Source organism: Saimiri boliviensis, chromosome 3, assembly GCF_048565385.1.
Source record: "Saimiri boliviensis isolate mSaiBol1 chromosome 3, mSaiBol1.pri, whole genome shotgun sequence".
Taxonomy (NCBI): domain Eukaryota; kingdom Metazoa; phylum Chordata; class Mammalia; order Primates; family Cebidae; genus Saimiri; species Saimiri boliviensis.
Window position 1 is genome coordinate 165,823,083 of NC_133451.1, and position 144,179 is coordinate 165,967,261.

The window sequence follows — 144,179 nt, forward strand, 5'->3', positions numbered from 1 at the left end:
GTGGGGTTCCCAGTTCAGTTAGACTCAGCTAATCTGTAAGGTCTTATAAGGATACTCACGTTAAGGGCACTCAAAGGGATTCTTTTATAAGGTGATTTGACACTTTTAGACCTGCTTTACAAGAAATACTAATGGGAATTCTTCAAGCTTAAATGAAAAGATGCTAACTAACATGAAAACGTATAGAAGTATAAACTAACTGTAAAGGTTAGAATAGAGTCAAATTTAGAATACTTTAATGCTATAATGGTGGTGTGTAAATACTTTTTAACTCTATTAAGAAAGTTAAAACTATAGCGACAATAATTTGTTAATGGATACACAATATTAAAAAATGTAAATTGTGATGTCAGTAACATAAGATGTTGGGAGAGGAGAAGTTAAAGTGTAGTTTTTGTTTGTCGTCAAAGTTAAGTTGCTATTGGCTTAAAATAGACTGTTATAAAGTATTTTATATAATCATAAACCTCATGGTAATCCCAAATAAAAAAACCTGTAGTAAGTACACAAAAGGTAAAGTGAAAGGAATCAAAGCATACCACTATAAAAAAAATCATAAAATACCAAAGGATAACAGAAAGAGTGAAAGAAAGAAACAAAGGAACTATAAAACAGTCATGAAACTACTAATAAAATGGCAATAGGAAGTCCTCACCAATCTATAATTACTTTAAATGCAAATGGATTAAATTCACCAATCAAAAGACATATACTGGTTATATAGATTTAAAAAGTAACAAACAAGATCCAACTATATCCTGCCTGTAAGAGACTCATTTTAGATTTACAGACACATATAGGCTGACAGCAAAGAGATGAAAAAAGATATTTCGTGCAAATGGTAACCAAAAGAGAACAAAGGTAGCTGTACTTACGTCAGACAAAATAAACTTTTTATTTTTTATATTCGTTTTATTTTATTTATTTATTGTTTTTTGAGATGGAGTCTTGCTCTGTCACCTAGGCTGGGCTGCAATGGCGTGATCTCAACTCATTACAACCATCACCTCCTGGGTTCAAGCTATTTTCCTGCCTCAGCCTCCAGAGTAGCTGGGATTACAGGAACCTGCCACTATGCTCAGATAATTTTTATATTTTTAGTAGAGACAGGGTTTCACCATGTTGGTTAGGCTGGTCTCAAACTCCTGACTCCAGGTAATCCACCCATCTTGGCCTCCCAGAGGGCTAGAATTACAGGTGTGAGCCACTATGTCCAGCCCAAAATAGCCTTCTTAAGTAAAAAGAGGTTATAAGAGATAGGAAAAAAATATATCATTATATAATGATAAGGGTGTCAATTCATCAAAAGCTTATAGTAACTGTAAATATATACATGTGTCTAACATCAGAGCACCTAAATATATATTAAAAAATTGACAGGAGGGGAGAAGCAGGCAGCAATAAAGTAATAGTAAGAGACTTAAGTACCCATTTTCAATAATCAATAGGGCATCCAGACAGTAAAATCAATAGAAAATATTAGACTGAAACAACACTGTAGCCCAAATGGATCTAATAGACATATACAGAACATTGCAACAGAATGCAATCTTCTTGAGCACAGATGGAACATTCTCCAGGATAGATCACATGTTAGGTCACAAAACACGTCTTAGCAAATTAAGAAGACTGAAATCATCCCAAGTATCTTTTCTGATCACAGTGGAATGAAAGTAGAAATCAATAACAAAGACAAGATGGCAAAACTCACAAATACACACTAATTAAACAACACACTCTTGAACAACCACTGGGTCAATGAAGAAAGCAAAAGGGAAATTAGAAAAATCTTGACATAATTGAAGACAAAAACACGCATATCAAAACTTATAGGATAGAGCAAAAACAGTAATAAGAGGGAAGTTTATAGGGAGAAATGCTTTCATCAAAAAATGAAGAAAGGGCCAGGCACGGTGGCTCACACCTGTAATCCCAGCACTTTTGAGAGGTTCATGTGGCAGGATCATTTGAGGTCAGTAGTTTGTGACCAGCCCGGCCTACATGGCAAAACCCAATCTCTACTAAAAATACAAAAATTAACTGGGTGTGGTGGCAGGTGGGCACCTGTAATCCCAGCTATGTGGGATGGTAAGGCAGGAGAATCACTTGAACTTTGGAGTGGCAGGCTACAGTGAGCTGAGACCATGCCACTGTACTCCAGCCTGGGTGACAAAGTGAGATTCTGTCTCCAAAGAAGAAGAAGAAAGATCTCAAGTTAACAACCTAATGTTATACTTCAGAGGACTACTAAATAAATAAATAAATAAATAAATAAATAAAGGAACAAACTATGCCCAAAGGTGAGAGATATAAGGAAAGAATAAATATTAGAGCAGAAACAAAAAGAAATAGAGAATAGAAAAAGTCACAAAAATGGAGAACACTAAGTTGGTTTTTTGAAAAGTAAACAGAATCAACAAATACTTAGCTCGACCAACCAAGAAAAAAAAGAGAGAAAACTCAAAATCAGAAATAAAAGAAGAGACATTACACCTGGAGACACAGAAATAAAAATGTTCATAAGGGACTATTCTGAATGATTATATGCCAAAATATTGAACAACACAGAAGGCATAGATAAGTTCCTGGAAACATGCAAACTACAAAGATCCAGTCAAGAAATAGAAAGCCTGAACAGATGAATACATATAAAAGGACTGACTCATCTAAAACTTCCCAACAAAGAAAAGCACTGGCGCTGATGGCTTCATGGCTGAATTAAACATTTAAAATGAATTAATACTCCACAAGAAAACTACAGGTCAGTATCCCTGATGGACATGAATACAAAAATCCTCAACAAAATATTAGCAAACTGAATTGAATAATACATTAATTGGTTTATGCACCACAACCAAGCAAAATTTATCCTGGGAATGAGGATGGTTCAACATTTGCAAATAAATTAATGTGATACCCCACATTAACAGAATAAAGAATAAAAATCCCATGGTCATCTCAATAAAAGCAGAAAAAGCATTTAGCAAAAATTAACATTCTTTCATGATTAAAAAAAAACTCTCAACAAATTAGGTTCAGAAGGAACTTACCTCAACATAGTAAGGCCATCATGAAAAGTCCACAGCTAGTATCATGATCAATGATGTGTAACAAAGCAAGGATGACCACTCTCACCTCTTCAATTCAGTCTGGTGCTAGAAGTCTTAGACAGAGCAATAAAGAAAGACAAAGAAATAAAAGGCATTAAATTTTGAAAGAAGAAGTATCACTGTTTATAGATGATAAAATCTACATCTAGGAGTATTTCTAGCAGATGTAGAAAACCCTGGCCAGGCACAGTGGCTCACACCTGTAATTGAAGCACTTTAGGAGGCCAAGGCGGACAGATTACCTGAGGTTGGGAGTTTGAGACCAGCCTGACCAACATGGAGAAACCCTGTCTCTACTAAAAATACAAAATTAGCTGGGTGTGGTGGCACATGCCTACAATCACAGCTACTCTGGGGGCTGAGGCAGGAGAATTGCTCGAACCTGGGAGGCAGAGGTTGCAGTGAGCCGGGTATTGTGACATTGCACTCCAGCCTGGGAAACAAGAGCCAAAAACTACATCTCAAAAAAAAGGAAAACCCTAAACACTACTCAAAAAATGCTGTTGGAACTAAGTTGCAATATAAAAATAAACATACAAAATTCAGTTGTGTTCCTATACCACCAGCAAATGATACAAAAAGGAAACTAAGGAAACAATCCCATTTATAATAGCATCAGAAATAAATAGATAAAGTAGTTAAGAATAAATTTAACCAAGGAAGTGAGAGATGTATACACTGAAAACTATAAAACATTGATGAAATAAAATGAAGAAGAAAAAAATGAATAGAAAGATATCCTGTGTTCACAGAATGGAATAATTAATATTGTTCAAATGTCTACATTACCCAAAGCAGTGTGCAGATTTAATGCAATCCCTATAAAAATTTCAATGATATTCTTTAAAGAAATAAAAAAAAATATTAAATTCATATGGAGCCACAAAAAACCCTAAATTGCTAAAGCAACCTTGAACAAGAAAAAGAAAGATGGAGGCATCTAAAGTATTACCAAGCTACAGTAGTAAAAACAGTATAATACTGAAATAATAATAGATATATAGATCAATGAAACAGAATAGGGAGACCAGACATGAATCCATCCACTTATGGTAAATTGATTGTCTTCAAGAGTACCAAGACCATATGATGGAGAAATGATAGCCTTTTTAACAAATGCTGTTAAACCATGGAATACTATGCAGCCATAAAAAAGATTGAGATCATGTTCTTTACAGCAGCATAGATAGAGCTAGAGACCGTTATCCTAAATGAACTAATGCAGAAACAGAAAAACAAATACCACATGTTTTTACTTACAAGTGGGAGCTAAACATTGAGAATGCAGAGACAGAAAGAAGAGATGAAGAGACACTGGGGGCTACTTCAGGGTAAGGGGCGGAAGGAGAGAGAGGATTGAAAAACTACCTATTAGGCACTATGCTTATTACCTGGGTGGTAATTTGTACATCAAAACCCGCAAGACATGCAATTTATCTATATAACAAACCTGCATGTGTACCCCTGAACCTATAATAGAAGTTATAAATAAATAAATAAATAAATAAATTAATTAATTAATTAATAGTGTTGAGAAAACTGTATACCCACAGAAGAATGAAGTTGGGCCTTTATCTGACACCATATAAAAAAAAAACTTAAAATGGATTAAAGAGTTAAATATAAGATCTGAACCTATAAAGCTACTAGAAAAAAACAGGGTAAAAAGCTTTTTGAAACTGGTCTTGGTAATAATTTTTTGGCTATGACACCAAAATCATAGGCAACAAAAGCAAAAATCAGTAAATAGTGTTCCCTCAAGCTAAAAACTTTCTGCACAGCAAAGGAAAAAATTAACAGTGAGAAGACAACCCATGAATGGGAGAAATATTTGCAAACCATATATCCAAGAAGGAGTAAACTTCTAAAACTTATAAGAAACCCAGAGTGGTGGGGGAATAAAACTTAAAAGAAACTCATGCAACTCAATGGCAAAAAACAACCCAATAAAAAAATGGGCAAAGGACGTGAATAGAAATTTCTCCAAAGACATACAAATGGCCAACAGATATATGAAAAGGTGCTCAATATCATGAATTATCAGAGAAATGCAGAAAAAATTAACAGTGAAAAGACAACCCATGGAATGGGAGAAATATTTGCAAACCACATATCCAAGAAGGAATAAATTTCTAAAACTTATAAGAAACTCATACAACTCAATAGCAAAAAACAACCCAATAAAAAATGGGCAAAGGACCTGAACAAACATTTCTCCAAAGACATGCAAATGGCCAACAGATATATGAAAAGTGCTCAACATTACGAATTATCAGAGAAATGCAAATCAAAATCACAAGGAGGTATCCCCTCACACCTGTTAGAATGGCCATTATTGAAAAGACAAAAAGTAACAAGCCTTGGTGAGGTTGTGGAGACAGTAGAACCTTTGTACACTGTTGGTGGGAATGTAAATTGGTACAGCCATTTTAAAAGACCATATGGATTTTTTTTCCAAAAATTAAAACTAGAACTACCATATGATCTAGTGATCCTACTTCTGGGTATATATCCAAAGGAAATGAAATCAAGATCTCAAAGAGATATCTGCAGTTCTTGTTCATTTTAGAATTATTCATACTAGCCAAGATAAATATCCATCAATGAATGGTTAAAGACAATTTGACTGATGCACACACACACACACACACACACACATGCATGCACATGCACACACAATGGAATACTATTCAGCCTTAAAAAAGAAGAAAATCCTGCTATTTGTGACATGTGTGAACCTGGAGGACATTATACTTAGTGAAATTAGCCAGACACAGATATACAAATACTGTAGTATCTCACTTAAATATGGAATCTAATACAGTTGAACTCATAGAAGCATTATATAGAATGGTGGTTGCCAGGGACTGCAGAAAAGGGGAAATGGGGAGATGTTGAACAAAACATATAAAGTTTCAGTTATGCAAGATATATAAGTTATGGAGATCTAGTGTAGAGCATGATGACTATAGTTAACAATACTCTATATTTGAAATTTGCTAAGAGGGTAGACGTTAAATATTCTCACTATAACATCCCATCAACACACAGACACAATATCATAATTACATGAGATAATGGATATGCTCATTATAGGCTTACCTGAGAGATATTGAAGATTAGGCTCCAGATGAACACAACAAAGCAAATACTTCAATAAAGTGAGTCACATGAATTTTTGTTTCTAGTCCATAAAAGTTATGTTTATACTATAACTAACAACTGACGGTGTGGCTGTAGCAATTTCTTGAAATAAGAAAATAATGATGTTTTCCATATCAACTGACTCTTCCTTTCATGAAAGATTTCTCTGTAGCATGTGACACTGTTTGATAGCATTTTATCCACAGTAGAATGTCTTCCAAAACTGAAGTCAGTTTCCTCAAACCCCAGTTTCATTAGCTAAGTTTATTGAGTACTTTAAATCCCTTTTTTTTGTCATTTCAACCATGTTTATATTGTTTCTTCACCCAGAATAAATTCCGTCCCAAGAAAGCACTTTCTTTGCTCCTCAATAGAAAGTAACTCCTTGTCCATTCAAACTTTATCATGAGATTGCAACAATTCAGTTCTAACTTCAGGCTCCACTTTTATTTATTTATTTATTTATTTATTTATTTATTTGAGATGGAATCTGGCTCTATCACCCATGCTGGAGTGCAGTGGTGCCATCTCGGCTTACAGCAACCTCTGCTTCCCAGGTTCAAGCAATTCTCCTGTCTTAGCCTCCCGAGTAGCTGGAATTAGAGGCATCCACCACTCTTATTCTTGTTCTCTTGCTACTTCCATCCCATCTCCCCATTCAAGACTACAGTGGAGAAAGCAGTTACTTTCCTTATTGTAGACTTGAATCCGTCAAAGTCATCCATAAGAGTTGGAACCAACTTCTTCCAAAATCCTAGTAATGTTGATATTTTGACCTCCTCTTATGAATAAAAGTGTTTTTAATGACATCTAAAATGGCAAATCCTTTCTAGGTTTTTTAATTTAGTTTGCCAAGATCCACTGGAGGAATCACTATCTATGGCAGCTATAGCCTTACAAAATGTATTTCTTAAATTGTAAGACTTGAAAGTTGAAATTACTCCTTGATCCATGCTACAGAACAGATGTGTTAGTAGGCATAAAAAGAACATTAATCCTTCCATCAGGACTCTTGAATGACTAGATGCACTGTCAATGAGCAGCAGTATTTTGAAAGAAATCTTTTCTTCTGAGTAGTAGGTCTCAACAGTGGGCTTAAAATATTCAGTAAGCCATGCTATAAAAACATGTGCCATCATCCAAACTTTGTTGTTTTATTGATAGAGCAGAGTAGATTTAAGGACCCTAGCATTTTCAGAAGGGTAAACAAGCATTGGTTTCCACTTAAAGTCACCAGCTCTATTAGGTCCTAACAAGAGAGTCAGCCTGTCCTTTGAAGCTAAGCATTGACTTTTCTTGTCTAGCTATGAAAGTCCTAGATGGCATCTACTTCCCATAGAGGACTGTTTTGTCTATGTTGAAAATCTGTTGTTTAGTGCAGCCACTTTCATCAGCTAACTTAGCTAGATCTCTGGATAACTTGCTGCGGCTTTTACATCAGCATTTGCTGCTTCAACTTGCACTTTTATGTCATGGAGATAACTTCTTTCCTTAAATGTCATGAGTTAACATCTCCTAGTTTCTAACTTTTGTCCTGCAACTTCCTCAGTGCTCAGCTTTTGTAGTATTGAACAGAGTTAAGGTCTTGCTCTGACTTAGGCATTGGCTTAAGGAAATGTTATGGCTGGTTTGATCTTCTATCCAGACCACTCAAACATTCTCCATATAAAAATCAGGCTGTTTTGCTTTCTTTTTATTAGTGTGTTCATTGGAGTAGCATTTTAAATTTCCTTTAAGAACTTTTCCTTTGTGTTTACAACTTGGCTGTTTCATACAAGAGGCCTAGCTTTCAGCCTATCTTGATTATCAACATGCCTTCCTCACTAAGTTTAATCATTTCTAGTTTTTCATTTAAAGTGAAAGACATGTGACTTTACCTTTCACTTGAACACTTAGAGCCCATTGTAGGTTTACTAGTTGGTCCAATTTCCATATTGTTGTGTTTTGGGAATAGAAAGGCCTGGGGAAAGGGAGAGAGACAGAGAAATGGCCAGTCAGTGGAACAGTCAAAATACATGTAACATATTTCAATAAGTTTATGGTCTTATATCTGGGGCTCAAAAATAATTAAAACAGGAACATCAAAGATCACCAATCACAGAACACCATAACAGATATAATAACGAAAAAGTTTGAAAAATTGTGAGAATTACCAAAATGTGACACAGAGGCACAAAGTAAGCACATGCCATTAACAAAATGGTGCTGATAGTTTTGTTCCACACAGAATTGCCACAAACCTTCCATTTGTTAAAATAGAAAAAAAAAGGCAATGTCTGTCTAGTGCAGTAAGTCAAAGCTCTATAAAATGAGGTATGTCTGTAGTTTGATTTTGGCAATTATTTCACAATGTATACATACATCAAAATATCAAGATCAAGTTGTTTATCTTAAATAAATACAATTTTTATTTATTTTTTATTGTACTTCCAAAAAGCTGAGGGAAAAAATAATTTCTTTGGTTCAATGGTCAGAATGATATCACAGATTTCACAGAGAAGACCAAAAGTAAGGACTTCTTACTTGTAAAAGCACATTCAATACATCATTTTATTAAATCTTTATAACAGTACTGTGAGGAACAGAGGAAGGGCAGGTATTCTTTGACCTATTTAATAGAAACTAAATAAGACTTATAAATAGGAAGCATCATGCCCAAGTTCACAAGGCAGGTTAGACTTCTCCCTAGGTTTAGGATACAAACTCAAATGCCTACAAATCCAGATCCATGATGTATTAGTCTGTTCTCCCACTGCTAATAAAAACATATCTGAGACTGGATAATTTATAAAGGAAAAGAGGTTTAATGGATTCACAGTTCCACATGCTTGGGGAGGCCTCACAATCATGGCAGAAGGCAAAGGGATAGCAAAAGTACATCTTACATGGCAGCAGGCAAAACAATGTGTGCAGGGGAACTGTCCTTAAAACCATCAGATCTCATGATACTTATAAACTATTATAAGAACAGCACAGGCCGGGCGCGGTGGCTCAAGCCTGTAATCCCAGCACTTTGGGAGGCTGAGGCGGGTGGATCACGAGGTCAAGAGATCGAGACCATCCTGGTCAACATGGTGAAACCCCGTCTCTACTAAAACTACAAAAAATTAGCTGGGCATGGTGGTGCGTGCCTGTAATCCCAGCTACTCAGGAAGCTGAGGTAGGAGAATTGCCTGAACCCAGGAGGTGGAGGTTGCGGTGAGCTGAGATCGCGCCACTGCACTCCAGCCTGGGTAACAAGAGCGAAACTCCGTCTCAAAAAAAAAAAAAAAAAAAAAAAAAAGAACAGCACAGGAAACCCACCTCCAACCTCATAAATCAATTACCTCCCACTGGGTTCCTCCCATGACACATGGGATTATGGGAGCTGCAATTCAAGATGAAATTTGGGTGGGGACAGAGCCAAACCGTATCACATGATATAATGAGCAAAGTGGCCAGTTGGAAGAACACAGGTAACCACTGCATGATGGCATTTAAGGAGATAAGTAGTGTCCAGCTTCAGCAAATGACTACCAGTGCTGCCATATGTTTATTCAGAGTTTTTTTCTTTCTTTCTTTCTCTCTGCCTCTTTGATCAGGTCTTTATTCAAAAGAAGCTCTCCAAAATGATTTGATCTTTATGGAATAATTAAATTTAAGAGTTTATGCAGCAGGCTTCTTTTCCTCTATAGTGGGTTTCTTTTCTGCTGGTTTCTTTTCAGGGGCTGGTTTCTTGGTAGCTACTGGCTTTTTTCCCACTAGAGGCTTCTTCTGCTTCTTAACACCAACAGCAGCCTTCTTTCCTTTCTTACCTACCACATGCTTTTAACAACCCCCTTCTCATATGATTTGGCTTCTAGTACTGCTGCTGCTGCGGCCGCCTTATCCACTCGGAGCTTGTGATTCCTGGCCTGGCAAAGAATAGTGTTCCAGCGCATGATCTTTGTGTATGAGTTTAGCTAAGCATGATTCTTAGGTTTTTCAACATGATTCTTAGGTTTTTCAGTGGGTTCTTCTTTAGGTCTCTGCAATGAATCTTCCTGTGTGGTGCTCGAAGGGCTCTTTGGATCTCTGGGCTTTTCAAGATTCTGCTGAGATCTGTATTGTTCATCTTGTGCATAGGAAGATTGTAGTTACTCTTGAGGGAAGCAGCTTTATGCCAAGTGCCATACAATTCATCTAACGTCTGGAAAGCACTTTTGGTCCAAATGCAGAAACATCCCACATGCCCACCAGGAGGAGCAAGCTTCAAATATTCAATTTGCTTACACTGAGCAAAGTAATTCTAGGGATGTTTCTGAAGTCCTCGATGATACCATTATCTTAATTGTAGATAATGCAGGATCCCCTGTGCTGCATACGGTGACAGTTTCTCATTTTGCTCTTGCCAGCTCTCAGTTGCTGAGAGGCACAGACCTTTTTGATATCATACCAGGTTGTAAGTTACTTAAGAAGCAAAACAGCCTCCTTGGTCTTCCTGCAGCCTTCAACTTTGTCTTCGACTACCAAAGGAAGTTCAGGAACTTCTTCAATATGATGACCTTTAGACATGACCAGTGCTGGTAAGGCTGAGGCAGCCAGGGCAGAACAGAAGGCATATCACTTTTGGGTTGTGTCCACTCTATGATGCTAACAGCACCAGGTTTTGGTTGGTGCAAACATTTGGCCTCCATGACACATATTTCCAAAAGCACCCTGGCCAGAATGGTGAGTCCCACCACCTTGAACTCTGGGAATTCGAGCCACAGCTTTACCAGTACCCCAAGACTCAGCACTGGTCTGATGACCTGCTATTTCACTGACAGCATAGGGCTCTCTGTTGTTTTTGCATAAGTTGGTGTAAACAAAGTTCACAATATCTGGTCAAATAGGATCTTTGAATACAGCAGGCAAAGTGACATTTTTGCCAGATGACTCTCCCTTTCTGGAGTACACCAATATCAGTGGGCGAGCACACGCCATGGTGGAGAGGAGACAGCCATGCTCCTCTCAGCCCGGCAGCTGCCACAGGAAAAGCTATCCTCAGAATTTTAAACACAAGCTCCAATCTAGACTTTTAAGTTAAATCTTCTGATTTTAAAATGTTGCCTTAATTAAAATACAAAACAAATGAACACTCTGAGGGCTAAGTACATTTAAGTCACAATCTGCATCCTCTATTATTAAATATTGGCTTAAAATCCAAACACTTTGAGGGCTAAATACATTTAAGTCACAATCTTTATCTTCTGACCTAGGGGTTTCTGCTTCTCAGTGTTCTACTGCTTAGTATACCAGTCAAGGCTTGTAGTAGTCAAATATTTGGCTATAAGAACAGGTGTACTTGTTACCTGCAGTTAGGTCTGGTTGTATGCATCATGTATCATATTTTGGCTTCCAAGTTTTCTTGAACCATTCCCATAATTTTGTAGTATTTATTAGTATACTTATTTATCTTAAAATATTTTCAAACATTTAAATATACTGATGTATTAAAAGATGTCATTTAATAATCAAAGAAAATGTATTACCATTTATTTAATATCTAGGACTTAATTAGGTGACAATAATCTGCAATGAGAATAGTGACTGAATGCCATATAGTAATTTTACTATTTATTTTTACTCTTTAACAATATAGACAATTTTAAGTTTTAACTTGTTCATTTCATTCTCTTTACACTTATTTTATATACACTGGTTATATACCCAATTCTTAGAGATAAATCTAGTTTCATTCTGGGACATTATTAATTTCAGTATGGCCACAAACCAAAATCATACTGCTTCTGTTTCAACCATTTTTCAATTGTGAAGCTAGGAAAAAATTTTTAGCAGCTTTGAGATATAATTTACATACCATAGTATACAATTGAGTGATTTCTATATATTCACAGAGTTGTACAACCATTAACACTATCTAATTTTAGAACATTTTCATCATCTAAAAAAGAAGCCTCATACTCATTAGCAGTCACTCCCCTTTCTCCCTCCCCAGCCCCTGGAAACCACTAATCTGCTTTCTGTCACTATGCATATCTTTATTAAGGACATTTCATATAAATGGAATCATACAATATTTGCCCGTTGTGATTGCTTCTTTCACTTAGCATATTTTCAAGGTTCACCCATGTTGTAGAATGTAACAGCATTTCAGTTTTTAGTGTTAAGTAAAATTCCACTATATGGATATAAACATTTAATTTATCCAATATCAGTTGTTGGATACTTGGGTTGCTTTCACTTTTTGATTTTTACAAATGCTGCTGCTATGAACATTTGTGTACAAGTTTTTGTGTGGAGATGTCTTCATTTCTCTTGGGTATATAACTAGGAGGAGAATTGCTGGGTCACACAGTAATTCTATATTTAATATTTTGAGGAATTGCCAATGTTTCCAAGGAAGCTATACTATTTTACATTTCTGCCAGCAATGCATGATGGTTCAAGTTTTTTCGTATTTTCATCAACATTTGTTTTTGTTCTTTTAAAAATTATTTTAATTATTCTAATGGGTGTGAAGAGGCATCTCATTGTGGTTTTGGTTTGGTTTTTCCTATTAATGACGTTGAACATCTTTTCATGTGATTTTTGGTCATGCGTACATTTTTTTTGAAGGAATGTCTGTTCAAATCATTTGGCCATTTTTGAAATGGGCTATTTGTATTTTTACTGTTAAGTTGCAAAAATTATTTGAATATTCTCAATACAAACCTTATATAAAATAAATGGTTTGCAAATATTTTCTCCCATTCTGCGATTGTCTTTCTTCATGGTGTTCTCTGAAGCAAAATTTTTAAATTTTGATGAGCTCCAATTTATTTATTTTTCTTTTGTTTGTTTTGCTTTTGGTGACATATCTAGCCATTGCCTCATTCAAAGTCAAGAATATTACTTGCATGCTTTCTTCTAAACATTTTATTAGGTTGGTACAAAAGTAATTGCATTTTTTTCCATTACTTTTGCACTAACCTAATATAATTTTAGCTCTTTCACTTAGGTCTGTGATTCATTTTGAGTTAATATTTCTATATGGTATGAAATAAGGGTCCAGTCTCATACTTTTGCATGTAGATATCCAGTTATCCCAAGCACCATCTGTTTAGAAGACTTTTCTTCTCCCATTGAATTGTATTGGCATCCTTGTCAAAAACCAATCGACCATAAATGTATCTTACACTTGGAAATTAACTCCTTATCCATCCTCTTATTGTCTAATATTGAGGCATTGCATATATGTTTTTCTTTCTTAAATATAAAATTCTGTAGGCTAAATATAGGAACACATTTTGTATCTCCCATAGCCCATAATCATATTTAATAATGTTCCTTAAATATTTTGCGTATACAATAAAAAAAGAACTTTCTAGGAAGAATGGCCCAATATACTCAGAGTGTAGTTGCCTGAGAAACCCAAAATAACAGTGACTTAAATAAGAAATGGTTGTTTCCTTCTCACATAAAAGAATTCAAAATTAGGCAATCAGAGTTGATTTGGTACCTTGACGAAGTTATCTGTGTCCTAGCTCTCAGCCCTATCATTCCTAGAGTGCAGTCCCCTGTCCTCAAGGTACTGAAAAGCCACTAGAGCTCTAGCCATTAAATCTGCATGGCCACACCTCACTGCCAAGTAAAACTAGAAAATGTGGCCTATACTGGAGAGCAGCAATATGTCCAGCTAAAAATCAGACTTATTATAAAAAGAAAGGAGGGATAGATATTAGAGGAAATCAGCATTCTCTACAACAGGAATAAGGGGATGACTTTAAAAAAAAAATCTCTTTGGGACTAAAGAAAGTGAGATATTTAGGAAGTTCCAAGTAATTCAGTGTCTCATAGCTGCCTCTGTAGCAATGGACTTAGATAAGCATGGGATGAATGTGGAGCTTGTTGTTGTTGTTTTTCTTCCCGATTAATTGGCTGTTCTTTATTCTAGAGTGCAGGGACAACTAGCAGGAAAGCATTGTATTACTTCACCCATTACAAGTTGTAAGCTGTACTCCCAAGTTATCCTCATTGAGAAATGATGTCAAATAATTAAAGTATATTCTACCCTATTTTTCTAAACTGTAGGAGACAGAAGATCCAACTCTTTAAGGAACATAAGGTCTGGGCAGGTTCATCTGCCAACAGACTTGGCTTAAGAGGTGAAATGAACTCTGCAGGAATCCTAGTATGATCTAGTGAAGAGTCCAGAGTTGTTTGTTCAATATTGTGCAACTAGCCTGATACAGGTCAAGGATAGAGAAGAGAATTAAGAATTAGGTGCATATTCATACATTTAAAAATTATTATATGAGGCAAATGACTCTAAAATTAGCCACCTATGTAACAGCTTCTAGAAGCTCGACTAGTAAAAAAATGCAGTTACCAAGAGGTGATGGAAAAGCTTTCCCTCTCTTCCCAGTAACGAGAACTATAGATCCATCTCATTTGCAGAGGCTGGCCCCTCCCCTTATCTCCATAGGTTACATGAGTGTGTCCTGTAGATGTGTTGATTTGCTTCTCTAGCATTACTGTTTTCTGGTTGTTCACTCTTGATCTGCAGAAGTGTGAAGTAAAATGTGATAACAATGGTTATCTCTTGCTGATTAGATTACAGTTGATTTTTATTTTTGATTTTTTAAAGATTCTGTGTATCATCCAAATTTTCTATAATAAATATGCATTGTTTTATAATTAGACAATAATGTTATAAATTTTAAAATAAAAAAAATCCGGTCAGAATCTTTAAAATATGTACACTATTTAGGAAGGATGAACAATGGACTCTGTCAGTGGTACACCCAAAGCCACTAAAGGAGAAAAGAATAAACTTTTGACAGAGAACTTAGAAATAAAATAGGAAAAACAATAAGATGTAGAAAAGCTTAAATGACTGTAAATAATAACTTTATTTTCACAAAATTTTAACAAAAGAATTTATCTTGGCAGAGGAGAAAGCTAATATTTATCTGTAAGTTGTGAGTCTTGGTTTTTAATGTATGAAGAAAAAAGTTCTGCAACATGAAGTTTTCTATCCTTAACTATTTTGTGGTGAATTGACATTAAAAGATGTGAAATGAGATAAATAGATGTGAAAGTGCTTTATAAACTTGTGCTTTGCAAATCTGTTACTGTCAGAATACTATCTATCATATTCTACCTCTAGTAACTGCTGTGTGACTTGTCATAGGGGTCTCATAGTTACACAAAAAGTAAATTTCCAAAGGTTTTGAAGATTCTCCCCTTCTCATCTAATCACATTTAAGTAGTAAGGTATCTCTTGGCTGCCAACGCAGACAACTGCGTAGTGTGATATTTCCATGTTAGCCTTAGAACACTGCACTCTGAAGAGCACAGTGCAGCTTAAATCCACAACGGATACAATCATTGCTGAACTTTAGATATGAGATAAACGTTAAAAAACATCAAGTGTTCTGGTGCTTTTAAAAGACCCCAGAAAAAGAGTCAAAAACATGAGAAAAACTCAGCATTTGTAGCTACTGTGTGAATTCAGCTGCTCCAAGTTCTTAGAAATCCTAAGGCTACTCAAAGTGTTGTTTTAGTGAAGATGGATGATGCCTTCCCTGAATCATCATCTATCACTGATAGAGTGAAGGAAGATGGAATAGCAGGCACAGTGTCATCCAGCTGACTCTATGTAGTCTAATGGGTCCAGAATTTAGCATCACTATTTTACACTGGAAAAAGATGAGATTATGAGGGGTCAGGAAGGCTTTGAGTTTTTACTCTAACCTCACCAATAATTAAGATTGTGATACTGGGTAAGCCACCTTAACCTCTGTAGATGTCGTTTCCTATCAGTAAATTGTGACTATATAAAATACTAAATTTGAAATAATATTCAATCCAAAAAGGTTATGAACATTGTTAAAATTTGCCACATGGAAAAGCACACACCACAGAGACATAATTGTGATCATGAACAGATTTACAAAAGTGGTATCACATTATGGAGGACCACAGGGCTGATAAAGACAAATGCATCACCAACCTATGCCCAAGGTCATTCAGATTTTCACAGTAAACACAGAGCTTCTAGCTGAATTAGTTCTGGATGGTATGGAAATTTTCCAACAATATGTTCCTAATTTCAAAGAAACAGAACTGAAACTTAAAAAGCCAAGAGGCCTTTACAGAAACTGACAAGAGATGAATTAATATAGGCATCAAGCTACAGACCAACCAAATTAAAGTTTTACCAAACTGTGAAAGAGGATCAGAAAGAATAAACTTATTGAAAGCAGAGTCATTGAAAGTCAGCTTTGATGAATGGACAATATGTGCAACGGAGTGAGCAACCTCTTTGGTAGGCAGCTTCAGGGACTTGGGCTACTCTTGAGTCTGAGAGGCTGAGTCACAAACAATGCTAAGCAACTAAAACAACTTCTTGTTGAATAGTATAATTCTGCATAGCAGAAGGAGAAGCAGGGGTATGACATATGACACACGTGGTAGTTAGGAATCCACTACTGACTTTACTGCCACTATACCCAGAAAAGCCAGCTGATGTGTCAGACGTGAGAAAGCGAAAGTATGTCACAGTGAATGTGGCTTTCTCCCCAAGTATTTCAAGAAAGAAATTAAAAATCCAACTTCTATAATGGTGTCTACTGTACAATAACAGAGATAAACTAGGTATCCATGAATTCAATTTTCTATAGGGTCCCAGAAATATAGCCATATATTGTCCCATTTTCTAATGGAACTAGCCAGAGAAATATAAATATCAAGACTGGAGAACATCAAAGACATCATTGGAAAAGCCCCCACATAGGAAAATGAGTGGGCCTGAATTCTTCCATTTTGGAAGGGTAAAGCCTGAGTGATGATGCTGGGATTAGACACTGAAACTCTTTAGAGAAGGAAAACAAGTTTAATAAAGTTGTATTTTATTATGTTAAATAAGTGACACCTTTATTATACTAAATAAATGACTATCAAATAACCTTCCCCTTGTAACAGTGCTAATGTGATTTTGATCTGAAATGTACAGACATTTTGCATTTTTTTGTAATCCAATGTTTATGATATTTGGCCCTAATCTGACCTTTTCTTCATTTTTTTCTACTTGAGGGACTATACTCTTTATTTTTAAATTTGTTTTATATTCTCCAAACATTACCTAATGCATAGAAAACTCTTAACTCACTTTTCTCTGTTTTTTTGTAAAAGATTACAATTGACTGTTTCTTAGAATGCTTGAATCATTCCTGCCTATGCACCCTCCTCAAAATCCAGTTTGAAGTAATCTTTCCTTACTGAAAATTCCTTATATCCACCTCCCCTGAGACAGCAATCACCTTTCATACAGGATTACACTTGTGTATGTACATACCTTCCCTATTACAAATCAGGGTCTTTGAGAAAATACAAATGGTAAGAGAGTGGATTTTTGAGTCAGAACATTCTCTTTTCAAATCCTTGTTCTGCCCCTTACCAGCAATAAAAGCTAAGTGCCCTAGAGCAAATTCCTTAACTTCAGTGAGCCTCAGTTTTCTAATCTGCAAAATAGGAGCCAGCACTTCACAAGTCTGCAAGACCTAAATTAGACTAAGTGCTTGCTTGTACACTATTCTCTTTTCTCTTTCTCTATGTACCTGAGGGCATAATAGGTGCTAGTAAATGTCTGTTTAAAGACCAGACAATATTGTCTGAAAACAAAACAAAACAAAACAAAAAAATCAAAAACACAGGCAATATCGTCTTAAAAAAAAAAAAAAGCCAGGTAAAAAATAAATAAGGAGGTAGAACAGAAGCTTGTGTCCCCAGGTTAAATAGAAGTATATACCCGTACCATTGTTTAGCCAGTTTGTGCACTGTACTGAGGATGAATGAACATATATCCTAAATGTCCTAGTATGCTGACTAAAAGAAATATGATATTTCATAATTATTATTGTTACACTCATAGTATCCCAGGTAATTTAGAGGATAAATCAAAATCCATTAAAGAGGTAAAGACATAAAAATGAGAAACATCGACTGGTTTACATATAACACATATAAAGTCCACTATAAAACTAGCATCAGTATCCTTGAATACAAACCTTTTTCTGAGTATTTATCACACCCTTTAAAAAGTGCACAACAGACATTAAAAGACTTAAACAGATAAACATTTTAAAATTAAAACAGCGTAAAAGTGCCTCAAGCTTAATAAGCATTTTATGTATTCTAATCTTAATATTTCTCTAGCTGACATGTAAGAAGCAATCTATCTTATTGTATGCAATTAGCTCATTGTGTAGATAAAAAGGTAAAACCATTCTGAAACAGGAAACCAATACACTTCCTGTTTAATCAACAAATCTAAACATTTATTCTTTTCATCTATTTACTCTTGCTCTTGTCCACCACAATATGCTACTCACATGCTCAGTGTAGTTTTATGACAAAGAGAAAATTTTCATGAGTTACTTTTGTATCCCCACCCCCTTAAAGAAAGGAGGAAAAACTGTTTCATACAGAAGGCGTTAATTGCATGAATTAGAACTATTACCTAAGTGTGGGCTAATGTAACCAAGAGGGATTTCACCTACATCCATTCAGTCAGTCTTCGGGGGTTTAAAGAAATTCCAAAGAGTCATCAGAAGAGGAAAAATGAAGGTAATGTTTTTTCAGACAGGTAAAGTCTTTGAAAATATGTGTAATATGTAAAACATTTTGACACCCCCATAATATTTTTCCAGAATTAACAGTATAAATTGCATCTCTTGTTCAAGAGTTCCCTATCACTCTCTTTAATCACTACTCACAGTAACCTCAACTACTGCCACAATGTACAGGATGCAACTCCTGTCTTGCATTGCACTAAGTCTTGCACTCATCACAAACAGTGCACCTACTTCAAGTTCTACAAAGAAAACACAGCTACAACTGGAGCATTTACTGCTGGACTTACAGATGCTTTTGAATGGAATTAATGTAAGTATATTTCCTTCCTTACTAAAATTATTACATTTAGTAATCCAGATGGAGTTCATTTCTTAATAACAATGCATTATACTTTCTTAGAATTACAAGAATCCCAAACTCACCAGGATGCTCACCTTTAAGTTTTACCTGCCTAAGAAGGTAAGTATAATTTTCTACATTCAACGTACATTTTAATAAAATTCAAAGTAATGTCAGCATTTGCACAGATGGGATTAATGGCACCTCATCTGAGGAAAACAGTAACTTTAATTTCTGTTTTTTGAAAACCCAAGTTTGATAATGAAGCCTCTATTAAAATGGTTTAACTGTATTTTTGTATATATTTGTGTGTTGGTGGCAGCAGGAAGAAAACGTAAAATTAATATTCTCACTTTATTGATAGGACAATTTTAAACAAAAATGATTTATGGTTTTATTTAAAAATATAAAACTCTAAATATTTGATTATGTCATTTTAGTATGTAAAATATCAAAATCTATTTCCAAGGAGCCCACTTTAAAAAATCTTTTCTTGTTTTAGGAAAGATTACTAAGTGTTTGAGAGGCAGCATAACACTAACTAATAGCATAGACTCTGGGCCAGATACCTGAAGTGAAATCTCAGCTCTGCCATATCCTAGCTTTCGTGAGCTTTGGCAAATTACCCACTCTCTTTGTGACTTAGTTTCATGTCTACTTAAATTAATAATTGTATATACTTAACATAGTTTTGTGAGGATTATTAAGTAAATGTAAAGCTCTCAGAACCGTGTCTGGCATATGATAAATACCATGCAAGCATTAGCTAATATTAGTAGTGTCAAAGATCAAATTCTCATTGGGAAATACAAAGTAAAATTTTGGACTTAAATATCTTCTTTTATCAATAGAATTTGAGACTTATAATGCTATATGACTTACTTTCTAAGATTAAAAGCTTCATTTGGTTGTATTTGGATTCAGATAGAGCACAATCATCCAAGCTCCTAGGCTACATTAGGTGTGTAAAGCTTCCTAATAGTTGTGCCAGTTAAGAGAGAACAAACAAAATTTGGTGTCAGAAAGGGCCTGTGCCAGGGTGAATCCAAGCCCAGAAAATAATTGGATTTAAAGGGACACAGATGCAATCCCATTGACCAAATTCTATTAATTCAAGGGAAATCTGCTCCAAACTACTATTCTGAAAGATGTAAAGGAGACAGCTTACAGATGTTTCTCTGGTTTAATCAGAGCCACATAACACAACTCCAGCAATATAAAAGACACTAGTTCATGACAAAAATGGAAGCCATGAATTTGTAGAATGTGTAGTGGTGAACTGAAAGAGCAATAGATGGACACACTAGGGCATCTGTATTGTCTAGTCCTACCATTCCCAGTGAAGATTGTTAGAAAGATGAGATTATGTGCATAATTTAGGGGGTGGTAGAATTCACTGAAACCTAATAGTTTGAAACCAAAGGTAATGATAAACTCTATTCATTTGTTCATTTAACTTTCACTGCATATTTACAAAAGATTTTGGAAATTAATAAAAAACATTGATTCCATGGATGCTATGTTAAGAAAGAACTGAAATCTAATCCTGGATCTACCTATTTTTGTGGCCAAATACTGAGCTTTACTATCCTTATTTATAAAATGGAGATGACACTTCACTGCCTACTTCAAAAAGATGGCTTTGAGACATAAATGAGCCTATTTTGGAGAAAATTCTTTTATATTATACCATATAATCATAAAATATTACATATAATATAGAATCAAGAGGCCTGTCCAAAAGTTTTTCAAAATACTATAATCTTTAATTTCATTAGAACTAATATTTTTTAAATGCATCTTAATGTAGTGATCATAGAAAAGTAAATATTTAAGTCACTTAAATGTATCTTGCTCCAGGCTATATTGAGAGCCACTACTACATGATTATAGTTACCTAATATAAAATGTCGGGATTGTGATAGATGGCATCCAAGAGCTCCTTCAGTCTCTTAACATTCTGTGTTTTTTAACTCTTAGATTATCAAATATTAGAATCATAGAATGTGATTTTTATACTTCCACATTCTGACTGATTTGTTCTAATGATTTCTATGTGGACTGAAAAAGTAATCAGCCTACATCTGTAATTTGCGTTTAGATGCAGAAATGCTGCAAAGCCAAATTAAGCTAAAACTAATGAGTTGACTCTCACTTAATGCTAGTCATAGGTACTTGAGCCCTAGTTTTTCCAGTTTTATAATTTAAACTCTACTGGTCCATCTTTACAGTGATACTGAGAACAGAGAGAATGGTAAAAACTCCATACTGCAACTCCAAATAAAATAAATTAGAGATTAGTTTCTGATTCTGATCTCTGTGTAAACTAAGCTGATGATAATTATTATTCTAGGCCACAGAATTGAAACATCTTCAGTGTCTAGAAGAAGAACTCAAACCTCTGGAGGAAGTGCTAAATTTAGCTCAGAGCAAAAACTTTCACTTAAGAGATACCAGGGATATAATCAGCAATATCAATGTACTAGTTCTGGAACTAAAGGTAAGGCATTACTTTATTTACTCTCCTGGAAATCAGAAAAAAAAAAAAAAAAAAAAAAAAAGGAAGGGGAAAAGTATCACATTTTTAAGTAACATAACATTTTTGGTATCTGTAAAGTATCCATGCATGTAACTGGCCTACATTTTAGGTACACTGTGAACATGAATCATTTCTAATGTTAGATAATAAACTGGGGAGTATAGAGTTTGCACCTACCATCCACTAAAGGACAAGCCTCATCCCAAACTCCATCACCTCTCACATTAACACAAAACTGAGAGAAGGTACTGAATTGAATTTCACAGAAAGCAGACAGATTTCATTATACATTTTTCAATTCCTTCAGAACATTACTGGAAAAAGCCAATACTGATCACCTGAAAGGCTTTTCAAAAGGTGTTTCCCTATCATTTGATGGGAGGACTATCCATAAAAGATTTTTCTTAAAAAAAAAATGCAGCCATGAAAATTGCCAGTGGACTAGAAAAACAACCACCTTTTTAGAGGCAATCCCCTTTCAGAAGCTCAAGTATTTGTAAATGCACAGGAAGCGCAAAACATGCAAGGGGCTAAGGTGATATAAAACACATTCACTTCTCCCTTTTCATATTCCACCTACTAAAATACAAAATTCATGCATTAATAGGTATCCTAAACAGCATAATTACAGTAACAGAAACACATTTCTGAAAGTAACTCCAGTTGTTTCCAAATGAGTCACTTATTAGCAGACGGTTTCAGTTGAATTAAAAAAAAATACATTGAGATAACGGTCATCTGGACTTAGACAGATTTAGTCCCTTATCTAAGCCAAGAGGTTTATTCTAAAATCATTAACATCAGACAACTCATTCAACTCTTGAGATACAAATTTAAGACAAAACTATGAAAATCTGAAAACTGTTTCAAAAGCCAAGTACTTTTTAAAATAAGAAAAACCAAGATATTATAATATTTAAATAATTATGCTTAATTGGGTATATAACACTATAACAGTTTATTTAAAGAGAATACTTATTTAAAGGGAATACTCTAATCTCACTTGTTTTTTGTTCCCGGGGTAGGAATCACTTCAAATTTGAAAATCTCTCTTTTAAATCTCACTATATATAAAAATATTTCCTTCTTAGCTTGTCAACTAGAGGCAGCATTAAATAGCTCTTTTCAGCAGAGAAGCCTAATTTCTAAAAAGTCCATAGAACAAAATTTATAATGTTTAAACTTTTAAAAGGTGGTAAATTCACCTGCATTGATACTATGATGGGGTGGGGGTAAGTTTAAGTATTTATGAAGCTGTTTTTTCAAATTTCTCCCAAACAGAAGCAAGGCTTAGCTTATTCTGGGTTAGTTCTATTCTGCTTTGAGGAAAATATAAGGAGATTCACTTAAGTAGAAAAATAGGAGATTCTAAATCAAGATTTAGCAAAGAAGAAAGTATAATGTGCATATCAATTCATACATTTAACTTACATAGATACAGATACATACTCAGAGGAAAAGTGGTCAAGTTTATTTCACATGCATCGTTTAGTATTTGTCTAGGTCTGTTTTTATTTAAATGTTTATTTGCACCCAATTGGGAAAATTTTTTCGTGTTCATTGACTGAATTAACAAATGAGGAAAATCTCAGCTTCTATGTTACTATCATCTGGTATCATAACAAAATATGTAATTTTAGCACATAATTTTGATCATTTCAAGAAAATATGAATAATACATTTGTTATGCTTGAAAATAAAGGTGACAGGCCTATTAAGACTTCAATAGGGAATAACTATGTATAAGGTAAACTACTTTGTACTTTAAAAAGTTAAAATTTTCCTTTTATAGGGATCTGAAACAACTTTCACATGTGAATATGATGATGACACAGCAACCATTATAGAATTTTTGAATGGATGGATTACCTTTTGTCAAAGCATCATCTCAACACTGACTTGACAATGAAGTGCTTCCCATTTAATACATAACAGGCCTTCTATTTATTTATATATTTAAATTTTATATTTATTGTTGAATGTATGGTTTGCTACCTATTGTAACTATTATTCTTAAGATTATAAATACGGATCTTTAAGATTCTTTTTTGTAAGCCCTAGGGGCTAAAATGGTTTCACTTATTTATCCCAAAATATTTATTATTATGTTCAATGTTAAATATAATGCCTATGTAGATTGGTTAATAAAACTATTTAATAAATTTGATAAATATAAACAAGCCTGGATATTTGTTATTTTGGAAACAGCACACAGTAAGCACTGAAATATTTCTTAGTTACTTGTGTGAACTATAGGATGGCTAAGATGCTTACGAAAGTCACTCTTCCCCTGAAGAAATATGTAGAACCAAGATGTAGACTTCTCAAAAGCCCTTGCTTTGTCCTTTCAAAAGTTGATCAGACCTTTAGTTCTGGTCTGAGAAAATCTCTTAGCCGATTATATTTTCCTTCTTCTTAAAGAAAATGCCAAACACAAACATTCTTGAAACTCTTCATAGATTTGGTGTAGCGACGAATTGTCTATTATCTTACACCTTGCCCTCTGCCCTAAGGAGGCTCACTTGTACCGCCTATATCAAAGGTCTTCCCTGCCCTTTGGCTTTTCATTGTGTCCTGCCACTGGGGAACCCTGGTCAGAGCTCTGAGGAACTTAAGAGATTCCCCTGACTCCCTCCTTTGGAGTAGACTCAGGATGGCTATGCCTCTCAACCAAAGAACCCAGATTACCTCAAGGTGGCACTCTGGATACTTTTTCCTTCTAAGTGATTTTGGTAATCTTCCCTTCCACGTCTCTCTTTAAACCTAGGGAGGGTTGTACTTTTGCTGTTAGCAACTCCAGGGTATTTATACCATCCCTTGCAGTTTCTCTGTACTCTGACCATAGTTTTTTAAATAGTCCTTTTATTAAAATCTCCTTTTACTTGAGTATGCCATCTGTTTCCTGCTGGGACTCAGATACAGTAATTGTATCAGAAATAGCCCGAGAAAACAGACCCTCAAAATAGGATTCTGGGACTGGGTTGTTCATATTCAAGAAACACAAGGATAACAGGACATGGGAAATCTATGGGAGGTATTAGCATCACTATTACTCAACTTGTCATCAATGGTGTTGATTCTGGCTGGCAGACTCTGGCCAAGTGACGGATGAAAAATTACTCTGACACAGGTTTTTAGCTGACAATGCAGCTTTTGCACTGCTTTCGCACTGTCAAATAACTCGTCCTGCCGTGCTGCCCCTGATCAGCTAGGGAGGTTCCACATGTATTTAGTACAGATTTAATGAAAAGGGTCTCATCGAGTAAACACCATTAGTGGGTAATTAACATTGCTGACCCCTCCAGTAGAGAGCAGTTCTGCCCCAGATGATCAAAGGTCGGTCTTAGGACAACAAGCTATTAAATAAACTCTTCTACATTCCCTCGTTATCTGCTCTTTGCTATTAGCTGAAGGTAAGAGAATTAGGCTGCTTTCAGCCATAACTCTCTCCCGAGGCTTTTGCAAAACCTTTTAGCTTTCCAAGGTTTGTGCCTGTCTGTAATTTTTCCCACCATTCTGACTGATCACCTATACAATGGTAGCATGGGATGAAACGCAGTGGAAGGCAAGATGTTGTAAGGTCAAATGGCTGTGGCACTTAGTTGCTATAGAAACAATAAAGATTATGATTATTACCTAGATCCTTTTGATGATGATGATCCCAGACAGAGAACAAAGGGGAACAAAAGTTATCAATGTACAATTAAAAACATACATGGGCAACCACAATGCCTCTTAAGCAGTTTTGAAGGAGTCCTTCCTCTCTTCAAAACTACCAAGGAGTAAAAGGGACCCTTCTCATTAAATATCTCACTTGGAAGATTTTTTTTTTTCACTTCTCATCCATTAAACTGTATCTTGGTCAGTTTTAAGGTTCCAGTGCTCAATGAGGTATTCTTCTACCAGGAACTTTGACTTCTACCAGAAAACTGATGAAACGGCTGAGACTACCTTTTGGTCATTTAGGAGTTCTTCATACAGCTAAATCAACAAACACGTAAAGGACCACTATACTGAGCAGGGTGACTGATTTTGATGAAAAGGGGGAAATTCAGTGCCTTCTACTGAACTGGGAAATGACTACACAATAGATAATGCTATATTTGGAATCCAAGAAATTCAGTGGGGCATCTGTTAACTCTCTATCCTCAGTAGTATTGGTCAATGAAAAACTGTAAAATTCACCAAAATTCAAGAACATCAAATTTCACAGAAGTGAGAATACGGAGTATACCACCAGGTAAATAATGCCACCCATCCAAAGTAACGGCAGAGAGTAAAAGGGAACATGCAAAGGATTGTGGAAGAATGCAGCTGTACTAACCAACTTTCATGACTAACTATTGAAGCAGAGATGAGACTTGGGCAGTTTTGTTTTTCTCCATTTTTATACTTTACAATGTCAAGTTGGACTTGAAATTGTCTCATATTCTTTATGTGAAGAACACTGGCAGTACCTAACATTTTAGATTTCAGGAAAAGTATTGTTGAATTGACATTACCCTATAATGAATGATATAATAACTAATGGGATTTCATGTGTCTCCTTTGCTAGGAACACAAACATTCTCCCCAAAGGAAGGAAGAGAGCACAATGCTAAGGAATGAAGGTGTCAACTGTGCCAGGTATCTTCTACTTTTCCCTCAAAAATAACTCTACAAGCTTTTCCATCCTGATCTTCATCCTGCTAAGTCGACTTGTATGGAATACATTAATGTGTTTTCTTGCCTTCTGGATTCTAGCTGAGGGCTAGCTGTTAAGAATTGAATGTGAGATCACCTTGGGATATCTGTGTCACTTGACCAAAGACTGCACTTCTTTCAAAGTTGCCCTTTATTATCTCTCAAGGTTCTAGTATCCACTCCTCTACACTTCTCTTCAGGCCTAGGTGCAGTAGCTGTTTCCCTGTATGATGAAAACAATACAGGCAGGTCTTGGAGGTTTCATTCCTCAAGAGAAGGAACGCACACAACAGACATCTTGCTTTTTTCCTGAGGCAATTTTCCAAATTATGACATAAGAAAATAGAACCCAAGAATGAAGGAATAAAGTGCCAGTCTTATGAGGAGTTAAGAGGCAGAAGTAGTTCAGGATTTTCAAAGCAGATGGAATTTAAGAGACAGAACTCCATAAAGGAGTGACCTCCAGGGAAGGAACTCATGTATCTATATACAAATTCCCCTCAATTCACTGGCTGATCCATCAGCTGCTTATGAAATATAAGACACCACCCAACCACTAAAAGAAATGGCAGAAAACAACAGGTAGGAGGCGAATAAGCTGTTTGGTGCTGAGAAGACAGGCTGGAGACAAAGCCCTTCTATGGAGAAAGGGTCTAGTAAACAAGTCAGGATTTAAGATACAAAAAAAAAAGGGGTGGGGGAAGGAAGGCAGCAAACCACACTGCCATGTGTGTACCTATGCAACAATCTAACAATCTTGCATGTTCTTCACAAGTACCCCAAAACCTAAAATGCGATTAAAAAAAAAAAGCGGCTCTAGGTGAACATGTGTTGGAATAAGGACAAATCCAAAAGATACCAGCCCTAACAAAGCCGAAAAATAAGCTTCAATAAGATCAAATGAATATGCTAGATTCTATTTGTCTTCTGAACAGAGCTTAATCTAGTTTAGACAAACATAACATCACCCAGAGCCTCCACACTATTCTAGACATATGTAGCATCAGTTTAAAAATTATGAGACCTGCCCACACACACACACACACACACACACACACACACACACGCTCTCTCTCTCTCTCTCTCTCTCTCATTCTCTCTCTGAAAATTAAGTTGGGCTAGTGGGGGTAGGAAACAATAAACATATTCAACATAGGATTCAAGTGTATTTATAAGATATAGACTTTAACTGATATAATATGTTCAAGAATATAAAGCATCATATCTAGATAATCGATAAAAAGAGAAAATTTTGCCAAAAATTGAATTCTATTTTTAAAAATCAAAGAAATATTCCAGAACTAAAAAATGCCATGTGTGAAATCAAGAAATCACCAGATGTGCTTAACAACATAGTGGATGTAGCAAAAGACTATTTTAGTGATCTATAGATAAGACAATTAAAAAAAAATCCAAACAGAAAAAAAGGTACATAAAAATTACATAGACATAGGTAATTAGAGTCATCAAAAAAAAAAAAAAAAAACAGGAGAGAAAATAATAGGGAAAGATGTAATGACTGGTAATTTTCATGACCAAATGAAAAGATATCTACCTACATATTGAAGCTCTGTAAAACCCAAGTAGAATAAATACAAAATAACAACAGCAAAGCACATTCAGAAAACCCTCAAATCCACATGTAGGCAAATCACACAATTAATCTGCTGAAAAGCAAAGACAAAAGTCAGCTAAGTGAAAAAAGGCACTGCCTTCACAAAGCAATAATATATTTATTTGTCAGCAAATATTTCAACAAAATCTATGAAAGTTGGAAAACAATGGAATGAATGCTTAATTAAAAAAAACCTGGCAAACTAGAATTCTGCACCATAATTTCTCAGAAATTAATGTAAAACAGTCATTTCAGGCAACGAAAGCTGAGAAAACTGGGCAAAAGCAGACTTGAACCACAGAAGTACTAAAGAAATAATTTTAAGCTGAAGAAAAAAATCCAAATGGAAGCACAGGAGTACAAAAAAGAAACAAAAAGTACCATATAGTATAGATAGAAAGTTATAAGAAGACAATAGGTCTGGGAGCATTTTAACATATGCACAAGTAAAATATCTGACAAAATAAATAAGGGCAAAAGATGATAAATGGCATTAAAATGTTGCGGGATCCTTGCATTAGTTGGGAAATGTTAAACTAATGAATTTAAGATAGACTGCAGTAAGTCAAAGCTGCATATTATAATCTAAGGTAACTTCTAAAAGAATAATACATGTTGAGTATCCCTTATCTGAAATCTTGAGACCAGAGGTGTTTTAAATTTTGGATTATTTTCTTTTGTAAAGTATCTGTTCATATCCTTCGCCCAGTTCATTGCAGCACTGTTTACAATAGCAAAGACCTGGAACCAACCCAATGCCCAACGATGATAGACTGGATAGGGAAAATGTGGTACATATACACCATGGAATATTATGCAGCCATCAAAAACGATGAGTTCATGTCCTTTGTAGGGACATGGATGAACCTGGAAACCATCATTCTCAGCAAACTGACACAAGAGCAGAAAATCAAACATCGTATATTCTCACTCATAGGCGGGTGTTGAACAATGAGAACACATGGACACAGGGAGGGGAGCACTACACACTGGGGTCCATTGGGGGGAAATGGGGGAGGGGCGGGGGGGTGGGGAGGTGGGAAGAGATAGCATGGGGAGAAATGACAGATACAGGTGAGGGGACGGAAGGCAGCAAACCACACTGCCATGTGTGTACCTATGCAACAATCTTACGTGTTCATCACATGTACCCCAAAACCTAAAATGCAATAAAAAAATTTTTTTTGGATTATTCTGGATGTTTGAATATTTGCATTATATTTACTAGTTAAGCATCCCTAAACTGAAATCCGAAATGCTTAGATGACTATTTCCTTTGAGCATGATCTTTCAGCATCATGTGAGTGCTCAAAATATTTTGGATTTTGAAGCATTTTGGATATTAGATTTTTGGATTAGGGATGTTAAACCTGTATATATGAAAAGTAGTAAGAAAATGTAATATTATAATACTTATAACTCTAAAGATGAGAAAGAATAAAGAGGAATAAAGGCAAACAAAAACAAAAACAAAAAAACCCACAATGAGACAAAGAGAAAACAAAGAGCAAGAAGGCAGACTTAAACCAAACTCTATCAGTCATTGTCATTAAATACAAAGAAACTACAAACTCCAATTAAAATAAAGATTGTAAGATGAAATAAAAATCAAACCCAATTATATACTATTTACAAAAAACATATTTTAAATAAAAGAACAAAGGATTAAAAGGAAAAGGAAAAGGGAATATAATGTGCAAACACTAATCAAAAACCAAAACCAAAACCCAGAGGTAGGTTTAACAACAACAGAAAAAGCAGACTTTAAAGCAAGATTATAACTAGAAATAAAGAGAAATTTTACTCAATAAATACATACCAATACCAGTATTTACAACATAAAAAAAGCAGACTTTAAAGCAAGAATTATAACAAGAGATAAAGAGAAATTTTATTCAATAATACATACCAATACCAAATTTAATTTGTTTTACTATGAAACTAAGTTTTGTAAAATTCTAAATTAAATTTAGAATTGGTATGTATTTCTGAACAAAATACATAGCTTCAAAATATACATACCAAGACTTCTGCCTCTAGCCTTAATAGAGTTAACTGGTACCAAACTAGTCTTCCTCCTGTAAGTAACCATAAAAGTAGGAGCATTGAAGAACAGGCAGCAAAAGAATATGATACAAATCAATGGAAATGGACACAAAAAAATTGAGCCTCACATAGAGCACAGCAATACTGCAGAGAGAAGAAAACAGAGATTTGAGTTCAAAGTTCCTGATGTAACCTTATGTAAATTTGTGGAACAGTATACTGGAATGAAAAGAGCTGTACATCCTGACACTTGGGTTCTTGTAAAAAAAAAAAAAAAATAGAGAGCTGTACAGAGAAAGTGCTATAGAAATAACTTTTTTTTATTTTTTATTTTTATTTTTATTTATTTATTTTTTTGCTGTTAATAAGCTGTGTGTGTTTATGCATAAGACTCTACAAGTTTAGAGAAAGAGCAACTAACAAAGAAAGAACATGTACTGAACACTGTATCCTAAACAATCACTGAAGCTTGTACAGGGATGAAAGATACTCAAATTCCAATGAGCCAGAGTGAAGAAACCTTGTTGATCACCCTGGGAATTCAGTCAAACCCCTAGAGAGACCATGTCTTAAGTAGGATAATCTAGAACTAGGTAACTCAAAATGATGAGGCATGTAAAAGAGCAGGAAAATGTGATGTATATAATCCAGAGAAAAATCACGTAATAAAACAGATTCAAAAATGACAAAGAGGAGGGAATTAGTTATTATATATAACATGTTCAAGATTTAAAGCAAAATCTGAACACAGTAAGGAGACAAATAGTGAATCCAACAGAAAAAGGGAAACCATAAAAATTGAAACTATATAAAAATTGACCAAAGTTCCAAAACAGAAATTCGAGAACTGAAAATTATATGAAATGAAAAATTCACTAGATGGGCATAATAGGAATTTAGACATTGAAGAAATAAAAAACTGACTACTAGCAATCTTAAACAATTTCAAAGAACAGAAAAAGAATGGATGCTTCAAAAATCATTCTATTAGTTCAACATAAACTTGAAACCAAACTAACATAAGAAAGAACAACTATATAGGCCAACATCTCTCATAAACATAATGCAAAACTTTTAGTATTAAAATATTAAATTAAAAATTATGCTATCTGTAAAAGGTAGTATGTGACCAAATCGGAATTTATTCCAGGAATGCAAAATTGTTTTCATGTTTTCAAAAAATATAACTCGCTACATTAATAACAACAAAACAATGATACTGACTACATGAATCAACTCAAATTGGTGCCTAAAATTCACTTTAGAAAATGAAAATTATTGGGAGGCTGAGGCAGGTGGATCATGAGGTCAGGAGTTTGAGACTAGACTGGCCAATATGGTGAAACCCCAGCTCTACTAAAAACACAAAAATTAGCTGGGCATGGTGGCACCTACCTGTAAGTACCAGCTGCTCAAGATGCTGAGGCAGGAAAATTGCTTGAACCCAGGAGGCGGAGGTTGCAGTGAGCCAAGATTGTGCCACTGGACTCCAGCCTGGGTGAAAGAGTGAAAGTCTGTCTCAAAAAAAAAAAAAAGGAAAAGAAAAAGAAAATGAAAATTAATGGCACCAAGAAAAACAGTATTTTCTTAAACTATCAAATGGTATACACACACACACACACACACAAAAAAAAAAACCAAACACCACAACTAATATAATAATGATAAAATATGAAACATTTTTCTCAAGTTTGGAAGTAAGATTAACATGAGAAGGCCCATCATCATTTCTATTCAATAGTGTAGTGTAGGTTTTAATGACTACAAGAAAAAAAGGCCCTGGAAAGGAAGAAGCAAAATTATCACTAGTCATAGATGACATTATTGTATAAACAGAATATCCCAAATAATCTGTAACTACAAATTATTGGAATGAGTGAATTTAGTAAGATTAACAGTTAGCAAGGTTAACATACATAAAAGTTCATTTATTTTTATATGCCGTCATCAAACAGAATACACTCAAAAACAGTACCACTTGTAATAGCACAAAAAATCAAATAACTGAGAATGTAATGAAATACTCACCTCTATATTGAAAATGACAAAACATTACTGAAATTAAGACCTAAATAAACAGTTATACCATGTTTCTGATTTGTAATTCTCACTTTTCTTAAGATTAATTCTCCCTGAATTGATCTATAGAGTGAATGCAATCTCATTCAGAATTTCAGATTTTATACGGGTGTGCGTGGTAACGGGAAGACCACGAAACTAACAAACTGAATCTTACATTTTTATGGCAACACAAAGACTCTAAAATAGCCAAGACATTCTTGAAAAAAACAGAAAACAAAAAACTGAAACACTCATATTACCAAATATCAAGACATTATAAAGCTACATAATAATTAAGACAGTGTGGTCTTGGTATAAAGACCTACATATATAAGGCTACACATCAGATGTATAACTCTAATCCAGTGGAAAAATGACAGTGGTTTCAATGAATGCCACTATGTCAGTTAGCCATATTTAAAAAAGTTATTGAACATCATGTTAAAAAGAAATGAAAAACAACAAGTGTTGGTGAGGATGTGGAAAATTAGATTCTTTGTGCATTGCTTGTAGGAATGCAAAATGGTGCAGCCACTGTGGAAATCAGTTTGGCAGTTCCTCAAAAGTTTAAACAGAATTGTCATAGTATTCAGCAATTCTACTCCTAGGTATATTGCCAAAAGAAATGAGAGACTTAAAGAGATACTTGCACACTTACGTTCAAAGCAGCAAGGCTCCCAACAGCCAAGGATTAAAAACAACCCAAATGTCCAACAGATGAACTTTTAAACAACAAAAATGCAGTGTATCTATACTATAAAATATTATTCAGCTTTAAAAGAGGAAGAAAATCCTGACACATGCTACAAACATGAACCTTGAAAACATCATGCTAGGTAAAATAAGCCAGACACACAAAAGGACAAATATTATATGATTCCACCTAAATGAGTTATGTAGAACAAGCAAATCCATAAAACATTCAATAGACTGAAGCTTCCATGGGAACTGAGGAAGTAAGGAATGGGGAGTGACTGTTCATTGGGTACCAAGTTTCTGTTTGGGATGATGAAAAACTTCTGAAAACGGAGAACAGTGCAGTACAACATTATGAATTGACTTAATAGTATGGTTGTATACAAAATGCTTAAAATAGTAAATTTTATGTCATGTATAATTTACCACAATAAAAAATGCATGAATGCTCATTATAGCTGTATTTATAATAAATTGAAAAAAACTCAAATGCCCTTACATGGGTGAAAGGATAAACAAGTGGTGACAATGGATATAACAGAATACTATTCAGTAATGAAAAAGGGCAACTATGATACATACAACTTGGAATGAGCTCCAGATTATTATGCTCAGTTTAAAAAGCCAATTTCCAATTACATGATTTCATTTATATAATATGGAATCTCAGCAACAAAATTATATTGAGAGAACAGATGAGTGTTTGCCAGAAGTTAAAGGAGAGGATTTGACTATAAAGGAGCAGCATGGCAGTTATTTTGTGGTGATCAAACAATTCTGTACTCTGTGATGGTAATTTTTAAAATCTATATACATAATTTCATAAAACTATACACACAAAAAGGGATTAACTGCAAAAACTGGAGAAACCTGAGTAGGGTCTGTGGTCTCAATAGTTATATTGTGTTATGTCAATGTCTTGGTTTTTATAATACAATTATGTAGCACCACTTAAGGAAGCTGGGTGCTGTGTACAGTTGTAGGACCTCTCTGACTTCTTTTGAGCCCTATTTCAGAATAAAACATTTTTTAAAGTTCTGAGAGAAACATAATTCCTTTACTTAAAAAAGCACACATTAAACTTGGTGCCATATACATCTTTTTAAAAAAATTCACTTATTATACTTTAGGTTCTGGGATACATGTGCAGAACATGCAGGTTTGTTAACATAGATATACACGTGCCATGGTGCACAAGTCAGCCGGGTGCAGTGGCTCATGCCTGTAATCCCAGCACTTTGGAAGGCCAAGGTGGGTGGATCACCTGAGGTCAGGAGTTCGAGACCAGTTTAGCAAACATGGCAAAACCCCGTCTCTAGTAAAAATAGTAAAATCAGCCAGGCATGGTAGCAGGTACCTGTAATCCCAGCTACTTGAGAGGCTGAGGCAGGAGAATCACTTGAACCCAGGAGGCAGAGGTTGCAGTGAGCCAAGATCGCACCATGGCACTCCAGCCTGTGTGATAGAGCAAGACTTTGCTTCAAAATAAAAAAAAGAAAAATACAAGTCATCTTAGTGCACAGTTATAAAAGGATAGGTAGTCATTAAAAATTTAGCAGTAAAGGATCAAGTAAGACAACCCATTTATAAGAGAATATATCTAAAGAATCAGAAATGGTCTGCATTTCTGTAGCAGTAAATTTAGGTATTTCTAGACATGAAAAATTGTTTTATGTTTTTGAGACAAGGTCTCACTCTGTCACCCAGGCTGGAGTACAGTGGCCAGATCGTGGTTCACCACAGCCTCAACCTCCTGGTCTCAAGAGATCCTTTCTCGTCAGCCAACTGAGTAGCTGAAACCACAAGCATGCACCACTGCATCCAGGTAATTAAAAACATTTTTTTGGTAGAGATGTGGTTGTACCATGTTGCCCAAGTTAGTCTCAAACTCTTGAGCTGAAGGGATTTTCCCACCTTGGCCTCCCGAAATGCTAGGATTACAGGTGTGAGCTACCACATCTGGCCTGTACTTTCACTCTTGAAGAAAATAAAAATTTTTGAAGTTTTCAATAAGTAAATTTAACCAACTTTTATAGAAAAGTCACTGCCTAGGAGGCAATAAATAAATTTACAGCTTTTGTTAATAGTGCTAAGACAGGTACAAATGAATGTGATAAGAGAGTATAACATATTATAACATAGTACATGAAAGTTCAGAGGCAACAGAGAGATTTAAGAGCAGGAGATTTCAAAGACACTTTCATGGAGAAATTCTGTTTCAGCTGTCCCTAGAAAGGAGAGAATTTGGATAAAGATGAAGTGGAAATGTTTGGTCTTGTTAATGCTAAGGGGAGAACATAAGGCAATATAGCAGAAAATACATGATATATTCAAGAAACACAGAATTATCTAAATTGGTTGAAGAACAGAGTATTATTAAAGAAGTAGGGAGTAGTAAATAGATTGCTTGCATATAAATTTTTTCAGTTCTCAAATTTTAAAAAACTTTGATAGCTTCATGACTAAAACATTCAAAGTCTGACCTGAATAGAGTATATCAAACTATACTCTAAAGTATCTTTCTGCTAATGAAATATTTCAAAAGAGTTGATGAAAAAACTTACAAAGCATTAACATTTTGAACAAGTACCCAAAGATATAGCTTAAAAATTATAAAGTCATCTGTCCAAACAAGTTACATATTAGAATGTTTCTACAATAGTGAATTCCCTTTATGTTAAAAAGTGTAAAGCAAGACTCTGACTAGTATATAAACACATGTAGAAAAATCAAAACTTTACTCTCAGGAAATTATTCAATATTTTAAATGGCATCACCAACCTATGGAGTAGTATACCTACCTGAGTAGTACACCTTTTCACTTCTACCATCATAAAGCAAATGAAAATCAGTTTCCATGAAAACAGAAAGTTATTCAGACTTAGAACACCACAGAGAAAGGCAACTCCTGCAGCCTTAGCAGAATTTTTAACACTAGAAACATGTATATTATTTCCAGGAACTAGTAGTGTTTTGGTAATCAGGATGCTCCTGTAGTACTAGTAAAACTATTAAGCTAAATAAAACTAAATATTTCTGACATCTATTGTAACACAAGAAGTAACGGAATAGTAAGCTGTACTTTAATTTATAGGATGCTATGAAGATTAAAAGGTTCTGAAAAGGAAATTCACATGCTTCCTGTTTTACTAACAATATTCTTTCTTCTTTCTCACATCAAAGAACAATTACCTTTATCTAGGAACCATCAATTTCAGCTCATTCTCAAAGACAAAGTTGCATTTGGAAGTCACAGTGTTCTTTCATTATTGTTTTAAAGCTTGAAGATGGTCACATTAAGGTTGACTAATTGAGATCAACATTTTCAAAGTATTTGTAAATATCTCACGTACATATCCTACTCAAGTTATTTTTCACAAGTTTCATCTAATGCCCCTTGGATTAATTCTGTCATGTCACTTCACCTCACGTGCAAAATGAAATACAGTTGACCCTCAAACAACATAGGTTTGAACTGAGCTGGTCCACTTAACACACAGATGCTTTTCTAACCAAATACGAATGAAAAACACAGTATTTTGGGGATGCGAAACCTACCTCTTGAGAGGGTCAACTTATGTGGGTTCTACAGGGCTGACTGCAGTACTTCAGATTGTGTGGATTCTAGCATATGAAAAGTGGAGGCTGTGCTGGAACCAAACTATACCACTGGTATACTGAGGGATGACTGCATGTATATATCTAAAAATACCTCCCTGCTTAAAACATTGTTTCTAAAACAGATATAACTAAATGTCTGTTCTTTTATAGGTACTACCTCAATAGATGATCAAGATCATCATATGTCACTTAAAAATTTAGGGCAGTTCTTTCTAACCACACTTATGTATGCCATGGCACAGATAAGAAAATGGCATTGCACAGTGGAGTAAATAACAGGCTGCCTGAGGCAAGAGTTAACCGTTCAGGGCTCTACCTGTCTCAGGCCCCATACGCACCTCTCAAAGGCTACAAAACCCACTATAATCTCCATTCATACGTGATCATTCATGCCTATTTTAACTATTGTACTATTTCTGTTAATAATTGAGTTCAACTCGGGATAAGGTGGAGGGGAGCATGACACAATACAGGCCAGGGTTAAATTTCTAAGAACTCTCACTGAAAATACCCTGAACATAATCTGCCCTTTTCTCAATTAAACTGCTATACTTCCACTCAATTCTTTCTTTACTCTTATTTCTCTCATTTTAGCTTCAGTCATTTCAATAATACATTCATAATCACCCTAGATTCTCTATAACCACAGCTGACCCAATTACAGCTGGGTCAGTTCTCTGACCTGGCTAACATCCACTAGGACCCCAAACAAGTCATAAAAATCAATTTAAGTCACTCCACGATAAATTCATGCATGCACATGACATCTCCTTAATCTTTAAACAAACATTTAAAACATCCTAACCACAACTATATTATTCTTGTCACCAAACTGCTAGGAAGAACAGAATGCAGACATTGCCTTCAACTTCTCATCTCCCATTCATTCCTTAACAACAGCCAATCTCAATTCTGATACCACTTTTTATTACTATTCTGTAGGGTGATATTTTTCAAATTGTGGACAAAGAACCACCTGTATCAAATCACCTTTAATAACTTGTCAAAATGGAGATTTGAGACCTTTCCCCAGATTTGCTCAGGGTAGCCTGAAGTGGGGTTTCTCCTGAGCAACCAGGTTTGGAAACTGTTTTAGACACCAGTGAACTCACGGTTGCTAAATCTGATGTTATTTTTGTAGTTCTCATTATTCTTGACCCCTCTGCAGCACTTGAGAATGTTGTCTTAAAATTTCTCTTTGTGCTATCCTTACCCTCCACTTAGCTGTCAAAGAACTCCATGTTTCCTTATTTTTTCAGTTCCAAAATATGAGTGTTCCTTGAGGTTCTAGCTCTAATGCCCTTTTTATACACCCTGCAGAGGCCAACATCTTTTCCCACAACTTCAATAATTACCTTTAATTATATGCACAAAATTTGCAAGTGATTGATTCCCAGCCTTTTACCAAAGGTCCAAAACTTTCTAAAGGTCTCTGCTACAATATTTCTTATTGCTAAATATCTCCAATTACCCATCTTATTACCATCTCTAAAATGTCAAAACTTCAAATCTTTTCAGCCAAATCATATTCCATTTTTGACTTCTCTACTTGTAGTAATGGTACCTCAATCACCCACTTCAAAGTCATGGAGTCACCTTTGTCTTGTCCATGTCCTTTATTTCATATATTCTATTTTCATTTCCTAGCATCCCATTATTACTTGAATTTATCTTCTCCTTTATAAATGGTGACAATCCTGGTTTGGGTTATCATTACCTCTTACATAGGTTATTATCATGGCCTCCTAAATTTCTAGTCTTCTCTAATCTCGAACACAATTCCTCTCTAATCTTTATTACTTCCAACTAGAATACATTTCCTCTCCCACTTCAGCCTACCAAATTTTGCCCATCCTTTAATGCTTGCCTCAGATTGCCTCAGCTCACCTCAGAGCTAAAAGGGACTTCAAGTTAGATACAAGCAATTTAGTGGTTTTTAAACAATCTTAGCAGTGGAAGTTTAAAAGTCTAAATGTAGAAGTTTGCTTTTCCTCAAGCAAACTACCTTGCAGAACTTCAGTACATAACATATGAGATACAAAAATCACAGCTGTTTTTGATGAAGGGCAGCCTGGAGCCCTAACCACAATGCTTTTATCCCTGAACAAAGAATGAAAATCATTAGTCTAAAGTTCATCCTTGCAAAGATAAAGAAATGGGCTAAGAGGTATTAAATGATTTCCAATACTCTCAGCCATAAAAGCAAATGTTGGGCTTCACATCCATTTCCTAACCTTTCTACTAAATGACTGTCTTCTACTCCATGCCATCTCATTTATCCTATATGAAGTCTCTTTTGATATCCCATATCTAGACAAAATCTTTCCTTTCGCTAAACCAAAACACTACACATAATTGAATGCACATAGTATATAGAGACAGCGACTACATGTTGAATCAATGAGTGGTACTTAGATTTTGTCTGTAAAATAACTGCGCAATTTTATCTTCCCCTTAAAACTGTAAATTTCTTGATGAAAGAAATTGTCTTTTACTGATCCTCATGGCAGTGCCTAACACTGAGCCTTTTACTCATGAGGCAGAACTTTCAGAAGCAAATAAAAGCACTGCTTTCCCACATTTTATAAGTGTCAGCTAAAAGCAAAATACTTATGAATGGAAGAGCCAAGAGAAGGCAAAAGATCTTGTATTTTCTTTTTTTTTTTTTTGAGACGGAGTTTCGCTCTTGTTACCCAGGCTGGAGTGCAATGGCGCGATCTATGCTCACCGCAACCTCCGCCTCCTGGGTTCAGGCAATTCTCCTACCTCAGCCTCCTGAGTAGCTGGGATTATAGGCACGCACCACCATGCCCAGCTAATTTTTTTTGTATTTTTTAGTAGAGACGGGGTTTCACCATGTTGACCAGGATGGTCTCGATCTCTTGACCTTGTGATCCACCTGCCTCGGCCTCCCAAAGTGCTGGGATTACAGGCTTGAGCCACCGCGCCCGGCGTTCTTGTATTTTCAAAGGAAAATTTACTATCAAGAAGAAATAAAATAATAGAAGGCTAAACATTTGCTATGAAAAGAAACAGCCCTGCAACGAAATTTAAAATATTTAACAAGGAAATAGCACTTACAGAAATAAACAATAAATACTATGTAACTAATTGAAATGAAATTTATTAATATTGTTTATTTTAATCCACATGAAACTGCCCATATTTTGATCCTTTTTAATCCACTAAAAAGGCAACTTCACATGATTCAACCTAATATCAGTAGAGTTTAGATTACTGAAAGATGTCTTTCCAGCATGACTTCACTGTTCATCAACTAAATTCTACCATGTTTTTAGAACAGACGAAAAACCAAAACAATTTATATAAACCTCATCTGTGATTATAATAGTTCATGGGGGGGGGTAGGTGTGAGATTTATAAGTTTAGTAAAGATCTAAGTTTAGGACAAACTCTGAGAACCAATAATGTTTAATATATCTGTGATTGTAAACCAAGGAATAAGAGGTAGAAGCCAAAGTATCGGACAAACAATTTCACTCAAGATACTTATCCTAACTCAAAAGTAACTACACTTTCCCTTTTCTCCTAATCACTGTGTAAACACATACAGATATAAAGCGAAACGGCCTTTACTGACTTAGAAATCCGTTAATCTAAATTATAAAGAATTAAATCACATTTGGTGCAGACAGATCTTGTAGGACAGTTGAAAATGGGCAATGTTATTTAATGCATATATGATAACCCTCTATTAATAGAATAACTACTTTATCAAACTATTCCTTAACATGGTTAACATTTTTCTACATTTATATGTGCAGTTTGCATTCATGAACTTCTTTAACATAACATATTGGTTTTTTTTTTTTTTTTTTTTTTTTTACTAACACCTAGGATGGTGACTGGCAAATACTATGCAGTCAAATGTCTGCTGAATTAATCAATGAGTACAAGTCATTATTTTTATTCTGGACATCCAATATTTAATTTTTAAAAATTAGAGTGAGATGCTAGGACACAATGTTGAATATGGTAGCCATATGGACAGCTTTAAAGCAAAAACTTAAAAGGAAATCTCTATTAAACTACAAAAAGGAAAATGGCTTTGTAATAGCTGTACAAATAAATACAAAATGGCTACATATTCAAACAGGTAAGTCCTTTTCTAAGAAAATGAAAAAGTAAAAAGCCCTAATGTTTCAATGTAATTTGGCAGGAATATTTAGAAATTTTCAGCAATCACTGCACACTGCTGTTAAGACTCTGATTCTGAAAGTTGAAAACCACCAATACTTAAAAAACATTTTTACTAGTCAAAACACACCAAACAATGTAAGACTTTTAATGTGACAATGGATTGCCTAATTCACATATTAAATTGCTCTATGCAGGGAGATTTCACAATCCAGGATCCATAGCCATGTTGTTGTAAGTAGGATTTCAGCTTAGATTTAGCTTCTTGATAGGAGGAAGACATACACTAGAGAAGAAAAAAAATGAATTATAGAAAATAGGCAGCATTTGACTCCTGAAAAGTAAGTAGCCCTAACACTGTTTCTTTAGCATGAAATGTTAAAAAATTAATGCAAGTCTTTTTTCATTCCTATCATTTAATATTTTTGAAGCTAAAAAGTTACCTTCCTAACACTCCTAAAAAGCAATTATTCTTTTTTTTTTTTTTGGGTAAGTGCCAAGGTCTTGCTCTGTTATACAGGCTGGGGTATGGTGTCATGATCACTGAACTTCTGAGCTCAAGCCATCTTCCTGCCTCAGCCTCCTGAGCAGATAGGATTACAGGCATGCACCACCATGCCTGCGATTTAAAAAAATTTTTTGTAGAGACAGGGTCTTGCATGTTGCCCAGGCTGGTCTCAAACTCCTGGCCTCAGGCGATCCTCCCACCTTGACCTCCCAAAGTTCTGAGAGTATAGGCATGAGCCACGACACCTGGCTAGTTTTTATTTTTAATATTTAAGTTAAAAGATTAATTATACTAACTGCAGACAATTTGAAAAGCAGACAAAATATAAAGAAGGAAATAAAAATTATTGGTAATTCCAAAACTACAGGATGATAGACAAAACTAATGGTGATAGATAGCCACCATTAATATTTTGGTGAATTTTCCATTTTTCATAAATGAAAATGTAAGTGAACTTTTAACAAGATGATTTTATTGAGATATAATTTACATACCATGAAATTCATCCATTGTTAAGTGTATTGTTTGGTGTTTAATGAATTAATAGAGGTATGAAAATATCAGCATAGTCCAGCTGTGAAACAAATCCCTCACCTCTATAAAGTTCTATTGTACTCACCTGCAGTCCTGGTGTCAGCACCAGCCCTAGACCCAGACAACCATGAATCTACTTGCTGTCTCTAGAGTTTTGCTTTTCCTAAAAAATTTATATAAAAGTAACTAGTATAATATGCATCCTGTTGTGTCAGAATTCTTTCAGTTAGCATAATGTTTTCCATTTCATTTATGTTGTTTCATGTATCAGTAGCTTGCTCCTTTCTGTTGCTGATTAATATTCCACTGTAGGGGTATAACACTTTTTGTTTATGTATTTACTACCTGATTAACATCTAAATTGCTTCCAGTTTCTGGCTTTTATGAATAATGCTGTTCTAAACATGCATGTAAATACCAGTGGAATTGCTGATCACACATTTACCATCCTAAGAAAATGCCAAACTGTTTTCCAAAGTGGCATTTTCTCATAGTCTATAGTTTGTATTTTCATTTTCTTAATGATGAATTTTGAAAAGCAAGTCTTTTATTTTGGAGTCAAATAATCAATTTTTTTTTCATTTTATGGGTTATACTTTTGGTATCATATCTAAGAAACCTTTCGCTAATAATGTAAATATTTTCTCATGTTTTATTTGGAAGTTTTATAGTTTTAGGCCTTACAGTCAAATTTAAAGTCCACTTTAATTTTTGTGTATGACTGACATAAAGATCTAAGTTAATTTTTTGTTTTACCCACATATATCCCACCATTTTAGCATTATTTGTTGAAAACATGATTCATTTTCCTGTTGAATGACTTGGCACTTCTGTACAAAAGCAATTGATCATATGTGTATAGGTTTATTTCTGTTTTGCTGATCTGTATGTTTATTATTATTATTATTATTATTTTGTTTTTGAGACAGAGTCTTGCTCTGTCTCCAGGCTGGAGTGTGGTGGTGCCATCTTGGCTCACTGCAATCTCTGCCTCATGGATGTTCAAGTGATTCCCCTGCCTCAGCCTCCCAAGTAGCTGGGACTACAGGCATGCCCACCATGTAAGGCTAATTTTTTGTATTTTAGTAGAGAATGTGTTTCATCATGTTGGCCAGGATGGTCTCAATCTCTTGACTTTGTGATCTGCCCACCTCAGTCTCCCAAAGTGTTGGGATTACAGGCGTGAGCCACTGCACCCAGCCTATATGTCTATTATTATATCAATACATTGTCTTAATTACTATGGCTTTATAGTAAGTTTTGAAACTAGGTAAGCTTTCCAATTTTGTTCTTTTTCAAAATTCTTTTGGCTCTTAAATGTCTTTTGGATTGTGCCAGGTGCAGTGGCTCATGCCTGTAATCCCAACACTTGGGGAGACCAAGGTGGGTGGATCACTTGGGGTCAAAAGTTCGAGACCAGCCTGGCCAACATGGTGAAACCCCATCTCTACAAAAAATTAGCCAGGCATGGTGGCAGGAGGCTACTTGGAAGGCAGAGGCAGGAGAATCACTTGAACCTGGGAGGTGGAGGTTGCAGTGAGCTGAGATTGTACCATTGCACTCCAGTCTGGGCAGATCACAGGGTCAAGAGACAGAGACCATCCTGGCTGACATGGTGATACCTGTCTCTACTAAAAATACAAAAATTAGTTGGGCATGGTGGTGTGCACCTGTAGTTCCAGCTACCCAGGAGGCTGAGGCAGGAGAATTGCTTGAACCTGGGAGGCGGATGTTGCGGTGAGGCGAGATCACACCATTGCACTCCAGTCTAGGTGACAGGAGAGGCTGTCTCAAAAAAAAAAAAAAAAAAAAAGTCCCTTGGATTTCCATATCAATTTCACAATTAGCTTTTCAACTTTTACACAAAAGCCTGCTGGAACTTTAATTTTGCATTAAAGCTATAGATTAATTTGGAGAGAAGTGACAGGCTAACAATACTGAGTTTTCCAATGCATTATAATGGGACATCTCTCCATTTACTTAGGTCGCCTCAATTTCTCTCATCAATGTTTTATCATTTCAAATGCACCGGTCTTGCATTTCTTTTGTTAAATGTATTCCTCTGTGTTTACACATGAACACACACACATATGTACATATTCGGTGCCATTATGGATGAAGCTGTTTTCTCAATTTTTGGATCACTCATTCCCAGTATATTAACAATTTATTTTTCTATGTTGCTCTTACACCTTATGACCTTGCTAAAGTCACATATGATCCAGTTGTTTGTTTTTGGTAGATACCAAAGAGTATGTTACCTACAAGATGATACAATTAAGGAATAAAAAATTTTTTTATTACTCCTTTATGGTATAGGTACCTTTTTACCTTGTTTTCTTGCCTTGCTTAAGTGGCTAAGACCTACAGAACAGTGTTGAATACAAGTGCTGAGAGAAGACATTCTTGCCTTCTTCCCCAATCTTGAGTAGGGAAAGTAGTATTCAGTTTTTTCACTGTTCAGCATAATGCCAATGGTAGGTTCTTCACTGATGCTCTTTATGAAGATGAGGAAGTTTACTTTCATTCCTTGTTTATTCAGTGTTTTTACTGTGAATGGGTGCTGGACTTTGTCAAATGCATTTTGTATATCTTTTGAGATAAACACATGAATTTTAAACTTGAATTTATTCATATGGTATATTACATCAAATAATTTTCTGATGTCAACTCAACCATATATTCCTGGTATAAACCTTCTTTGTTGTGGAGTATAATCCTTTTTGTATGTTGCTGGATTTGGTTTGTCAGTATCTTGTTAAGGATTTTTACATTTATGTCCATGAGACTGGACTGCAGTTTGCATTTCTTGTAAGGTTTTCTTGGCCACTTTTGCTATCAGAGTAACACTGGCCTTGGAAACTGTGTAGAGAAGTGTTTTCTCCTCCATTTTCTGAAAGAGCTTTTGAAGGATTTGCATTATACTTTACTTGTATATTTGACAGAATTCACCAGTGAAGCCATATAAGTGTCTGGGATTTTCTTTAGGAAAATAACTTAATTAGTAATTTGATTTCTTAAGTTCTAGTTAGATATTCTATTTTTGAGTCAGTTTCTATGATTTGTGTCTTTCTAAAAATGTGTTCATCTAACTTGTTGACTGACAATCAATTGTTCACAATCCCTTATAATAATTTTAAGCTTCTTAAGGTCTACAGTGACCACTTGTTTTAATGCCAGATTTTGATTATTTCTGTTACCTGCTTTTTTCTTGGTTAATCTAGCTAAACAGTTATCAAAAAAAAATTTTTTTGAGCTTCTGCATACTCTGGTATTTCTAGGGGCTCCCAGAACCAATTCCCTACGGATATCAAGGAATGCCTACATAAATAAATACTTAAAAATGTATAGCTTTAAATGCTTATATTGGAAAGAATCTTAAAATCAGTTATTTGAGCTTTCAGCCCAAGAAACTAGAAGAGCATATCAGAATCAAAGTAAGTAGAAGGAAGAAAATAATGAAATGGAATGAATCAGAATGGAAATCAGTAAAACTGAAAACAGGAAAATTAGTAGAAAAGACACAAAAATGTTTTTTATTATACTTCAAGTTCTAGGGTACATGTGCAGAATGTGCAGGTTTGTTACAAGGGCATACACATGCCACAGTGGTTTGATGCACCCATCAACCCGTCATCTACATTAGGTAATTATCTTAATGCTATCCCTCCCCTAGCCTCCCAACCCCAATAGGCCCCAGTGTATGATATTCCCCTCCCTGTGTCCATGTGTTCTCATTGTTCATCTCCCACTTATGAGTGAGAACATGTGGTGTTTGGTTTTCTGTTCTTGTGTTAAGTTTGCTGAGAATGAAGGTTTCCAGCTCCATCCATGTTTCTTCAAAGGACATGAACTCATCTTTTTATGGCTGTGTAGTATTCCATGGTGTATATGTGCCACATTTTCTTTATACAGTCTATTACAGATGGGCATTTGGGTTGGTTCTAAGTCTTTGTTATTGTGAACAGTGCCACAATAAACATACATGTGCATGTGTCTTTATAACAGAATGATTTATAATCCTTTGGGTATATACCTGGTAATGGGATTGCTGGCTCAAATGGTATTTCTAGTTCTAGATCCTTGAGGAATCACTATACTGTCTTCCACACAATGGCTGAACTAATTTACACTCCCACTAACAGTGTAAAAGCATTCCCATTTCTCCGCATCCTGTACTGCATCTGTTTTCCTGCCTTTTTAACAGTTGCCATTCTAACTGACTTGAGATGGTATCTCAATGTGGTTTTGATTTGCATCTCTCTAATGACCAGTGATGATGAGCTTTTTTTCATATGTTGACTACACAAATGTCTTCTTTTGAGAAGTGTCAATTCATATCCTTTGCCCACTTTTTGATGGGATTGTTTTTTTCCTATAGATTTGTTTAAGTTCTTTGTAGATTCTGGATATTAGTCCTTTGTCAGATGAGTAGATTGCTAAATTTTTCTCCCATTCTGTAGGTTGCCTGTTCACTCTGATGATAGTTTATTTTGTTGTGCAGAAGCTCCTTAGTTTAATTAGATCCCATTTGTCTATTTTGGCTTTTGTTGCCATTGCTTTGGTGTTTCAGTCATGAAGTCTCTGCCCATGACTATGTCCTAAATGCCATTGCCTAGATTTTCTTCTATGGTTTTTATGATTTTAGGTCTTACATTTAAATCTTTAATCCATCTTGAGTTAATTTTTGTATAGGGTGTAAGGAAGGGGTCCAGTTTCAGCTTTCTGCATATGGCCAGCCAGTTTTCCCAACACCATTGATTAAATAGGGACTCCTTTCTCCATTGCTTGCTTTTGTCAGGTTTGTCAAGATCTGACGGTTACAGACGTGTGGTGTTATTTCTGAGGCCTCTGTTCTGTTCCATTGGTCTACATAACTGTTTTGGTACAAGTACTATGCTGTTTTTGTTACTGGAGCCTTACAGTATAGTTTGAAGTCAGGTAGTGTGATGCCTCCAGCTTTGTTGTTTTGCTTAGGATTGTCTTGGCTATACAGGCTCTTTTTGGTTCCATATGAAATTTAAAGTAATTTTTTTTCCAATTCTGTGAAGAAAGTCAATGGTAGCTGGATGGGGATTGCATTCAATCTATAAATTACTTTGGGCAGTATGGTCATTTTCATGATATTGATTCTTCCTATCCATGAGCATGGAATGTTTTTCCATTTCTTTGTGTCCTCTTTTATTTCCTTGAGCAGGGGTTTGTAGTTCTCCTTGAAGAGGTCCTTCACATTCCTTGTAAGTTGTATTCCTAGGTATCTTGTTCTCTTTGTAGCAGTTGTGAATGGGAGTTCACTCATAATTTGGCTGTCTGTTATTGGTGTATAGGAATGTTTGTGATTTTTGCACACTGATTTTGTATCCTGAGACTTTGCTGAACTTGCTTATTAGCTTATGGAGATTTGGGGCTGAGATGATGGGGTTTTCTAAATATACAATCATGTCATCTGCAAATAGAGACAATTTGACTTTCTCTTTTACTATTTGAATACCCCTTATTTTTCTCTTGCCTGATTGCCCTGGCCAGAACTTCCAGTACCATGTTGAATAGCAGTGATGAGAGAGGGCATCCTTGTCTTGTGCTGATTTTCAAAGGGAATGCTTCCAGTTTTTACCCATTCAATATGATATTAGCTATGGGTTTGTCATAAATAGTTGTTACTATTTTGAGATACATTCCATCAATACATAGTTTATTGTGAGTTTTTAGCATGAAGGGCTAAATGTATTTTGAATTTTGTCAAAGGCCAATGTAAGATGTTGGTCTTTGTCTCCAGCAATATTTCTCCTCTTCATGTATACTTTGTTTAATATTAATATAAATATTCCAGCTCTCATTATTTACCTGATCATTTTTTTCATCCTTATAACTTTCAATGTATTTGAGACTGAATTTAAAATTTGTCTGTTGCAGACAGCATATATTTGAATTAGGCTTTTTTTTCCAAACCAAATCTGACAATCTGTATTTTGAGCAGTTAATCTACTTACATTTATTGTAATTATTGATAGGGTGAATTTATATCTGCAATTTTACTACTTCTCACATCTTGTGTCTTTTTACAATTTCTCTTTTTCCTCACTGCCCTATAGTTTAAGAAAAATGCTTTACTAATCATTCTGTTGGTATTTTATCAATAGTTGTTCATCTATTTTCTTCATAGTTACATTAGGAATTACAATATACCTCTTTACCCTATATATTTTATCTCAGATTCATACTGGCTTATGGTAAAACAGCAACTTTGTTTCAATATAGAGCCATTTCTTACTCAATCCTTTGTTATGTTGTCATATATATTGCATCTATGTTATAAAGTCAACATAGTGTTGTTTTAAACAACTTTTTAAAAGCAAATAAGAGCAAATATATAAACATGCACATACACATACTCACAGGTCTCATGTTTATCCATATACTTATCATTTTCAGTATTTAGTATTCCTTTCTGTGAATTTACTATCATCTGGTGTAATTTTTTCCAAGTTTCAAAGACTTTCTTTGGAATTCCATTTAGCAAAGTACTGCTAACACCACATTTTTTAAATTTTAGTTTAACCTATGAATGTTCTTGTTTTGCTTTTATTTTTGAATTATTATTTTCCTGCATATATAATCCCTAGTTGCCAGGAATTTTCCTTCAGCACCTTGAACCTGTCATTATACTGCCTTTGGGCCTCCACTGTTTCTTTTGAAACAGCTTTGTTAAGATATAATTTGCAAGTCACAGAATTTGCCCTTTTAAAGTGTACAGTTCAGCTTTCAGTATATTCACTAATTTGTGCAGCCATCACCATTAATTTTAGAACCTCTCTGTCATCCCAGAAAGGAACCTTGTATCTATTAGCAGTCACTCCTGATTCTTCCTCCTCTAGTACCTGAAAATCACTAATCTATTTTCTGTCTCTATGAATTTGCCTATTATTGACATTTCACATAAATTGAACCATATGATATGGAGCCTATGCTTTCTTTCACTTGACATAGTATCTTATTGTATCTAGGCTCTCAATTATATTCCATCATCTATATGCCAGTACCACATTGTCTTGATTACTATAGTTTTTTTTTTTTTTTTTTTTTTTTTTTGAGACAGAGTTTCGCTCTTGTTACCCAGGCTGGAGTGCAATGGCACGATCTCGGCTCACCGCAACCTCCGCCTCCTGGGTTCAAGCAATTCTCCTGCCACAGCCTCCTGAGTAGCTGGGATTACAGGCACGTGCCACCATGCCCAGCTAATGTTTTGTATTTTTAGTAGAGACAGGGTTTCACCATGTTGACCAGGATGGTCTCGATCTCTCGACCTCGTGATCCACCCGCCTCGGCCTCCCAAAGTGCTGGGATTACAGGCTTGAGCCACCGTGCCAAGTTTTAAAAATAAGAAGTATGCATCTTTTAACTTTATCTTTTTTTTTTCAATTTTTTTAAATACTACTTTGGGTTGGCTTCCACTGTTGCTAATAAGAAATCAGACAAATTAAGCCTGTAAAACTTCTACCTTCTTTTGATCAATCTGCATGTGGAAAAGAATGTACTGAATGTTACAATCAGCTCTCAAATATCCCTTGGCTTATACTCTTGATGGGCTCTCTTGGGTATTCCCTGCACATAAGTGTAGTTTTTCAGTCAGCCAGGGAAACATGAAGAATTTATCTCAGCCCTTTTAGGACTCTCTCATTTTCAAAATCTCCTTGTTAACTTGCTAGTTGGCCAACCGCTTGCCTCCAACCAGGATGGCAACCTTGGGCCAGCAAAGGTATCAGTTTTCCCCATTTACTGCCTACCACATTTGGCATTTAAGCCGACAAAACTGGAAATTTTCATTCCCTTGTCCCAAAATCAATTATACCTCCTCTGAAAGCAAAGCTACTGCTTTTGGTGGCAGCCTCACTGGGTCAAAAACTAGTTCTTGCCATTCAAACCAGTAGAGACGAACAGAGAATGAGAAAAGGCCTGGGCAAGAAAGCCATGTACTCCTACAATTCTTACTCAAAGTAATAGCAGTTCTTCTTCTTTTTTTTCTTTTAGAGAGATAGGGTCTCGCTCCATTGCTGAGGCTGAAGTGCAGTGGTGTGATTATAGCTCACAGCAGCCTTAAACTCCTGGGCTCAAGTGATCCTTCCACCTCAGCCTCCCAAGTAGCTAGGACTCTATAGCTGTGGGCCACCATGCCTGGCTAATATTAAGAGTTTGTGAGGAATACACACTTTTAGATGCTTTCTCTGCCTTTTGTCAATGTCCAGGGTTGTGAAAAGTTGTTTTTGACAATTTTGTCTGGTTTTCTACTTGTTTATATAGTGATTTGCAACTTCTTTATGCCACGAAACCAGAAATAGTCTAGATAAGCTTTTATACTTAAAAATATGTGATTATGTATATCCACACCTGTTATTACTATAACTGCTTTACAGGCTGTAACTATACAGGTTGAGCATTAAGTTGGTAAATCTGGTAAAATTAAAAGACTTTCATATAATCCTACATCATTATTGGCATTAGGATATAAAACAATTTATATTTAATATTTAATAATGGTAACATAGAAGTATGTTCATGTTGGCTGGACATGGTGACTCAAGCCTGTAATCCCAGAACTTTGGGAGACCAAGGTGGGCGAATCACCTGAGGTCAGGAGTTCAAGACCAGCCTGGCCAACATGGTGAAACCCCGCCCCTACTGAAAATACAAAACTTAACTGCATGTGGTGGTGTATGCCGGTAATCTCAGCTACTAAGGAGGCTGAGGCAGGAGAATTGCTTGAACCTGGGAGTCAGAGATTGCAGTGAGCTGAGATCATGCCATGGCACACCAGCCTGGGCGAAAGAGTGAGATTCCATCTCAAAAAAAAAAAAAAAAAAAAGTATGTTCATGTTGCATTATGTAGAATGGAAAAGTATATTAAAACACAGCCAAGATGGTCTTATTTTTAAACAGACACATAAACATATATATATATATATATATATATATATATATATATATATATATGAGAAGGAAATGAAATAGCATGCTCACATTAAAAGACTGAGTATTGTCTTTGAATAGTAAGTGGGATTATAAGCATTAATATTGTTTTCTGTACTTTTAAAACTTTTTCAAATTTTTTACTTAAACTTACATTATATTTACATAAAAATATTTTTAAAGAGGAATAAAAAAGCCATATACATCATCTACTAAATCTAGCAGGTTCAAATTAGATGGTGAAATTAAAGTTTTTCTCACAACTTTAAGACAGAAAAATTCATATGTTTTCAATAATATATTATTTTAGAATACTTAACATTCTACAGGTAGTACAATTCATACCATATACATAATAAATTTTATTAACATTTTGTTTCTCTGGGTATTACATAGCAGGTTTGAGTGCTATGTAACTTATACTGTCAAACTAAGTATATACCATACTAAAATGTCTACTTTATACGGCAATAGTTATTTACATATGTAATTTCTGGCATGTTCATTTAAAAACCAATTTTACCATTCCATGATAGTATCTTATATTCAGGAACTATTCAACAAACTTTTGCTAAGTAGAATCATCAAATGACTGCATTAGTGTCTTAAATTTTATTCCTATAACTTTATTCCTTTAAGGACTTACCTTAGCTGCATGATATGTACCAGCTTCAAGTAATTCTTTTTTAGCTTCTTTGGCAAGGAGGTTAAATCGACTTAACATTGCAGCCTTGCAAAGCCGACTTGCCATTGACATACCACTTTTAAATGGGGAACTAAAGCAGAGAGAAATCAAATATTCACAAATCACTTTTCAATAATTTATGTTGGCAAACGCAGGAATTAAAATCGACACGGATCTACAAAATGCTTGATTTTAATTATTTGCAATATACATAGTGAATCTTTTTACATAAGAGGCATTCTTAATATTTAATTACTTTCTAAAGCGAATTTCTTAAATTACATTTTAAATTATTTAGTATTGTATCAAAAATTAATGCAGAAGATTGACCTTGGAACATTTCTATTGTTTGAAGCAAAATTAATCTATGGTGATACAAATTAAACAGTTGTTCTATGAAGGACTGACTGGAAGTGGGCATGAAAATACTTTCTGGATTTTGACTAGAGTGATGGTTACACAGGTATACACATATATCAAGATTAATGAAATCGTACAATCTATTTTGCATTTCACTGCAAGAGGTTCTGGCTCAATAAAAGCATAACATAGCTACTGACAAGATGGCTGAATAGGAACAACTGCGGTTTGTAGCTCCCAGTGAGATGACGCAGAAGGTGGGTGATTTCTGCACTTCCAACTGAGGTGCCAACTGAGTACCTCACTTCCAATGAGGTATCTCATTGGGGCTGGTTGGACAGTAGGTGCAGCCCAAGGAGGGCGAGCTGAAGCAGGGTGGGGCATCATCTCACCTGGGAAGCACAAGGGGTCAGGGAACTCCCTCTCCTAGCCAAGGGAAGCCATTAGGGTCTGTACCCTGCACTCTGGCCCAGATACTGTGCTTTTCCTATGGTCTTCACAACCTGCAGACCAGGAGACTCACTTCAGCACCTACACCACCACCAATGCCCTGGGTTTCCACCACAAAACTTGGCAGCCGTTTGGGCAGACAGCAAGCTGGACACAGTTTTGTTTTTACATACCCCAGTGGTATCTGGAATGACCGCAAGACAGAAACATTCATTCCCCTGGACAGGGGGCTGAACAAGGAAGCCAAGTGGTCTGGCTCAGCAGGTCCCACCCCCACAAAGATGAGCAATCAATCGAAGATCCACTGGTTTGAAATTCTGGCAGCCAGCACAGCAGTCTGACCTCAACCTGGGATGCCTGCAAGCTTGGTGGGGGGAGAAGCATCCACGATTGCTGAGGTTCCAGTAGGCCATTTTAACCTCAGAGTGTAAACAAAGCCATGGGGAGGTTTGAACTGGGCAGAGCCCACCACAGCTCAGCAAGGCAACTGCAGGCAGACTGTCTCACTAGATTCCCTCCTTGCTGGGGAGGGCATCTCTGAAAGAAGGCAGCAGCCCATCAGAGACTTATAAAGCCCCCACCTTCCTGGGACAGAGCACCTGGGAAAAGGGGTGGTTGTGGGCAGAGCTTCAGCAGATTTAAACATCCCTGCCTGGCAGCTCTGAAGAGAACAGCAGATCTCCTAGCACAGTGCTCAAGCTCTGATAATGGACAGACTGCTTCCTTGAGTGGATCCCTGACCTCTACATATCCTGACTGGGAGATACCCCCCAGTATGGGGTGACAGAGACACCTCATACAGGAGAGCTCTGGCTGATATCTGGCAGGTACCCCTCTGGGTCGAAGCTATGAGAGGAAGGAATAGGCAGCAATCTTTGGTGTTCTGCAGCCTCTGCCAGTGATACCCAGGCAAGCAAGGTCTGGAATGGACCTCCAGCAAACTTCAGCAGACCTGCAGCAGAGAAGCCTGACTGTTAGAAGAAAAACTAACAAACAGCAAGGAATAGTTTCAACATCAACAAAAGTGACATACACTCAGAGACCCCATCCAAACTGATACCAACTTCAGAGACCTAAGATAGATAAATCCAAGAAGATGAAGAGAAACCAGAGCAGAAGGCTAGAAATTCCAAAAACAAGAACACCTCTTCTCCTCCAGGGGATCACAATTCCTCACCAGCAAGGAAACAAAACTGGACAGAGAATGAGTTTGATGAACTGACAGAAGCAAGCTTTAGAAGGTGGGTAACAACAAATTCCTCTGAATAAAGGAGCATGTTCTAATCCAATGCAAGGAAGCTGAGAAGCTTGAAAAAAAGGTTAGACAAATTGCTACCTAGAATAATTAGTTTAGAGAAGGACATAAATGACTGGATGGAACTGAAAAACACAGCACAAGAACTTCGTGAAGCATCCACAAGTTTCAATGGCCAAATCCATCAAGTGGAAGAAAGGATATCAGAGATTGGAGATCAACTCAATGAAGTAAGGTGAGAAGATAAGATTAGAGAAAAAAGAGTGAAAAGAAATGAATAAAGCCTCCAAGAAATACGGGATTGCATAAAAAGACCAAATCTACATTTGATCAGTGTACCTGAAAATGAAGGATAGGCTGAAACCAAGTTGAAGAACACTCTTCAGGATATTATCCAGGAGAACTTCCCCAAGGTAGTCAGGTAGATCAACATTCAAATTAAGGAAATAGAGAGCACACCACAAAGATTCTCCTCAAGAAGAGCAACCCCAAGACACATAATCATCAGATTCACCAAAGTTGAAATGAAGGAAAAAATGCTAAGGGCAGCCAGAAAGAAAGGTCGGGTTACCAACAAAGGAAAGCCCATCAGACTAACAGCAGACCTCTCAGCAGAAACCCTACAAGCCAGAAGAGAGTGGGGGCCAATTTTCAATATTCTTAAAGAAATGAATATTCAGCACAGAATTTCACATCCAGCCAAACTAAGCTTCATAAGCAAAGAAGAAATAAAATCCTTTATGGAAAAGCAAATGCTGAGAGATTTTGTCACCACCATGCCTGCCTTGTAAGAGCTCCTGAAGGAAGCACTAAACACGGAAAAGAACGACTGGTACCAGCCACTGCAAAAACTACCAAATTGCAAAGACCATCAACACTATGAAGAAACTGCATCAACTATCAGGCAAAATAACCATCTAGCATCATAACGGCAGGATCAAATTCACACATCACAATATTAACCTTAAATGTACATGGGTGAAGGCCCCAATTAAAAGACAGACTGAGTTAAGACCCATCCCTGTGCTGTATTCAAGAGACCCATCTAATGTGCAAAGACATACATAGGCTCAAGATAAAAGGATGGAGGAATACTTACCAAGCAAATAAAAAGAAAAATAAAGCCAGGGTTGCATTACCAGTCTCTGATAAAACAGACTTTAAACCAATAAAGATCAAAAGAGACAACATTACATAATGGTAAAGGCATCAATGCAATTAGAATAACTCACTATCCTAAATATATACAAGAGCACCCAGATTGATAAAGCAAGTTATTAGAAACCTACAAAGAGACTGAGACTCCCACACAATAATAGTGGGAAACTTTAACACCCCACTGTCAGTATCAGACAGCTCAAATAGACAGAAAATTAACAAGTATATTCAGGACTTGAACTCAGCTCTGGAACAAGCAGACCTAATAGACAGCTACAGAACTCTTCACCCCAAATCAACAGAATATACATTCTTCTCAGCACCACATCACACTTATTCTAAAACTGACAACATAAATGGAAGTAAATCACTCCTCAGCAAATGCAAAAGAATGTAAATCATAACAAACAGCCTCTCAGACCACAGTGCAATCAAATTAGAACTCAGGGTTAAGAAACTCACTCAAACCCACACAGCTGCATGGAAACTTGAACAACCTGCTCCTGAATGACTACAGGATAAATAATGAAACAAAGGCAGAAATAAAGATATCTTTGAAATCACTGAGAATGAAGACACAACATATCAGAATCTCTGGCCCACATTTAAACCAGGTTTTACAGGGAAATTTATAGTACTAAATGCCCACAAGAGAAAGGCAGGAAATATTTAAAATTGACACACTAATGTCACAATGAAAAGAACTAGAGAAGCAAGACCAGACAAATTCAAAATCTAGCAGAAGACAAGAAATAACTAAGATCAGAGCAGCACTGAAGGACACAGAGACATGAAAATCCTTTAAAAAAAAAATCAATGGGGGAAGATCCAAGATGGCCATTTAGGAACAGCTCAGGATTGCAGCTCCCAGTGAAAGTGCAGAGAGTGAGTGGATGCTGCATTTTTACTGCCCACAGACCAGGAGAGAAGGAGGAGCCTCCTCCCAGGTGGAGAAGCCCCACGGGTCACCAGTGCGGCTTTTTTGGCCTGCACAGCTGCTCTGCCCCGCGCGGCTGCTTTGTCAGTGCCCCAGTGCAGCGGTTCTCTGTACAAAATACACTGGCCCAGGGGGCCTTTTAGCTAGTGAATTGGAGCCCGGGGAAATCACCCATTCATCTGACTAAAAAGGGGACTGAACAGGGAGCCAGGCCAGGAGACTCCTGGGCAAAAAAAGCGCCACGAATCTCTGTGCCACTGTTAAAGCCAGCTCAGTGAGTCGCCGCACGGGAAATCACACAGATCTTGGCCCCTTTTCAACAGGCAACTGGAAAACCTGGGAGAATCGACTGATTAACTAAATAAAAAGGCTCTGAGGCAGGGAGCCAGGTGATCAGGCTAGGCTGGTCCCACCCCCACAAAAGAACAGCAATCAGAAACTCTCCGGATTGAGACTTTCACAGCAATTGCAGCTGAACCCGGAACGGTACAGCTCTGCGGCGGATGGGTGTCCGCCATTACCAAGGCATTCCACCACTATGGAGGTAGTCCGCCATTGTTGAGGCAGCCCGCTGTTGCCAAGGCAACCCGCCACTGCTGAGGCAGCCTGCCATTGCCTAGGAAACCTGCCATTACAGAAAGAGTCCGCCAGTACAGAGGTGGGCCACCACTGCCGAGGCAGTTCTAACTACACTCATATAAACAGGACTGCAGGGAAGTTCACACGGCAGCTGGGCGGAGCCCAGAGCAGTTCAGCAAAGCCTCTGAAGGCAGACAGTGACTAGGCTGCCGCCTTGCTGGGCAGGGCAGCCCTGAAGGAAAAAAAAAAAAGAAGGCAGCAGCACAACAGAAACTCATAAATAAAGCCCTAACTCCCTGGGACAAAGCACCTGGGAACAAAAAGTGGTTTATGAGTTCTGCTGCAGCAGACCTAAACGTACCTACCCAGCAGTTCTGAATGAACAATGGCACTCACAGCTTAGCATCTGAGCTCCTATAAAGAAGAGACTGTCTCCTCAAGCAGCTCCCTGACCCCTGTATATCCAAAGAGTCACTTCATAAAGGAGAGATCAGACTGACATTTGGCAGGTATCCTTCTGGAACAAAGATAGCAAAAGAAGAAAACTGGTAGCAACCCTTACTGTTCTGCAGCTGCTGCAGGTGATCCCCAGGCAAGTAGGGCCTGGAGTGCAGGAGGTCCTATAGCACAGGGGCTAGAGTGTTAGAAGGAAAACTAAGAAACAGAAATAACTTCATCATCTACAAATTGGAAGTTCACCCAGAGACCCAATCTGAAAGTCGGCAACTACAAGGACGACAGGTGGATAAATCCATAAAGATGGGAAGAAACCAGTGCAAAAAGGATGAAAACACCTGAAACCAGAACACCTCTCCTCCTACAAGGGATCACAACTCCTCACCAGCAAGGGAACAAGGCTGGATGGAGAATGAGTGTGATAAAATGACAGAATCGGGCTTCAGAAGGTGGGTAGTAAGAAACTTCTGTGAGCTAAAAAAACATGTTCTAACCCAATGCAAAGAAACTAAGAACTTTGAAAAAAGATTTGATGAAATGCTAACGAGAAGGGACAACTTAGAAAGGAATATAAGTGAATCGATGGAGCTGAAAAACACAACACGAGAACTTTGCGAAGGATGCACAAGTTTCAACAGCCGAATTGACCAAGCAGAAGAAAGGATATCAGAGGTCGAAGATCAACTCAATGAAATAAAATGAGAAGGCATGATTAGAAAAAAAAAGAATAAAAAGGAATGAACAAAGACTACAAGAAATGTGGGACTATGTGAAAAGACCTAATCTACGTTTGACAGTTGTACCTAAATGCGACGAAGAGAATGAATCCAAGCTAGAAAATACTCTTCAGGGTATTATCCAGGAAAACTTTCCCAACCTAGCAAGGCACGCCAATATTCAAATCTAGGAAATACAGAGAATGCCACAAAGATATTCCTCACGAAGAGCAACCCCAAGGCATACAATCGTCAGATTCACCAGGGTTGAAATGAAGGAGAAAATGCTAAGGCATCCAGAGAGAATGGTTGTGTTTCCCACAAAGGGAAGCCCATCAGACTCAGAGCAGATTTCTCAGCAGAAACCCTACAAGCCAGAAGAGAGTAGGGGCCAATATTCAACATCCTTAAAGAAAATAACTTTCAACCCAGAATTTCATATCCAGCCAAACTAAGCTTCGTAAGTGAAGGAAAAATAAAATCCTTTATGAACAAGCAAGTACTCAGAGATTTCAGCATCACCAGGCCTGCTTTACAAGAGCTCCTGAAAGAGGCTCTACACATATAAAGGAACAATAAGTACCAGCCACTCCAAAAACATGCCAAATGGTAAAGAGCACTGACGCAATCAAGAATCTGCATCAACTAATAGGCAAAACAGCCATCCAGCATCAAAATGACAGTATCAAATTCACACATAACACTATTAACCCTACATGTAAATGTACTAAATGCCCCAATCAAAAGACACAGACTGGCAAATTGGATAAAAAGCCAAAACCCATCGGTGTGCTATATCCAGGAAACCCATCTCACACACAAGGATACACATAGGCTCAAAATAAATGGAGGAAGAAGATTTACCAAGCAAATGAAGAGCAAAAAAGCGGAGTTGCAATTCTCCACTCTGATAAAATAGACTTTAAAGCCACAAAGATCAAAAGAGACAAAGAAGGACATTACATAATAGTAAAAGGATCAATGCAACAAGAAGATCTAATGATCCTAAATATATACACACCCAATACAGGAGCACCCAGATACATAAGGCAAGTTCTTAATGACTTACAAAGAGACTTAGACTCTCACACAATAATAGTGGAAGACTTTAAGACCCCATTGTCAATATTAGACAGATCAACCAGGCAGAAAATTCACAAGAATATCCAGGACTTGAACTCAGACCTGGAACAAGCAAACCTAATAGACATTTACAGAACACTCCACGCCAAATCCACAGAATATACATTCTTCCCAGCACCACATCACACCTACTCTAAAATTGACCACATAATTGGAAGTAAATCACTCCTCAGCAAATGCAAAAGAATGGAAATCATAACAACAGTCTCTCAGACCACAGTGCAATCAAGTTAGAACTCAGAATTCAAAAACTAACTCAGAACCGCACAGCTTCATGGAAACTAAACAACTTGCCCTTGAATGTTGACTGGATAAACAATGAAATGAAGGCAGAAATAAAGATGTTCTTCAAAAACAATGAGAATGAAGACACAACATACCAGAATCTCTGGGACACATTTAAAGCAGTCTCTAGAGGAAAATATATAGCAGTAAGTGGCCACATGAGAAGCAAGGAGAGATCTAAAATTGACACCCTATTGACAAAATTGAAAGTGCTAGAGGAGCAAGATCAAAAAAACTCAAAACCTAGCAGAAGACAAGAAATATCTAAGATCAGAGCAGAACTGAAGGAGATAGAGACACAAAAAACCCTTCAAAAAAAATCAATAAATCCAGGAGCTGGTTTTTCGAAAAGATCAACAAAATAGACAGATCACTAGCCAGATGAATAAAAAAGAAAAGAGGGAATAAACAAATTGATGCCAAAAAAAAACCCCAAAACAATAAAGGGGATATCACCACAGATTCCACAGAAATTCAAACCATCATGAGAGATTATTACAAACAACTCTATGCATATAAACTAGTAAACCTGGAAGAAACGGATAAATTCCTGGACATTTGCCGCCTCCCAAGCCTAAACCAGGAAGAAGTCAAAACCCTGAATAGACCAATAACAAGGTCTGTAGTTGAGGCAGCAATTACGAGCCTACCACTCAAAAAAAGCCCATGTCCAGATGGGTTCACAGCCGAATGCTACCAGACATACAAAGAAGAGCTGGTACCATTCCTTCTGAGACTATTCCAAATAACCCAAAAAGAGGGAATCCTTCCCAAATCATTTTATGAGACCAACTTCATCCTGATACCAAAACCTGGCAGAGACTCAACAAGAAAAGAAAACTTCAGGCCAATATCCATGATGAACATAGATGCAAAAATCTTCAATAAAATACTGGCAAGTCGATTGCAACAGCACATCAAAAAGCTTATCCACCACAATCAAGTAGGATTCATCCCAGGGATGCAAGGCTGGTTCAACATACACAAGTCTATAAATGTAATTAACCACATAAACAGAACCAAAGACAAAAACCACATGATTTTCTCAATTGATGTAGAGGAGGCCTTTGACAAAATTCAACAGCCCTTTATGCTAAAAACTCTCAATAAACTAGGTATTGACGGAACATATCTCAAAATAATAAAAGCTATTTATGACAAACCCACAGCCAATATCATACTGAATGGGCAAAAACTGGAAGCATTCCCTTTGAAATCAGGCACTTGACAAGGATGCCCTCTCTCACCACTCCTATTCAATACAGTATAGGAAGTTCTAGCCAGAGCAATCAGGCAAGAAAAAGAAATAAAGGGTATTCAAATAGGAAAGGAGGAAATCAAAGTGTTTCTTTCTTTTTTTTTTTTTGAGATGGAGTTTTGCTCTTGTTACCCAGGCTGGAGTGCAATGGCACGGTCTCGGCTCACTGCAACCTCCGCTTCCTGGGTTCAGGCAATTCTCCTGCCTCAGCCTCCTAAGTAGCTGGGATTACAGGCATGTGCCACCATGCCCAGCTAATTTTTTGTATTTTTAGTAGAGACGGGGTTACACCATGTTGACCAGGATGGTCTCGATCTCTCGACCTCGTGATCCACCCACCTCGGCCTCCCAAAGTGCTGGGATTACAGGCTTGAGCCACCGCATCCGGCGAAGTCAAAGTGTTTCTATTTGCAGACAACATGACTGTATATCTAGAATACCCCGTCGTCTCAGCCCAAAATCTCCTGAAACTGATAAGCAACTTCAGCAAAGTCTCAGGATACAAAATCAATGTGCAAAAATCACAAGCATTCCTATACACCAATAACGGACTTAAAGAGAGCCAAATCAAGAATGAACTGCCATTCACAATTGCTACAAAGAGAATAAAATACCTAGGAATACAACTAACAAGGAACGCAAAGGATCTCTTTAAGGAGAACTACAAGACACTGCTCAATGAAATAAGAGAGGACAAAAACAGATGGACAAACATTCCATGTTCATGGTTAGGAAGAATCAATATCGTGAAAATGGCCATACTGTCCCAAGTAATTTACAGATTCAATGCTATCCCCATCAAACTACTAATGACCTTCTTCACAGAACTGGAAAAAAATACCTTGAACTTCATATGGAACCAAAAGAGAGCCCACATAGCCAAGTCAATTCTAAGCAAAAAGAACAAAGCAGGAGGCATCACACCACCTGACTTCAAACTATACTACAAGGCTACAGTAATCAAAACAGCATGGTACTGGTACCAAAACAGAGATATAGACCAATGGAACAGAACAGAGGCCTTGGAGACAACACAACATATCTACAACCATCTGATCTTTGACAAACCTGACAAAAACAATCAATGGGGAAAGGATTCCCTGTTTAATAAATGGTGTTGGCAAAACTGGCTAGCCATGTGCAGAAAGCAGAAACTGGACCCCTTCCTGACACCTTACACTAAAATTAACTCCATATGGATTAAAGACTTAAACATAAGACCTAACACCATAAAAACTCTATAAGAAAATCTAGGCAAAACCATTCAGGACACAGGTGTAGGCAAGGACTTCATGACCAAAACACCAAATACATTGGCAACAAAAGCCATAATAGACAAATGGGACCTAATCAAACTCCACAGCTTCTGCACAGCAAAAGAAACAGTCATTAGAGTGAATCAGCAAACAACAGAATGGGAAAAAATTTTTGCAGTTTACCCATCTGACAAAGGGCTGATATCCAGAACTTACAAAGAACTAAAACAGATTCACAAGAAAAAAACAAGCCCATTCAAAAGTGGGCAAAGGATATGAACAGACACTTTACAAAAGAAGACATACATGGGGCCAACAAACATATGAAAAAATGCTCATCCTCACTGGTCATCAGAGAAATGAAAATCAAAACTACATTGAGATACCATCTCACGCCAGTTAGAATGGTGATCATTAAAAAATCTGGAGACAACAGATGCTGGAGAGGATGTGGAGAAATAGGAACACTTTTACACTGTTGGTGGGAGCGTAAATTAGTTCAACCATTGTGGAAGACAGTGTGGCGATTCCTTAAGGACCTAGACATAGAAATTCTAGGTCCATTTGACCCAGCAATCCCATTACTGGGTATATATCCAAAGGATTATAAATCGTTCTACTATAAGGACACATGTACACGAATGTTCACTGCAGCACTGTTTACAATAGCAAAGACCTGGAGCCAACCCATATGCCCACAGATGATAGACTGGACAGGGAAAATGTGGCACATATACACCATGGAATATTATGCAGCCATCAAAAACGATGAGTTCATGTCCTTTGTAGGGACATGGATGAATCTGGAAACCACCATTCTCAGCAAACTGACACAAGAGCAGAAAATCAAACACCAAATGTTCTCACTCATAGGTGGGTGTTGAACAATGAGAATACATGGACACAGGGAGGGGAGCACTACACACTGGGGTCTGTTAGGGAGAAATAGAAGGAGGGACAGCAGGGGTGGGGAGTTGGGGGGAGAGAGCATGGGGAGAAATGCCAGATATAGGTGTGGGGGAGGAAGGCAGCAAATCACACTGCCACATGTGTACCTATGCAACAATCTTGCATGTTCTTCACATGTACCCCAAAACCTAAAATGCAATAAAAAAATAATAATCAATGAATCCAGATTTTTTTTGAAAAGATCAACAAAACAGACCACTAGCCAGACTAATAAAGAAGAAAAGAGAGAAGAATTAAATAGATGCAATAAAAAATGATAAAGGCTATATCACCACCTATCCCATATACAAACTACCATCAGAGAATACTATAAACACCTCTACACAATAAAACAGAAAATCTAAAAGAAATGGATAAATTCCTGGACACTTATAGCCTCCCAAGACTAAATCAGAAAGAGGTCAAACCCCTGAACAGACCAATAACAACATCTGAAATTGTGGCAGCAATTAATAGCCTGCAAACCAAACGAAGTCCAAGACCAGATGGTTTCACAGCCGAATTCTACCAGAGGTACAAAGAAGAGCTGGTACCAGACTCCAAACAACAGAAAAAGAAGGAATATTCCCTAACTCATTTTATGAGGCCAACATCATCCTGATAGCAACACCTGACAGAGACACAACTAAAAAAGAAAATTTCAGGCCAATAACCCTGATGAACATTGATGCAAAAATCCTCAATAAAAACTGGCAAAACGAATCCAGCAGCACATCAAAAATCTTATTTACCATGATCAAGTCAGCTTCATCCCTGGGATGCAAGAGCTGGTTCAATATATGCACATCAATAAACGTAATCCATCACATAAACAGAACCAAAGACAAAAACCACATGACTATCTCAATAGATTAAGAAAAGGCCTCCAACAAAATTCAACGGCATTCCATGCTAAAAACTCTCAATAAACCAGATATCAATGGAATGTATCTCAAAATTGTAAGAGCTATTTATGACAAACCCACAGCCAATATCATACTGAATGGGCAAAAACTGGCTGCATTCCCTTTGAAAACCAGCACAAGACAAGGATGCCCTCTTGGCACTGCCCTTTCCCATGTGACTAGGACTAGCCTATTAAAGGGTAAGTGAACACGGACTAAGATCAGCTCACCTGACCTGTAGGTGACCAACATGACCCCAGATGTGCAGGAGAGGCCAATAAAATCCAGAAAACCATTTAGCTGACTCTAGAACTTCCAAGTAGTAATAATAAATAGTTGTTTTAAACAATTAAGTTTCGAGGTAGTTTATATGCAGCAATAGCTAACATACATTAATGTGTACAAAATCTATTGACTTCTACATATTAATTTTCCATCATGATACTTTTGTTGCAGTGGTTTTCATAATTTTCTTGTTTTTTTTTTTTTTTCAGATATAAATACCACCTTCAAAGGGTGATTAACTGTAACTCCTTCTTTCCAATATGTTATCTCTGATTGGTGTGAGATGGCATCTCATTGTGGCTTTAACAATTTAAAAAAATTAGATTTAAGTATCAATCATATACTTGCTTCAAAAAAGTAACTGGATGCTTTCCACCATTTGGGATAGCACTGGTATTATCTGCTTTTTAAAGATTTAGAAAAAAATCCTCTGAACTACCTCAGAATGGTACTTTTGAGGAACAGTTAAGGCGCCTTCTTGGTAACTTTCTCATGAAAATAACATTTATATTTTCCTCCTTCTATGTAAGTTTTGCAAGTAATATTTTCCTATAATTTTATCCATTTCATTTAGGCTTTAAAATATATTTGCGTGGTTACACAAAGTAGCTTAGAATCCTCTTAATTTTCTCTCTAATTGGATCCTTATCTGTTATTTTATATGAGACTGGTGACTTTTTACATCAGCTTTTATAAGTAATTTTGTCCTTTCTAGTTTTTTACAGCTCTTTTCTTTATATTTCTAGTTTTATTTGTATCATTTATTGTTATATGCATTTAAGGCTCTGACTTTTCTATTCAGCTTTGTTTAAACTATATAACCTGCAAGTTCTGATAGGTAATATTTTCAATATTCCTGTTTTCAAAAGTCTACGATTTCATTTTATATTTCCCCTTTGAGCTAGGAGTCAGAATTTCTCCAGTAAAAGCAGCTTCTAGTATTCTGAGTTTGTTAGTTTTATCTCATTATAGTCAGAGAATATGTCCATATTGCTTCTACTTTTTGGAATTTGTTATTTTCTTTGTGGTTTAACACATGGTCAGCTTTTTTGTCACTGTTCTGTAGGTTCTTGAAGACTAGGTAAATTTTATGTTTTTATGATGTAGAGTTTAAAATAATGAAACCTACCATACTGTTATTTAAAATGGCTATATCCTTGTTTACTGTTTTGTCCACTTGATCTACCATGAACTGAAAGAGGTGAATTATTGTCTGTACAAGTAGTGTGTTTCTATTTTGCCTTTCCTCTTCTATAATTCATGCTTTATGAATGTGGCTATGTCACTTCCTGCATAAACATTCTTAACTATTCTGCCTTCCGTATGAATTATACTGTTTATACTGCTAAGGATTTTTTTTGTCTTATTGTAATGTTTTGGGACTGAATTATACCTTGCCTAATATTTAGACTACATATTCTGTTTTCTTTTTTTTGTTTTTGAGATGGAGTCTCACTCTGCTGCCCAGGCTGGAGTGCAATAGCACAATCTCAGTTCACTGTAACCTCCATCTCTTGAGTTCAAGTGATTCTCCCTGCCTCTGCCTCCCAAGTAGCTGAGGTTATAGGCATCTGCCACCATGCCCAGCTAATTTTTTGAATTTTTAGTAGAGATGGGGCTTTGCCATATTGGCCAGGCTGGTATCGAATTTCTGACCTCAGGCAATCTGCCTGCCTCATCCTCCCAAAGTCCTGGGATTACAGGAGTGAGCTACTGTACCCAGCTTCTGCTTTCTTTTGATTTGTAATTACTTGGCAAGTATTTGGCTGTAAAAAATGTTAAGCTCATTTTACACTTCATCTTAGTTATGCCATTATTTTATGTTTTCAGTAAACAATGTTTTAATATGTTGCATAGAAGACCTGTTTGTCTGTATATGTTTAGTTGAGTCTATTATTAATAGTAAAGCACTTGTTTATGCTGGCCCAAATTATTTGATAATAGTATAATTCATCCTAGTTAAAATATCAGTGTTATGCTTAACTGAGTTTGTAATAAGAAACCTTTACTTTTTTTTTTTCCCCTTTTTGAGATAGGGTCTTGCTCTGTTGCCCAAGCTGGAGTGCAATGGTGCAGCCATAGCTCACTGCAGCCTCAAATTCCTAGGTTCAGGTGATCCTCCCGCCTCAGCCTCCCAAATAGCTGTGACTCCAGGTATGCACTCCCGCTCCTGGTTAATATTTTTTACTTTTTATAAAAAAGACTGGGTCTCTATGTTTCCCAGATTGGTGTTGAACTCTTGACTTCAAGCCATGCTCCTGCTTCAGCCTCCCAAACTGCTAGGATTATAGGTATGAGCCTTCTTGACTGCCAAGAAACATTTTCATGTGGTCTTCATTTAAATTGGTCCTTCACAAAGAAAGCAATTTTATGCATTTAAATTTTTAACATTATCACTGCCTCATCACAAATGTATGTTCACACTAAAAGAACAGTGTCACTTTTACTCAATAAATCAACAGCAGGGATATTATAAAGAAATGTCTAGAAGGCACAGAACATCCTGGTTAAGAACAAGGGCTTTGAAAATAAAATGTCTGTGTCAGAATCTCAGCTGTGTCATTAATTACTTGGGTAACCTTAGGCGAGACATTTAACTTAGATTGAATTTCAGAAACTGTTAAAAAAAAAAATCAAATCATCCAACCTAAGGGTTTTTATAAGAAGACAGTATAACATAGTACCATAGTTCTAACACGTAAGGGTACATAAGTAATATTTGAAGGAGTATATAAAAAATATAATTTCTGAGCTTCAGATCCAAAAGTCAGATTCAGCAGAAGAAATTGAATTTCTAAAAAAGTTTATATGATTCTAATACTAATGATATGACATGACAGTTGGTGAAACTTAGGTTATGGAGCCAGATTCCTTGGGTTTGAATGGTGACTCTACCATTTGGCATGAATTTCAGTAAGCCATATAACTTCTCCATGTCTGTCTTCTTGTCAGAAAAAAAATTTAAATTAGTACAATGCCTGCAACATAGTCACATTCAACTAATGATATTGTTCAGAATTCAATAGATGGTATCCAAAAAAGTTAGAGTAAAAATTGCAATAAAATGCTTCTTTTGCTGAAGTAATATATGGTTTAAATAAATTAGTAATTTTAACCTTTCAGTGATCTTCCCACTCAGGCCATCCACAACCTCCAAAGAAACATCTCCTTGTGCCCAATTCAGACTCAGAAATTTATATTCCAAGTTCATTTGAAGCGGATATGCAGAAGGTACTAAACTAATATGTGGTCTGTTGACTAAGTAAAACATAGGAAGTTTTGAAGTGAGTGCATCATCAACACGTTGCTTTATAGCAATTTCTAAGCCTCTGGTATCATTGCAATTCCCATCACCTAGAAAGCAAAAACAAAACACTCAAGTTCAATATTAAAAGAACATTCCAAAACTAAAAATAAATGATTCCGAATCATCTAAAGCCCACATCTCTATTCTTTGTCTTACAACCAACGTTTCCTTTCCTGGTTCTACTCTCTTAGCATCTACTCCATATTCTTAACCAGAACCAGAATAAGGTAATAACAGATTTTCCATTTTAAAAAAAACTCTGATACAGAAAATAATGAAAAGTCCCTCTATTGAGTATTAGCAAAGAGCCACAGCTGATTCAGAAACTGGTACTTTAGTAACTGACTCAGAAAGAAATCTGGTACATCTGGATTTGTTGATTGCATTATACGCTGATTTCTTGCAAGGGCAGTCGACAAATCTGGATGAAAAATAATTCGTGAAAATGAGTTATTTTCAAACATCTAAGGGCCACAAATTACAAATTTTCCAATACCACAATACTTCAATTTCACAATGTAAAATAATTTAAAGAATGACCATTTCTGGTTAAAACTGTACCAATACCACAAGCTTTGAATTCTCAGTTATGATAATTATTGAAGGAGAGACCTCAAAAAGATGCAATGTTACTATTAAAAAACAGTGAGCTGCATCATACTTAACATGGAAGTTAGGAAGCAGTCATTCCTATTTAAAAAACAGTAATTCTAAACCAGATCTCTTTCTTCCTCAGAAGATCAGATGTTCTGGCATCAACAGAATCTTTGTAAACCACTGGACATATTTCACAAAGTTTTCTGTCCTTATCATTAAAATTGTTGAGATGGTTACTAGGGCCACATTATGACTATCTGGGCACTAGAAAATGATATAAAAAGGACATGTATCGCTTTTTACATCCTTTTTCTAAACACTTCCTTAAGTGTTTATCAAGAGTGACAAATGATCGAGACAAATCAAGAGTGACAAATGAAAACTAATCAAATAAAAAATATACTTGGGCACAGAAAAAAAGTTGGGAAAAAATAAGGTGTGAGGAATGGTTAATATATCTATAAAGAACAGTAGATAATAAGGATTAAAAAAACCTAATTATTTATTACACTTTGCTATTAAATGATGATAGTGGTTGTGCAAAAAAAAAAAAAAAAAAAAAAAAAAAAAAAAAATTGGAAAAAGGAAGGATAAAAACCCTGTAAGTCAAATTTTTCATGAAATGCTTTAAACATCAAATTGTTTACTTAGATGCCTGAATGGGAAGTATAAAACCTAATATAATAGAAAAAGCTTACAAATATTTTATTATAAATTTTACTTTTCCCTTCATTTACGTGTGCATTCATAATTTACTGTATCTGAGGTATGATTTTAATACATCTTGAGGCTGAATCTTGTTCCTAGAAAATACATCTCTAAAATTATATCATATAATTGAAAAATTTTGATTTGACTCATTCAAAATGATCTGAAATAACATGAAACTCCAAGGTTAAAGTCAAAGGTTAAGTCTAATCAAAGACTATAGAAGACCTGACCTGACAATAATTCACATATAAATAAAATCTATCATAAGCAGCAGCACGAAAAGTTATGAAAACTGGGTTTGCGTCCAGACTCTATCACTAAGCAAATTGACTGACTTTAGGCAAGTATTTTATTAACATTCTGAATGTGATCTGAAAAAGAAAAAAAGAAAGGACTGAATAACAGATTCTCTAAGGTTATCAACTGCTTCTTAAAAGTCAATGAACTGTATTTAAAATGGATTTCTTCACTAGGAAGGATTCTCTATACTCAATTATACAAATAAAATCAGTATATGAAAAGGACCTCTGGATGGAAATAACTTCTGGATAAACATTTCTGAAGTATTTTGGAAGAAAAGCCTAGATCCTATGTTTTAAATCTAAAAAGACCACCACCATAAAATGAAAAAATAAGTATCTACAGAAAAACCACAGCATCAAATTTGTTTCTGCAAACTTTTTGAAAAGTAAAGCTTTAAAATAATGTTGGGGTACAGAAAACAATTCCTCAAAATATGAACCTTCAGCATGCCGAGTGCTTTGAAAATTGAAAGGCCTCAGAAATAAGCTTCACAACCAAGGTTTTTCTCTGATCTTTCCCTCATTTCCCTGTGTCTCTGATCTTTCCCAAAGCAACAGAAGGAATGCTCTCTGGAATTTCCTTTTCCAGTTGGCTGGTCACTGCAACTTATGACACCTTTATCCCATAATCTCTGCCTTCCACCTTTGGGATCTATTCATTCTCCCTGATAATTTATCATGAAACCAACAGCTCTGCAAAACATGTCTGTGCTTTGACTTTAAATAAAGTTTCACATATGCAAAAACTAATTTTATACTGATAAGTAAAATACAGAGAATTTGCTTAGTGAGTGAGGCCAGGAGGTTTTGAAATCCCACTCACCCACAAGTATACTGCTGATGTAAACTGGCTGTATAAAATGACTCAGCAATGCTCCCTGTACACCAAGCACTTCCCATCTTGTCAATTTGTCACTTGAGGACATACTGCTTATTCTATTAACACCGTCTTTAGGACAGTAAACAGTCAGATAAATTTTGCCTTCAACAGCCACGTGGAGACACAGTTCTTCATTGGCTTCAAATGCAGATATAGAATGTGGATTAAGACGTCTAGAGAAAGAAAAGAAAGTTTCTTCCTTTAAAAAAACAAAGGTGACAGACCAAAATCTACCTGTACCTAAGAAATGTTCTCTAACACGTTTAACTTCCCAGTATACATTTAATTCCAGTAACAGAAACAGATACAACAAAGCAAAGTAGGAATGGACTGCCTTTATTCTATAATAGCAATTTAAAACAGAAATGAACCACATTTAGAGCGTCCAAGAGATATTTTTCATAGTATCACTTTATATCCCTTAAAATAAAAGAAACGCTAATTTTTATCCCTATCATAGTTTGTGAATTAGTTCCCTCCTCTGTATGAACATTTTTTAAAATTACAAAATGAAGACATGAAAAATAAAGAAACTTACTGTTTCTTTATGAGTCATCTTCAAAAAAGCAAAATTATTTTTCTTTAAGTTCTTTTCCTAGAGAACACTGACCTTATTTTCAACGGTGTTAACAGAGGGATTTTTATTAAAATATTACTCATGATTACCACTAGATGGTCAGACTTAAGGTGACTTTTACTGTCTTCTTTGTACTTGTTTATACTGTTTAAATGTTAGGCTACCTGATGATATTCATTCATCAAAGCAATATTGTGGCCACAGATTAATGTTTTTCTTAACTCTTGTATTTGTATGTGAACAGTGCATAAATGTGTACTTCCTAAGGTTTATGAGGTCTTAAAAGTAGAAAGAAGTAGATTTTTAAAAAAATAGCATAGCAAAAAATGTGGTGAAATACATGGGAGTTTTAAGTACAGGCTGAGTATTGCTTATCTAAAATGGTTGGAACCAGAAGTGTTTCAGATTTTTTTTTTCCACACTCTGAAATATTTGCTTTATATATACCAGTTGAACACAAATCCAATAATCTGAAATATGAAATGATCCAATGAAAATTTCCTTTGAGCGTCATATGTCAGTGCTCAAAAAGTTTCTGATTCTGGAGCAATTTCAATCTCAGACTTTTGGGAAGCTCAACCCGTAGAAGTAATAGATTAGACTGAGGAGAAGGGAACGAATTTGGGGTCTCCTGCATGCCACATATAACAACTCAAGGCTGAAGGGAAAACATGAGTAATTAGAATTTACATGTTCTATTTGCTATAGGATGTCAGAATGTTATATATAGCATGGCCATCCTACTTGCTTTGAAAAACAACTTCTAAAATACTTACAACTGTGACTTAATCTGGGCTGATCCTTTAGGCAACTGGTTCATGTAAAGACAAATGTTGATATTCTGTTTAAGAGTGAGTAGATTAGAAGTTGGTTCTGTACAGAATATTGATTTTTCCATCATAGCAGGATTTTTGCTGTAGAAGAGTAGAAGTTGTCTGTAAAAGTACCTAAAATAAATGTTATAACTTTGTCAAGTAATAAACTTTATAAAAGATGTATCTTAATGAGCATCATGTCCATTTGTGTCACTAGCAATGTCCCTGAATGTCAAAAGTTTTGACACAGGTAAGAACTCTAAATTAATCTTAGCTTTATTTAATGAAACATTAAACTTCTTGAAAGTCCCCAACTGGAGCCCAATCTGCCGTGTAAGACACCATTCCTTGAAACACCATTCCTTGTCTACTGCTCCACTTCCATTTCACATTTGAGTCTTCCAACTATCATATTCTGCAAAAGACTCATTTCTCTACTGATTCCTCCCTTCTTCCTCAGACAGTTCTGTTCCCAGCCTTCCAGATGAAGTGCCAACTTTTTGCCTTACTTCTATTTCCCCTTCCCTACCCAAACAATCACAAAAACCACAAAAACTGTGGTCCCTGCTCCTTAATGGGTTTAAAGAAAAAAAAAAAAAGAGCATAGGAACAATACAATGAACATCATAAGTTGTATTAAGAAATAAAGCAGATATAGTTAACAATAACTTATTGGTAAACAACTGAATGAGTGGAACTAGAATGCTCCTAACACAAAGAAATGAAAAATGACTGAGGAAAGGGATATCCCAATTACCCTGACTTGATCATTACACATTTAATGCTTGTATTAAATATTACATATACCTTATAAATATGTACAAGAATTATATATTCACAATAATTTAAAATTTTTAAATTAAAAATTTTTTTTAAAAAGGGAAAATCTGAAAGACTACAACTAATCAAGGACAAATACTATTTCGCTTATTTAATAAACCATGACTTTAAGATATACTCCCTTGAATTCCATTATCAGAAATAGGCAGTAAAAAATTAAGTACCAGTATATAAAAATGCCAAGCACAGGAATCAGTAACACAAAAGAGGTAGCTTTTAAAAAGGTCAAAGAATTCCATAAGCACTGAGAGTGGTGGAAGGCAATGAACTGCATTACCCTCACAGTCTTGCGGAATAACTTTTAAGATTATTGGATTCTTTCCTCATTATTAGAGATTGAAATTTATATTTTTACAGGTAAGAATGTCTAAATTTGTTTTAAAATACTCCAGTGAAGAAAACACCAACACAAAAAGTGAGAATGCAGCAGACATTTAACAAAGACAGCAGAATGCTAATATCTGTTGAAGCTGAATGAGAATTTGTTATCCTATTTTCATTTGTGTGTCTTTGAAAACATCCATAAGAAAAAGGTAAATAAAAAGTCAGTTTAATGCTTAAAAGAATCAAAATGAGTAAGATCTAGAAGCTGACAGCACAATGGGATTACAGGTGTGAGCTACCGTGCCCAGCTGATTGTAGGATTCTTAAAACTGAGTTCAGCTGCGCATGGTGGCTCATGCCTATAATCCCAGCAATTTGCGGGGTCGGGGCAGATGGATCACCTGAGATCAGGAGTTCCAAGACCAGCCTGACCGACATGGTGAAACCCCGTCTCTACCAAAATACAAAAAGTACTTGGGTGTGGTGCCGCATGCCTGTAATCCCAGCTATTTAGGAGGCTGGGACAGTAGAATCACTTGAACTCAAAAGGCAGAGGCTGCAGTAAGCCAAGATTGCACCACTGCACTCCAGCCTGGGCAATAAAAGTGAAACTCCTTGTAAAACACACACACACACACACACACACACGCTCACTCTCGCTCTCTCTCTCTCTCTTACTTCACAGGTCTTAATAATGGAAGCCACTAAAATCCAATGACTAGACATTGCAGTTACAAACATTCCAAAGGTGATGTGGAATCAATCCGATGACTTAGATAAGAAAATGTGACATCCTTGGCTCTATGATCAATAAAATTCATTTGTAAATGAAGATATTTACATGAAGTTACTTTGGGTTGACAGCATTCATATTTAATAACATTAATACATGTGTTGTCTTACCTAAGAAGAGACCTTCTTGCTGTAACAACAGCATGAGTATCATGCAATACTCTTCCATTTGGCTTAATGCCCTGGCTGTAATTGTATTCACCTGTGCCTATAGCTACAACCTCATGCTGTCCAGCTAAAAGAAAAAGGTAGATAGTAGCAGGTTAATTTAACCACTCTCCTCCCTATGTTCAACACTTACTTCTACCCCACCATTTTTTTTTTTTTTTGAGACAGAGTCTTGCTCTGTCACCCAAGCTGGAGTGCAGTGGCGTGATACTGACTCACTGCAACTTCTGCCTCCTGGGTTCAAGTGATTCTCCTGCCTCAGCCTCCTGAGTAGCTGGGATTACAGGCACACGCCACCATGCCTGGCTAATTTTTGTATTTTTAGTAGAGACAGTGTTTCACCATGTTGGTTATGCTGGTCTTGAACTCCTGACCTTGTGATCTGCACAGCCTCCCAAAGTGCTGGGATTACAGGCATGAGCCAACATGCCCAACAACACCATTTTTAATTTAGTAGAATATACTAAATGAAAATATAAAAAATAATTCCACAATTTAAAATAAGAATCTTAGTCTTCTAAGAAGCAAAATTAAAAAGTAGTATCTCAACAAAAAAGGCAGATGTTTTATAATACTTCATCTAAATTTTTACCACAATCAACAGAATTACCAAATGTCTTTAGCTTTCAAATATGGCTATTTCTTCTACACCTAGATGTATTTGATCTTTTTTAAAAAAATTATTTTACTTTAGGTTTTCGGGTACAAATGCAGGTCATGCAGGGTTGTTGCATAGGTGCATACTATATCTGGCATTTCTCCCCATGTTATCTCTTCCCACTCTCCACTGTCCTTCCCTTAGCTGCTCCCCAACTGCCCCCAGTGTGTGATGCTCCTATCCCTGAGTTCATATGCTCTCCTTATTTGACACCCGCCTATGAGTGAGAACATGCGATGTTTGGTTTTCTGTTCTTTTATCAGTTTGCTGAGAATGATGGTTTCCAGATTCATCCAAGTCCCTACAAAGGACACAAACTCATCGTTTTTTATGGCTGCGTAGTATTCCATAGTGTATATGTGCCACACTTTCTTTGTCCAGTCTATCATTGACAGGCATTTGGGTTGGTTCCAGGTCTTTGCTATTGTAAACAGGGCTGAAATGAACATAGGTGTGCATGTGTCTTTATAACAGAATAATTTATAGTTTTTTGGGTATATACCCAGTAATGGTATTGCTGGGTCAAATGGAATTTCTATTTCTAGATCCTTGAGAAATCGCTACACTGTCTTCCACAATGGTTGAACTAATTTATACTCCCATCAACTGTGTAAGTGTTCCTATTTCTCCACATCCTCTCCAGCATCTGTTGTCTCCAGATTTTTTAATGATCGCCATTCTAACTGGCATGAGACGGTATCTCAGTGTGGTTTTGATTTGCCTTTCTCTAATGACAAGTGATGATGAGCATTTTTCATATGTTTGTTGTCCTCATATATGTTTTTTTGAAAAGTGTTCATACCCTTTGCCCATTTTTGAATGTTTTTTTATTCTTATATATCTGTTTTAGATCTTTGTAGATTCTGGATATTAGCCCTTTGTCAGATGGGTAGACTGCAAAAATGTTTTCTCATTCTGTTGCTTGCCGGTTTGCTCTAATGATGGTTTCTTTTGCTGCACAGAAACTCTGAATTTTAATTTTAGATCCCATTTGTCTATCTTGGCTTTTGTTGCCATTGCTTTTGGTGTTTTAGTCATGAAGTTGTTGCCCATGCCTATGTCCTGGATAGTTTTGATCTTCTAAGACACTTCATTTGCCATTCTGCTTCTGTCTTAAATTATCTATATTTAATGCCTCCAATTTTTCTTAATCTACTCAAATGCTATAAACAAATTAGTTTCCTTCTCTGTTCTATTGAAGCTGCTCTCCTAAAAAACAAAACCTTTATGCTTTTTCCAGTAGCTTTGCTCCATCCACATTTTGCTGTGCCTTGCTTGAAATTTCCTGGAAATTCTATGCTCCAAAAATACACAATTCAAATTGGCAGTCTTTTTTCCTCTCACATTCTAAGTAGGCCTTTCCATCACCCAGTGACTAGTTCATTCTTTCTTCCCCTATGTTCCCCTTTGAATAACCTCCTCATTCTATTCTCTTACTTCAGGAAATCTTGATTTTTCATTTTTCAAAGTTCAGTTCTATATGGTTTGCAAATGTTTTCTTCTATTCCTTAGTTCTTCTATTCCAAAGTACAATCACAACTACCTAAAGGACTTTTACCATTAGGCTGGTGCAAAACTAATTGCAGTTGTTGTCATGTTTTGTTTTCTGCACCAACCTAATAATTCAGCAACAACTGGTGAGCTATTACCAAGTATTGGCACTAAAGTAGATGTTAGAAATAAAACATTGAAGGCCAGGCGCGGTGGCTCAAGCCTGTAATCCCAGCACTTTGGGAGGCCGAGGCGGGTGGATCACGAGGTCAAGAGATCGAGACCATCCAGGCCAACATGGTGAAACCCCGTCTCTATTAAAAATACAAAAAAATTAGCTGAGCATGGTGGCGTGTGCCTGTAATCCCAGCTACTCAGGAGGCTGAGGCAGGAGAATTGCCTGAACCCAGGAGGCGGAGGTTGCGGTGAGCCGAGATCACGCCATTGCGCTCCAGCCTGGGTAACAAGAGTGAAACTCCGTCTCAAAAAAAAAAAAGAAATAAAATATTGAGCAAGACATACCTTCGTGAGGTTTCCAGCAGAGAAGACAGAAAAAAGACTAAACAAACCCTGTAGTGTGGTAAGTGCTCTGAAGGAAACAATTAGGGAGTTCATGTGAAGATAATGAGAGAAAAGCTTATCTCATGCAGACAAGTTGCAGAATCCCTCCCTAACAGCTGAAATTTAACTTTCAGCACCAGTGAGACAAAGTATTCTTCTAGTCAAAAGAAGTAACATATGCACAACACCCTGGGCAAAGACAGAAGTAGAGCTGATCTAGTAAGTGGGGTGAAGGGAATGGTGTAAGATGAAGTTGGGAGAAAGAGGTGTTATATATTATGCTGAAAAATTTATGAGAAAGCTACTGAAGTAAAAACCATCTTGGGTTGTTACATTTCCTTTCTACAAAGTAAAAAAAAAAAATCTACAAAATAAAAAGACAACTAAGGAATAGAAGAAAACATTTGCAAACCATATCCCCAATAAAGGGTTAATATCCAAAGTACCTAAGTAACTCTCACAACTGAATAGTAAAAGAGAAGTAACTTGATTTAAACATGGGAAAAGAACCTGAAAAGACATTTTCTTTTACAGAAGACACAGAACAGGTATATGAAAAGGTCTCAACATCACTAATCATCAGAGAAATGCAAATCAAAATCACAATGTGATATTCTCACCCCGGTTAGGATGGCTATTATAAAGAAGTCAAAACTAAGTTTTTATGAGGATATAAAGAACCTAAATTTGGCAGAAATATAAATTTTTGGCAGAACTGTAAATTTTTACAGGCATTGTGGAAAACTATGGAGATTCCTCAACAAAATAAAAATATGACTTGCCATATAATCCAGCAATCTCACTTCTGAGTATATATCCAAAAGAAGTGAAATTAAGATCCAAAGAGATATCTACACTCCCATGTTCACTGTAGCATTATTTTTAAAAGATACAAAAACAACCCAAATGTCTCAATACGTGAATAAAGAAACTGTGACATATATATAAAATGAAATATTTTTCACCTCCCAAAAGAAGAAAATTCGCCATTTTCAACAATACGAATAAACCTGGAGAACATTACGTTAAGTGAAGTAAGCCAGACACAGAAAGATAAACACTGCATGATCTCACTTGTGTGGGATCTAAAAAGATTGGACTCATAAAAACAGAGCAGAATGGTGGTTATTAGTGGTTAGAAAGTAAGGTAAATGGGAAGACACTGATCAAAGGTTACAAACTTGGAGATGTAAAATAAATAACTGAGACCTAATATAGAGCATGAAGGATACAGTTAATGTATTATATATTTGAAATTTGTTGTCAATATTGCAGGGGGTGGGTAGGGTAGAGGGCAGGTAGACAAGGAGGATATTGTGGTAGAAAAAAACAAGGTGTGGTAAACTGTGTTTAATGTTTCTAGAAGGTCAAATAGATAAGAGTTAACCAAAAGAAGGAATTTATCAAGATGTAAGAAGGAATGGAATCAGAATTTAAGTGAAAGAATTAGCCTATAGGAGGAGTGATGCTTCCTCTATTGTCACAGTAGGGAAGACAGATACAAGTGCAGTAAAGTATACATATTTGGTGGCAGGGGAGAGAAGGACATTTAGATTTGATAGCTGTTTATAGACCCAATTAAAACTGTAAGGTGATTTTTTTTTTTAAATGGGGGAAAATGGCAGATAGGAGACAGGACTAACATGCAGCTCCCACTTGGAAGAACAGAATAGCTTGTGGAGACTCACATCATGAACTTTTGCTCCAAGAACCACTGCAGGAACATACCAGGAAGACCAAAAAATTCACAGACCCTTTGAAAGCAGCAGCTTGCCACTGCAAACTCTGTGAGATAGCTGGAAAACTATGAGTTCCCAAAGCAGTGGGGGAGAGGGGGAAGTCTACCTTCGAATACACATCCCTACTGGAGAACCTAAAACTCCAGATCACAGGAGAAGGACTTAACCTTACCTAGAGATCAAATGAATTTAGGGAGCCAAGAAAAATAGAAGACAAACAGTGGGAAGAACCCTGTAGGCACTCCCAGTCCCTGCCCATGAATGTCACCCCTGGCTTTATCGCACAGGGATCCTTGGGTAAGGCAACCAGTGGAACTGCGGAGGGACCACAGGCTAAAGGAAGTGTCTAGCTGAAGTTTTTAATAATTTTAACTGAGCACAAATTTTCCTGAGCAGAATCCAAGGTGGGAGGATGAACAGCTGGCTTTCCCCAACTTCCCTGGTAACATGTATGACACAGCAGAGGCAGCCATAATCCCCCTAAAACATAACTCCATTGGCCTGAGAACCATCCTGCCATCCCCCACAGTGGCCACAGCACAAGAAGAGTCTGAGCTCAGACCCTCCTAACCCTGCTCCCACTTGATAGTTTTTCTCTACGTGTCCTGGTAGCTGAAGACAAAAGACACTCTTGGGAACTCTATGTCCCCACCCATTGCCAGAAAAAACTGAATATTTATCCTGGCTAAGATAGGGCAAGCTTATATACCCCCCATTCTCCTACCACAGCTGATGTTCTCTTGAAAGTGCCACCTCTTGGCCAGGCGTGGTGGCTCAAGCCTGTAATCCCAGCACTTTGGGAGGCCGAGGCGTGTGGATCACAAGGTCAAGAGATCGAGACCATTCTGGTCAACATGGTGAAACCCCGTCTCTACTAAAAATACGAAAAATTAGCTGGGCATGGTGGCGCATGCCTGTAATCCCAGCTACTCAGGAGGCTGAGGCAGGAGAATTGCCTGAACCCAGGAGGCGGAGGTTGCGGTGGGCCAAGATCGCGCCATTGCACTCCAGACTGGGTAACAAGAGCGAAACTCCATCTCAAAAAAAAAAAAAAAAAAAAAAAAAAAAAAAAAAAAAGAAAGTGCCACCTCTTGGCTGGAGGCCAATCAACTCAAGCCTTAACAGCAACTCATAACAGAACCACCCTGTTCCATGACATAGAAGTACAAAAGATCATTCAAGTTTACTGTGAACACCTTCACATACACAAATTAGAAAACTTAGAAGAGATGGATAAATTCCTGGAAATATATAACCCTCCTAGATTAAACCAGGAAGAAATAGAAACTCTGAACAGATCAATAACAAGCAGTAATAAAAAAATGCCAACCAAAAAAGTCTACAACCAGATTGCAGTTGAATTCTATCAGATATTCAGAGAAGAACTGGTATGAATTTTACTGAAACCATTCAAAAAGATAGAGAAAGAAGAAATTCTCCTTAAAACATTCTATGTAGCCAGTATCACCCTAATACCAAAACCAGCAGAAGCCATTTAAAAAAAGAAAACTAAAGACCAATATCCTTGGATGAACACAGATGCAAAAATCCTCAACAAAATACTAGCTAGCTGAATCCAGCAGCATAAAAAGATAACACAACATGATTAACTGGGTTTCATACCAGGGATGTAGAAATGGTTTAACATACCCAAGTCAATAAATGCGATACACCACATGAACAGAATTAAAAACAAAAATTATGTGATTATCTCTAATAGACACAGAAAAAGCATTTGACAAAATCCAGCATCTCTTTAAGATGAAAACCCTCAGCAAAATTGGCATGGAAAGGATATACCTTAAGGTAATAAAAGCTATCTATGACTAACACACAGCCAACATTTTACTGAAATGGGAAAAGCTGAAAGTATTCCCCCGAGAAAGAACTGGAACAAGACAAGGATGTCTGCTCTCACCATTTCTTTCTTTCTTTTTTTTTTTTTTTTTGAGGCGGAGTTTCACTCTTGTTACCCAGGCTGGAGTGCAATGGCACGATCTTGGCTCACCGCAAACTCCCCCTCCTAGGTTCAGGCAATTCTCCTGCCTCAGCCTCCTGAGTAGCTGGGATTACAGGCATGTGCCACCATGCCCAGCTATTTTTTTGTATTTTTAGTAAAGACGGGGTTTCAGCATGTTGACCAGGATGGTCTCGATCTCTTGACCTCGTGATCCACCCGCCTTGGCCTCCCAAAGTGCTGGGATTACAGGCTTGAGCCACCGCGCCCGGCCCTGCTCTCACCATTTCTATTCAACACAGTACTAGAAGTCCCAGCCTCAGAGCAATCAGACAAGAGACAGAAATAAAGAACGTCCAAAATAGTAAAGAGGGAGTCAAACTGTCACTGCTTACCGATTAAATGATTGTATACCTAGAAAAACCTAAAGACTCATGTATACCTTAGAAAAACCTAAAAACCCAAAAGCTGCTAGATCTGATAAATAAAATTCAGTAAAGTTTCAGGATACAAAATCAATGTACAAAAATCAGGAGCTCTGCTATACACCAGCAGTGACCAAGCTGAGAATCAAATCAAGAACTATACCCCCTTTACAACAGCTGCCAAAAAAATTTTTTTTTTTTTTTTTTTTTTTTTTTTAGGAATATACCTTGCCAAGGACGTGAAAGATCTCTATAAGGGAAACAACAATACACTGCTGAAAGAAATCATAGATGACAGAAACAAATGGAAACACATCCTATGCTCATGGATGGGTAGAATCTATATTGTGAAAATCACCAAACTGTTTCTACAGATACAGTGCAATTCCCATCAAAATACCATCACTGTTCTTCACAGAACTAGAACAAAATTCCTAAAATTCATATTGAACCAAAAAAGAGCCTAAGTCAGACTCATCAAAAAGAACAAATCCAGAGGCATCACATTACCAGACTTCAAACTATATACTACAAGGCTGCAGTTATCAAAACAGCATGGTATTGGTATAAAACTAGGCACACAGACTAATGGAACAGAATAGAGAACCCAGAAATAAAGCCAAATATTTAAGAGTCAACTGACCTTCGACATAGCAAACAAATACACAAAGTGGGGAAAGAACACCCTATTCAACAAATAATGCTGAGATAATTGGCAAGCCACATGTAGAACACTAAAACTGGATCCTCATTGCTCACCTTACACAAAAATCAATTCAAGATGGATCAAAGACTTAAGTCTAAGACATTAAACCATAAAAATTCTAGAAGATAACATTGGAAAAAATGTCTTCTACATTTCGGCTTAGGCAAAGAGTTCATGACCAAGAACCCAAAAACAAATGCAACAAAAACAAAGATAAATAGATGGGACTTAAACTAAAATGCTTCTGCACAGCAAAAGAAATAGCAGAGTAATCAGACAACTCATAGAGTGGGAGAAAATCTTTGCAAACTATGCATCTGACAAAGAACTAATATACAGAATCTACAAGTAACTCAAATCGGCAAGGAAAAAAAACCAAATAATCTCAATAGACAATTCTCAAAAGAAGATATAAAATGGCCAAAAAAACATGAAAAAATGCTCAACATTACTAATTATCAGAGAAATGCAAATCAAAACCACTATGCAATATCACCTTACTCCTGCAAGACTGGTCATAATTTAAAAATTAAAATAATAATGGATGTTTATGTGGATGTAGTTTAAAGGGAATTTACACTTTTACACTGCTGGTGGGTGTAAACTAGTATAATCACTATGGAAAACAGTATGGAGACTCCTTAAAGAACTAAAACCAGAATTATCATTTGATCCAGCAATCCCACTACTGAGTATGCAGAGGAAAAAACGTCCTTTATATGAAAAATACACTTGCACAAGCATGTTTATAGCAGTACAATTTGTAATTGCAATGATATGGAACCAACCCAAATGCTCATCAATCAATGAGTGAATAAAGAAATTGTGGTGTGTGCGTGTGTGCACACACACACACACACACACACCCCAGGAATAATACTTAGCTCTAAAAAGGAATGAAATAATGGCATTTGCAGCAACCTGGACAGAGCTGGGGACCATTATTCTAAGGGAAGTAACTGAGGAATGGAAAATCAAACATCTTATGTTCTCACAAGTGGGAGCTTAGCCAGGAAGGTACAAAGGGTTAAGAATTATATAATGGACTCTGGGGACTTGGGGGGAAGGATAGTATGGGGTGAGGGATAAAAGACTACACACTGGGTACAATATAGACTGCTTGGATCATGGGTGCACCAAAATCTCAGAAATCACCGCTAAAGAACTTATCCACATAACCAAACACCACCTGTTCCCAAAAACTATTGAAAATTAAAAACAAAAACAAAAACAAAAACAAAAAAACAAAAAAAAAACCACAGTAAGACAAAGTTTCTAATCATACATCTTAAGTATGTACTGATGGTGTGAGTTATTCCAGGAATGTTCATTTGATTTCACTCAGGCTTTTCCTTCTTATATTCACACTCATATTATCTAAAACTACATTTATTGTTCTTATCCATGCTCTTCTCCAATCAGCCTCACACTAGCTTCTAGATTCCATGTGGATGAGGAAATATGATTATCCTCTGTCAACTTTAAATGTTGGTATTATTTTTTATTCATGTCACTTCCTCTATCATTTACTTACTTTTACCTTATCAAACACATTTTTTAAAAAAATATATTTTTCCCTTTCCATCTCAACTCTAATGTAGGTACTCCATTACAACCACATAATTGCAATTCCATAATTCAGGTTCAATCCCTGCAATCTTTTAAAAAGTTGTCAATTACTGTTTAAACATTAATTTATCTTAATTATTACAAATGAAATTAGGCCTTTTACTAAATGCCAAGTACTATGCTAAATACCTTATTGACATTATCATATCTACTCCTAACAACTCTTTGAAGTTGGGTTGTTATTGTTTCTATTATATCTATTTTTAAGAAATGAGAAAAAAATTAAAGCACAGAGATGTTAAGTATATAGTTTCCCCAAAGTAATTTAAGTAGCAGAGCTGAGTCTGATTAATGCTCCCAACAATTATAGCCCATTGTCTATCATTGCTTGAAATCACAGCTTTGATTGATCTTATTAAATTTAACTTTTGACTGGTTTGTAAGTCACTCCACAATCTGACTGCATTTTGTATTACTCTTGTACATAGACTAATCTGTACTAGCAATAAATTTAACTCATTGCCCCATAAAGAGTTTTCCTACCACTGCTTCCCTCATTCCTTTCTCTCTGCAAAAATGTCTTCCTTTCTGCTATTTATCCAAATTTTATCAACTCCTAAAAAGTTACAGCTTAAGTCTCGCCTATTACAAAATATTTTAAACCCTATCATTTCTTTCCTATCTATGAATTTAAGTCACACATTTTTCGCATTATGGAAAATAACTTTTTATCATCTTAGACTTTCAACTAGTATATATATTTACTCTGCCCACTTAGATCATAACTCCTTAATAGGAACCAAATCTCAAATTGTTTCTATGTAATTTATATTTAATTCAGAGATGAATATAAGACTCACATGGTTTCAATTAATGATAAACTCAGAACATTAAAGGGTTAACAAAAGAACACAGAATCACAACATTACGTCCACAGAAATAAGATTTCCATATTTCAGTCTTTTTTTACTGGAAAACAAAGAAAAGATGCTATTCTTAATGTTGTTATTGAGGACTAGATTTCAGGAAGGTAGTAGTGCCAGCAGGGCTAAGGTTTAAAATGTTAGGACTTTTTCCATTTTGCAGTTCACCATTGGGTCCTGGTCAGTGTGCTTTATCTCTACTTTGGAGAATCTTTGTGTTTAATGACCCATACTCACTAGAAAAAGTCATTTCAAATCAATGCAACACCACTGCAAACAGGGGCAAAGATAGTTAACAAAAATATTATTATTAGATTATTACAATATTAGTTTTTCTAACACATCCCAAATATTTGGACTTACCTCTTTCAATTATAAAAGCAGCCAATGAATTGCTGTATTTCAGGCATTCTGAATGATTAGAAATTAGTTGATTAAATGTTTCCTTAACGATCTGTGAAATCTTTGCATACTGAATATATCTCCCTTCTAGAAAAAAATCAAAATGTGAATTTCAAGAACATTGTGCTCTTCCCAGAGCTGTCTTACTATTCTTATTATAAATTTACAATCAAATTAATAATTTACAGGCAACTGTCAACAAATTTGTAGTTTAGGTCATGACTGAGATTTCAAAGTATTCAATTCTAAAAGAACACAAGTTATTCAGCATTTTGGATAACTTACAAAAAGATGTGTATTACATACTAGTAGACTAATGGTTTGTATCTGTAGATTTTGTCTGATGAAATATTCAAAAGTCATACAGGATACAAGATAATTCTTTGTTGTACAGGACTGTGCAACACTTTGCAAGATGACCAGCACCCCACTGAATGCCCTAATGACAACCAAAATACATTCTCTTGTTTGTCCCACTGAGAATTGCTAAAACCCACTAAGCATTTAGATTCTTGACATAGTTCCAGGTCCTCACTAAAAAAGATACAGATTGTGAAAGAGGAGGAAGCTAGTTCTAAGTAACCTAGGGTTACCATACAATAGTTTATAACCGAGAACATACATCAAAAGTTATCTATGGATTCTTTGTTAAAAACATGACAGAGCTTGATTCTAGAGTAGGGCCCTGGAAATCTGTGCTATATATGTGTGTGTGTGTGTGTGTATGTGTGTGTGTGCATATATGTACATATATATGTATATATATAAAATATATATGTAATTGTGTATCTCATAAAGAATCACTGTTTTAGAGAATGAGAAGTTACAGAATCACTTAATATAGTGTTTCTCCAAGTTTGGTTGTAAACCACTGATACTTCCTGGTGTTTCACTGTGGCTGCTGGTGGTCTAGTAAGAGATTTAAAGTCCATTTAGTACTTTCAGAGGTGTAAAAAAGCAACAAAATTTTCTTCTCATGCATTGCATATATTTGAAATGTATAATTTCTACAGAAATCTTGTTACTTGCTTAATAGTCATTATATTCTAAAAGGTACATAAATGTTAAAAGTACATTATTCTCAGCTAGCATTCCACTAACTGGACACACCTCATTTCAGTCCATTTATATGTTTTTGTTTATATTAAACTTGCATTTAAAAAATATTACTAATATTCTTCTTGGCAAAATAGGTAAATTTATATTATCCAAAAGAACAGTCACAAAGTTCATTACAAAATGAAGCTCTGAGAGAAAGCAGAGCAAACTGCTGGCTCTGTTTATCACGGAAAACTTAAGATACAGGGAGAAGCAGTTTACACGATTTTTTGAAATTTAATGTTTTAAAGAATAGAAACATGGCATACATTCAAATGTTTCCCTCTTCAGATGCAACCAATACTAGAAGTTTCTTACGGGCATTTTGAGAAACAATCCACAAATATAAACATACATATAACTTAAATAAAAACTAGAAATGCTAAACCCTACTTTTTACATTTACTTTGTCTTGGACATCAAAGGCAGACATTAGTATTAGTTCATTCTTTCTAAATGGTCCCATTGAATGAAAATACCACATTTTAATCATGTCTTACATATAATTAAGCAGTTATTTTGTGTGATGATACAGGTTTAAAAAGTACACTGCAATTAGTGATGACAGGACAAAAATTATATATGTGGCATGAAAAACCTTTTTTTTTTTTGAGACAGGGTCTCACACTGTTGCACAGGCTAGAATGTAGAGGCACAATCATGACTCACAGAAGCCTTAACCTCCTCAGCTCAAGCAATCCTTCCACCTCAGCCTCTTGAGTAGCTGGGACTACTCCCAAAGTGCTGGGATTATAGGAGTGAACCACAGCTCCTGACCAATGATAAAATGTTTTGCTATGGATGATCATAACATTTGACAATCAGCAACACACCAATATACTTCTTGGTCATAGTTTAGTTGAAATAAATAAATATTGTGAATACAATTAAAGCTTTTTTACTAAATGTATCTTACTGTGTATGTGATGGAATCGGAGCAAATACATACTGTTTCCCTACAAATGTGTGCTGGCTGTTGAGGGAATGAAACAGTCTTACAAATTATTAGAGGTCAGGGATGAGATAGAAACATGGCACATATAATGCTAGATAACACTGTTTCTTTGACATCGAGTTGCTAATTTCAAGTAACAGTATTATGAGTAGCCTGAACTTATCTTCAGAGATATATCATTATTTTTAATGAAGATATGGTCCAGTTAAAAACATATAGCAAACTAGGCTGGTGTGGCAGTGGGTCTGTAATCCCAGCACTTTGGGAGGCTGAGGTGAGCAGACTGCCTGAGGTCAGAGTTTGGGACCAGCCTGGTCGACACAGTGAAATCCCATCTCTACTAAAAATACAAAAATTAGCCAGGCGTGGTGGGCACCTGTAGTCCAGCTACTTGGGAGCCTGAGGCAGGAGAATCCCTTGAACTCGGGAGGCAGAGGTTGCAGTGAGCTGAGATCATGCCACTGCACTCCAGCCTGGATGACAAGAGCAAAACTCTGTCTTTAAGAAAAAAAACATATATATATATATATATATATATATATATATATATATGAGAGAGAGAGAGAGAGAGAGAGAGAGAGAGAGAGAGAGGGAGAGGGAGAGCACATGTGCGCGCACCCACGAACACAAAACAGTAGTGTAGTGACTACCTTTATAACTGGCCCAACAAGAGGTGTTCAGGAGACTTGAGAGTCTCAATTCTGTTTTCTTCAAAAGCTGTAACAGCCAATACTTGTTTTTCCTCATATAGTTAAAGAATAGGTGCTCTTGCGGCAAGACTACTGCTGGCCAGTTGTATTCTTGCAGGAAGTAAAACTAGCCTTGCTAAGTAATCTACTGTCTTGGTGTGGATTTTTCCCGATGTTATAAACCTGTTTCCAACAAATTTGAGGGCTTGTCTGGGATTCTGTTTCCCCTCTGAGGTAGTCCTTGGTCCTCTCTTGTGGGGAGGCACCCCTCCGCCCTATTTGTGGTGGCCTCGGGGGAGAGAGCCAGGACTTAACCAGTGTGAGGAATCAACCTGGATTCTCAGCACACAGCAACACAGAGGAAAGAGATTCCAGACCATGGTGACCAGGGGCCTCAGTCAGGCAACCTTGCGCACAAGCCAAGGTAAGAAATGTTGCAAAGAAGCAACAAATTACTTCCTTGGTGGTCAACTTCTGGAGGGTGAAGTGTGTGTGAATGTGGTGTTGTTGCGTGAATGGTGACAAGTCCTACTGCTGGGGGGCAGCCAAGGAGGACTGCATGAATAAGAGTTTAAGGGACCCTCGGAAGGGAGAAGGGAGTAAACAGGTCAACCTCACAGGGCAGTAAAGGCAAGAAATTCCTAGCTTGAGGAGTTGAGTCTTCCATAAATTTAAAGTTTTTACAATGGAATAGGCAAGAGATTCCCAGTTTGGGTGGGGCTGAGTCTTCCATAAAAGGAACAGGCAATTGATTTCCAGCTTGGGGGGTTGAGTTTTCCATAAAAACAGAATAGATGAGAGATTACCAGCTTCGGTGGTTGAGTTGAAGAGGAAGACCCAGGCATCTCAGATCAACTTCCCCTTTTCATATGCAATTCCTGAGACTGTAAACCGAAACCCTTTTCATACATAAAGCTATAAATCTAAGATTCTTCCACGTGTAACACCTAAAGTATAAGCCTATACAAAGGCAGAATCTTCTTTTGTTAGGTGAGCTGGGTTTTGGACAGATTACCACCCAAGGCTCCTGCCCGAATAAACCCTCCTTCCTCCTGTATTCGGTGTCTGAGATCCCTTTCCCACAGTCGCTCCTGCTACACTTTTAGTGCATTGGCTGGGAAGTGAGTTTTGGATAGCAGATGGCAGGGAAAAGTCTCTTAGGTGGTTTGCCTAGCCCTGTGGCGCATCCCTGCAGGGGGACTCCTGCTCGCTGGGGTGACGCATACTGAGAGCACTCCTGGGCAGGTATTTGCCTCGTGGAAAAGTCTCGCCAGAGCGGAGCAGGGAGGCCCTGCAGTGTGGATCCACCCAGTGGGAGGCTGAACACCAAGGAGGAACGAGTATTGGGGAAGCCTGGACCACTGAATTTGTTAAGATTGAACCTGGGAAAGTAGCCCACCCCATTTTGGGTGGAAGCATGGCCTGATCACCCATGGGTGCCAGATTGGCAGTTTTGAAGGTAGCTCTCTAACTAACCCTGTAAGCTTTTTGCTTATGGTTTTGAATTGGAAGGAGAACAATTGGATGTATGTAAGTGTGTAGATGTGTCCAACCAGACTCATCAGTCATAAAAGGTATCAGGCCCATTAGGAAGGGCCTTATGTGTTGAGCAATTTGTAAGAATTAGAGACAGCCACATAAGGCTGAGTGAAGAAAAGGCAGCTCTCTCTGTAACTAACCTTGGAAGCTTTTTGCTTATTTTTTTGAATTGGAAGGAGAGCAATTGGATGTGTGTCTGTGTGTGTAAATGTGTCCAACCGGACTCATCCATCATAAAAAGTATCAGCCCATTAAGAAGGGCCTCACATGTGGAGCAATTTGTAGGAATTAGAGACAGCCACATAAGGCTGAATGAAGAAGCCTCTGGGTATTGTAAAAGGATTGAAGTGAATGTAAATCAGAGAGTGCTCTGTGCTGCATCTTGCTAGGTGGGAATGGCTGTGAGTGAATTAACACTCTCCTAACTGTGGGAATCATTTCTTTGATGTGTTAATATGGGTCACTCCCATAGCAAGCCCACCCCTTTAGAAACCATGCTGAAAAATTTCAAGAAGGAATTTAGTGGGAATTATAAAGTAACTATGACACTAGAGAAATTAAGAGTTTTATGTAGGGAAGATTGGCCAGCATTTAGGGTATTCTGGCCCCGAGAGGGGACCCTAGACAGGTCCCTTGTCTCCAAAGTAAGGCATGAGGTTACATACGGCGAGCTAGAACACCTTAATCAGAGCTAGAACACCTTAATCAATTTCCATACAAAGACTCCTGGTTGTAGTTAGTGTTAAACCCTCTGAAGTGGCTAAGAGAGCAGGCAGTGACTGTTTTAGTAGCCAAGGGACAGACTGCTAGAAACCACCATCCCCCTCACCACCGAGAAACGTGGAATCCCAAGTCCAGACAAATTCAGCGGCAGAAGCAGGCAGGATTTGCATGCATGAATACTTCAGTTATTGGAAATAGCTAACCAGGTGTTTGTAAACCAAGGGGCGGTAAGCCAGAGGGAAAATCATAGGGAAAGGGAACGCCAGGCTCAAGGGAAGGCTGACTTGATAGCTGCTGCTATGAGATGAATGCCCCAAAGAGCATGGAGAAAGGCGGATTCCTGGAAAGCCCCACAGTCCACCCGCCCATGCCTGCAATGCAATCAGTGTGCATTTTGTCAAGAAATAAGATATTGGAAGAAAAAAAAAATGTCCACAGTTAATGGGAGAACAGGGTGATCCTAAGCACGAGGATCCAGATAAAAGTGAAGAGGCTCTGTTCAACCTAATGGAAGGGCCACTGGACTAAAAGTCAGGGGGACCGCACTCGTATGCCCTCAAAGAGCCCATGGTCCAGACAACAGCCCTGTAACTCCCCATGGAAAAAACAGAACCAATGTTGTTAGAGCTATTAAGGTGTTAAGAGAACAGATTTTCTTGTACTTAATGTACTTCCCCTGCCCCACTTCTCTGACAAAACCTGTTGTGCAAATCAAGGACCGCTATCCCATTCCACAAAAGAGACTCCCTGCAGCTAAAATGGCCTCCATTGGGGATTATCCAGGTTCTCATTGTCCCTTGGGAAGGAAGGTGGAGAATTCCTAGCCAGAAGCAGAAGACTGATAATATTGCCCAGGCCCATGCAGGGCTTGCGTGGCTTTGCACCCAACTCCTACATGCAGTTGGGATTATTGCCAGCAGAGGATAGTTGGTTCATTTAATTGGACTTAAAGAATACCTCCTTAGCACTGGACTGGCCTCCGAGGATCAAAATCTATTTGCATTTCAATGGGTGAAACCCAGAAGCAGGTGTAACCACTCAATACACCTGGACCCAGCTTCCCAGGGGCTCAAAAACTCTTTCATCATCTTCGGTGAGGCATCAGTCCGTGACCATCCCCCAGAAGCTTCTTGCTTGCAAGCTGCCCCCATATGCTGATAACCTTCTATTGGGACACCCCACTGCAGTCGGGTGTGCAAACAAATGCCTTATTTCGGCACCTGGAGAACGGTGGGTATAAAGTGTGTAAAAGGAAAGCCCAGATTTGCTAAAAAGCAAATGCAATATCTGAGGCTCACCATCCGGAAGAGGGAACGCAGCCTAGAAGCAGACAGGTAGCAAGCCGCTTGCAAAGTGACAGAACCTGAGACTAAAAGGCAGGAGAGCTCCCAGGAGTGGTGGGTTTTGTAAATTATGGACTTCCAAACTTCGCAGTACTAGCCAAACCCCTTTATGATGTGACAAAGAGGGGAGACAAGGAGCCCTTTGAATGGGGATCCCAGCAGCGTCAGGCCTATCAGGAACTGAAAATGAAACTAAAGTCAGCTCCAGCTTTGGGGCTGCCTGATTTAACGAAGCCCTTCACATTATATGTGGCAGAAAGAGAAAAAGTGTCAGTTGGGGTCCTAGTTCAAACAGTAGGACCTTGGCTCAGGCCTGTAGTTTTCCTCCAGCTGGATGGAGTGTCCAAAGGATGGCCCCCATGCTTAAAGGCCCTGGCAGCAACTGCTCTGCTAGCACAAGAAGCAGATAAGCTAACTCTGGGACAGAATTTAATTATCAAGGCATCTCAGGCAGTAGTGACTTTAATGAATACCAGAGGGCACCACTGGTTATCAAATGTTAGGCTGACCAAATACCAGGGCCTGCTATGTGAAAATCCCTGCATCACCACTGAAGTCGGCAACACCTTAAACCCCGCCACTTTGCTCCCAATGTCAGAGGGTCCAGTTGAACACAACTGTGTTGAAGTCCTGGACACAGTCTATTTCAGCAGGCCTGATCTTTGGGATCAGCCATGGATAGTAGTAGACTGGGAGTTGTATGTGGATGGAGCAGCTTTGTCAATCCACTAGGAGAAAGATATGCAGGCTACACCGCGGTAACTCTGGATGCTGTAATCAAGGCCGAATCCCTGCCTCAGGCACCTTGGCTCAGAAGGCTGAACTCACTCGAGCCTTAGAGCTGAGTAAAGATAAGGTTGTAAACATTTACACTGCCTCTCGATATGCCTTCCTGACTCTCCAAGTACATGGAGCACTATACAAAGAGAGAGGCCTATTAACTTTAGGGGGGAAAGAAATAAAGTATCACCATGAAATTTTGCAGCTGCTAGAAGCAGTCTGGAAGCGCCAGAGGATGGCGGTCATGCATTGCTGAGGACATCAGCAGGCCTACACCTCCGTGGCCATGGGAAATTCCCGAGCTGATTCAGCAACTTGTAAGGCAGCATCTGCTCCCTACTGAACAGCAGTTACAGCCCTGCTGATACCCCAGATCCCTGCTCTAATACCTATTTACTCTAAGGAGGAAAGAGACTTTCTCCAGACAGAAGGGGGCAACTGATTAAAGAAGGATTGATTCAACTGCCAGATGGAAGAATAGCAGTACCACAGCTGCCGGGGGCAGCAGTTGTACAAAGTGCACATGAGACCACTCATTTAGGTCAAGAGTCGCTTGAACAGATGTTGGGCCAGTACTTTTACAACTCACACTTAGCAGCCTTGACCAAAACTGTGGCACAGTAATGCATTACATGTTGGCAGCACAATGCGAGGCAGGGTCCAACTATTCCCCCTGGAATTCAATCTTATGGAGAAGCTCTGTTTGAAGATCTCCAAGTAGACTATTGAATGCCCAAATGTGGGGGACATAAATATTTGTTGGTCCTGGTGTGCACATACTGTGGGTGGGTAGAGGCCTTCCCGACTAGAACTGAAAAAGCCCATGAAGTAACCCACGTGCTGCTTCGAGATCTTACCCCTAGGTTTGGACTGCCACTGCACATCAGATCAGACAACGGAACAGCATTTGGGGCAGATTTAGTCCAGAAAACAGCAACGGCCTTGGGTATCACCTGGAAACTGCACGCTGCCTACCGACCTCAGAGTTCCGGAAGAGTGGAAAAAAATGAACCCAACTATCAAAAACAGCTTAGGAAGTATGTCAGGAAACAAGATTAGAGTGGGTGCAGGAATTTCCCTTGGGGTTATTCAAAATTAGAGGCACCCCCTTTAGGAAAAAAAGGATATTCCCCTATAAAGTCTTATCCCATAGGCCCCTCCCCCACTCTGGGCACTCTAGGAACTCCTCGGGTGTGGGGAGAGATTGAGTCAGGATGCTAGTTACCAGCTCTAAGGAGAATCGCTTAGGATACTTCAACCTAAGTAAATAACAAATGTCCGGTAAGCCTTTTTCTCCCCAGTTCACCCTTTCTCACAAGGTAATCACGTGTGGATAAAGGACGGGAGTACAGCCCCTCTAAAGCCACAATGGAAAGGACCTCAGACCTGACCCTGACCAATCCCACAGCTGTGAAGGTGGAGGGACTCCCAGCCTGAATCCACCACAGCCGTGTAAAAAACCAGCAACAGCTGAGACTTAGACCAAGACAAGGACTGCAGAATCACCTTAAAAAGAACCACAAGGCTTGCTCCAGCCACATCCCAGAAACTGGCCAGTCCACGCAGAGCCAAAGCATGAGGAAATTCATCGTGGCATTTGTTCTTAATATTTGGACTTGTACAGTAGGAACATTAACTAATTTTGAAGATTGCCCTCAGTCTGTACACCAGGTAGGATGTTAAAGTTACTGCCATTCTTTTGGCCTTCAGTTCTTATAAATGTACGGGAACACAGAAGCGAAGCTGTTCATATAACGGTACTCAATATAAGGTGTGTAATCCTTGAGATGGACAGGTAGCTGTGTCATAGGCATCATGAAGTCCTCTTTCTTCCTATTATCTGTTAAGACAGGTGAGCTGTTAAGGTATTCAGTCTACTCCAATAGGGAGAAAATAAATCTAAAAATAGAAGATTGGACAAATAATAAGTGGCCACCAGAGAATATTGAGTATTATATGGCTCATGGGGATACCAGACAGCTATTTACATGCTCAACTGGATCATCTGGTTGCAGGCTGTTTTGGAAATACTCACTAATGAAATGGGCAAAGCTCTGTCCCTCTTGGCCCGACAAGAAACTCAAACGAGAAATGTGATTTATCAGAACCGGCTGACCCTAGATTCTTTACTAGCAGCCGAAGGGGGAGTCTGTGGAAAATTCAATCTAACCAACTGCTGTCTGAACATAGATGACCAGGGGCAAGCAGAAGATATTGCGTGAGACATGACCAAACTGGCACACATGCCTGTACAGGTGTGGCATGGATTTAACCCTGTATCCTTATTTGGAGGTTGGTTCTCATCCTTGGGAGGATTCAAAACCCTCATCTTAAGTGTTATAATAATAACAGGTTTGCTGCTCCCTTGGCTACTTCCCCTGTTCCTTCAGATGATTAGGCGTTTCATCACTACTGTAGTTAGCCAAAAAATGACATCACAAGTATATTATGTGAAACATTATCAGTTGTTTTTTTCAGAAAATCTGGAATCAGCTTCAGCTTCAAAGCTTTTTTTTTTTTTTTTTTTTTCTTCGCTAAAGGAAATGCATCAAAGAGGAGGTGGGGTTAGTTTTGTGACGCTTCAAGGAGGAGTTGTGGTTGGATTTGTGAATGCTCCCTTAACTGCTTCTAAGGTCCAGAGTCTAAAGAGAGAACTTAAACCATTATTAGATGACCCTGATGGGGTAGCAGAACTGATTGATCAGTTTTTAGGTCCCCAGTTATATACTTAGACCGAGTTAATGTCCATTCTAAGTATTCTCTTTCAAGGGAAGAAACTTTCTCTTTTTGAGAGAGAGAAAGAGAGAGTGAGCGAAAGAGAGAGAGAGAGACAGAGGGTCAAAGAGAGAAAGACAGAGAGGCAGAGAGAGTGACAAGGAGGCACAGAGAGGAGAGAGAAAACAGATTAGGAAGAAGACAAAGAAAAGAAAGTTATAGATATTAAGAATGCACCTTTAGTAAGGAAAGTTATAAAACAAAGAAAGTTAAGATTGTGATAGTTGTGAAAAATGTTATAAAAAGGAATTTATGCAAGAAATGTATAATTTTTGTTTTGAAAGTTTAAGGGTTTTGAAATTTGGTGTATAAACATATTAGCTAAAGTTAAAGCAGTATCATCCAGTTTTTCTGTAAATTGGACATTAAAAGCACAACAGGTTTTTCTTAAAGCACTAACCTGCTCTTTAACAAAGATTATAAAAGGTCTCCTAGCACAGGCACTAGCACCAGCTTGGAGACCACCTTAACTCGTGCTACTAGCCACCCAGACTGCTGTTTGTACAGCAGAAAAGAGATGGACATATCACACCCGAGTCAAGAAAGCACCATCGCCATTAGAATCATGGGCTATTGTTCTGGGATCAGACTCTGCCAAGTTAAAGCTAAGAACAGCTTAGTCTATCTTTTCTGTTTTTCTTTTCCTCCCTGTAAACTACTCACCCACCATCTTGTTATTAATGTGATTAGATGTGGCTCACCTCAAGTTGTTGCTTTGATATCTGTTTAGTTATGCTTTGTGGAGATTTGCATAATCAAGGACAGCTTGCTGTTTTGGAAGAATATCTCTGTACCTCTTAGGTTTCCTCTCCTTACAAAGACCTTGTTAAAGGGTGGTTACATCATTTTGAAACTAGACCTTTATTTACTTATAAATTTATTTTTTGTAGAGATGGAGTCTCACTACATTGCTCAGGCTAGTCTTGAACTCCTGGGTTGAAGAGATCCTGCCTCCGCCTATCATAGTGCTATGATTACAGGCATGAATCACCATGCCTGGCCTTAAATTCTGGTGTGAGGATTGCTTGAGTCCAGGAGTTAGAGACTAGCCTGACAAAATGGTGAGACCCCACCTCTACGAAAAATTTTAATATGTACAAAATTAGCTGGTGTGGTGGTGTGCAACTGTAGTCCCAGCTACTCAGGAGGCTGAGGTGGGAGACTCATTTAAGCTCGGGAGTTTATGGCTGCGGTGGGCTATGATCAAGCCACCGTGCTCCAGCCTGGATGACAGAGAGACACCTTGTCTCTACAAAACCAAACCAAACCAAACCAAACCAAACCAAACCAAACCAAACCTTAATTTTATCTTTATTATTTAGAAAATTATGTCTCTCCCTGAGACAATTTAATCTGGTGATCCTAAACAATGTCTCTATTTGAATTACTTGTAGATTTTTATGCTGTCATGTGTGGGGAAAGAAAACTAATTTTTAACCCAGTAAATACATGTTTTGGTAAGATGCGTGCAAAGAAAACTGTTAAAAAATATAAGAACTGGAGGATAATTCTCCTAATCCTCTATCTAAAATGCCACACAGGATTTTAAATAATAGTAGGTATCTATAAGGACATACTAAATTGAGAAAAATACTTTCACAGCATTTCTTCTTGTTTTTGATTGAATAATTAAAAAGATAGCTCTATCCTGGAATGATTAAATATGTTTACATCCCTCTAGGTTACTCATAAACAACCCCTTAATCCTTCCTTTCCTATACTTTCCCTTATCTGCATGGCTTTTTACAATGTCTCTGATAGTATCTCACTGACAGCTGAATCAATGCCAATTCTAAGCCTCTGAGGAATGCAGAGCACACTTCAGGCTTTGCTCTTGCACAAAACCCAAATGAGCACTCAAGTGGTGGCTCTGGCCCAAGAACTGGACTGTTACAGCTGCTGCCTACCAACATAGGGTGTTCTGAGAGACAGCAAAGACATTTCGTTTCTGAGAATGGTGATCTGAGAACTTTAGATATAAACTTGGGAGGAAAAGATGAAACCTTAAAAAATTTCACTAGGAAGTTGCACATCTAGACCAGCAGCGTCCAGTAAAACTTTCTGCTGTGATATGTCTGTGTTCTCCAATATGGCAGCCACCAAAGGCATGTGGCTGTTGAGTACTTAAAATGTGGCAAGGGTGAATGATAAACTGACTTTAATGTTGCCTAATTTTAGTTTAAATTTAAATAGCCACATGTAGCTCATGGTTACTGTATTGGATAGTTCAGATTAAAAAAAAAAAAAAGATTTCCTCAGATTAGGAAGATATAATAAGTACCTCTAAGAATACTAGTAATCCAAGGAATAGTAGCTTTATTTGTAATTGGTAGGAATCACTCTTGTCCCTCAAAAACAGAATCTCTATGTTCTACTTAGTCTAAAGTCATATGGAACACTAAAGTTTTAAGATAAACTGCTTCCACAGGTCTTTGTCAATCCTTAAAACAATATGTCCACTTCACCAAAGGAATTGCTCCTTCTAGCTATCAATATGACCAATGTTATCCTATACAACTTACAATTGTTATTGCAACATCTGAAAACTCTTCTCCTTCATTAAGTCGTACATATGGTATAGGAGCTGACATTTCAGCAAAAGATTCCTAAAGAAATTTTTGAAATGCACTTTACTGCTCCTTCAACCTTTTTATTATCACTCCTCCTAGACACAATGACAAAACCAGTCTCAATGGTAGAAGTAGAGGACCTAAGGCAAACCATAGCCTTGAAACAGGATATAAGGATGCAAATGCCTGGGTAGAATGGATGAAATATTCTGTTTGTACCTTAAATAAATGCAACTGTTAAGCTTGTGTGCACAGTAGGCCAGAGGCCCAGGTTGTCCCCTTTCCACTTGAATGTCCCCAGATCAAGCTGTCATGGAAGGCATAGTAGCTCTTTCTCAGGATTCCAATGCCTGGAATAATGAATTGTTCCAAGTTCTTTTGCTGCTATTTCCTGAGGTTCAAAACCCTGCGGGCCAGTCACCAAGGGTTATACAGCCTCCATCTCCCAAGGTGAGGTTCGCCTTGTGTCTCTCATGACAGCGGGAGAACTTAGTGTTTCTTGGAAACTTAACAGGAAGCAGTGAAGTCAGGCACTTCTGAGAATTGGCTCATTAATCCACCCTACTCATCGCCAAGTGGAAGTATGGTGGTATCCTGGAGGACCTTTACTGGACACTCTGCCAAATAATTGGAGCGGCACTTGTGCTCTAGTCCAGTTGGCTATCTCTTTTACCCTGGCATTTCATCAACCAGAGAAAGAGAAATTACGACATGGGCAAATATGAGAAACTCCTTATAGGTCTTTTGATTCTCATGTGTACTTAGATGCAATTGGAGCTCCTTGAGGAGTACCAGATAAATTTAAAGCCCAAGATCAGAGAGCTGCAAGATTTAAGTAAATGTTCTGGTAGGTAACAATTAATTTAGAAAAATATACATTAGATAAACTACATTTATTATAACCAACAGGAGTCTGTTAACGATACTAAAGATACTGTCAAAGGAATAGCTGAACAATTAGGATCCACTAGCCAACTGGCCTAAGAGAAACAGAATAGCCCTAGATATGATATTAGTGGAGAAAACTGGTGTTCGTGTTATAATTGAAACCCAGTGTTGTACCTTTATTCCAAACAACACTGCTCCCAATGGGAGCATAACAAAAGCCTTCCAAGGACCTACTGCTTTATCAAATGAGCTAACTAAAAATACTGGCATCAATAACCCTATTTCAAATTGGCTCAAAAGGTGGTTCGGTCAATGGAAAGAAACCATAACCTCAATTCTTACCTCTCTAGGAACTGTGATAAGCATACTCCTCATTAGATGTGTCATACCATGCATCGGAGGACTTGTGCAGAGGCTAGCAGACATAACCCTTACTAAAATATTCCCAACCCCTCCTCCACCCTAGTGAGATAGATTACTTCCTTTAGAAGAGCAAACAGAACTGAGTCAAGACATGTTAAATATGCCTGAAGAGGAATTATGAAAAGAAGGGAGGAATTATGGTAAATTAGAATAAATAAAAGCTTCCTCTTCAAAGCCTTCCTCTTAGTTCATTACGAATAAGTAATAGCTTCTTCAAGGTTAATTTACTTTAAAGCTTTTGCTAATAATCTTAAAGTAGCTGTTAGTCATAATAAAGAAATAAGTGCATCCCAGGTTACTATTATTTTTTTGAGATGGAGTCTCCCTCTGTTGCCCAGGCTGAAGTGCAATGGCGCAATCTTGGCTTACTGCAATGTCCACCTCCCAGGTTCAAGCGATTCTCCTGCCTCAACCTACTGAGGAGCTGAGATTACAGATATGTACCACCACACCTGGCTAATTTTTGTTATTTTTCGTAGGGACGGGGTTTCGCCATCTTCTTAGTTCTTAAACTTTAACCTAGATATTTACCCTGACATGCCTGGACAAGCCCAGGCAAGTCTTAGGTCAAAGCTTATTCCCCTTCCTTATTTGAAAATGTTAACGCTTTTCTAAGCATTCCTCAAGTTACTTCCTCTTTACCTTTGTTCTCCTCTGCCTTTACTTCTTTAGAAAATTTCCAAGTTTTGGTCGGGCACGGTGGCTCACACCTATAATCCCAGCACTTTGGGAGGCTGAGGCGGGTAGATCATGAGGTCAAGAGATCGAGACCATCCTGGCCAACATGATGAAGCCACGCCTCTGGTAAAAAAAAAAACAAAAACACACACACACACACACACACAAAATTAGCTGGGCATGGTGACGTGTTCCTATAGTCCCAGCTACTCAGGAGGCTGAGGCAGGCTAATTGCTTGCACCCAGGAGGTGGAGACTGCAGTAAGCTGAGATCGTGCCACTGCACTCCAGCCTGGCGCCTGGCGACAAAGCCTCTGTTTCAAGAAAATTTCCAAGTTTTTAGCCAATCAGCTCAAACATAGAATATGAAGTCCTGCTCCAGCCAGTAAAAACTGGACACAGCAGTAGGACAATTGCATCAGGTTATGAAAGTTATAAATGTCCCTATCTCCCTTGTTCAGATGTGCTCTCATGGCAAGACTGCAGGGGAGTTGCACCCTTCTTGCAGGAAGTAAAACTAGCCTTGCTGAAAAAAAAAAAGTATATATATATATATATGTATATATAATACACACACACACACACACACACACACACATAATAATAATGTTTGCTCTCTTTTTTCTGACAGATATGACTCCTTCTTTCTCACAATTGTCAGCTGTTTTCCTGAAGTAATAGCAATCTATATTATTTGCCATCCTTGGCTTAGAAATCTATTCTCTTATTCACTAAAAATGTCCATAGAAGCTGAAAGGAAAGACAAGAGCCTCTTCCCATATTAAGAGATCACGGCTGTAGGACTTTCATGGCTGTCTCTTCATCAGTTCTTAGGCCATAATTAGGCCAGACACTGTATCTAACTATTGGTGAATTTTGTATTTTGAATGGGCCTATTTTCCCTGGTCTGGCCCTTTTATTTCATGCAAGCACACAAATGTGCAAGGCCTTTTTCTCTGTCTCAGAAAAACAATGGATGCCGAATAGGAATAGAACTTTTTAAATATTAACCTGCAGGCCTGGAAAATGAAAAATAAAGGTTCCTTTTCTTTTTTCTCTTCCAAATACTCAAGTCTGAAGTGTGCCCACTAGGTAGTAAATGTAAAAATTAAAAATAATTGCCTAGCTTTCAGGAGATTCATAATCCAACAAGCAAAGTACATAATAACCGTTAGGCCTTCAAGTCCAGGTCTGGCCATATTAGCCTTGGTGACCCGCATGTACACCTCTGGATGGTCCCCAGGAGCCAGAAAGTCTGAAGTAACCACAAGCAACCAGGTAGCCACAGAAATTAGTAAAACACCTTGTTCCTGCCTCAACTAATTGCTCTGTAATCTGCACCCACTGTTCCTGTTCAGCCTTGCAAAAATCCCACCACCGCCCCCTCCCCCCGACATTGGGTTTCTTAAGACCTTCACCCCTGTAACTATGTAATCTACTGCACCCTCCCTTCTGACTGCAACTAATACCCCCAACCCTTATGATCATGTCTGTCTGTAATAAATGACCCCTACCCTTGTGATCATGCATCCTGTGATGCCCTTCCCCTCCCCAAGATAGATTACCACCTTTAGCTAACCATTTGCCCCAACCTATGTAACCTTAGTTCATTCTCTACCCCACCTCTTTGTCTAACTCCTTTCTCAGACTTGGCCCGCTTGCACCCAAGCATAAAATAAATGGCCTTGTTGCCCATACCAAGTCTGTCTGGTGGTCTCTTCATGTGAGTGACATGTGTGACAATGTGAAATGTGACTGTTTTAATAAAGTAATATTAGTTACTATTTAGTAAGCATCTATGGTGTACTAGGCACTGATGTTAAGAATTTTACATTTATGAATTCATTTAATCCTCATAATAAACCTACAAGATAATAACTGTAATGAGTATTTTATAGAGGAGTAAAAAATGTACACAGAGAAGTAACTGGTCCTAGGTCACACAATTAGTAACTTCAATTGAAATTGCAGCTTTCTTGGGCTTGAGTGACAAATAATGGCCATTAAAACAAAATAAACAAATTATTTGAAATGAATGTACCAAATGACCTCCAAGTACCAGAAAGCCACTGGTTTTCATTCATGACAAACCCACCAAAGCAAAGAATTCATACATCTAAACAAGATGTATGAAACTGATAAAGATCTCCTTATAGAAAAAATAAAACCCTTTTCTTCAGTCTTTCCTCTCCATTCTTTATTTCTTTCATTTTTAGCATATAGAAAAAAATTCTTTTTTGTAGAAGTGTGAAAAGTTTGGTTGATAAAATGTTAGTGTGCATTTTCATACCTATGCTTATTTGAATTACGTTGTTACAGTTTTTAATTGGGCTACTCTTCTAAAGAAGAACATCTCAAAAAACTTTCCTACCATAATGTACTTTTGAAACATACGCCTGTTCAGGTAAGACAGTAGGTTCTGCAGGGAAAGGAGGAGGACCTGTAAACAAAGCAGAAACATAAGGAAACATGAAACTTTAACATTCCAAAGAGCTGCTATTTCTCCTTTATTCTGTAATAAAACAGCGATCCAAAAAATTATTTTTTTTCTGTATTTTTGCCACCTGAAGGCCATCAAATACTCATTAGGTCGGTCCTGACAAATGTCTTTCCTATTTTAAAATCATCAATGCAAATAAATTTCTGTGTTTCCTAATGGTATACTACTATATTGCTTGCTTTGTCAGATGCAACATTCCAAAAAGCTACTAAAATGAAGTCCTATTTTAGATACATACAAACAACTTTCTGTTTATAATACTGTGAAAAACATTTTAAATGTATGTTCTATTAAAAATTAATGAGTAAAATATATTTTATTAATAACACTATTTTACCAGGCCATTTTTCTAAAGGAATGCTACATGAACAGTTTTCAATGCTTTCAGTCCTACTCTTTGCAACTGTTTTTCAATTTGGTCCCCAAAGTTAGTGAGTACAGAAAAAAATTTTAAGACCACTAAACCTGAGGGACAAAAACAAATCAGGAAAACTTAAACAGGCTCCAGAAACTAAGGTACCAATTAAAGTAGTCAGTTTATAATCTCTTAAGATTCATTTATAATGACAAAGAAAGCAAACAAAACTGCTTCTCTGGACTTAATTTTAAGGAAGACAGAAATGAACAAAGAGTGACAATGTCACCTTAGAGCTCATATCAGTAAGAGAAAAATACTAACTGTGGTTTAGATATATACACTCTGGACTTTTTATTTTTTTTTTGTCTGATAAGAAATTCCAGTTTTATTTAATGCACTGCATCCCCCATATACAATAAAGTAACATTATTTATAAAGTATAAATATTTAATTTTTTCAAAAACTTTCAAGTTTTATTTTACAGGAGGTACATGTGTAGATTTGTTACATGGGAATATTATGTGACGCTGAGGTTTGGAGTATGGATTCCATCACCCTGATAATCAGCATATTATCCAATAGGTAGGTTTTCTTTTACCCCCACCTCCCTCCCTCCACCCTTTAGTAATCCACAGTCTCTATTGTTCCAATATTTATGGCTATGTATACTTATTGCACAGCTCCTACTATTAATAACAAGTGAGAACTTAAGGTATTTGATTTTCCATCCCTGCGTTCATTTGACTCCAGCTCCATCCATGTTGCTGCAAAGGACATTATTTCATTTTTTTAGTGGCTGCCTAGTAGTCCACGGTTGTATACCACACCTTCTTTATCCAGTCTACCACTGATGGGCACCTGGGTTGATCTGATGTCTTCACTGTTGTGAATAGTGAAGAGACGAACATAAGTGTGCATGTGTCTTTTTGGATTTTTTTGTTGTTGTTGTACTTTAGGATCTGGGGTACATGTGCAGATAATGCAGGATTGTTGCATAGGTACACACATGGCAATGTGGTTTGCTGCCTCCGTCCCCCCGTCAGTTACATCTGGCATTTCTCCCCATGGTAACCCTTCCTAACTTCCCTACCCATCCCATCCCTCCCTTGCCCCCCTACCAACGCATGTGTCTTTTTGATAGAATAATTTATTTTCTTTTGGTTATAAACTCTGCAATAGGGTTGCTCACACTATGGACTTCAGATAACCAGAACTTTAAAAACTCAGAGAAAGATAGATTTAATTCCATGGAATGAAAATTAAAGAAACTAAATTCTGTTTATTAGACCCAAACAATTTCAATAAACAAAGAAAGTAAAACTGCATAAGATGTTTTGCATTTTAAAGCACTAAGCACAAGGCCAGGCATGGTGGCTTATGCTTGTAATCCCAGCACTTTGGGAGGCTGAGATGGGCAGATCACTTGAGGTCAGGAGTTCTAGACCAGTCTGGGCAAAATGGCAAAAACCCATCTTTATTAAAACCATAAAGATCAGCTGGGCATGGTGGCATGCACCTGTAATTTCAGCTACTCAGGAGGCTGAGGCATGAGAATCACTTGAATCTGGAAGACAGAGGTTGCAGTGAGCTGAGATTGTGCCACTGCCCTCCAATCTGGATGACAGAGTGAGAGACTATCTTAAAAAAAAAAAAATAAATAAATCCCAAGACTTGTCCCCACAGTCCAACACATTGGCTGTGGCAGTCTGTGGCCAAAGTGCTTCTTTAGGCCTAAACCTGAGCCATCTTTCCTCATTGGGCTGGGCTTTCCTGCAGGATCTCCAATAACTCCAGCTAGAGGCTCAGGGACATAATTTGGATCTCCCTGGGCCTGAGCCCCTAGGAGGAGTGGTGGCTGCAGTCTCTGCGGACCAGCAGACTTAGCCTCTTCTCCTGGTAGTTCTGAGGAATCTGGATGGCCCAGTGGAGTGGATTTTCCCCCTAGTAAAGTGCAACCTCTTTACTAAGAGACAAAGTGCTTTGTTAAACGGGCCTTGCTCCTCGTGCCACCCAACTGGGTAACTCTCCAACAGGGGTTGACAGGCACCTTATACAGAGGTGATCCTACAAGCATCAGGTTGATGCCTCTTGAGGTCAGGGGCCCCAGAAGGAGAAGCAGACACCCATCTTTGCTGTTTTCCAGCCTCCCTGAGTGACACCTTCAGGCATGGGAGAGAATCAGATGAATAGGGCCTGAAGTGAATCTCCAGCAAACTGCAGCAGCCCTATGGAACAGGGACCTGACTATTGAAAGAAAAACAAACAAGCAGAAACCAACAACAACAGCATCAACGACAACAACAAAGGTCCCCATCCAAGGGTCAACAGGCTCAAAAACTGAAACTAGACAAACTCACAAAGATGAGAAAGAATCAATGAAAAAACGCTGAAAATCCAAAATCCCAGAGTGCCTCTTCTCCTCCAAATGACTGCAATGTCTCTCCATCAAGGGCACAGAACTGAACAGAGGCTCAGACAGACAAACTGACAGAAGTGGGCTTCACAAGACAGGTAATAAAAAACTATGCTAAGCTAAAGGAGCATGTTCTAAAATGCAAAGAAACTAAGAACCTTGATAAAAGATTAGAGGAATTGCTAACTAGAATAACCAGTTTAAAGAGGAACATAAACTACTGGATGGAGCTGAAAAACACAGCACGAGAACTTTGTGAAACATATACAAGTATCAACAGCCGAATCGACCAAGCAGAAAAAAAGGATATCAGAATTTGAAGACCACCTTACTAAATAAGATATGCAGACAAGAATAGAAAGAAAGAAAAGGAATGAACAAAGAATCCAAGAAATATGGGACTTCATAAAAAGACTAAACCTATGATTGACTGGAGTACCAGAAAAAGACAGGGAGAATGGAAACAAGCTGAAAAACCTACTTCAGGGTGTTATCCAGGAGAATTTCCACAACCTAGCAAGAGAGGCCAACAACAAATTCAGGAAATACAGAGAACACCATTAAAATACTCCACAAGAAGATGATAACCCCAGGACACATAATTATCAGATTCTCCAAGGTTGAAATGCTGTTAAGGGCAGCTGTTAAGGGCAGCCAGAGAGAAAGGCCAGGTCACCTATAAGGGAAGCTCATCAGACTAACAGCAGACCTCTGAGCAGAAACTCTACAAGCCAGAAGAGATTGGGGGCCAGTATTCAATATTCTTAAAGAAAAAAATTATCAACTCGTAATTTCATATCCAGCCAAGCTAAGCTTCATAAGCAAAGGAGAAATAAAATCCTTTCAAGATAAGCAAATGCTGAGGGATTTTATTATCACCAGACCTACCTTGTAAGAGCTCCTGAAAGCAGCACTAAATATGGAAAGGAAAAACCAGTACCAGCCACTGCAAATACACAGCAAAATATAAAGACCAATGACACTAAGAAGAAACTGCATCAACCAGTATGAAAAATAACCAAATAGCTTCACGATGACAGAATCAAATTCATGCATAACAACACTAACCTTAAATGTAAATAGGCTAAATGCACCAATTAAAAGATACAGACTGGCGAACTGGGTAAGGAGTCAAGACCCATTGGTGTGCTGTATTCAGGAGACTCATATTAAGTGCAAAGACACCCAGGCTTAAAATAAAGGGATGGAGGAAAATCTAGCAAGCAAATAGAAAGCAAAAAAGGCAGAGGTTGCAATCCTAGTCTCTGACAAAACAGACTTTAAACCAACAAAGATCAAAAAAGAAGAGGGGCATTACATAATGGTAAAGGGAATAATTCAACAAGAAGAGTTAACTACTCTAAACATGCATCCAATACAGGAGCACCCAGATTCATAAAACAGGTTCTTAGAAACCTACGAAGAGACTTGAACTCCCACACAATTATAGTGGGAGATTTAACACTACACCGTCAGCGTTAGACAGATCAACGAGACAGAAAATTAACAAGGATATTCAGGATTTGAACTCAGCTCTTGATCAACTAGACCTAGCAGACATCTATAGAACTCTCTACCCCAAATCAATAGAATATATATTCTTTTAAGTGCCACATGGCACTTAATTCTAAAATCATCCACATAACTGGAAGTCAAACACTCCTCAGCAAATGCAAAAGAACTGAAATCCCAACAGTCTCTCAAAACACAGTGCAATCAAGTTAGAACCCAGGATTAAGAAACTCACTCAAAACCACACAATTTAACGAAAACTGAACAACCTGCTCCGGAATGACTCCTGAGTAAATAATCAACTTAAGGCAGAAATCAAGAACCTCTCTGAAACCAACAAAAACAAAGAGAAAATGTATCTCTGGGACACAGCTAAAGCAGTGTTAAGAGGGAAATTTTTAGCGCTAAATGCCCATATCAAAAAGCTAGAAAGATCTGAAATTGATACTCAAACATCAGTTAAAAGACCTTGAGTGGCAAGAACAAACTAATCCGAAAGCAAGCAGAAGACAAGAAACAACTAAGATCAGAGCAGAACTGAAGGAGATAGAGACATGAAAAACCCTCCAAAACAATCAATAAATCCAGGACCTGGTTTAAAATTAACAAAATAGATAGACCACTAGCTAGACTAATAAAGAAGAAGAGAGACAATCAAATAGAATAAAAAATGATAAAAGGGATATCACCACTGCCCTCACAGAAATACAAACTGCCATCAGAGACTACTATAAACACCTCTACACAAATAAAATAAAAAATCTGGAAGAAATGGATAAATTCCTGGATGCATATATCCTACCAAGGCTAAACCAGGAAGAAGCTGAATCCCTGAACAGACCAATAGCAAGCTCTGAAATTGAGGCAGTAGTAGCCTACCCCTCCTCCCCAACCCCCCCACCAAAAAAAAAAAAAAAAAAAAAAAAAAAAAAAGGCCATGACCAAACGAATCACAGCTGAATTCTACCAGAAATACAAAGAGGAGCTGGTACCATTCCTTCTGAAACTATTGAAAACAATTGAAAAGGAGGGACTCCTCCCTAACTCATTTTATGAAGCCAGCATCATTCTGATACCAAAATCAGGAAGAGACACAACAAAAAAGAAAACTTCAGGCCAATATCCCTGATGAACATCAATGCAAAAATCCTCAATAAAATACTGGCAAACCAAATCCAGCAGTACATCAAAAAACTTAATCAAGTCGGCTTCATCCCTGGGATGCAAGGCTGGTTCAACATACACAAATCAATAAATGTAATCTATCACGTAAACAGTACCAAAAACAGAAACCACATGACTATCTTAACAGATGCAGAAAAGGCCTTAGATAAAATTCATCATTCCTTCATGTTAAAAACTCTCAATAAACTAGGTATTGATAGAACATATCACAAAATAATAAGAGCTATTTATGACAAACCAAAGCCAATATCATATTGAATGAGCAAAAGCTGGAAGCGTTCCCTTTGAAAACCGGCACAAGACAAGGATGCCCTCTCTCACCATTCCTACTCAACATAGTATTGGAAGTTCTGGCCAGGGCAATCAGGCAAGAGAAAGAAATAAAGGATATTCGAATAGAAAGAGATGAAGTCAAGTTGTCTCAGTTTGCAGATGACATTATTTTGCATTTAGAAAACTCCACCATTTCAGCCCCAAAACTTCCTGAACTTATAAGCAACTTCAGCAAATTAGCAGGATACAAAATCAATGTGGAAAAATCACAAGCTGTCCTTTACATCAATAGTTGGCAAGCAGAGAGCCAAATCATGAATGAACTCCCATTTACAATTGCTACAAAGAGAATAAAACACCTAGGAATACAGCTAATAAGGAATGTGAAGGGCCTCTTCAAGAATAACTACAAACTACTGCTCAAGGAAATAAGAGAGGGCATAAACAAATGGAAACACATTCCAAGCTCATGGATAGGAAAAATCAATGTCGTGAAAATGGCCATGCTGCTGAAAGTAATTTATAGATTCAGTGTTATTCCCACGAAACGACCACTCACATTCTTCACAGAATTATAAAAAACTATTTCAAATGTCATATGGAATCAAAGAAGACCCCATATAGCCAAGACAATCCTAAGCAAAAATAACAAATTTCGAGGCATCACACTACCTGGCTTCAAACCATACAAGGCTACAGTAACCAAAACATCATGGCACTGGTACCAAAACAGACATATAGATCAGTGGAGTAGAACAGATACCTCAGAAATATCTCCACACATCTACAACCATCTGATCTTTGAAAAACTGGACAAAAACAAGCAAAGGGGAAAAGATCACCTATTGAGTAAATGGTGCTGGGAAAACTGGCTAGCCATATGCAGAAAACTGAAACTGGACCCCTTCCTTACACCTTATACAAAAATTAACTCAGAGTGGATTAAAGACTTAAGTGTAAAACTCCAAACCAGGTGTCCCCAAACTTTTTACACAGGGGGCCAGTTCACTGTCCCTCAGACCGTTGGAGGGCTGCCACATACTGTGCTCCTCTCACTGACCACCAATGAAAGACGTTCCCCTTCCTGAAGTGCGGCGGGGGGCCGGATAATGGCCTCAGGGGGCCACATGCGGCCCGCGGGCCGTAGTTTGGGGACACCTGCTCCAAACCATAAAAACCTTAGAAGAAAACCTAGGCAATACCATTTAGGACTTAAGTATGGGCAAAGACTTCAAGACAAAAATGCCAAAAGCAATTGCAACAAAAGCCAAAATTGACAAATGTGATACAATTAAACTGAAGAGCTTCTGCACAGCAAAAGTAACTATGATCAGAATCAACAGGCAACCTACAAAATGGGAGACAATTTTTGCAATCTACCCATCTGACAAAAGCTTAATACCCAAAATTTACAAGGAACTTAAACATATTTAAAAGAAAAAACCAAACAACCCCATCAAAGAGGAGGCAATGGATATGAAAAAAAAACACTTCTCAAAAGAAGACATTTTTGTGGCCAACAAACATATGAAAAAAAGCTCAAGATCACTGATCATCAGAGAAATGCAAATGAAAACCACAATGAGATACCACCATCTCATGCCAGTCAGAATGGCAATCATTAAAAAGTCAGGAAACAATAGATGCTGGAGAGGCTGTGGAGAAATAGGAATGCTTTTAAACTGTTGGTGGGAATGTAAATTAGTTCAATCGCTGTGGAAGACAGCATGGCAATTCTTCAAGGACCTAGAACCAGAAATACCAATGGGATTGCTGGGTATATACCCAAAGAAATACAAATCATTCTACTATAAAGACAAATGCACATGTATGTTTACTGCAGCACTATTTACAGTAGCAAAGACATGGAACCAACCCAAATGGCCATCAATGATAGACTGGATAAAGAAAATGTGGTACATATAAACTATGGAATACTATGCAGCCATAAAAAGGAATGAGATCATGTCCTTTGCAGGGACATGGATGAAGATGGAAGCCATCATCCTCAGCAAACTAACACAGAAACAGAAAACCAAATATTGCATGTTCTCACTGTTAAGTGGTAGTTGAACACTGAGAACACAAGGACACAGAAAGGGGAACAACACACATCTGGGTCTTTTAGGGGGTGGGAGTTGGGGGAGGGAACAGAGGACAGGTCAATAAGTGTAGCAAACCACCACGGCACATGTATACCTATGTAACAAACCTGCATGTTCTGCACATGTACTTTTTTTTTTTTTTAAGAAGAAAAAAAACTGTACCAGGCCAGGTGCAGTGGCTCATGCCTGTAATTCCAGCACTTTGGGAGGCTGAGGCAGGCAGATCATTTGAGGTCAGAAGTTCAAGACCAACCCGACCAACATGGTGAAACGCCATCTCTACTAAAAATACAAAAACTAGCAGGGTATGGTGGCAAGCACCTGTAATTCCAGCTACTAGGGAGGCTAAGGCATGAGAATCACTTGAACCTGGGAGGCAGAGGTTGCAGTGAGCGGAGATGGCACCACTGCACTCAGGCCTGGGCGACAGAGTGAGACTCTGTCTTAAACAAAAGAAAACAAAACAAAAACTACATTAAAAAATGCACAAAATGTTAAAGATACACATGAAAATAATTTTTGAACAGTGATGACTTCAAAGTTTTGGAAAAAACTAAAGTTTTAAAAGTTCTTTGTGAATAAGAAAACTAGAAAAATTAAAGGTTAATATAGCAAATCAAAGAAATGAATACTCAACTCTTCCATATCCTTTCATACGAAAAATAAGTAAACTCAGCTATCTAGAGTAGACAAATTAAAGAAGAAACTATAGCCCACTAAGGGAAAAAGATGACCTTATTATTTTTCCAGGCTCTAGCCCATGAGATAATATATCATCAAAGAAGTTTTAGTTGTAATTAAGGCACTATCGGCACTTTTTGGAGAAAACAATAATGAATACAAAAATGTCAACAGCAGAGATGGGTAAATGCTACCTTAATTTTCAAAGTAGTGACAGTAGACATGGGTAAATGCTACCTTAGTTTTTACAAAGGAGGGAAAAAAAATAAATTTTTAGAAACTAAAGATTGCAGACCACTTGGCAAAACATTTGCTAGCCCTACATAAACATTTTGAAAGCTATTAGGGAAAAAGTATTTATCATGAGAAACGAATCACCAATGTATTTTTCTGATAATTCAACTGGATACTCAGGAAATTCTACAGGTATGTTTTAAGTTGAGTTCAACAAAGTATTTAAAATACTTTGTAATTTGATTGTAGGCACCGATTAAGGACTTTGCAGGCATTATTTATCTAATCCCAATGACAAACATAGAAGGTAGTAACTATCACTGTCCCCCCTCTACAAATGAAGGCAAACAGGCTTAGAGGGCAAACAAATTGCCAGCATAGAGTCAATATTTCAACCTGAGAAATCTAATTCTGGAGTTTATATACTAAACTTATTTGCTATGGTACCTTAGATTATTTTCTGAAGTAATTCTAGCATTTGCTGAATTTAACACAAACTCACAAACACTGCATTTAAAACCTCTAAGTATTAAATGGACAGTATTACATTCATAGTAAGAATCCAACAAATTACAAAGAAAACTGTATTTTAGAACTCAAATCCATTAACAATCTTAAAAGTTACCAAACAGCTTAGCAACAGGATTACACCTTTCAGTGCTGAAATATACAAGAGCATTTTAACTATTACTAAATACATCAGCAACTGAAGGAAATTATTCAAATCCTGCAACTTCTTTCTTGTAGTTGCCAGGTAACTCTCATTAACATAAATCTTTCAGGTGATTCCTTTTGAAAAATGATACCTTTTATAAATACTTTGTAATCAAGAGTATTTACCTGAAGTTTCTAAAACTTGTGGTTCAGGTTCATCCAATTGTAGAAGCTCATCAAGAGCTAATTTTGCTGCATTGGATCTAGACTCCTTTTTATTTTGTCCCAGTCCAGTCTTGTATTGAATACCATCCACCACAGCACAAAAGGCAAAATATGGTCCCATAACATTACCTTGAAAAAGAATTCAGAAGGAATGCTACAATAATTCTTAGTATATTCTTGCAAACAATGTCTGTACACAGAAAACATTCCAGTACAAAAATTCTCAAAAATGCCTCAGAAATAGCAACTTTACAAGTCTTTTTGTAGAACCAATAGGGGTTAAAACTAAAGCTGAATGGGGCCCTGAACTAATTGTGAGTATTCAAGCAGCTAGGCCAGCTCCAGATTCAGCGGGAGCAACAGGGCCAGTAGTAGAGTATGGATCTCATGTGGAGTAGCAGTGAGTGTCTAGTATAATGCCTGGCAATGGAAAACACTCCAATACTATCAAAAGACCAGTGGGAAATAAAATGTGGAGAGTTCAGGTAATACGTCACATCTTTAAAACTTCAATATAAACTGGGCGCCACGGCTCAGGCCTGTAATTCCAGCACTTTGGGAGGCCGAGGTGTGTGGATTACGAGGTCAAGAGATCGAGACCATCCTGGCCAACATGGTGAAACCCTGTCTCTACTAAAGATATAAAAATTAGCTGGGTGTGGTGGCATTAGCCGGCAGTCCCAGCTACTTGGGAGGCTGAGGCAGGAGAATCGCCTGAATCCAGGAGGCAGAGGTTACAGTGAGCTGATATCATGCCACTGCACTCCAGCCTGGCAACAGAGCAACACTCGGTCTTAAAAACAAGCAAGTAAACAAAACAACAACAAAACAACAAACTCCAATACAAATGTCTTTAAAACTTTACTACAAAGAAAGCTGAATTTCTCCCACCCCTTGGATTGCCCTAATATGCTTTTAAACTCCAGAATATAAGAGATCCCTTTGAAGAAACCCTGTGTACCCATCAGGGCATTATGATAAGCAACCCAACACATTACAGCTTGTGGAGGTTGGGGAGTGGGAGGGGAGGTAGGAAGTTAGGAAGGGAGGTGGGGAGGGAAAGAGGGAGAGAGAGGGAACCAAAACATAATGATAAACTAAAGAATTAAACTGAATGTCCAGTCATCATAATTTCTTTTACCTAGCTTTCATCTTTGGATGAAAAATGAAATGGAATTGTCTTGTCTCCTGTATTTACAAGTCAAAGTTCTTCTGTTTGAAGTTTTGCTTGTTAGTATTTAGACTTTACGAGGCCTTTAGGAAAGTGACTCCCGACTCTTTGGTTACAGATGGCTATATACAATGCTGCTGCACATAAATCCCACTATCTTATTTCCTCCCATACTCACAATTATATTACCTAACTCTTTAATATGTACATCAAGGTTTTACAAGCAACTTCTGACTGCTTCTGGGTCAATTACTTTCCCCATAACATCTCAGACTTCAGTTTCCCAAGTTCCTTCCTTCATGATCACCTGGGTTCCAATCCAGGTTTACTAAATCAGAGAGCATTTTGTAAAATTAACAAGTGGCCCAGATGGTTCTTATGTATAAGATATTACACATCTTGGCTAGGTGCACTGGCTCACACCCGTAATCCCATCACTTTGGGAGGCTGAGGCTGGAGGATTCCTTGACGCCAGGAGTTTGAGGTCAGCCTAAGCAATATAGTGAGACAATATGGCAAGATTCCTTCTTTACAGAACATTCTGAAAATTAGTCAGGCATGTGGATGCCTGTAGCCATCCTAGCTATTTGGGAGGCTGAGGTGGGAGGATCACCACTGCACTCCAGCCTGGAAAACAGAGTGAGAGCCTCTATATAAATAATAAAAAAGATATTTCACCTAATATTTGTTAGTAAGTCTTCTGTGTCAGAAAGTGGAGCCTTTAAGCTTTAGCCTGTTTATAACTAAAGTTCTCAAACTTTAGTATAAATCTAAATCACATGTAGAGCTAGTGATACGCAGTCTTATTACCAAACACTGAATTGGATTATTGAGCTATACTTTGAGCATAAAATACACACTATTAACAACCAACGGGTCATGTTTTTTAGCAGCTTTTGCTCAGAGCAGTGAAGATTTGTCCTGATCATTGATTTTTTCTTAGCTTACATTTTCCAAGGGAAATCCGAGATTACTGGAGGAAAGCTAACTAGTTATACAGACATTAAGCACACCTTTATGTTACCACCACCATTTATTTTAAGACACTATTTGTGTCACCTGTTAAGTTTACTGGTATTCCATGCAAAACAACAGACTGAAACTTGATGTCGCTGTGACTATCCTTATTAAAATCTTGACATTTAAAAATTCTTTAGCAAAGATGTTAGCTTTGAGTTTCATACTGACAAGTTAGCACCAGGAAAATTAAAGAAAAAACCTAACTACGCATGTGTGTGTACAAAGACACACATGCACATACATACGAAGTTTTTAAAATTTACACTTACCTGTTGTCACAGTTTCCTTAAGGTCAAGCTGAACTCGCTGCATTTGTGCAAACTGGTGCAAGGCTGACACAGGATTTATCTCTCCACGTTTGTATTTCATTATAAATTCCTTCGGTATTTTTTTTGGAGGAAGGACAGGATTTGAAATAGATGAAAGATTCTTGGAAAGCAACGGTTCTGGAAAATTACCTAAAAACAAATGTTGTACTTGTCATTTTGGTTAAAAAAAAGAGCAAAAGCACTAAATCCTCCCCAAAATGTAAGGTTGCACCAGATACACTTCATTACGTTTTTCATAACTTTCTACAAACAATTTTGGCACACATGACAAGCGCCGTATGTTACTGTATCTATCTTTTGTAGTACTATTTTGCAAAAACGTAATGTCAACATGCCATTATTAAGTGATACCAAAGGATCATGGAATTTTAGTGACGTCAGGGTCTTCAAAAACCAAGCTATTTTTACAGATGATGTCACTAAGGCCTAGAATACAGACAGACACAGATGTGGGACTAGAACGTAGTTTCTGGCTCCCATCCACTATTTTTCTCACTGGATTCAATCGAATTTTAAAGTATATTTGCCCCTGCTTTATACTTTACACTAAGTGTTATGTGGAATACAGACCAGTGTAAGTCCAGTGTCTTCCCTTACGCCTCATCTCAGAAAGGAAAGCCACCCTTGAGTCAAGGTGGTGACGGATGGTTAAATGAGCGGTACAGGAAAAGAGCTCTACAAGCTTCCTCCAAGTGCTGAGTCAGATGCCACCTGGAGTGGGTTTGTAGAGCTTGTAGAGCTCTTTCCCTGTGCTGCTCGTTTCTGGGATAGCCAGTAAGTTCTATCAAGTCTCTGGTTTAAAGATTCCCTGGCTTAGACACTTACACAGGATTTATCTCTCCACGAATCGTAAGCCTTGCTAATAATATCTTCCTGAGTCCCGAGTAGTTTTAAGGTCTTTTACATGGACCTTTCTCTGTTCTTTCTTTCCCTCTTTGTAGGAGAGGTAAACCCAGGATCGTAAAGAACTGACTCACTGTCACAAATCAAAAAAGTCGCACCTGTCACTTGTGTAACCTTGGATGCCATCTTGGACAGGCTGTAACTTTCTGAGAAACATCCTGTGGGTGTAGTTACGGTCTGGGTCGCTGGTTGAACTGGCAGGTTCTTTTTCAGCATCTGGGCAAAACTGGGGGCCTGCGAACTCTGAAACCAATTGTTGTTGCTAGCCATTTTCTCACCTAGAAGTCACGATAAAATTAACAGAAAACAAAACACTACGTAAACAAAAAACATTTACTGCAAACCCCGCCCCTCCCCGTATTTCCATAAACGGCCTTGGCACACATTCAGATGATTGCAGCCAAATCCCTCTTGAACTGATTTCATGACTGCTTTTGAGTTTTCATAGACACAGATCTCCGCTCATGAATCCCTTCCCTAAACCTCTGCTACGAAGAGGAAAAGAAGGAACAGAGAGACGTCCGTGTAAAAGACCTTAAAAATACCCGGGAGTCAGGAAGATATTATTAGCAAAGTCAGGAAAAAAAGAGAAAAAAGGAAAAAAAAAAAAAAAAAAAGCTCGTCGGTGGCCTCCTAAGTCCTGGCCCAACCCCCACCCACCGAAGTTTTCCTTCCTGCCCTCTCTGAGGGTAGAAGGGCAGCTCAGGCCGGGGACTCGCAGGCAGCCGCCACCCCTGCTGCCGCCGCCGTTGCTCCCACCTCCCGGCTTCAACTTCTCGCTTCAGGACGCTCTGCGCGAGAGCCACAGGATCAGAGCCGCATTTTTCAAAGCAGGCCTCGCGACGCCCCTGCAGGACCCGGGCCTGCGCCCCGCGCCGTGCTTCGTCCAATCACTAACCGTCTGGGAGGGCGGTGCGCCTGCGCCTGCGCCTGCGCCGGCGTCGTGCCGCCGCGCTCCGCGTCTTGCGTCAAAAGAGACGCCGAAGGTCGCACGCGTTCGAGGCGCAGGTGATGTCGACTCTGTTCTCGGAACACAAGGACCGGGTTCATCTGGCCGCTTTCCCCCTCTGGAGAAGCCAGGTAAAATCGCCCAGTTCGGCCTCTTCTCTACTGTTCTGTGTCCCCTGCACCCCTCAGGGATGATTGTTTCTACTGCAGTTGTCTGTGCCTGGGGCCTCCTTCCACAGAGGGCTTCAAGGCTGCTCAAGGGGTACCTGCGTGAGGGTGGTTTCGAGAAAACCCATCACTTCATCGCCAATCGCGATCTGAGAAGGCGCCCATGGGGAAGGCTTGGCCTCCACGGTGGCCTTCCTGTTTACGGGAAAACCTCACATGTCGTGAAGCTTGGCCAGTGAGCGAACAGTCATGAAAATAGGTGTGGTCTTTCAGAGCAAATGGCTCTGCTATCCAGATGAGAAATTCAGCGTGGACGTTTCAATTCTTTGCTCTCCTAAAGGTTGAAGGAGGCCCTAATTGAGGTATTAGGTGATAGATTGCAGAAAATAAGAATACTAAGTCACCCAACAAATTTCTGCATGTAAACAAAAAGTAATCCAAAGCATTGAGTGACTTCGTTACAACAAAATTTCAGTGTCCATCTACCTTTTTATAGGGACAAGTGTTCTCAATAATTAAGTCAGACGTAAATCTCTTAAAAGAAAAAAAAAAAAAAGCCAGGCATGGTAGTGGGCACCGGTAGTCCCAGATACTGGAGAGGCTGAGGCAGGAGGGCCATTTGAGCCCAGGAGTTCAAGTACAGCCTGGGCAATATAGTGAGACTACCATCTCTTTTTTTTTTTTTTTTTTTTTTTTGAGACAGAGTCTTACTCTGTCACCACACTGGAGTGCAGTGGCACAATCTCGGCTCACTGCAACCTCCGCTTCCTGGGTTCAAATGATTCTTCCACCTCGGCATCCGGAGTGTCTGGGACCACAGGCGCGTGCCACCACGCCTGGCTATTTTTTTTGTATTTTTAGTAGAGACGGGATTTCACCGTGTTGGCCAGGATGGTCTCGATCTCTTGACCTCGTGATCCGCCTGCCTCGGTCTCCAAAAGTGCTGGGATTACAGGCGTCATCTGTTTAAAAAAAAAAAAAAGTAAAGGAAAGAAACAAATAGTAATATGCATCCAGAAATACATGGGCTGATAGGAAGAAAACGTCCTATCCCCCTCGTTAAGCAATGCATTTTAAATGAAAGTATTTTTTTTAGTGGCTATTAAAATGTCTGTTGATTATGTTGTGTTGATCAAGTGCCCATTAATAATCTCAATGATAATTTAGAATTTTTTGAATTAACATTTAGAGACTTCTGGTTACACGAAATTAAAAGTTCAAATGTCATTAAGTAAAAGGATGATAATACAACTTCTAAGTACATTAGGCTCAAATTTGGGGGGTACATGGAATGGAAATAAAAGCTCATTGAGTGAAAGGAATGAAGTACAAATTTCTCTACTGCATATACAAATGTAATATATAAATTATGCTTTATTTTGAAGTAATTTTAGATTTCCGAAAGAATTACAAAGATGGTACAGTCTTTCCATTCCTTCCATCCGCTTTCCCCTAATGCTATCTTACATTAACTGTCAAGACAAAGAAATCAGGCTTTCAGAGAATTAAGGTTAGTTTTATTCAGAGTCTTACTGAGGATTGCAGTCTTTCAAAGAATTAAAGTTAGTTTTATTCAGAGTCTTACTGAGGATTGCAGGAGAGTCTTTCAGAGAGTTTCTGTTACACTGCACCAAGGCAGTGTTCAGCACATAGCTTATATATCAGGTGATGTGGATGTTCTGCATGTGCTCAGAAGTTACAATAGAGCAAAATCTCATCAAAGTTTGGGTGGGAGAGGAGTACATTGGTTATGGGTTACAGAGGCATAATAATTATTACTGTCAGACATTATCTCATGTATAGGAAAAGACAAAAGCTAGGATTATTGAACTTCTTTTCTAAAAATGCAGTGATTCAGGTAAGAGACATAGGAACCTGTCCTTATCATCTTCAGGACATTCTTCCGGCTGCACTCAGTCACAGTCAGGGAGTTGTGAAGTTATGCTCACAAGTAGTGAGTAAGCATGGCTTCTTCACAGCAAGGGTGGACTCTGGCTGCCAGAGGCAGATGTTTGCTACTTTGTCTCACATAACTGTGGCACATTCATGAAAACTAATACGTTAAGCTTATACTTACTAATTGTACAACACACTTTATTTGGATTTCACCAGTTTTTCAAGCAATGTCCATTTTTTGTTTCAGGGTTCAGTTTGCCATATTGCATGTAGTGGTCGTATCTCCTAAGTATCACATGGTCTGTGGTAGTTTTTCAGCCCTTCTTTATTTTTTATGACCTAGATAATTTTGAAGGGTGCAGGTCAGGTATTTTCTAGAATGGCCCTCAATTTGGGTCTGCCTGATGTTTTCTCATGACTACACAGAGTTATGTTATTTAGGAAGAATACTATGCAGATGAAGTTCTCTTCCCAGGGCATATTAGGGAATTCCTAATAACAAGTATAACTGGTGATGTTAACTTTGGTGAATTGGTTAATGTTGTGTCTGCCAGTTTCTCCACCATACAATTTCTATTTTCCCTTTTCTACTCTCTATTTGTTAAAAGGTTCACCTCTTGGAGGGAGGAGTATCACAATTTGTGGGCATATGTTCATATCACATATTAATAAATATTTGGAAGGGGAATACTTTAAGGCTATGTATATGTACTGTTTCATCCTCCATTCATCTTTGGAGTTTTGCCCAAAGCAGTTATTATTGTGGTGTTCTAATGATTCTCTTCAATTTCCCTAATTCTTTTTTAATTTATTATTTGGAATTATGTAAGAAAGACTTGTCCATTTGTGTTTATTCAGTTATTTGATTATATCACTATGGAGGCATAGGTAGTTATTCTGTCATTTGAGTATAATCCAATACTGTCATTTTATTTTATTTTATTTTAGTTTGAGACAGAGTCTTGCTTTGTCACCCAGGCTGGAATGCAGTAGTGTGATCATGGCTCATTGCAGCCTCCATCTTCTGAGCTCAAGCAATCCTTTCACCTCAGCCTCCTGAGTAGTTGGGACTGCAGACATGCATGACCACGCCTAGCTAATTTTTGTATTTTTTTTTTTTTTTGGTAGAGACGGAGTTTTACTATATAACCCAAGCTGGTCTCAAACTCCTGGACTCAAGCAGTCCATATGTCTGGACTTCCCAAAGTGCTGGGATTGTAGGCATGAGCCACCGCAGTTGGCACCACCATTATTATTTTGTTACTCAAATTATTCCAGCTTTGGTTGTTGGGAACTATTTCAGATTGGCCCTGTGTCCTCTTGACGTGTCCTCATCTTTTTTTTTTTTTTTTTTTTAAAGTATTTTTCCTGCCCTGCATCTAACAAGAAGCTGTGGTTACTTTTACTGGAGGATGATATTTAGAAACTAAGCTCTAAGCATTAGGAGTGCTTATTCCTACTAGGTATCATTGCTTCAATGCCTGCACAGAGAACAGAGCTAGGAAATATATTTGTGTATACTAACTGATGTATACAGACACATTTATATTTCTATATATAAACAAATTTATACTTATACCTTTGACTATAATCTGACACCCCAGCATTCATTCCTGCTTTCCCCTTATCTGTGATTTCTTTCCCTGACAATGAGAAATCTACAATATCTAAAATTATTTTTTCAGTGTAAAGTAGATACATACTGGTTAACTTGTACCTTTGTGAGAAACAAATTTACCCCCAAGAAGAATTTAGCATTTATTTCTTTGATTTTTATTTCTGTAACCCTATTGACCAGGATATTTCTTTCATTTTTCCTTTAATCTTACATTATATAGTCAAAACAGTTTCCCAAAGTTACTTAGGTTTGTTATTTGTTTATAGTTCTATGGGTTTTGAAAAATACATGGTCATATATCCACCACTACAGTACTGTTGTACAGAACAGTTTCATCACTCAAATTTCCCTTATGTGGTCATTTTGTAGTTAACCCTTCTTCCCTCTCCTAACTCCTGGAAACCATTGATCTGTTTTCTGTTTCTACAGTTTTTCCTTTTCGATAATGCCATATAAATTGCATAATAAAATATGTAACATTTTGGATCTGGCTTCTTTCACTTAGAAAAACACATTTAAGATTCATCCATGTTGTTGAGTGAATCAATAGCTTCTTCCTTTTTATTGCAGAATAATATTCCATTGTACCACTGTTTATATGTTTACCTGTTGAAATATATCTTGGTTGTTTCCAGTTTGAGGCAATTATGAATATAGCTGCTATAAACATTTGTGTACATAAATTTTAAATTGATTTGGGCAAGTACCTAGGAATGGTATTGCAGGTCATATAGTAAGTGTATGTTTAAATTTATAAGAAACTTCTAAATTTTTCCAGGGTGATTGTATCATTTTTGCATTCTGACATGGATCTTGGCAGAATTTCGCTGCTGGATATTCTTCCCTGTTCATTCAGTGCCACAGGGGAAAGCTTTCTCTGGATTCATCTTTGAGCACCCATGTCCTCTATGTCTCCCAAGGAGTAAAAACCTTAATCTACAGAGTGAAGGGCAACAGCTGAACATCTGGCCAAGTGTTCTTATGCCTGTTTCTTTCCAGATTTCAAGTTAATTTTTTGTGCTATGACCTCGTTTACTTACGAGTTCATGAAAATTTGTTTGTTTATGGTTTATCTAGCTTTTTTTTTTATTGTTCTAAGGGTGAGCACAGTGCTTTTATCATCTCTCTACCTTTTCGAGTTATTCATATGTTTTTAAATGAGTGATGGTGGGCCTCACATCTCTAGGATACTTAGATTCAACTGGATACATTAAAATGAATGATAATTCAAGATGTATTTAAGCATCATTACTTCCAGTATACCAGAAATTACATCCTTTGCAACTAATTAAACTTAAGTTGGAAAAAAAAATCAACTTTAAAATATGTAAAATGTTATGAATAGTTTTTCAGAATTACACAAAAAACAAGGGACACGTTTGAAGACCAGTGTTTAATTAGATTGGGAGAAAGGTGGGATGTTACTCACATTTTCTGACCCTATTTCATTCACTGGGCTGTTTATTCTAAAGGAATGCATTCCTGCTGGCATCACCCTTTAAGTCAGAGTTACTTACTAGGGTAGAGGAATGACACATTCACCTCACGTTCAAACTTGAAGGGTGCATCAAAATACTCAGTAATTTAGATAAATCTTTTATTGCAGTATTTAAAAAAATCAAAATTCATGCCAAAAGTTTGATTAACAGTATGTCAGAATTTCAAGTAAAGATAGCATTTAACCCTGTACTTGCACTAATTCCAGGCTGAAACCTTAAGTCTTTTGTTCATAGGTTTTTTTTTTGTTTGTTTTTTTGTTTTTTTTTTTTGAGACGGAGTTTCACTCTTGTTACCCAGGCTGGAGTGCAATGGCGCGATCTCGGCTCACCGCAACCTCCGCCTCCTGGGTTCAGGCAATTCTCCTGCCTCAGCCTCCTGAATAGCTGGGATTACAGGCACGTGTCACCATGCCCAGCTAATTTTTTGTATTTTTAGTAGAGACGGGGTTTCACCATGTTGACCAGGATGGTCTTGATCTCTTGACCTCATGACCCACCCACCTCGGCCTCCCAAAGTGCTGGGATTACAGGCTTGAGCCACCGTGCCCGGCCTGTTCATAGGTTTTTTAAATGAATGATGTTGGATCTCAAATCCCTAGGATACTCTCAATAGATACATTTACAAACAGTGATATAACACCCTGATCTCTTCACCCTAATTCTGGCACTGCTGCAAGATATGATAAAGAAAGGGAACTACCATTTTTAAGCTATTATTTTATGGAAACTATATATCTGCTTTGTGAAGTCTGTTTTTACTATTTATTGTCAAAGTCTTGCTCAGCATATATCGGAGCAGGTATTCAAATTCAGGTCTGCCATCAAAGCCAAACCTTTTCATCAAAGCAAATGTGTAGAATGGTGGTGAGCCTTTGGTGATAAGCCCTTGTGGTACAAGGGAACTCCCAAAAGATTTGTAGAACATAAAACATGTCCAACATCACCAGACATTTTAAGTAGAGATTATTGCCCATGCTGCTTTGCTAGGTGCTACATAGAGATACTCACATATGGTAGCTGTAATTAAGTAACCTATAACCTTGATGACTCTAATAATGCAAATCATGTCAAGAATATGACACAAGGCCTGACACAGTGACTCATGCCTGTAATCGTATTACTTTGGGAGGCCAAGGCAGGTGGATCACTTGAGGTCAGGAGCTCAGGATCAGCCTGGCCAATATGATGAAACCCCATCTCTACTAAAAATACGAAAATTAGCCGGGCATGATGGCACGTTTCTGTAATCCCAACTACTCAGTAGGCTGAGGCAGGAGAATTGCTTGAACCCAGGAGGTGGAGGCTGTAGTAAGCTGAGATTGTACCACTACACTCCAGCCTGGGCAACAGCAAGATGCTATCTAAAAAAAAAAAATTAAATGCATTATTAAATGTTTGGCACAGGAATAAGAATGAATCTTTGGTGGCAGAGAGAAACGCCTTTAAAAAAAATCTTTCATAATCTTTGATACTATACTTCATAATATTTAAAATCTGACCTTGCTACCTTAAGTGTTACAACTCTGATGTGAACAACCATTTATTACTGCAGTCGCCTCTTCTCTTCCCTTTATTACTGCAGTCGCCTCCTAACTGGTTTCCTATTTCGCTGTATGCTTCCATCCTTCTACTGTCTCCCATCTAAACTCTCTTTTCCTTACTGTAATCAAAGCAGCTTACAATCATGGGGGCGTCGTTGAAGGGGAAGCAAGCATATCTGTCTTTACATGGTGTTAGGAGAGAGGGTGAAGGGGGAAGTCCTACACACTTAAAAAGAAAAATCTCCTGAAAACTCATTATTAAAAGAACAGCAAGGGAAAAATATGCCCCCATAATCCAGTGACCTCCCACCGGGACTTTCCCCCAACACTGAGAATTACAATTCAACATGAGATTTGGGTGGATACACAGAGTCAAAGCATATTAAAAGGTAGGTTAAAACATAGCCCTGATCTTGGAACTTACAGTAAAATAAAGAATAAATAACATGTTTAGAAAATGGCCAGCCTTTCAAATGGGCCAGAATGTTTAGTAGCTCATACATTCCGCCTGACCCCTGTCAGGTTTGTTAAATACATAGTGCCCTATTCCATTTTGTTTTAGCCACACATGTTAAGTTTGGCATGTGAAGGCTGGAGAGATAGGTATGATGTTTTAGTTTTTATTTTAAAAATATGATTAAAATTTTCATACAGCCACAGCCTGATAATTTTGGTTGATGTTTATCCAATTTGGGCTCTGGGGCAGATAATTCACAAAATTTACATAACAGCTTCTAGTGAGTTATATTGTAAAATAACATATTTAGTAGTTTAGTGTTTAAGATGTTTTAGTGTAATTTAAATACATTTACTATTTCAAGACCACACTGAATGTTGCTTCTGCATTGGTTTTAGTAAAATGCCTCAGATTTGATACCATATATTATCTATTAACAAATAATTGTTTAGTGGATATGTGAAAATATAACAGATTTTAAAAACTTTCTTCCACATATTTCTGAATACTGATGTAAATTTAACTAAACATCAAATGGCCCAAACTATACTGTGTGAGTTGCAGGATGTTTTGGCCACTCCTGAACTATAGTACTCTCATCATTTTAGGATGTGACTCTTCCTTATGATTTGGCAAGGAAATTGGCAATTGGGCATAGTGAATTCTTCACCTCAGCACATGATTTTCAGTTGCTCATTAACTCAGTTGTTCAAGCCAGAACCTTAGGAGCAAGGCCAAAGTATAAGGTTGTGAACACCAAGGCAAGGGAGTGAGTGGGGCTGAAGTACAGCTTTACTCTTCTAGGAAAGACATATATCTTGGTTTGCGGCTTTTTTGGCTTGAGGAATGGATACTCTTCCTAATTCTTACCTAATTAATGTAAGTTATCTGACCCTGCCCAGGAATTATCCTTGACTCTTCTCCTTTCCCCCAACTCCCATTCCATCAGTTAATTCTGTTGGCTGTCTCCATGACATTACTTGAAAGAGATCACTTCTTACCACTTTCACTGCTGCCACCCTAGTCCAAACAACTCTTACCTTTTCCTGGGATTTCTGTGATAGCTTACTAAAAGGTCTTCCTGCTTCCTATTCTTGCCTCTCTTTACCATCCAGTAAATTTTCCCCATTTTGCTTTTATAAGACAAGTATAATTTTGTTGCATGGATATATAGTGTAGTGATATAGTTAGGGCTTTTAATGTATCCATCACCCAAATAGCATACATTGTATCCATTAAGCAATTAGAAAATATCATTCTCCCCAAGCCCCTACCCTTGAGTTTCCATTGTCTATCCATTCCACACTCTGTGTCCATGTGTTTACATTATTTAGATCCTGCTTGTAAGTGAGAAGATGGAGTATTTGTCTTTATGTTTCTGAATTATTTCACTTAATGGCCTCCAGTTCCATCCATGTTGCTGCAGGTATGATTCAGTTTTTTAAATAGCTGAGTAGTGTTCCATTGTTTATATATACATTTCCTTTTTTAAAAATTGTACTTTAAGTTCTGGATACATGTAAAGAACATGGAGGTTTGTTACATAGGTATGCACATGTCATGGTGGTTGGCTGCATCTATCACCACATCATCTACATTAGGTATTTTTCCTAATGCTATCCCTCCCCTAACTCCCCACCCCTCGACAGGCCCTGGTATGTGATGCTACCCTCCCTGTGTCCATGTGTTCTAATTGTTCAACTCCACTTATGAGTGAGAACATGCGGTGTTTGGTTAGTCTGTTCTTGTGTTAGTTTGCTGAAAATGATGGTTTCCAGCTCCATCTATGTATGTCCCTGGAAAGGACATGAACTTAATCCTTTTTTTTTTTTTTTTTTTTGAGACGGAGTTTCGCTCTTGTTACCCAGGCTGGAGTGCAATGGCACGATCGCGGCTCACCGCAACCTCCACGTCCTGGGTTCAGGCAATTCTCCTGCCTCAGCCTCCTGAGTAGCTGGGATTACAGGCACACGCCACCATGCCCAGCTAGTTTTTTTGTATTTTTAGTAGAGATGGGGTTTCACCATGTTGACCAGGATGGTCTCGATCTCTCGACCTCGTGATCCACCCGCCTTGGCCTCCCAAAGTGCTGGGATTACAGGCTTGAGCCACCGCGCCCGGCTTTTTTTTTTTTTTTTTTTTTTTTTTTTTTAACAGCTGCATAGTATTTCATGGAACATATGTGCCACATTTTCTTTATCCAGTCTACCATTGATGGGCATTTTGGTTGGTTCCAAGTCTTTGCTATTGTGAACAGTGCTGCAGTAAACATATTTGTGCATGTATCCTTGTAATAGAGTGATTTATAATTCTTTGGGTATATACCTAATAATGGGACTGCTGGGACAAATGGCATTTCTGTTTCAAAATCCTTTAGGAATTGCCACACTGTCTTCCACAATGGTTGAACTGATTTACACTTTCACCAACAGTGTAAAAGCATTTCTATTGCTCTACATCCTCTCCAGCATCTGTTGTTTCCTGACTTTTTAATGATCACCATTCTGACTGGCATGAGATGGTTTCTCAGTGTAGTTTTAATTTACATTTCTCTAATGACCAGTGATGGAGAGCTTTTTTTTCATATGTTTGTTGGCTGCATAAATGTCTCCTTTTGATAAGTGTCACCTCATATCCTTTGCCTACTTTTTGATGGGTTTGTTTTTTTCCTGTAAATTTCTTTAAGTCCTTTTTAGATTCTGGATATTAGCCCTTTGTCAGATGGGTGGACTGCAAAAACTTTCTCCCATAGGTTGCCTGTTCACTCTTATGATAGTTTCTTTTGCTGTGCAGAAGAGCTTTAGTTTAGTTACATCCCGTTTGTCTGTTTTGGCTTTTGTTGCCATTGCTTTTGGTGTATTAGTCATGAAGTCTTTGCCCATACCTAGGACCTTAATGGTATTGCCTATGTTTTCTTCTAGGGCTTTTTTTTTTTTTTGTATTAGGTCTTATGTTTAAATCTGTAATTCATCTTGAGTTAATTTTTATATAAGTTGTCAGGAAGGGATCCAGTTTCAGCCTTCTGCATATGGCTTAGTTTTCCCAATACCATTTATTAAATAGAGATTCATTGCTTGTTTTTGTCAGATTTGTCAAAGATCACATGGTCGTAGATGTGTGGCATTATTTCTGAGATCTCTGTTCTGTTCCTTTGGTCTATAGATCTGTTTTGGTACAGTACCATGCTGCTTTGGTTACTGTAGCCTTGTAGTATTGTTTGAAGTCAGATAATGTGATGCCTCCTCCTTTGTTCTTTTTGCTTAGGTTTGTCTTGGCTATGTGGACTCTTTTTTGGTTCCATATGAAATTTAAGATGGTTTTTTCCAATTCTGTGAAGGAAGTCAGTAGTAGCTTGATGGGGGATAGCATTGAATCTATAATTACTTTGGGAAGTATGGCCATTTTCACGATGTTGATTCTTCCTATACATGAGCATGGAATGTTTTTTTCATTTGTTTATGTCTTCTCTTATTTCCTTGAGCAGTGGTTTGTAGTTCTCCTTGAAGAGGTCCTTCACATGCTTTGTATGTTGTACTTCCAGGTATTTAATTCTCTTTGTAGCCATTGTGATAGGGAGTTCACTCATGATTTGGCTGTCTGTTACTGGTCTGTGGGAATGTTTGTAATGTTTGCACGTGGATTTTGTATACTGAAACTGTGCTGAAGTTGCTTATCAGCTTAAGGAGATTTTGGGTTGAGACATTGGGGTCTTCTAAGTATACAGTCATGTCATCTGCAAACAGAGACAATTTGACTTCCTCTTGTCCTATTTGAATACCCCTTGTTTCTTTCTCTTGCCTGATTGGCTGGGCCAGAACTTCAATACTATGTTGACTAGGAGTGGTGAGAGAGGGCATCCTTGTCTTGTGCCAGTTTTCGAAAGAAATGCTTCCAGTTTTTGCCCATTCAGTATGATATTGGCTGTGGGTTTGTCATAAACAGCTCTTACTATCTTGAGATATGTTCCATTAATACCTAGTTTATTGAGACTTCTTAGCATGAAGAGTTGTTGAATTTTGTTGAAGGCCTTTTCTATATCCATTGAGATAATCATATGGTTTTGTGTTTGGTTCTGTTTATGTGATGGATTACATTTATTGATTTGCATACGTTGAAACAGCTTTGTATCCCATGGTTGAAGCCAACTGGATCATGATGGATAACCTTCTTGATGTGCTGTTGGATTTGGTTTGCCAGTATTTTGTTGAGGATTTTTGCACTGATGTTCATGAGGAATATTGGCCTGAAATTTTCTTTTTTAGTGTGTCTCTGTCAGGTATTGGTATCAGGATGATGTTGGGCTCAAAAAATAGTTGGGAAGGATTCCCTCTTTTTCTATTGTTTTAAATAGTTTAGGATGGAATATTGCCAGCTCCTCTTTGCACCTCTGGTAGAATTAGGCTGTGAAACCGTGTGGTCCTGGACTTGTTTTGGTTGGTAGGCTATTAGTTGTTGCCTCAATTTGAGACCTTCTTATTGGTCTATTCAGGGATTTGACTTCTTTCTGGTTTAGTCTTGGGAGGGTGCGAGTGTCCTGGAATTTATCCATTTCTTCTAGATTTTCTGTTTTATTTGCACAGAGGTGTTTATAGCATTCTCTGATGGTAGTTTGTATTTCTGTGGAATCAGTGGTGATACCGCCTTCATCATTTTTTAGTGTATCTATTTTATTCTTCTTTGTTTTATTCTTTATTAGTCAGGCTAGCAGTCTATTTTGTTGATCTTTTCAAATAATTGCTCCTGAATTCATTGATCTTTTTGAAGGTTTTTTTGTGATCTGTATCTCCTTTAGTTTTGCTCTGATCTTAGGTATTTCTTGTCTTCTGCTGGATTTTGAATTTGTTTGTTCTTGCTTCTCTAGCTCTTTTAATATTGACTTTAGGGTTTTGATTTTAGATCTTTCCTCCTTTCCCTTTTGGGCATCTAGTGCTATAAATTTCCCTCCACACACGTCTTTAAGTGTGTTCCAGAGATTCTAGTACATGTATCTTTGTTCTCATTGGTTTTAAAGAATATCTTTATTTCTGCCTTCATTCCATTATTTATCCAGTAGTCATTCAGGAGCAGGGTGTTCGGATACCGTGTATTTGTGCAGTTTTGAGTGAGTTTCTTAATCCTGAGTTCTAATTTGATTGCACTGTGGTCTAAGAGACTTTGTTATGATTTCTGTTCTTTTGCATTTGATGAAGAGTGTTTTACTTCCAATTATGTGGTCAGTTTTAGAATAGTTCCATTGTGGTGCTGAGAAGAATATATATTCTGTTGATTTGGGGTTGAAGGTTCTGTAGGTGTCTGTTAGGTCTACTTGTTCCACAGCTGAGTGCAAGTCCTGGATATCCTTGTTAATTTTCTGTCTCATTGATCTCCCACTATTACTACATTGCCATCTAAGTCTCTTTGTGGGTCTCTATGAACTTGATGTATGAATCTGGGTGCTCCTGCATTGGGTGCATATTTATTTAGGATAGTTAGCTCTTCTTGTTGTATCAATCTGTTTACCATTATGTGTAATGCCCTTCTTTGTCTCTTTTGATCTTTGATTCTTTAAAGTGTGTTTTACCAGAGACTAGGATTGCAACCCCTGCTTTTTTTGCTCTCTATTTGCCTTATAAGTATTCCTCCATCCCTTTATTTTGAGCTTATATGTGTCTTAGCATGTGAGATGGGTCTCCTGAGCATGTGAGATGGGTCTCCTGAATACAGTATGCTGATGGGTCTTGACTCTTTATCCAATTTGTCAGTCTGTGTCTTTTAATTGTGGCATTTAGTCCATTTACATTTAAGGTTAATATTGTTATGTGTTAATTTGATCCTGCCATTTTGATACTAGCTGGTTATTTTGCCTATTAGTTGATGCAGTTTTTTCCTAGCATTGATGGGTCTTTACAATTTGGTATATTTTTGCAGTGGCTTTTACCAGTTGTTCCATTGCTTCCTTCAGGAGCTCTTGTTGGGCAGGCCTGGTGGTGACAAACTTCTCAGCATTTGCTTATCTGTAAAGGATTTTATTTATCCTTCATTTATGAAGCTTAGTTTGGCTGGTTATGAAATTCTGGGCTGAATATTCTTTAAGAGTGTTGAATATTGCCCCCCACTCTCTTCTGGCTTGTAGGGTTTCTGCCAAGAGATCTGCTGTTAGTCTGATGGCCTTCGCTTTGTGGGCAACATGACCTTTCTCTCTGGCTGCCCTTAGCATTTTTTCCTTCGTTTTAATCTTGGTGAACCTGATGATTTTGTATCTTGGGGTTGTTGTTCTCAAGGAGTATCTTTGTGGTGTTCTCTCTATTTCCTGAATTTGAATGTTGGCCTGCCTTGCTAGGTTGGGGAAGTTCTCCTGGATAATATCCTGCAGAGTGTTTTCCAACTTGGTTTCTTTCTCCCCTTAACTTTCAGGTACACCAGTCAAACATAAATTTGGTCTTTTCATGTAATCCCATATTTCTTGGAGGCTTTGTTCATTTCTTTTCACTCTTTTTTCTCTAATCTTGTCTTCTCACTTTATTGCATTGAGTTGATTTTTCAATCTCTGATACCCTTTCTTCTGCTTGCTTGATCGATTCGGCTATTGAAACTTGTGTATGCTTCACAAAGTTCTCATGTTGTGTTTTTCAGTTCTGTCAGGTTTTTTATGTTCTCTAAACTGGTTATTCTTGTTAGCATTTTTTCTAACCTTTTTTCAAAGGTTCTTAGCTTCCTTGCATTGGGTTAGAACAGGCTCCTTTAGCTAGGAGAAGTTTGTTACTACCCATCTTCTGAAGCCTGCTTCTGTCAGTTCATCAAATTCATTCTTTGTCTAGTTTTGTTTCCTTGCTGGTGAGGAGCTGTGATCCCTTTAAGGACAAGAGACGTTCTGGTTTTTGGAGTTTTCAGCCTTTTTCCATTGGTTTCTTCCCATCTTCGTGGATTTATCTTCCTTTGGTCTTGAGAATTGGTGACCTTTGGATGGGGTCTCGGAGCAGACATCCTTTTTGTTGAGGTTGCAACTATTCCTGTTTGTTAGTTTTCCTTCTAACAGTCAGATCCCTCTGCTGCAGGTCTGCTGGAGTTTGCTGGAGGTCCACTGTAGACCCTGCTTGCCTAGGAATCACCAGCAGACACTGCAGAACAGCAAAGATTGCTGCCAGTTCCTTCCTCTGGTAGCTTCGTCCTAGATGGATACCCATGAGATGCCAGCCAGAGCTCTCCTATGTGAGGTGTCTGTTGGCCTCTACTGGGAGGTGTCTCCCAGTCAGGATACATGGGTGTCAGGGAGTCAGTGAGGAGGCAGTTGTTACTTATCAGAGCTTGAACACTGTGTTGGGAAATCCACCACTCTCTTCAGAGCTGCCAGGCAGGGGCATTTAGATCTGCTGTAGCTGTACCCACTACTGCCCCTTTTCCCAGGTGTTCTGTCCCAGGAAGTTGGGAGCTTTATTTAGAAATCCCTCACAGGCTGCTGCCTTTTTTCAGAGCTGCCCTGCCCAGCGGGGACATCTAGTGAGCAGTGCCAGCAGCTGCTGAGCTGTGTTTGGCTCTGCCCAGTTTGAGTTTTCCTGCAGCTTTGTTTACCGTGTGGGGCTGAAACCACTTACTTGAGCCTCCGCAATTGTGGTTGCCCCTTCCCCCACTGAGCTCGAATGACCCAGGTTGAGCTCAGACTGCTGTACTGGCTCCAAGAATTTCAAGCCAGTGGACCTTAGCTTGCTGATCTCTATGGGGAGTTGGGACCCACCAAGCCAGGCCACTTGGCTCCTTGGCTTCATCCCCCTTTCTAGGGGAGTGAACGGTTCTGTCTTGCTGGTATTCCAAATGCCACTGGGGTATGAAAAAACTGCTGTGGCTAGCTTGGTTTCTGCCCAAACGGCTGCCCAGTTTTGTGCTGGAAACCCAGGGCCCTGGTGGTTGTTTAGGTACTGGAGGGAATCTTCTGGTCTGCAGAAGATTGTGGAAAGGCACAGTATCTGGGCCAGAGTGTGGGCAACAGTCCCTAATGGCTTCCCTTGGTACATACATTTTTTTAAATCTGGTTATCCATTGTTGGACATTTAGGTTGATTCCATATCTTTGCTATTGTGAATAGTGGTGTGGTCAACATAAGAATGCAGGTATCTTTTTGGTTTAATAATTTCTTCTCCTTTGGAAAGAGTAAAAGAATTCCTCCACTACCCAGTAGTAGGATTGCTGGATCGAATGGTAGTTCTATTTTTAGTTCTTTGAGAAATTTCCACACTGTTTTCTATAGAGGCTATGCTAATTTACATTCCCACCAATAGTGAATAAGTGTTCAGCAGTGAAACAGTGTTCTCTTTTCTCTGAATCCTTGCTAACATTTGTTAGCCACTGTGACTGGTATGAATATGATATTTCCCTATGTGTATGTGGTGTTTTTTTAAAGTTTTTTTGAGACAGAGTCGCTCTGGAGTGCAGTGGCATGATCTCGGCTCACTGCAATGTCTGCCTCCCAGATTCAAGTGATTTTCATGCCTCAGCCTCATGAGTAGCTAGGATTATAGGTGTGTGCCACTACACCCAGCTATTTCTTTTATTTTTAATAGAGATAGGGTTTCACCATGTTGGCCAGGGTGATCTTGAACTCCTTACCTCTAGTGATTTGTCTGCCTTGGCCTCTCAAAGTGCTGGGATTAAAAGCTGAGCCACTGTGCCCAGCCTCATTGTGGTTTTAATTTGAATTTCTCTGTTTCATATGCTTGTTGGCCATTTCTAAAGGTTTTTTTTTTTTTTTTTTTTTTTTTTTTTTTTTTTTTTTTAAATATCTATTCATGTCCTTCGCCTACTTTTTAATGGGATTATTCGTGGGCTTTTTGTTGTTTTTGTTAAATTGAGTTCCTTGTAAATTATGGATACTAGTTCTCTGTCAGATAGATAGTTTGCAGATGTTTTCTTCCATTCTACAGGTTGTCTGTTCACTCTGTTGGTTATTTCTTTTGGCTATGGAGAAGCTTTTTAGTTAAGTACCCTCCCTCCACCTTTTTTGTGACACAGGATCTCACTCTGTCACCCAGGCTGGAGTGAAGTAGTGCAACCTTGGCTCACTGCAACCTCTACCTGTGGGGTTTAAGCAATACTTCCACCTCAGCCTTTTGACTAGCTGGGACTGTAGGTGAACACAACCACACCTGGCTAATTTTTGTTTGTTTTTGTAGAGATGGGGTTTCACCATGTTGCCCAGGCTGGTCTCAAACTCCTTAGCTGAAGCAATCCTTCCACCTTGGCCTCCCAAAGTGTTGGGATTACAGGCATGAGCTACCATGCTCAGCCTAATTAATTCCCTTTTAAAAAAATTGTTATACTTTAAGTTCCAGGGTACATGTGCAGACTGTGCAGGTTTGTTACATAGGTATATAAGTGCCATGGTGGTTTGCTGCATCCATCACCCCATCATCTATATTAGGTATTTTTCCTAATTCTATCCCTCCCCTAGTCCTCCACCCCGCTCCCTGTGTGTGATGTTCCCCTCCCTGCGTCCATGTGTTCTCATTGTTCACCTCCAACTTATGAGTGAGAACATGCAGTGTTTGATTCTCTGTTCTTGTGTTAGTTTGCTGAAAATGATGGTTTCCAGCTTCATCCATGCCCCTGCAAAGGACATGAATTCATCCTTTTTTACAGCTGCATAGTATTCCATGGTGTATATGTGTCACATTTTTTTTATCCAATCTATCATTGATGGGCATTTTGGTTGGTTCCAAGTCTTTGCTATTGTGAGCAGTGCTGCAGTAAACATACATGTGCATGTGTGGTAATAATAGATTGATTTATATTCCTTTGGATATATAGCCAGTAATGAGATTGCTGGTTCAAGTGGTATTTCTAGTTCTAGATCTTTGAGGAATTGCCACACTGTCTTCCACAATGGATGAACTAATTTACACTCCCACCAACGGTGTAAAAGTGTTTCTATTTCTTCACATCTTCTCCAGCATCTGTCGTCTCCCGACTTTTTAATAATTGCCATCCTAACTGGTCTGAAATGGTACTTCATTGTGGTTTTGATTAGCATTTCTTTAATGACCAGTTATGTTGAGATTTTTTTTCATGTGTTTGTTGGCTGCACAAATGTCTCCTTTTTAGAAATGTCTGTTCATATCCTTTGCCCACTTTTTGAAGGGGTAGTTTTTTGTTTTTCTTGTAAATTTGTTTAAGTTCCTTGAAGATTCTGGATATGAACTGTTTGTTGGATAGAGAGATTGCAAAAATTCTCTCCCATTTTTGTAGGTTGCCTGTTTACTCTGATAGTTTCTTTTACTGTGCAGAAGCTGTTTAGTTCAACTAGATCCCATTTGTCAATTTTGGCTTTTGTTGCATTGCTTTTGGTGGTTTAGTCATGAAGTCTTTCCCCTTACCTATGTCCTGAATGGTATTGCCTATACTTTCTTCTCAGGTTTTTATGGTATTAGGTCTTACCATTAAATCTTTAATTCATCTTGAGTTAATTTTTGTATAAGGTGTAAGGAAGGGATCCAGTTTCAGCTTTCTACATATGGCGTAGTTTTCCCAATACCATTTATTAAATAAAGAATCTTGTCTTCATTGCTTGTTTTTGTCAGGTTGTCAAAGTTCAGATGGTTGTAGATGCATTATTTCTGAGGTCTCCTTTCTGTTCCTTTGGTTTGTAGATCTATTTGGTACCAGTACCATGCTGATTTGGTTATTGTAGCCTTGTAGGATTGTTTGAAGTCATGTAGCATGAGGCCTTCAGCTTTGTTCTTTTTGCTTAGGTTTGTCTTGGCTGTGTGGGCTTGTTTTTGGTTCCATATGAAATTTAAAGTAGTTTTTTCCTATTCTGTGAAGGAAGTCAATGGTAGCTTGGTGGAAATAGCATTGAATCTGTAAATTACTTTGGGTGGTACAGCCATTTTCATGATATTGATTATTCCTTTCCATGAGCATGGAATGTTTTTCCATTTGTTTGTGTCCTCTCCTATTTCCTTGAGCAGTGGTTTGTAGTTCCCCCTCACATCCCTGGTAAGTTGTATTTCTAGGTATTTTATACTCCTTGTAGCATTTGTGAATGGGAATTTACTCATGATTTGGCTGTTTGTCTGTTATTGGTATATAGGAATGCTTGTGATTTTTGTACATTGATTTTGTATTCTGAGACTTTGCTCAAGTTGCTTCTCAGCTTGGGAAGATTTGGGGCTGAGACGATGGGGTCTTTTAAATATAAATTCATGTCATCTGCAAATACAGACAATTTGACTTCCTCTTTTCCTAACCGAATACCCTTATTTCTTTCTCTTGCCCGATTGCTCTGGCCAGAACTTCCAATACTATGTTGAATAGGAATGGTGAGGAAGGGCCTTGTCTTGTGCCAGTTTTCAAAGGGAATGCTTCTAGTTTTTGTTTATTCAGTATGATATTGGCTGTTGGTTTGTCATAAATAGCTTTGGTTATTTTGAGATACATTCCATCAATATGTAGTTTATTAAGAGTTTTTTAGTATGAAGTGTTGTTGAATTTTGTTGAAGGCCTTCTCTGCATCTATTGAGATAATCGTGGTTTTTGTCTTTGGCTCTGTTTATGTGATGAATTATGTTTATTGATTTTTATATGTTGAACCAGCCTTGCATCCCAGGTATGAAGCCAACTTGATTGTGGTGGATAAGCTTTTTGATATGCTGCTGAATTTGGTTTGCCAGTATTTTATTTATAAATTTTATGCTGATGTTCAGGGATATTGACCTGAAATTTTCTTTTCTGTGTCTGCCAGGTTTTAGTATCAGGATGATGTTGGCCTCATAAAATGAGTTGCAGAGGATTCCCTCTTGTTGTATTGTTTGGAATAGTTTCAGAAGGAATAGTACCAGCTCCTCTTTGTAACTCTAGTAGAATTTGGCAGTGAGACTGTCTGGTCCTGGACTTGTTTTATTTGGTAGGCTATTAATTGCTGCCTTAATTTCATACCTTATTATTGGTATACTCAGGGTTTCAGCTTCTTCCTGGTTTAGTCTTGGGATGCTGTAAGTGTCCAGGAATTTATCCATTTCTTCTAGATTTTCTGTTTTATTTGCGCAGAGGTGTTTATAGTATTCTCTGATGGTAGCTTGTATTTCTATGGGATCAGTGGTGATATCCCCTTTATCATTTTTTGATTGCATCTGTTTGACTCTTTATTAGTCTGTCTAGCAGTCTACCTATTTTGTTGATCTTTTTAAAAAAACAGTTCCTGGACTCATTGATTTTTTTTTTTTGAAGGGTTTTTCATGTCTCTGTGTCCTTCATTTTGCACTGATTTTTTGTTATTTCTTGTCTTCTGCTAACTTTTGAATTTGTTTGCTCTTGCTTTTCTAGTTCTTTTCACTGTGACATTAGGATGTCCATTTTAGATCTTTCCTGTTTTCTCTTGTAGGCATTTAGTGCTGTAAATTTCCCTCTACATATTGCTTTGGCTGTATCCCAGAGATTCTGGTACGTTGTGTCTTCATTTTCATTGGTTTCAAAGAACATCTTTATTTCTGCCTTTGTTTCATTATTTATCCTGTAGTCATTCAGGAGCAGGTTGTTCAGTTTCCATGTAGTTGTGTGGTTTTGGGTGAGTGTCTTAATCCTGAGTTCTAATTTGATTGCACTGTGGTCTGAGAGACTTTGTTATGATCTGTGTTCTTTTGCATTTGCTGAGGAATGTTTTACTACCAATTATGTCATCAATTTTAGAAGATGTGTGATATGGTGAGGAGAAGAATGTTATTCTGTTGATTTGGGGTGGAGAGTTCTGTAAATGTCTATTAGGACTGCTTGTTCCAGAGCTGAATTCAATTTCTGGATATCCTTGTTAATTTTCTGTCTTGTTGATCTGTCTAATATTGACAGTGGCTATACTGCCCAAAGTAACCTATAGATTCAGTGCTTTCCCCATCAAGCTACCATAGACTTTCTTCACAGAATTAGAAATAACTACTTTAAATTTCATGTGGAACCAAAAAAGAGTTTGCATATCCAAGACAATCCTAAGCAAAAAGAACAAAGCTCGAGGCATCATGCTACCTAACTTTAAATTATACTAAAAGGCTGCAGTAACCAAAACAGCATGATACTGGTATCAAAACAGGTATATAGACCAATGGAACAGAACAGAGACCTCAGAAGTAACATCACACATCTACAGCCATCTTATCTTTGACAGATCTTACAACAATAAGCAATGGGGAAAAGATTTCCTACTTAATAAATGGTGTTGGGAAAACTCGCTGGTCATATGCAGAATACTGAAACTAGACCCCTTCATTACAACTCATACAAAAATTAAGACGGATTAAAGACTTAAACATAAGACATAAAACTAAAAATCCAAGAAGAAAATTTAGGCAATATCATTTAGAACATTAACGGTATTTAGGCAATACCTAAAGACTTCATGACTAAAACACCAAAAGCAATGCCAACAAAAGCCAAAAAAGGCAAATGGGATGTCATTAAACTAAAGAGCTTCTGCACAGCAAAGGAAACTATTATCAGAGTGAACAGGAGAATAGGAGCAAATTTTTGGAATCTATCCATCTAGCAAAGGGTTAATATTCAGAATCTGCAAAGAACTAAACAAATTTACAAGGAAAAGACAACCCCATTAAGTCCCATTTTTATTCTTTTTTGTCTTGACTTTTTTGGTCTTAGTTATGAATTCTTTACCTAGACCAATGTTCAGAAGAGTTTTCCCTAGCTTTTTTTCTAGTATTATATTTATAGTTTCAGGTCTTATATTTAAATCTTCAATCCATCTTGAGTTTGTTCGTGTATGGTTAGAGATAGGGGTCCAATTTCATTCCTCTGCATATGACAGTCCAGTTTTCCCAGAACCATTTATTGACTTTTTGGCTAGAGTCACAGAGGGAGCCAAAAGTAAACAAAACAAAACAAACACACACACACACAAAACAGAAACGGCATTCTTTTCACAGTATATTGTTTTCAACTTTTACATGGCTCATTTCTTGGTTCTCTATTCTGTACCATTGATCTGTGTATATGTTTTTATGCCAGTATCATGCTGTTTCTTTTCTTTTATTTATTGTGCTTTAAGTTCTGGGGTACATGTGCAGATCATGCGAAGTCGTTGCCTAGGTGCACACATGGCAAGGTAGTTTGCTGCCTCCATTCCCCCCTCATCTACTACTGGCATTTCTCTCCATGTTATCCCTTCCCTCCATCCCCACCCTCTACTGTTCCTTCCCTAGCTCCTCCTCAACTGACCCCAGTTTGTGATGATCCTCTCCCTGTGTCCATGTGCTCTCATTGTTCAACACCTGCATGATCCTCTCCCTGTGTCCATGTGCTCTCATTGTTCAACACCTGCCTATGAGTGAGAACATGCAGTGTTTGGTTTTCTGTTCTTGCGTCAGTTTGCTGAGAACAATGGTTTCCAGACACATCCAAAGGACATGAACTCATCGTTTTTTATGGCTGCATAGTATTCCATGGTGTATATGTGCCACATTTTCTTTATGCAGTCTATTGTTGATGGACATTGGGTTGGTTCCAGGTCTTCGCTATTGTACACAATGCCTTGATGAACATACATGTGCATGTGTCTTTATAATAGACCAATTTATAATCCTTTGGGTATATATCCAGTAATGGGATTGCTGAGTCAAATGGAATTTCTGTTTCTAGATACTTGAGGAATTGCCATGCTGTCTTCCACAATGGTTGAACTAATTTATACTCCCACCAACAGTGCAAAAGTATTCCTATTTCTCTCCATTCTCTCCAGCATCTGTTGTCTTCAGGTTTTTTAGTGATCGCCATTCTAACTGGGGTGAGATGATACTTCAATGTGGTTTTGATTTGCATTTCTCTAATGACCAGTGATGATGAGCATTTTTTCATGTTTGTTGGCCTCATAGTTGTCTTCTTTTGAGAAGTGTCTGTTCATATCCTTCGCCCACTTTTTGAATGGGTTTTTTTCTTGTATATCTGTTTTAGATCTTTTTATATTCTCGATATTAGCCCTTTTTCAGATGGGTAGACTGCAAAAATTTTTTGCCATTCTGTTGGTTGCCAGTTCACTCTAATGATTGTTTCTTTTGCTGTACAGAAGCTCTGACGTTTAATTGATCCCATTTGTCTATCTTGGCTTTCGTTGCCATTGCTTTTGATGTTTTAGTCATGAAGTCATTGCCTATGCCTATGTCCTGGATGGTTTTGCCTAGGTTTTCTTTTAGGGTTTTTGTGGTGTTAGGTCTTATGTTTAAATCTTGAATCCATCTGGAGTTAATTTTAGTGTAAGGTGACAGGAAGGGGTCCAGTTTCTGCTTTCTGCCCATTGCTAGCCAGTTTTCCCGACACCATTTATTAAACAGGGAATCCTTTCCCCATTGCTTGTTTTTGTCACATTTGTCAAGGATCAGATGGTTGTAGATGTGTGGTGTTGCTTCTGAGGCCTCTGATCTGTTCCATTGGTCTATGTCTCTGTTTTAATACCAGTACCATGCTGTTTTGATTACTGTAGGCTTGTAGTATAGTTTGAAGTCAGGCAGCGTGATGCATCTGGCTTTGTTATTTTTGCTTAGGATTGTCTTGGCTACGCAGGCTCTCTTTTGGTTCCATGTGAAGTTTAAAGTGTTTTTTTCCAGTTCTGTGAAGAAGGTCATTAGTAGCTTGATGGAGATAGCATTGAATTTATAAATTACTTTAGGCAGTATGGACATTTTCACGATATTGATTCTTTCTAACCATGAGCATGGAATGGTTTTCCATCTGTTTGTGTCCTCTCTTATTTCCTTGAGCAGTGATTTGTAGTTCTACTTGAAGAGATCCTTTATATCCTTTGTTGTATTCCTAGGTATTTTATTCTCTTTGTAGCAATTGTAAATGGGAGTTCGCTCTTGATTTGGCTGTTTGTCTGTTATTGGTGTATAGGAATGCTTGTGATTTCTGTACATTGATTGTTTATCCTGATACTTTGCTGAAGTTGCTTATCAGTTTAAGGCAGGTGTCCCCAAACTATGGTCTGCAGGCCCCTGTAGCCATTTATCCAGCCCCCCGCCGCACTTCAGGAAGGGTCACCTCTTTCATTGGTGGTCAGACCGTGGTGGCCCTCCAACGGTCTGAGGGACAGTGAACTGGCCACCTGTGTAAAATGTTTCGGGACACCTGGTTTAAGGAGATTTTGGGCTGAGATGATGGGATCTTCTTTTTTTTTTTTTTTTTTTGAGACGGAGTTTCGCTCTCATTACCCAGGCTGGAGTGCAATGGCACGATCTCGGCTCACCGCAACCTCCGCCTCCTGGGTTCAGGCAATTCTCCTGCCTCAGCCTCCTGAGTAGCTGGGATTACAGGCATGCACCATCATGCCCAGCTAATTTTTTGTATTTTTAGTAGAGACAGGGTTTCACCATGTTGACCAGGTTGGTCTGGGATCTTCTAAATATACAATCATGTTGTCTACAGAGACAGTTTGACTTCCTCCTTTCCTAATTAATTACCCTTTATTTCTTTTTCTTGCCTGATTGCTCTGGCTAGAACTTCCAATACTATATTGAATAGGAGTGGTGAGAGAGGGCATCCTTGTCTAGTGCCACATTTCAAAGGGAATGCTTTTAGCTTTTGCCCATTCAATATGATATTGACTGTGGGTTTGTCATACATAACTTTTATTATTTTGTGTTAAGTTCCATCAATACCTAGTTTATTGAGAGTTTTTAGCATGAAGCGCTGTTGAATTTCATCGCAGGCCTTCTCTGCATCTACTGAGATAATCATGTGGTTTTTGTCTTTGATCTGTTTATGTGATGGATTGCTTTTATGGACTTGCATATGCTGACTTCATCCCTGGGATGAAGCCTGCTTGATTGTGATGAATAAGCTTTTTGATGTGCTGTTGCATTCAGTTTGCCAGTATTTTATTGAAAATTTTTGTGTCGATGTTCATCATGGATATTGGCCTGAAGTCTTCTTTTTTAGTTGAGAGTCTTCCAGGTTTTGGTATCAGGATGATGTTGGTCTCATAAAATGAGTTAGGGAGGATTCCCTCTTTTTGTATTGTGTGGAATAGTTTTCAGAAGGAATGGAACTGGCTCCTCTTTGTATGTCTAGTAGAATTTGGCTGTAAACTCGTCTGGACCTGAACTTTTTTTGGTTGGTAGGCGATTGATTGCTGCCTCAACTTCAGCCCTTGTTACTGGTCTATTCAGGGTTTCAACTTCTTCCTGGTTTAGTCTTGGGAGAGTGCAAGTGTCCAGGAATTTATCCATTCCTTCCAGATTTACTGGTTTATGTGCATAAAGTTGTTTTTAGTAATCTCTGATGGCAGTTTGTATTTCTGTGGAATCGGTGGTGATATCTCCTTTATCCTTTTTTATGGCATCTATTTGATCCTTCTCTCTCTCTCTTTTTTTTATTAGTCTGTCTAGTGGTCTCTTTATTTTGTTGATATTTTCTAAAAACCAGCTTCTGGATTTATTGATTTTTTTGAAGGGCTTTTTGTGTCTCTATCTCCTTCAGTTCTGCTCTGATCTTAGTTATTTCATGTCTTCTGCTAGCTTTTGAGTTTTTTTAATCTTGCTCCTCTAGCTCTTTCAATTTTTTATGATAGGGTGTCAATTTTAGATCTTTTTCTTGTTTCTCATGTGGGCATTTATTGCTATAAATTTTCCTCTAGACACTGCTTTAAATGTGTCCCAGAGATTCTGATATGTTGTGTCTTCATTCTCGTTGGTTTTGAAGAACGTCTTTATTTCTGCCTTCCTTTCATTGTTTATCCAGTCAACACTCAGAGCAAGTTGTTCGGTTTCTGAGTAGTTGTGTGGATTTGAGTGAGTTTCTTAATCCTGAGTTTTAATTTGACTACGCTGTGGTCTAAGATACTGTTCATTATGATTTCCATTCTTTTGCATTTGCTGAGGAGTGATTTACTTCCAATTTTGTGGTCAGTTTTAGAGTAAGTGTGATGTGGTGCTGAGAAGAATATATATTCTGTGGATTTGGGGTGGACTGTTCTGTAGATATCTGTTAGGCCCACTAGGTCCAGCTCTGCGTTCAAGTCCTGGATGTCCTTGTTAATTTTCTGTTTCGTTGATCTGTCTAATATTGGCAGTGGAGTGTTGAAGTCTCCCACTATTATTGTGCGGGAGTCTAAATATCCTTTTAGGTTGTTAAGAACTTGCTTTATGTGTCTGGGTGCTTCTGTGTTGGGTTCTTATATATTTAGGATAGTTACCTCTTCTTGTTGCATTGATCATTTTATCACTATGTAATGCCCTTCCTGTCTCTTTTGATCTCTGTTGGTTTGAAGTCCATTTTATCAGAGACCAGGATTACAGCCCATGCTTTTTTTTGTTCTCCATTTGCTTGGTGAATCTTCTTCCATGCCTTTATTTTGAGTCTATGTGTGTCTGCACGTGAGATGGGTTTCCTGAATCCAGCACGTGTATGAGTCTTGACTTTTTATCCAGTTTGCCAGTCTGTGTCTTTTGATTGGGGCATTTACAGCATTTACATTCAGTGTTAATACTGTTATATGTGAATTTGATTCTGCCATTTTATTACTGGTTGGTTTTTTTTGCCTGTTAGTTGACTGGGTTTCTTCATTGCATTATTGGTCTTTGCCATTTGGTTTGCTTTTGCTGTGGCTAATATTTCTTGTTCCTTTCCGTGTTTAGTGTTTCTTTCAGGAGCTCTTGTAAGGCAGATCTGGAGGCGATGAAATCTCAGTAATTGCCTATCTGTAAAGGATTTTATTTCTTCTTCACTTATGAAGCTTAGTTTGGCAGGATATCAGATTCTGGGTTGAAAGTTCTTTTCTTTAAGGATGTTGAATATTGACCACCACTCTATTCTGGCTTGTATGGTTTTTGCCAAGAGATCTGCTGTGAGTCTGATGGGCTTCCTTTTGTGGGTGACCTGACCTTTCTCTCTGGCTGCCCATAGCATTTTTTTCCTTCATTTCTACCCTGGTGAATCTGACGATTATGTGCCTTGGGATTGCTCTTTTTGAGGAATGTCTTTGTGGAGTTCTCTGTATTTCTTGGATTTGAATGTTGGCCTGCCTTGCTAGGCTGGGGAAGTTCTCCTGCATGATAGTCTGGAGAGTGTTTTCCAGCTTGGATTCATTCTTCCCATAACATTTGGATACACCAATCAAGTGTAGATTAGGTCTTTTCACAAAAGGCCATATTTCTTGGAGGCTTTTTTCATTTCTTTTCACTCTTTTCTCTTGTCTTTCCTTCTCTTTTTATGTCATTGAGTTGACATAAAAAGATGTCTGATGTCCTTTTTTCTGCTTGATCAATTCAGCTATTGAAACTTTTGTTTGCTTTGCGTAGTTCTTGTACTGTGTTTTTCAGCTCCATCAAGTCATGTTCTTCTTTAAGCTGCTGATTCTAGTTAGCATTTCTTCTAACCTTTTTTCAAGGTTTTTAGTTTCTTTGCATTGGGTTAGAACGTGCTCCTTTAGCTCAGAGAAGTTTGTTATTACACACATTCTGAAGCCTGTTTCTGTCAATTTGTCAGACTCGTTCTCCATTGTGATTTGTTCCCGTGTTGGTGAGGAGTTGTGATCCCTTGAAGGAGAAGAGGTGTTCTGGTCTTTGATGGTTTCATCCTTTTTGTGCTGGTTCTTCCCATCTTCATGGATTTACCTAGCTTTGATCTCAGGGAGCTGCTTGATGAGGTCGCTTGTTTGCCTGTCGCAGTACTGCTGGGTTTCCAGGGACTTCGTCAGGTTGCTACCTAGGTTTCCTGTATCTTTTTGTTTACACTGGGAGGTTAGGCCCACCTCTTTAATGGTGAGTGCCCCCTCTTTCTGCTGGCCTGGAGGCTCTGCTGGGTTGTCAAGGACACCGTCCAGTTGCTATGTAGGCTTCCTGTGTTTTTTGTTAACACATGAAGACTAGGCCTGCATCTTTAATGGTGGGTTACCCCTTTCCTCCACGGAGCTGGGTCATTCAGGGTTCAGCTTGGACTGAAGCACTGGCTGTGAAAACCCCTAGCATTAGTGCTTCAGCCCACTGGGGTTTGTGGGGGAGGAACCCCCCCCAGCTGGACTACCTGTCTGCCCACTTTTAAGTTCCCTCTCTCTCTGCGCATGGGGGAGGGGGAAGGGGCCTGCCCAGCTGCACCATCTGTCTCTCCGCTTTGAGCTCCCTCTATCTCTAGGGGACAGGGGCAGTAGCTCGGTCCACAGGCTCCAGTTTTTCAGTATGGATGCCGTTTATTTTTTTCTCTTACCTGATTGCTTTGGCTAGGACTTCCAGTACTATATTAAATAGGAGTGGGGAGAATGGTTATCTTTGTCTTACTCCAGTTCTTAAAGGGAATGTTTTTGACTCTTCTCCATTCATCATGATGTTGGCTGTGGACTTCTCATAATATTTTGTCCTTTATTATTTCAAGATATTTTCTTTCTATGCCTAGTTTCTTTAGCATGAAGGGATGCTGAATATTATCAAATGCTTTTTCTGCATCTGCTGAGATGACCATATGTTTTTTGTCCTTAATTTTGTTTTTATGCTGTATCACATTTATTAAAAATAAGTAGGCAAAGAGAAATATATTTGAGAGGCAATGTTAGATAGTAGTTAAGTAATTGGGTTTTTAGAATTAGCATAGTGTTTTAATTCAGGCTTAGCTATTTATACATTTATTTATTCATGAATTTATCCTGCAAATATATTATCTACCATGTGCCAATGTTTTTGGCACTAAGGATACAATACTGAAAAAAATGGAAAAAAGATCCTTTTCTTCATGGAACTTACATTCTAGTGAGATACAGACAATGAAAAGATAAGTAAAATTATGCAGTATGTTAGTGAAAAGTGCTAAAAAAAAACAACAAAGCAGAGCAGGGGTATAGATAATGTTTAAAGGAAGAGGGCTGACATTTTAGATAGGATACTTAAGGAAAGCCTGACTGAGAAGGCTACAGCCAAAGACTTGGAAAAAAATTAAAGTTGGCCAAATTGCCTGGCTCTCTGAGTCTCAATTTCTTCATCTGCAAAATGAGCACTGTATTATCTACTTCAGTACATCATTGGGAGGAATATAGTGATAGTTATAAACAGCATAGCAATACCTGTTAGTAAATGCTTGGTATTTTATTTCACATATGAGTAAGTACTACTTAAATTTTAAAGATAATTGCTAAATGTTTGACATAGAATTTAACAAATAAAACTTCTATGACCAAAGTTGAAGAAAATTTGAATAGATGGTAGAACGCTCATTTCTTTGAAATTGTTAGAATTTATGATTTACCTTCTGAACTATACTAGTTTGCCCTCAGTATGTCAGATGATTAAAACATTAAGTGAAATAACCTATCAATGATAGACTGGACAAGGAAAATGTGGCACATATACACCATGGAATACTATGCAGCCATAAAAAACAGTAAGTTCATGTCCAGATTCACATGGGTGAATCTGGAAACCATCATTCTCAGCAAACTGACACAAGAAGAGAAAATCAAACATGGCATGTTCTCACTCATAGACGGGTGTTGAACAGTGAGAACATATGGACACAGGTAGGGGAGTATCACACACTGGGGTCTGTTGGCAAGAGCTAGGGGAGGGACAGCAGAGGGTAGGGAGATTGGGGAGGGATAACATGGGGAAAAATGCCAGATATAAGTGACGGGGGATGGAGGCAGCAAACCACCTTGCCATGTATGTACCTATGCAACAATCCTTCATGATATGTACCCCAGAACCTAAAGTACTATATATATATATATATAAATTTTTTTTGAGGACATTTGTATAGTGAACAATCTTAGAAAATAGAGATAGTATCTCCTCTCAGAGTAAAGGAAGATTTCCCTACATCCTCGAAAGATACAGTGTCTCTCCCTGTATTATAAAAGACTGAGGTTCCCTAAGTACAGAGTTCTCCTGTAATGCAGTGCACTGTATGTGGGTCATTCATCTGGAACCATACATGTTGTCTCCATGTAATCTCCATGTATATATATATATTTTTTAAAAAGAAAAAAAGAATTGTGAAAGTTAGAGATTTTACTCTATTTTTAAGCTTTAATGTTTGCCTTTCTTAGTTTCATGGATGCTGGCAGAAGACATGAGACTCCTGTGTCAGAGGTGAAGAATTTGTAATCCAATGATATAGCTCAGGTCCTGCTCTACTATGTCCTGTAGGGCAGGATCTGAGATGTATATTTCTCAGTTTGAGGAACCACTGAAATTTCAGTAGGCTATTACACCTTTATGTAAGTCCAGCTGTATCTGGGTAATGATAAAACAAATGAAACCCATCCACATGTTTATATGGTTCCTCTTGTATCAGATTACATGTGGAGACAACATGTATGGTTCCAGATGAATGCCGCACACATAATGCACTGCATTACAGGAGAACTCTGTACTTAGGGAACTCCAGTCTTTTATAATACAGGGAGAGACACTGTATCTTTCGAGGATGTAGGGAAATCTTCCTTTGCTCTGAGAGTAGATACTATCTCTATTTTCTAAGATTGTTCACTATACAAATGTCCTCAAAAAAAATTCTCAACTAAGGACAGATAGTGTCTCACTTATAAGACAGAAATGTGATGGGCCTGTGGAGAATATTTTTGAACATAATCTCTTTGTTTTTGAAAGATCTGAACATTATTGATCATGCTTGTGGTTGCCATACGTACTCAGCCACTAATTTAGGAGCACTGAGAGATTTCTTCAGGGATCACCTCGGAGGCGTCCACAAACCTGCATGCCTGTGTCTGACAGCACTAACCCTCTCTCCCCTGATGATTAAAACCTGTCACCATAGCCAGTATTTTTTTTTTTAACAGTTTAACTAGTTGTCATCTGTAAACCCAAATTACTAGGTGGCAACCTCGGATTCTAATTTAATGGGACAATTGTTGTGTTCCATAATTGGACAGAAAGCATACATTTTGAAGGAGTTCATTAGGTATAATAGTGAGAAGTGTTTTTTTTTTTTTTTTTTTTTTTTTTTTGACCTGCAGTTACTGGACCCATGTTTTCTGTTGATTGCTAAAAACAGTATGAGATATTGATCACTAGTTGAGAACATTTACATCCTATAGAACAGG

At 37.7% G+C, this 144,179-nt stretch overlaps 2 protein-coding genes and 1 pseudogene across 4 annotated transcripts; 1 reads left to right on the forward strand and 2 right to left on the reverse strand.

The window, feature by feature from the left end:
* Positions 1-9,899: 9,899 nt before the first annotated feature.
* Positions 9,900-11,232, reverse strand: LOC101028747 (large ribosomal subunit protein uL4 pseudogene; annotated as a pseudogene).
* Positions 11,233-18,713: 7,481 nt separating this feature from the next.
* On the forward strand, positions 18,714-23,891 carry IL2 (interleukin 2). Its single transcript, XM_003936236.1, has 4 exons — positions 18,714-19,145; positions 19,236-19,295; positions 21,529-21,675; positions 23,507-23,891. The coding sequence occupies exons 1-4, from the start codon at positions 18,999-19,001 to the stop codon at positions 23,615-23,617; spliced, it is 465 nt and encodes a 154-aa protein (XP_003936285.1). The 5' UTR covers positions 18,714-18,998; the 3' UTR covers positions 23,618-23,891.
* Positions 23,892-40,721: 16,830 nt separating this feature from the next.
* Positions 40,722-113,871, reverse strand: ADAD1 (adenosine deaminase domain containing 1). Of its 3 annotated transcripts, none has more exons than XM_003936234.3 (12): positions 113,804-113,871; positions 113,143-113,322; positions 112,082-112,270; positions 109,583-109,750; positions 99,853-99,921; positions 82,982-83,107; positions 72,533-72,656; positions 70,427-70,564; positions 69,017-69,246; positions 66,393-66,630; positions 51,247-51,376; positions 40,722-40,880 (listed from the first exon to the last, which is right to left on the reverse strand). In XM_003936234.3, exons 2-12 carry the CDS (start codon positions 113,312-113,314, stop codon positions 40,767-40,769), a joined length of 1,698 nt encoding a protein of 565 aa, XP_003936283.1. In that variant the 5' UTR covers positions 113,315-113,322; positions 113,804-113,871; the 3' UTR covers positions 40,722-40,766. The 3 variants fall into 3 exon arrangements, with proteins under 3 accessions (XP_003936283.1, XP_003936284.1, XP_010345026.1); XM_003936235.4 differs by having other exon boundaries at positions 70,427-70,597; positions 113,143-113,287; positions 113,705-113,871; XM_010346724.3 differs by lacking the exon at positions 113,804-113,871 and having other exon boundaries at positions 40,767-40,880; positions 70,427-70,597; positions 113,143-113,314.
* Positions 113,872-144,179: the final 30,308 nt, after the last annotated feature.

What these genes read in the sequence shown, in the direction of transcription:
- IL2 (XM_003936236.1), top strand. Translation starts at nt 18,999, where the DNA reads ATGTACAGGATGCAACTCCTGTCTTGCATTGCACTAAGTCTTGCACTC. An exon ending in TGCTTTTGAATGGAATTAAT is followed by an intron (nt 19,146 to 19,235) that starts GTAAGTATATTT and finishes ATACTTTCTTAG; the next exon opens with AATTACAAGAATCCCAAACT. An exon ending in AGTTTTACCTGCCTAAGAAG is followed by an intron (nt 19,296 to 21,528) that starts GTAAGTATAATT and finishes TTATTATTCTAG; the next exon opens with GCCACAGAATTGAAACATCT.
- ADAD1 (XM_010346724.3), bottom strand. Translation starts at nt 113,314, where the DNA reads ATGGCTAGCAACAACAATTGGTTTCAGAGTTCGCAGGCCCCCAGTTTT. An exon ending in ACAAGTTTTAGAAACTTCAG is followed by an intron (nt 99,922 to 109,582) that starts GTAAATACTCTT and finishes CTTTGTTTACAG; the next exon opens with GTCCTCCTCCTTTCCCTGCA. An exon ending in TGCTTTTATAATTGAAAGAG is followed by an intron (nt 72,657 to 82,981) that starts GTAAGTCCAAAT and finishes TTTTTCTTTTAG; the next exon opens with CTGGACAGCATGAGGTTGTA.